Source organism: Crocuta crocuta, unplaced genomic scaffold, assembly GCF_008692635.1.
Source record: "Crocuta crocuta isolate KB4526 unplaced genomic scaffold, BGI_CrCroc_1.0 scaffold219, whole genome shotgun sequence".
In the NCBI taxonomy this organism is placed as follows: Eukaryota; Metazoa; Chordata; class Mammalia; order Carnivora; family Hyaenidae; genus Crocuta; species Crocuta crocuta.
The window spans coordinates 5,155,348-5,299,526 of record NW_027551572.1 but is presented as its reverse complement, the minus strand read 5'-3'; the positions used below and the strand labels follow the sequence as shown (position 1 = coordinate 5,299,526).

At 35.2% G+C, this 144,179-nt stretch overlaps 1 protein-coding gene across 1 annotated transcript; it reads left to right on the top strand.

The window, feature by feature from the left end:
* Positions 1-32,696: 32,696 nt before the first annotated feature.
* On the top strand, positions 32,697-140,397 carry TLK1 (tousled like kinase 1). Its single transcript, XM_077751114.1, has 21 exons — positions 32,697-32,703; positions 38,705-38,823; positions 60,286-60,357; positions 76,933-77,008; positions 81,781-81,827; positions 83,510-83,605; positions 84,927-85,016; positions 86,234-86,326; positions 89,875-89,985; positions 90,097-90,233; positions 94,649-94,837; positions 109,394-109,460; positions 121,443-121,540; positions 123,545-123,626; positions 128,307-128,398; positions 128,482-128,571; positions 128,718-128,887; positions 129,158-129,293; positions 132,545-132,656; positions 133,371-133,478; positions 139,673-140,397. The coding sequence occupies exons 2-21, from the start codon at positions 38,710-38,712 to the stop codon at positions 139,847-139,849; spliced, it is 2,157 nt and encodes a 718-aa protein (XP_077607240.1). The 5' UTR covers positions 32,697-32,703; positions 38,705-38,709; the 3' UTR covers positions 139,850-140,397.
* The last annotated feature ends 3,782 nt before the right edge of the window (positions 140,398-144,179 follow it).

Here is a 144,179-nt window from a genome sequence, read left to right as displayed (position 1 = left end):
AGCTCTCCACGTCTCCAACCCCGGGCTCGGCGGCGGCGGCCANGGCGGAGACGGGGGAGGGGGTGCGCGCTGGTGGGGACGGGGCGAGGCGCGCAGACTCGCATGGGGCTCCTAAGAGCCAGTACTGCTGGGGTGGGAAGCCTCCCCCCGGACGCCAGCCCCTTTCTGCTCCATTTGCTAGTACACTCAGTACTCTTAACCTCCTGGCCTCCGGTCTCTGGTGGGTTTTCCCTCCCGTTGAAGCATTCAGCCTCGAGCCCCCTCCCCTTCCCTCGCGCACTCCTCCCATAGAGGCGGTCCCCGCTCTGCGAGCTTTGCAGCCCGGGACCTGGAGGATGCCCCTCGCTGGCAGGGTCCCTGCCCTTTGGGGAGAGTCGCTTAAATTATCAAAGCCGACTTTGATCCCCTGCCTGGCCCCTGAGAGCAATTTAAACGGCAGGCTGACTCGTGGACAGGCTTTTGAAACCACCCCCTCCAGATGGTTGCAACTTTCTCTCCTTCGCCATCACCTCCTGCGTGTTGGTGCGTTATCTGTCTTGTGCAAGTAGGCTACTGTTCCCTGACAGGGTCGTGGGTTTTGTGGGAAATATCGGCGTAAAGGTTACTGCAAACACGCACCAAATCGGTTACAATTGTTTTCTAAGTTTTCTGGTTTCTTGCATGCAAGTGTGCTGCCACCAGATGTAGCAGTTACACAGCTAGTAAGACGCAGGAGTGCTTTTGACCAAGATTTCAACTTGCTGTATTTAACTTTAAGTATACGACATAAAATGAAATTTGGGAGAAGAGGCATTTATGGAGGAAGAATAAATGTGCATGGAATCGCGTTCAACGCTCTTTTGTCTGGGAAAACGTTTAGCGGTATTCATCAGCAGTTGATAAATGGGTTGTTCACTCCCAGTTGTGTCACACAAGGAGACTGTAACCACATTTTCAAAAAATGTCTGGAAGTCCAGTAGTCTTGTGAATCCTTAAAGGAAACCAGGAGCTTTGATTTATATAGGAATCGGTGGGGTTAATTTATTTTGAAAATATCTGTCAATATTTAGTACCCAGCCTTGACAATTGTTAATCAAGTGGTTTGTGCCCTGAATCTCCTGGTTCAGGCATAGCATTCTTTGTCATCTTGTTCCTGTGAGCATGTGTGAAAGTGACAATAGGCTCAAAGATTGGCATGAATTTGCTCCAGAAAATTCATGGAAAGGTTTGATTTATGGCATCCATTAAGCATGCTGAATACATTGAGAGACGTTTTCTCCTTTTCCTTCTTACCCCCAACACTGAGTTCTGATTATTAGAAGATAAAAGTTTATTTATTGACTAAATTTAGTGCATCTGGCGATTTTTCCTTTTGCACTTGAAAATTTGTAAATGGACGTTCCAAATTCTGTTTTGTAAACAGAGCAGTTGGTGTTTTTAGTATGCTTTTATTTTTGTATGTAGTTTCATTAAGGTGCTTAATGATAGTGTTATCAGTAATAGTGTAACGAGTGATGGTAAATTATGGTCTTGGGAAAGACCGTCTTTTCAAAAGGCTATCCCTTTTTATCATTCATTCATTTCTCAGATATTTATTGAGCCATTTCACTGAGCCAGGTGCTGTACTAGATCCTGAAGATGTAGTGTTGAATTGTTCATCTGTAACATCAATGATCAGTATTAGTAATTTAGGGGCTACAAAATCTAGATTGTGAGTTTCTGAGGTTACTTTAACTCTAGTTAAAAAAAAAACTTATATTATTCTGCAATTTTCCTGATGTTTGAAAATTCTGAAGGGTTTGAATAATTTAGCTTGAACTTTCAAATAACCAGAATTCTTTGTAGCAGTTTGGATTACAGTAGGCTTTTATGTAAACTAAATTAGTGAATCTTTTGTTTGTTAATGAAATAACAAGAAGTGTTTTTGTGAACATTATATTTCACCAAGTACCTCTGTGGCCACAGTAGTATATTTCTTTTTGACCAACCAGCATGTAAGTTAAAACTGTGTTAATTTTCTCTAGGGTACTGTATATTTATCTTGAAGCTATTGTCTTTCAGATATCATTAATGCTAATAGGAATTGCTTATTTGAAGCCTTAGACATGAAGAAGACATTTACTTTTGAGTGGGATCCTAGTTTTCATTTTTAACAAGTGTTTAACATCTTTTGCAGGTATACCCGTTTGTATATTGTATAAATTGATGTAAGTTGAGGGAGTTCTGGACTTACAGTGACTGTTAGTAAGAACTGTATTAGTAGAACCTGAATATATATATGGGGTACCTGGGTGGCTCAGTTGGTTAAGCGTCTGACTTCGGTTCAGGTCATGATCTCATGGTTTGTGAGTTTGAGCCCCATGTAGGGCTCTCGCTGTCAGGGAAGAGCCTGCTTTGGAGGCTCTGTCTCCCTCCCTCTCTGCCCTTGCCCCGCTGTTGCTGTCTCTCTCTCTCTCTCTCTCAAAAGTCAATAAACATTTAGAAAAGAATATATGTAGCAAGGTGAGAACAACTTTGTTTCTGAAGAATTGAACCAATTTAATGTAATATACAATAGAAAAATTTAAGGGCACCTGGGTGGCTCAGTTGATTAAGCGTCTGCCTTTGGCCCAGGTCATTATCTCGCAGTTCACGGGTTCAAGCCCCACGTTGGGCTCTGTGCTGACAGCTTGGAGCCTGGAGCCTGGTTTAGATTCTGTGTCTCCTTCTCTCTCTGCCCCTCCCCCACTCACTCTTTCTTTCAAAAATAAAAAAATATTAAAAAAATTTTTTTAACTTAAAAGATACATGGATGTATGTGTACAAGGTTATGAGAGGAACTACTTTATGGAGTTCAAAAACATGAGATGTTTTTGAAGATGTGTCAGAACTGTAAATATTGATTATTTTGAAGTTTTGATAATTTGAAACCCAAAATTTAATATTATACTGTGATTATTTTCAGTGTTCTATATTTTGGCTTTCTTTCGTTTCTCACCCTATTCTCATATTATTATAGTTTTACTTGATCACAAATGAAATACACCTTTAAATATTATAAGATTTAGGGATTTGTTGGAATTTAGGAATTTGTATGATAAGAGTGTAGACAACTTCTTTTCATAAGAGGCCCAGAGCTTTTCCTTTATCAGTCTTGAAGTTCCCTGAGAGGTGTCAGCAGTGTCGCTCTGGACTTCATGTCGAATCTTATAAAGCTGTGATCTCTATTGCATTTTTTAAAAAGTTTATTTATTTTGCGAGAGAGAGAGTGAACAGCGGAGGGGCAGAGAGAAGGGGGGAACAGAGAATCCCAAGGAGGCTCTGTGCTGACAGCAGAGAGCCCAGTGTGGGTCTTGTACTCATGAACCATGAGATCATGACCTGATGATCAGAGTCAGGTCAGAGGCTTAACTGACTCAGCCACCTAGGTGCCCCAGTCTTTATCCCATTTTATCTATTAATAATCCTGTGATTAGGGAAGTGGGAAGAAATTAAGTGCATTTCCAAATAAAGGTTAGTTTTGCTTTACTGAGACCTAGGAACCTAGTGTCATATTGGCTAGTTGAACAGATGGAGTTTCTCTTGCCTATTAGTTTATTGGGTAGTTTTGAAGAAGTTATTGCTAAGAATCAAATGATAATACAGAAGACTTGCATTTTCTGGTTCCATCTTACCAGATATGAATACTTTGCTTTATTTTTATGTAAACAGTGAAAGTAGTTTGGTTAAAAAGATAATATGCCAATGTAATTAAACTGTTGCTCATTTTATTTTCATAGTTACAGACTGCATCCCTTAGACAGAAGAATTAAAGTATTTGAGTCTGGATGATTAAAACCTGTAGGGCGATGTTAAAAATAAAGGTGTACCAGATGGCCATTTAATTGCTTGTAGTCGTTAGCTGCAGAAGGACAGGGTTATATGTTTAAGGATTTTAGCTTATGAATAGATATATGGTTGGTGCTTCCTTTACAGAGGCACATTTATGAATTAGAGGAGAGAGGAGAGAGAGCATCCCAGGATAGTTAGGGGTCTGGGAATCTGTCCTTGGGAAATACATTTTTTGGTTTCAGGAATCCTTTGCCATCTTAAAAATTACAGAGGACTCTAAAGAGATTTTATGTGTGATATGTATATCAATATTTACTGTTTTAGAAATAATTTCAAAAGTACTATCTTATCTAAAATTAATAAACTGATTACTTAGTAACAAATTTTTAAATGAAGAAAAAGTATTCTAAAACAAAAACTTTAGTGAGACTGGTGGCATTGTTTCATAGTTTTACATCACTTTAATTTCTGGCTTATTAGGAGACAGCTGCATTTTGCTTCTGCTTTCAGTCTGTTATGATTTATTTTGATTGAGATATTGTGAAGAGAATCCAGCTTCATATGTATGGGTAGTTAGAAAACATGATGTATTTTAATAGTCTTTTTATAGAAATTATGTATGTTCTTCTTTGATATTACACCAAAATTTGACAAGTGGCAGGTTTTTAAAAAATGCTACTTCCAATGTGGAAGTATACCGTATTTCAGAAGTGTCTCTAGGACCCACGAGAAATCTGTGGACTATACATTTATAGCCAAAAGAAAAGACCACTGAAATGATGGGAAACGTGATAGCTGTCTTGTATTTCAAAAATGTAAAAATGGCAGAGAGAGTAGATTCATTCTGCTATTCTAGAATATAGACTAGCAGGTGAAAGTTAGGCATAGATTGAATTCAGTATAATTTTTTGGCAAGGATGTAAGAAAGAATTGTATAGCAGCTAGACTTGTCCAACAGTGGAAAAAACTACTCCTGGAAGTATTTAGCAATAAGAATTTAAAGCAGTCTACAGGGACATTTTCGGGCGAGGCAGAGATAAATTCTGTTGATTCTTATTTTGAGTGCTATTGGATTAAGTGACTTCAGGTCCCATCCAATTTAAAAATGTAAACATTCTATGATTTTTTGAAAATAATTTAATACTGTAGTTAACTGTACTTATATATGTGTGAATGATTTGAATATTCTCTTCAGTCACTGGTATGAAACTATTATTGACTTTATTTTGCGTTTTTACTGTGCTTTTCCTCTGAGTATTTTCTTGTATTTTCTGGAATCAACACCATTAGTCTTCCTGAAATCTAGCTAAATTCCCTGTGAAATATAATAAGCTTTGAGGGCATTTTTGGAAATCAGATGCTGCTTATGATACAGTTTAGTAGAGTTTGTAATATATTTGGGCGCAGAATTTTAGAATACTGTGGGGGCTGATTTTCAATTTTGAAAGAGAAATTCTAACCAGTCTTTATAGTCTTATTGGTAACTGTTTATTTGATTTCAGAAAGAATATGCTTAATCTGTTCTAATGGTTTTAAACCTAGAGAGTCTAAAAAGAGGGTATGTGAAAGAAAAGTGTTTAAATTGTTTACTACTGAATTTAAAAATGCATATTAAATATAACCAGGACATAAACTAAAATGAAGAATTTTAATTCTCCTCTTATTCAGAGAATTATGGGTGTAATACTTATTACCTATAACAATTCATATTTTAATTTTATAAGGAACATAATGTCTCTCATAAGTTGGATTGAAAAGTTAGATCTTAGGGAAGTGAAGCATAAATTCCCATAACTTTGTTGAGGTTCTACTGAATAAGTGTAGTAAGTGACATACAGCTGGAGACTTCGTGTACTTGTTGCTGGATTTAGAGCTGTTTTCTATAGAAGAGCCATAGGAATAAATCATTTAGTTTCATAAAATGCTACATGCTAGTTAATCATTTCCAAAAATCTAAGAAAAGTTTAGAAGAATAGTGTTATGAAGTAGAAGCAGTATGGTACAGATGAGAAAGTACATTGATCGTAATTGGAATCCAAGTGTACTCCCTGCTTTGCCATTAACTAGCTGTGTAACCTTGGGCAAGTTGCTTATCTCTCTGCTTCAGTTTCATAAAATGAGAATTGTAGAGCTGAAAGGGACCTTGGAAGCAATTGAGTCCAAACCTCTCATTTTACAGATGAGGAAACTTAGATAATTTGCCCCGGCTTTTATTGTGAGAGACCTGGGACCAAAATTCACTCTTCTGACTCTTACCTTAGTGCTTTTTCCGTTAGACTTTGTGGCTTCATCTGTAATATGAGGGGGTTTGGATTCAAGGCTCTCAAAGGTCTTTACCAGCTCAAAAATATTATTTTGACATTAGTCCCAATATAACTTATTGGAGGAAAGTTTGGTAGCTTTTATTTGTTGGTGAAAGATGTTTCTTGAAGAAGCAATATGACTTTTTCTTTAAAACAATTTTTTTAATGTTTATTTATTTTTGAGACACAGAGAAACAGAGCATTAGTGGGGGAGGGGCAGAGAGAGGGAGACACAGAATCTGAAGCAGGCTCCAGGCTCTGAGCTGTCAGCACAGAGCCCCACATGGGACTTGAACCCACGAACTGTATGATCATGACCTGAGCGGAAGTCAGCCGCTTAACTGACTGAGCCACCCAGGTGACCCACAATATGACTTTTTCAAGGTTATGTTTGGGTTTGTTAAGGGAAGATATCAGTTTCATTATTATGAAAAAAATTTTTCAAGTTTATGAGCTTGGTAAGTAGTGTGCTGAGTGATCTTGGTTTTTTCAAATGATCTACATTCTAAAGCACTGTTATGACTGTATTAAAAACAATGATAATTACATAAATAATAGTGTGATACTCTGTTGTGAAGTGAAGTAACTAGGTTCTGGAGTGTTTCCCCCCTGAGTTAGGTGCTTTATTCCTTAGTGTTTTACAGAATTGTCATTATTTCATAGCACCTCCATTATGCCACCTTTTATTACAGTTTTACTTATGTTGCCTGCTTAATGGCAAAGTCTTGAATTCATAGATCATGTTTTGTTCATTTCTGTATTCTCAGTGCTTACTAGGATGTCCTCTGTAGAGTTGGCACCCAACAAAAACTTTTGTGGAAGGACAGTTAACTTTCTTAAAAACAGAGTGATTATGTATCATAATGTGCACATATTTTCAGATCTGGGAAGATACTTATGCTTGTAATTCTTAGGTTATATTTTAGAGACCGATATGGATAGCACCAACAATAATAGCCACAATTTATTGTTTGTGTATATTTCTTTAATTTTCATAACTTTGTGAGGTATATGCAACTTTCATTCTCATTTTACAGATGAGGAAACTGAAGCACAAGAGAAATGCANAAAGTCGGACGCTTAACCGACTAAGCCACCCAGGCGCCCCTGAGTCTGCATTTTAATGTAATGTCTGCATTACATATCCTTGGGATATGTTACCTAAGATACAGAAGTTTGATTTGGTTAATTTCTTATTTTTTTCTTCACAGATTTTAATATACTACTCTTTTAGGCCCATTCAGTTTACCTGTAAACTTGTGTTAGTTCTTTTTGCAGGAGTTTTATACATGTATGATTGAAGATAAGATTAAAAGACAACACACATAATAAACCCAAAGCCAGATAACCCGATTTAGAAAGTTATGCCAGCTGTGCAAATCTTACATTTCATTTTTTCAGATATATTTAGTTCTTTCATGGGAAATGTTAGAGGTACACTAATGAAAAACCTTATTTTTATGTTTAATAATCTAAATTGGAATGCTGTTTATCTTCCCTTTTGGCTTCATAAGCCCACCACAGCCATAACAAATACACATGAGGATTTGAACAAAGAATTTTCCATTGAATACAGGAGGCTCTATAATCTGGTGCATAAGGTTCAGAACAAAGTTGAGGTGCTGTACTGGTAGATCTTTGTTATTAGTATTTGATGCACCGGGAAAATAGGCTTGAAGCTATGGCTTGTCTATAAGAAGTATTTTTTAAGGTGCTTAGTTTTAATTACTTTATTGCATACAAAACAAATCTCTTCGTAACAAATCTCTTGGTAATATGTACTATGTAGTAAATCTAATGAGAGAGAGTTTGACTAGGTTAATACGCATTTAAAGCATGGTCAAGAAAGGTAGAAAGAGCTGATCCAGGGGGTAGGCTATGAAACTTAAATTTTCCTTTTTTTTAATTTTTAAAGTTTCTTTCTTTCTTTTTTGTGAGAGAGTGTGGGGGAGGGACAGAGAGAGAGAGAGAGGATCAGAGAGTATCGTAAGCAGGCTCCATGCCTTCAGTGTAGAGCCTGATGCGGGGCTTGAGCTCTCAAATTGCAGGATCATGACATGAGCCAAAATTGAGTTGGATGCTTAACCGACTGAGCCACCCAGGCACCCTGAAAACTTAAATCTTCTCATGTGGCTTCATTATTAGTTCTGAAATGTTGAGGCTGCCAAGAAGACAGGTTATGTCCGTATTTAACCAAAAATATGTATATTCTACAAAGATGCATTTCAGAACCAAATATGAGTGACTTTTGGGATGGTTTGTAATATTTGTTCTTCTTCATTGACCATGCTCCTAAATTTGTGCATATTTAGAAACATTTAGCTGGAGATAAAAACAAACTTTTTCTAGATTTAAATTCTTAAGCTTTATTGTTAATAGTATCTGCAGTTTTGTTAAATGTGATACTTTGTGTGATTTTATGATTGACACTTGACACTATGTATGTGCTTCCCATCTGATGATAAAATATTGTGCCACTGGTGAAGGTCATAGTGATTTGTATGAGGACAGTCACATTCATCCTGTCTCTTTTAAGATCTGAGGCATGTTCCACTTTTTTTTTCTCTTTTGTAAATAGTGTGTTTCCTTCTGTAAAAATACAGTTTTTCCTTTTTCTGTGCACATGTTTTTAAAAATATCATTGTAATTATATGATTTAGTCAACTTAGTATGTTACTTGTTTGATGTATGTATCTTATTTATTTGTTTATTTAATGTTTGTTTACTTTATGAGAGAGAGAGAGGCACAGAGCGCCAGCAGAGGAGGGGCAGAGAGAGAGAGGGAGACACAGAATCTGAAGCAGGCTCCAGGAACACAGAGCTGTTAGCTCTGTGCTAACAGCTCAGAGCCTGACATGGGGCTCAAATGCACCAATTGTGAGGTCATGACCTGAGTGGAAGTCGAATGCTTAACCAACTGAGCCACCTAGGCACCCTTCATTTATTTAAAATATGCATATACTTATTAATGGTAGGCCCTATTCGAGGTACTTTGTAAGTAGTAACTCTTTTACTTATAACAATCCTATAAAATAAGTACTGTTACATCCCTATTTTACAGATGAGGAAATTGAGGCCCAGAGAGGTTAAGTAACTTACTGAAGAACACATAGAGAACATGTAGAAGAGCCAGGACTCATATTAGGCTCCTGAGTGCATGCTCTTAGTTACCCTATTTTGTCAACAGTAATCCATTGGATGGATGTACTATAATTTACTAATTTAAGCATTCCTCTTTAGGTAGTGTTTTAGTTCAAGTCATGGTTCTCTTGGTTACCTGTGATAAAAACTTAATATATGCCTTAGTAAATTAAACAAAGAAATTTATTGGTTTACTTAACTGGGAATTGTATGTGTGGAGGAGGCTGGAATGGCTTTGGATATAACTTAGATTCAAGATTTCAAGTAATGTCATTGAGTCTCTGTTTCCATTTTTGGATTCTTCTAGCCTCATTTTGGGCTTCCAGACATACCTTTTAGTATAGCAACCACAATTGAAAGACAGCTTCCCTTTCCTGATGTCCACATGTCAGTTAATTCTGGGTTGCTGATTTTTTTTTTTTTAATTTTAGAAAGAGTGGGTGAACAGGGGTGAGGGGCAGGAGAGAGGAAGAGAATCTCAAGCAGGCTCCACACTCACTGCAGAGCCTGACATGGGGCTCGATCTCATGACCCTGGAATCATGACCTGAGCTGAAATCATGGTTGAGCTGAGTCGGATGCTCAACCAACAGAGCCATCCCCACACCCCTGATGCTGATATATTCTAATTGTCAGTTTCTTTTTTATTTAAAATTTTTAAATGTTTTTTTTTATTTTTGAGAGAGAGACACAGTGTNACCCCCCCCCCCCCCCGAAGCAGGCCCCAGGCTCTGAGCTGTCAGCGCAGAGCCTGACGCAGGGCTTGAACTCACAGAGGGCGAGATTATGACCTGAGCTGAAGTCTGACACTTAACTGACTGAGCCCCCAGGTGCCCCTCTAATTGTCAATTTCTTAACCAGGTTTTGGGACCTGGAAGATGAAGTACTGCAAGGTAGCTAGCTACTATGGCTGTGGGTCGGGTGAGTTGGGGAACCCATAGAAAATCACTATTGAGGGGCACCTGGGTGGCTGAGTCGGTTAAGCGTCCGACTTTGGCTCAGGTCATGATCTTGCAGTTCGTGGGTTCGAGCCCTACGTCAGGCTCTGTGCTGACAGCCAGCTCAGAGCCTGGAGCCTGCTTTGGATTCTGTGCCTCCCTCTCTCCCTGACTCTCCCCTGCTCATGCTTGTCTCTCTCTCTCTCTCTCAGAAATAAATAAAACATTTAAAAAAATCACTATTGATTATCCCCTTAAGGTCACACAGATTAATTGAGTGGTAGTTTTCTTGAGAAAGGGATTATGGTGAATAAAAACAACTACTACAAGTAGATATTTAGGTTATTTTTTTCTTTTTCTTTTTAATTTAAATTTTATTTTTTTGGCTATTATAAGTAATGATACAATGAATGTCTTGAGTAAAAGCTTTTTTTTTTAAAGACAGTTCTTAATGTAATTGTCAGGGCAGAAAGAATGACAATTTAGGACTTTTGGTGAGTGCTGTCAGATATTGTATGAAGAACTGTACTGAGCTCATATATCTGTAGTGCATGAGATGGGCATGTATTTTTGAATCAGGGGAGGTTCAACTCATCCTAGGAAGTACTGGGCTTAAATATTATTGACACAGTGCTTTGCACTCAGCTGAAAGGTTACAAACCTGACATGGAACATGTATCTAATCAAGTTTACCAAGTGCTTTATTATATTTTTTCTGGGTATTACTTTATTTAAAAATTATTTGTTTTATCCTTTTAAACATTTTATTTTATGCTTTTATACAATAAAAAATCCTAAGGCTAATAAGTGGCAGTATCCTGCAAGCTCTTGGCTCCTACTCCTCTTTCTTTCTAGTGTCTCCTATTTCTTTGACGTAGTTGATGGCATTATCCTTAGTTTTGGATATTGGTACCATATGTAAAAAGCATTATGATGTAGTAAGTTAATGTAACATAAGTAATAGTTACAAGCGTGCAATTGTTACACCTGGGTTCTGTTTGAATTTTGTCACTTCTACCGTAGGTACTTAACCTCTCAATGCCTCATCTGTGGATTTTCTTGATTGTAGGATAGGATAGTAGTGATAACTACAAGTTTGTGAGAGTTAAAGAGAAGTTGATGGCACATTAGTCATTATATGTTAAATATTACTAGTATATATAGATATAATTATGCTTTAGAATGAATGGGGCACCTGAGTGGCTCAGCCGGTTTAACACTCAACTCTTGTTTTTGGCTCATTTCATTATCTCACAGTTCGTGGGTTCAAGCCCTGCATCCAGCTCTGCTCTGACAACATAGAACCTGCTTGAGATTCTCTCTCTCTCTCCCTCTCTCTCTCTCTCTCTCTCTCTGTTCCTCCCCTGCTTGTGCTCTCTCTCCCTCTCTCTCAAAATAAAGTTAAAAAAAATAAATGGCAAGAATAAGAAACAAATACTATCTGGATAAAGGTCCCTTGTAGTTGGAGCACTTTTACTTCACATGGATTGTCTCCCTGGGCTGTTGAGTTCTAGTAGAGTTGTATCTGACAGAGGCAGATTTCAAATGTTGTTTAAAATTGCTACTTTCGTTATTTTAGTTCTTGTAATTTTCTGTGGCTTGAGAATTGATCAGATTTATGAGACATGTTTATAACATTTAAGCAAGCAGCAAGCAGTAGATTTGGATTAGCAGTATTTATGCTTTATCTTGTTTTTCATATTGCTTTTGATATGCAGAAATATACTTTAAAGCACTGCATTGAAAATTGTAAAAGTGCTTTGTATTGTGTGTTTTTGTGTTTCTTACGTATACCAAGGAGATTGCTTTATGTGCACTAGGTGCTTAATAATGTGTGTTCATTGGTGGGTATGTAGGCAGTGTAGGACAGGGGTTGGGATTGTGGGCTTACTATAGATAAACCTGGATTTATATCCTTTCTCTGTCACCTCTGAGCTGTGTGACTTTGGTTAAGGTACCTGTTGCTGCTGCTGTGTTTGTGTATGTATGTTCATCATTGGAGAATTTTTTCTTTTAAGGTGAAAAGCAAGGATAAAAAAAAAGCTCATATTAGAGAGTCTTTGAAAAGTAATGTTTAGGTTACATTCCCTCATCTGTATGTGTTCTCTTATTATAGTTTTCATAATTATGCTTTAACTATATTAAATGTATAATATAATTAAATATAGTTATTTAGTTCTATTAAAATATAGTTATTTAATTATATTAATGTATACTAACTTAGTTGATATTCCACCAAAACTTAACCATAATTGTTATCTCATTTCTTTTCCTGTATAATATTTGGCATTTATTATGCATACAATAATTTTTCTTCTTTGAATTGCTTCTTTAGTATACATTTGAAGGATTTGGTTTACTGGGCAGAAGGAGACAAATATTATGTGTAATATATTTTATTGTGTATTAATCATTATTTTTTCCCAGTGGGATAACTAGGATTTTAAAGTCTGTTATTGCTTCCCATATATGAATCAGTTGTCAGAGTTTTAGAGTTTTATAGAAACCTTATTGGCATAGTTTGTTTATTCACTCAGCAAGTATTTTTGGACCTAGAGCCTAGTACTGTGAAAACAAAGATACATGATATAGTCCCTGCCTCCTAGGAGCTTGGTCACAATCTGATGAGGAAGACTATAACTCGTACCATGTAATTAATATTTTCACAAAATATACTTTTAAAAAATAATGTGGATCAAGTCAAACAATCTGAGTGTTACTAGTTTTCAGCTTCTGATATAAACAGAAGAACTGTGATGTAGTTGTTGCAGCATATACTATGTCAAGGTATTCTGTTCATTGGTCATTTGGTTGCTAGGAAAAAAACTTAAGCAAACGAGATTTCCTATTAGAAGGTATACAGCTGGGTATATCTTAGAACACAGACCTCAGGGGGACTGAAATAGAAACTGGAAATTCAGGCATCATGGTAGCACTATTCTCCTTGGATCATAGAGCAACCCTTTCCAGCTGTGAAGGAAAAGTTCTCTAAAAAAAAAAAAGTAGGAAGTGACAGAATTTATTTCTATCATAGAGGTATGAACAAAGTGCTCCTTAGTGAAGGGAATTACAGTTAGGTCTGATTGCTAGTGAGATTGAACTTAATATTTGTATCGAGTCCATTTCTAATTTTTCTTGAAGTCTTTTATCTTCGGCATTAGAATATGATAGTGATATTGGTCGTTGTTATATTTGATGGGACCATTTTCTCCATCATTTTTTTCTTCTTACATATTTGTAAATTTTCCATCGTATAAAGTTTTATACTTTTAGTAAATTCAACACAAGTTTGTGTGTGTGTGTGTGTGTGTGTGTGTGTCTGTGTGTGAGATATTGCCCTTTAAAGTTCAAGTACTCTAATTTTGGTGTGATGCAGCTGATGTTTTAAATTTTATATATTGCTTTATCTTTCATTATTGAAGCATAAGACATATAGAAAATGCCCACAAATAAAATTTAGCTTAGTGAATTATTATAAACCATGATCTGTGTCACTACCACTCAGTCAAGAAACAACATTGAGAAGCCCTCTTCTTTCTCCCATCAGTCACTACCTTCTCTCTTCTCCCTACCGAAATCACGATTCTGACTTGGTTATGTCTGTTTTTGAGCTTTATATAGATAGACTCCCACAGTATATACTTGTTTCTACTACTTTTGCTTCACATGTTTTTGATATCCATGTTAATTCCTGTAAGTAGCTCATTTTCATTGCTCTCTAATGTTACTTTGAATGCACATACCACAGTAGATATAATCTGTTGATGGATGTTTAGATTGTTTCCACTTCTTGACTATTACTGATAAAGGTGTATATGTATACCTGTCTCTGCTTGTACTATTAATATCTGTTGAGGATATAGTACCTAACAGTAAACTACTGGCTTATAGGGTATGTATTTGCCTTTAGTAGATCCTGCTGGTTGTAACAATTTATATTCCCATGAGCAATTTATGAGAATTCCCATTTTTCCACCTCCTCACCAACAATTGGAATTATTAGTATTATTTATTTTAGCTAATCTGATGGGTTTTAGGTGGTTTTATGGTTTTAATTTTCATTTCCCTGATAAGCTAACCATTTTTTAAAATAAGTTTATTGGCTTTTGGATATCTAACATGTATATATAAAGTGTTCAAATCTTTTGGTCAGTCTTCCTTTGTGGTGTTTTACATAAAACAGTAATGTATTTGAGGAAATTATTTTTATATTTTGGATTAGTATTCTTTTTTATTATTACTCCCCCTTTTTTGTGACCTATTTCCCCTTCTTTATGGTATTTAAGAAGTATCTTAAGTTCATAAAAATGTTTTCCTGTATTTTCTCTCTTTTAATATAGGCATTTACAGCTGTAAATTTCCCTATAAGCACTCATTTAGCCATCAGTTCATCATTAAGTTTTGTAATGTTTTTGTTTTTATTCATCTCAAGTGTTGTCTAATTTTCCTTTTAATTTTTTCTTTTGACCTGTTGCTCATTTAGGAGTATGTTAACTTCCACATATTTGTGATTTTCCCAGATTTCTTTCTGTAATTGATTTAATTCATTTGTGGTTGGAGAACATACGTTGTTTTTAGCCGTTTTCAATTTGTTGATACTTGTCTTATGGCCTTGCATATGGTCTGTCCTGGAGAATATTGATGTGTGCGTTAGAATATGTGTTCTGTTGTTGGAGTATCCTCTACATGCCTGTTATGTCTTGTTGATTTATAATATTTAAGCTTTCTCTTTCCTTATTAAAATCTGTCTAGTTATGTTTGTTATTGAAAATGGATTATTGAAGTCTTTATTGTAGGATTGTCTGTTTCTCCCTTTGATTTTGCCAGTTTTGCTTCATGTATTTTGAAGCTCTGTTATATGGTGCAGATGTGTTTAAATTTTTATCTCTTACTGATGGCTTGACCCTTTAAATTGTTATAAAATGTTCCTCTTCACCTTTAGAAATGTTTTAGATGCTGTCTGATATTAGTATGTCTACTCCAGTTCTTTTATGGTTGCTATTTGCATGGTGTCTTTCCATCCATTTACTTTCAGCCTATTTGTGTCTGTGAATGTAAAGTGTAACAGCATTAGTCAGATCTTGTCCTTTTTAAATCCAGTCTTACAGTCTTTGCCTCTTGATAATGACATTGAAACAGTTGGATTTATGTCTGCCATTTTGCTTTTTGTTTTCTGTGGGTCTCTTTGTCTTCTGGTGCCGCCTTTACTGCATTCTTTTGCATTATTTTCTAGTGTAACATTTTAATTCCTTTAATGATTTTTAAATTACTTTTGAATTATTTTTTTGTGATTGTTTGAGGGCATACATTACTTACCAAAATCTACGTGAGATTTATAATTCTGGTGTTATATAGAAGCTTTATTTCTATTAGTTTTACTCCATCCTTTTGTTTAAATCATATTGCTATGTTACGAAGAAAAACACCTTATTATAATTATTTCATGTAACTTCTGTCTTTTAAAGAAACTGAGATAAGGAATATATATATACATATTTATAGTTTTTTACTAACTTTCTTATTTATCATTTCAGTTCTCTTCATTTCTTGATGTAGTTTTGGTTTACTATTTTATGGCATTTCCTTACTCCAATAAAGTTTGTCTCCACTTGCCTCCTATATGCTATTATTGTCAGATGTTCCATTTCTAAATGTTTTAGGCCCAATGATAGAATTATATACATGTTGTATGTGCAGTTACTTTTTAAGTCAGTTAAGAGAATAAAGGAGAAATATGCAGTTATGCTATCTTTGCTGGCACTCATGGTCTCTCATGTAGATTCAGATTATTCTATGGTGTAGCCAGAAGAACTGATTCTTCTGCAAGCTCCAATTTGCTGTTCAGCCCCTCTAATGGATTTTTCATTTCGTTGCTGTACATTTCAACTCCAGAATTTTAATTTAATTATTTTGTATTTATTGGCATTCTCTTCTATTTGAAGAGATATTGTCAAAATAACCTCTCTTTAATTCTTTAAACATGGTTTTCATGGTTTCTTTTAGTTCTTTGAACATATTTATCATAGCTGCTTTGAGCTCTGCTGAATCCAACATCTGGGCCCTCTCAAAGTCATGTTCATAGTCTCCTTGACCACCAGGAGATGACTCTGGTTTTGGTCCTGTTCTTCTTGTCTCTTTCCCTGATTTTCCATTAAGCCTTTGGCTGGTCTGCTTCTACGGCTATCACATTCAGCTGTCATCCTCCATTGATTGCTAGCTGATTGCTCTATTGCTTTCATCAACTTCCTGGAGCATAAATTGCTTCACATTCTGATTGCATTAAGTCACGTTTCTACAGAAGTTTAAGGGTTGTCAACCTTTGAGACTTCTACTTGCTTTGAGAGGTTAACTGCCTTTGACAGTTTGCCTCACAGTTAAACTTCTAGATGGTCTTTGCTTGTTGCTACTTCTGTCATGGAACTACAATCCTCTTTCTAGTTGTTTACCTCCAAGATCTCCATAGTTTTGGAAAACGCCCTTAGGAATGAACTTCCTACATTCTGCCAAATAAAGTCTGTTCCCTTAGGTGGAGAACAGAGCTTTCGGTTCTTAACAGCCTTTTTCCTCCTGGGAAGAATCTCTTTCTTGCTTCAGTGGATTTAGGGATAGAGAAAAGAGATAACTTCTCTTAAAGTGACACCCAGCGGTAGGAGTAGGGCCCTGGATGAAGATGGTAGTCCCTGTTCTTAGCTTGCTTCTCCTGGTAAAGAAATTTTGCTTATGAGTGAACAGTTGTGATGGTGTTTTTGGAGTAGAGCTTCTGCTGTATTAGTGGGAGTTGGTTGGGAAGAGGGACCCACTAGTTTTCTCATCCGTGCCTGCTAGACATAGTTTCTGAATCATGGAGCTGGGGGATGGGGTGGGGTAGGTGATGAGAGATGCCAGCAGCCTTCTCCTCCAGGTGAAATTATACTGTTGGACTGGGGTACGGGAGCTCATCTTGTATAGTTGTGGGGTGTAAATGGGAGTGACTTGTGGCTCAGATGTCACCTTTGCTTGCTGTTCTGTCACATGGAGTTGTGGAGTGTAAATGGGAGTGACTTGTGGCTCAAATAAAGTGTGGTTCTCATCTCAGTTTGGTATATTTTTTTGAATTTGTATTTCTCTATTTGCTGTGTGCCCTTAGGACGATCTCCAGAAACATTAAATGGTTGGTGGTGGTTGTAAAAAAAAAAAAAAAAAAAAAAGGTTAAAATTTCACCAGTTAAATGGTTGTTTCACTGGAGGGATAGTCCACTGAGCTTCTTAGGCCACCATTCCTAAAGTGGTCCCACTCTGCTGTATTGTCTTTCAGACACTTTGTTGTTATGCTTTTCTTTTCTTTTATTATTACTGTTTATTTATTTTTGAAGGGGAGAGAGAGAGAGCATGAGCTGCTGCAGAGGGTCAGAGAGAGAGGGAGACACAGCCTAAAGCAGGCTCTGAGCTTTCTGCACAGAGCCCAATGCAGGGCTTGAACTCATGAGCTGTGAGATCATGACCTGAGCCGAAGTTGGGATGCTTATACGATAGAGCCACCCAGGTACCCCTTTTGTTTTGCTTTTCATATGCTTTTCTTCCTAAAGTTCATTTTTTTCTGTGTGGTGTGATGTAGTAGTGTCATTTCCATATGGCTATCCTGATAACCTATTTACTGAAATGGACTCTTCTTTCCCATTGTTTTGCAGTGCTACCTTTTTTATGAATCATGTGTTTGTACCCAGGAACATGTCTGTTTCTGCAATATATTCTGTCTGTATCATTTGTCTGTCTTGGGCCAGTACCATACTGATGAAGTTTTGGGGTGACGGTGGCCACCATAACTGGTGGCCAAGAAAGCATTCTTGAAGATGTTTTTGGTGCAAAAAGGTCATTTCATTAAAGGATGGGGACAGGACCCGTGGGCTGAAAGAGCTGCACTCTAAGTGTGGAGGTGACCTTTTTATGGAGTTGGGGGAGAGGGAATTCCTGAAGGGATTTTCATATGCTAAAGACTCACCGATTATTGGAGGCCTAGCTACTATTAAACTAAGGTTGTTTTTTCCTATAGCAAAGTATTAATATTAAAATAGGGAGTTCCTGGATTTTCTCATCTATTGATGGGATTTCCTTTTTCTGGTAAACTGGTGGAGACTCTTACCAGTTTAACCATTTGTTTTTTGTCCTTTCCTGTTTTTGGGTAGCCTGGGGTGTCCAAGGAATATCACACATATCCCACCTGGGGTGTGTGTGTATGTGTGCTAGTTTGTATTTTGTCCTCAGCCTGCCTTATGCTCCCTCATCAATACTGTCCTAATTACCAGCTTAATATCCAGTAAATATAATTAGCTTGATATCCAGTAAAACAAACTTTCCTGCCTTTGACAAGTGGAATTCTAAAGATGTTCTTCCAGGATTTGTTTCCTGATTATTCAATTGAATACTAATTTACATTAGTGCTCTGAAGGATTTTGCAGGTATAATTAAAGTTACTGACAACAACTTAAAGTAGTGAGATAACCTTGGATTAGTTGGGTGGGACCCTTAAATACAAAAGGGACTTGAAGAAGGCAGAAGAGGGAAGCAGAAGAGAATGGACAGCAAGAGATATCAGAGGGACTTGGCTCAGAAACATGAAAAGGACTTGGCTTGTTGTTGCTACCTTGAAAAGGGGACCATGAAGCAGGGAATGTAAGTGTGCTCTAGAAGCTCTCACTTGACAGGAAGGAAATGGGAACCTTTGTCCTATAACTGCTTGGAACTGAATTTTGCTAGCATCCTAAGTGAACCTGGAAATAGATTCTCTCCTAGAGCGTCTAGACAGAAACACAGCTTATCTGATACCTTGATTTCATCCTTGTGAGAGTCTAAGCAGAGAACCACCTGAGCCATACTGTGCTGAGAGCCCTAACCGACAGAAACTGGAGATAATACATGTGTTTTTTCAAGCTGCTAAGTTTGTGGTAACTTGTTAGAGCAGTAATAGAAAACTGATACACATTTTATTGATTTTCTTCAAGATTGCCTTGGTTGCTTTTATATACATTCGACAACCAAACAAAAACCAGTCTTACGAGTGTTTGAGATTGCAGTCTGTTGATTGTATCTATACAATAATGAATATTCCAGTCCACGTAGATAATATAAATTCATCATTTCAGTAATATTTTTATACTTCTCTCGTAATAATCTTGCATAATTTTATTATAGTTCTTGGGTTTTATTTTTATTTTCTAATATTATGATAAATAGTATCTTTTTTTTTAATTTTTAATTTTTATACTAGACTCAGTGCCCAGCGTGGCTAAGATCAAGAGTTGGGATGTTTGGGGCACCTGGGTGGCTTAGTGCGTTAAGCATCAGACTCTTGGTTTCCACTTGGGTCGTGATCTCACTTGTGAGAGCTCAGTGTTCTGCTCTGCACTGGGCATGGAGCCTGCTTGTAATTCTCTCTCTTTTCCTGTCCCTCCCCTGCTCTTGCATGCTCATGCTCGCGCTCTCTTTCTTCTTTCTCTCTCTCTCTCTCTCTCTGTGTGTCTCTCTCTCTCTCTCTGTCTCTCAAAAAAAAAAAAAAAAAAGTTTAACTGAGCCAGATCAAGGAAGTTCCTTTCTGTCACTGGTTACTAGTTTGTTTTTGTTTGTTTAAATCATGAATGGATATTGAATTTTATAAAAAAGCATTTTCTGCATTTATTTAGATAATCATTTTAACTTTTCAACAGTTTTTTCAAAGATGGGGAGTTATTTTATTGCTCCTTAGTTATTAAACCAACCTTGTATTCCTGGACTAAATCCAATTTAATTGTGCGTTGTTATTATTTTTTATGTGAATTACTTAGCTGATTTTTCATTTAGTATTTTCTCACCTATGTACATGAATGAGATAGGTCTGTAAGTTTCTTATAATTGTCGGATTTTGCACAAAGGTAACACCATCTTCATAAAAATAAATTAGGAAGTGCTTTTTCTTTTACCACTATTTCAAGAATTTGTGTAAGAAGAGTGTTAAAGCTTCTTTAAATATTTGGTAGAAAGTCACTGAGGAAGCTTTCTAGGCCTGGAGTTTTCTCTATGGAGAAGTTGCAAATAATGCTTATTAGTGTTTTCTCTATTTGGGCCTTTCTGGTGTGGAATTCTCTGTTACTGCTTGTCTGATAAGTCTTTTCCCCATCTTTATTCTTGAGAAGTTTTTGTTTTGGCAGGACATCTGGAATCTATGTAGGTAGGTCTTTTCATTCATTCAGCTCATTGTGTGTTATCCCATTGAGACTTGATTTCCGTTGTTTTGTTCTGAAGTCAGCTATCAGTCTTATTGTTGCTCCTTTGATGGTAATCTAGCTTGCAGCCTCTGGTTGCTTTTCAGGTTTGTGGGGGAGGGATGGTATTTTTGGCTTCAAGCAGATGTGTCTAGGTATGCTTTTCTTTTGATCTACTTGGTGTGTGTAGGACTTCTTAGATCTGTGACATGTGGCTGTACTATCCAGTGCCGGTATTTATATGTGGCTATTTAAATAGTAAATGATCATTTAAGAAGTTAGAGTTAAGTTCCTTGTCTATCTGAACACGTTTTGGGTGTTGGTGGGGTGGGAGTTCCAAGATGACCTGTCTTTGGTGCAGAAAGGTGATTTACTAAAGCATGGAGACAGGATTCTGGGCAGAAAGAGCTGCACTGGAGTTGTGAAGAGTTACTGCTTATATAAACTGTGGAATTGGGGGGAGATAAAGTCAAAAGGAAGTTTCTTGAGAGGATTTGCATATGCTAAAGAGGATTTAACAGATTACTGGAGGCCTAGCTAATAAGGTTGTTTTTCCCTCTAGCAAACCATTGTAGTTAAGTTTAGTTGGGAGTTCCTGGAGATTAGGCCCTTGATAAAATATTTGTAAATTGATGGAGACTGTATCAGTTTAACAGATTGTTTTTGTCCTTTCCTTTGTTCTTAGGCACCCAGAAGTACCTGAGGATCGTGACACATATCCCACCTTAGGTGGGGGAGGAGAGTGGGGAGTGGTTTGCAGGGTATCAGCTTGCTTTATGCGGTCTCCTCACATCATTCCAGAAAATTTTTTGGACAGCATGGTTGAGGGATTTTATAAGTTTTGGGAAATTTTTAGTCCATACTATTTCAAATAGTTCCTCTGCCCTGTCTTCTTCTCTCCTTCTGGGACTCCAGTTATACATGTATTAGATCTTCTTACTGTATGCCCTGTATTTCTTTTGCCTTTTTCTGTATTTTCATCTTTTTATTTCTAATTTATGTTTTAAAAGGTATATTTTTCTGAGATACCTTCTAGCTAACTCATTAATTCCCTTAAGCTATGTTTAATATGTGTCAGACTCATCTGCTCAGTTCTTAGGTCCTTTTACTGTTTAGTTCTAGAAAGCAATTTGGTTCTCTTTTTAGTTTCAGGTTCTCTGTCAAAGTCCTCAGTCTTACTTTTCAGGATAATTACTTGGAAATCTGTGCCTGGTGACTTCATTAGCTAGATCCCTTTGAGTCTTGTTCTGTGTTTTATTTGCTTTTCAGTCATGTGTTTCTTTTTTGTTTTACTCTTTAATTGCATATGGGACATTTTCAGAAAAAACATAGAGATAATTTGAGAGCTAGAATAATGGCAGTCTTCTATAACAGAGGATTTACATTAATTTTGGCAGAAATATAGGGGCACTGTAGTTCTCAGATTCTCTTGATCCTCTTTTAAGGATTAAGATTAGAAGCTTGACTTTTATCCTATNTGTCAGTATTTTGCCTAGCATCTCAGCTACTAAGTCAGTAGTTCTAGAATAAGCAGATGCTTCTAGAGGTAAGAGAAGCTTGGTGTACCAGACTCAACTCTCCAGACTTTCTTCTTTTCTTGAACTTTGTCCTCATGATTCTTCATTAACTGATATCTCTTAGTAGACTTAGAAAAATTTTAGTCCAATATTTCAAGTTTCCCAAGCTGGAAGATTGATCTGATTTATGTGATCACCATTATAGCAATAGAAAGTTCTTATTTGCTTTTATTTATTTTTTTAAGTTTGCTTATCTATTTTAAGAGAGAGTGTTTGCCATGTGAGTGGGGGAGGGGCAGAGAGAGAGAGAGAATCCCAGTCTCCACACTCCTTGCAGAGCCCAGTGCGGGGCTCAAGCTGGGGTTCGAACTCACAAAATGTGAGTTCATGACCTGAGTGATAGAGTTGGAGGCTCAACTGACTGAGCCACCCAGGGGCCCCTGCTTTTATTTTTACTATTTCAATTGGTTTGTAAACTTTGGGTGAATTTAAAATTTTTTTCACCACCCAGGGGCCCTGCTTTTATTTTTACTATTTCAGTTGGTTTGTAAACCTCGGGTGAATTAAAATTTTTTTTCATCCTCTCAGTAGTAATAATGAGTGTATAATTGAGTAAATGATACCTGGGACTATTTTTTTCTTTTACTCTGAGAGGACAATGTATTGATTAACATTGTAAAATAACATGTGGCGTACAATTCTACCACTTCAATGCAGCTTTCTCTCTCTCTCTCTCTTTTTAATGTTTGTTTATTTTTGAGAGAGAGACAGCATGAATGGGGAAGGTTAGAGAGAGAGGGAGACACTGAATCCGAAGCAGGCTCCAGGCTCTAGGCTCCAGGCTCCGAGCTGTCAGCACAGAGCCAGATGGCTCAAGAGCTCAAGCCCATAAACCCTGAGATTATGACCTAATGTAAAGTTGGGCACTTAACCGACTGAGCTGTCCAGGCAGCCCCATAGTTGTTTTTAAAGAACATGAACAACCGTTTGGGAAGATGAAGTACATACCATGTGACTGAAAAAGAAACAGGAATGATTTTTATGCATCATATAGAATTATTGCCTGTATACTGTAATCAAACAATACCTTAAGCAGGTAAGTTTAGAGAGTTGTTACTATGTTCTGTGGTATTTAGATACACATGGTGAGTAGTTCATAAAATTGGTTCTGATGTATCCAGCTAAAATCATTTCAAGTTTTTTTCTTTTATATTATTTGTCTTTCCCCTCCTTGATATTTTGAGTTCATAGTGTGAACACAGTTTTCTTTTAGGCCCAGTGACTTCTAATACTGCTGATCATGTAAGTGATCCATAGTATGGATGAATTTTTAAATATCTAAAAAGGTCAGTGAAAACAGTTTTTCCTCATCCTTTGTACTTTTCTTGTTTTGTCCTGAGTTGGGCTTTATTTTGTACCTCTTCTTCCTTCATACTATCCCATACTCGTTGCTAATGATAATTGAACCATTGCCCATTAAATAGGCCTTAACTGGGCCTTAGTCTTTGTTGTCTGGTGACTAGATAAGTAAGACTTGCAGGAAGAAACTCACTATTGTCCCTAAAACACACCAAATTCAGTGTCTTCAAAAAGGAACTCGTGATCTATTTCCCCAAACCAGTTCCTTTTATAGTTACTGTTACTGCTAATTATCCATGTGTAAACCAGAAACATTCCCCTTTCCCTTACTTTTCACATTCAGTCTACTACCAAGTCCTGTTGGTTTTTTATCTCATAGGTACCTTTCTGATCTTCTGTGGCACTAGTTCAAGCTGGTGTCTTTTCCCTGAATCACTATAGTGGACTCCTACCTGGTGTCTGTGAATCCTCCCTGGAATCTCCAATTAGGTAGAAACGTAGAAACTGTAATACTTTCCAAGTGACAGTATTTGATATTCTACCCGACTAAAGTAATTTTTTTTTATTATGTCGATTTACTTATTGAGCTATGTGAAACTGTAGTTCCTTGGCTTTCTTAAAGGTGTTTTCATGTTATTGAGTATCTGTTATATGCCAGGAAGAGTAGTATTAGTTACATGGTTGTTTCATTTTATGAATGAGGAAACTGAGGCTGAGAGTTAACTGAAACAGTAGAGCTGATACAGATTTGGTTGTCTTTTAGACCAGGTTTCTTCAGTTTGAAATTTTGGGGATGCCTGAGAATATCCATTTATTTATTCAAGAAATGTTTATTGAGAGGCTCTATGTGTTAGGGTATTCTTTTAGACACCTTGATATTTTAGTAAACAAACTCCCCCAAGTTCCTGATTTTTTGGAACTTATATTATAGTAAGAGGAGGTATACCAACTCATTGATAAAGCTCCAGACCCAGAATGACTGTTTGCCAGGGAGTTTCAGAACTACAGCATTTGTCTGTCTTTGCAGAGAAAGGGAGATATGTGAAATTTAACTTTACCTGGGGTTCGCCATAACTTCACATAGCAGGATAATCTCTGGTTTTTACTTAGAGCCTATGAACATGGTGTCAGCCTGTTTTAGAGTAGTCAAGTAACCTGAAGGGGCTTCACAGTACTGTCAGGTGTCCTCAAGGCCACCTGTGTGTTCAGAGATTAGTTAGAAAGGCTAGTGGGCTCAGCATATAGTTGTATTCATCCTTGATGTGTATTATAACAACATCGTGCAAGTACACAGCTGGATCTTAAGAGGAAATGCATAGGCAGAGTAGAGGAATCCAATTAGAGACTTCCTGAAGTTCTCACCCTCACTAGAGGGGGGCCACACAAGAGCACACACTCTTCCCCCATGACAGTGCAGCAACATGTATGCAGTGTGTCTCTCTGGGGAAGTTCACTAGAGACTCTGCATTCAAAGTTTTTATTGGGGATACCTTCTCCTAGCATATGCCAGCCATATTGTTTCCACAACCAGTTCAGGCACTGTGAGCCACTCCTATCAATTATGGGAAGGTGGGAATTTCTTTGCAGCAGGTCTTACTAAAGATGGCATCCTTATGCATGGGTAATTCATTTCTGCAGTTACCTTTTGACTCCGGATGGAGATTGGTGAGGTGGATCTGGGACGGATAAGTGAATACTTATGTAGTATTTTTCCTACCACACTTTGGGAGTCATAGTTTTAAGGAAATCTAAATTCAAACAAAGAATTTTAGGTGGAAAGATGTTTGTTGCAGCACTGTTTTTAATAGCATTTGAATTACCAGTGGTAGAGAGATAATTAAATATATTACTGTACATCCATTTAATGCAATGGTAGGTAGTCATGAAATAATGTTCATGAAAACATGTCATAGTGTGGAAAATTGCTTTTGTAAGAACTTAAGATACAAAATAGTCATTAGTGTAGAATCTTGACAGTGATGGCTACCAATTCAGCTTTCTTAGTTCTGAAATTTGTGAATATCTTTAAGACAAATTCCTTCATAGGAATGTAGGAAAATATAAAAAATTGTTAACTTTTTGTTATGGAAACATCTTTTAATTTATCAAAGTAGAGTGAATATTACAGTGAACCTTAATGTACCCATCCTGCAGTTTGATAGTCATCAGTTTTGATACAGAAGTTTAAGTTACTTGTAGGAAATTTAATAAATTTCATTAAAATTTGTATATTGCATAGGATAGTAACATTAATTTGAAGTGAAATTAAATAAATAAGTTTATAGCTTATATGAAGCTTTTTTTATGGCAAAGAACTGCCACTGCCATTTTCATTATTAATGTTATTAATTGGGTTTGTTTAGGGGAAAGATTTTTCAAAAACAAATTAGTTTCTTGGTGGGGTGGGGAAGTTAGGATAACTGTATGATTTTCTAGATACATGACTGTAGATAAGGAAAATCAGACCCACACTGAGAATTGGATGGGTGGAGGTTATATAAGTTTCTCATTTAGCAGCACTTCAAAAATGATAATTTTATTATCTATTACTTTTAGGGTCTTTTGCAAATTGTTGATATTATGAATATGGAAACATTTTTGAATGCCAGGGGCTACTATGAAGTATAATGTTAATTGTTGAATAAAAAGTATATAGAAAAAAGACTGGAAGAAAATAAATTTGAATGGTGTTGATATCGGTTATCTTTGGGCAGTAGGACTATGGGTGGGATTTTTAGTCTCTAATTTTTGGCATTTTTGTGTTTTTCTTTATTGTGGCAATTTGGAGTTTATGACCAATGGTAAAAAGGGAAAGAAGTGAAATTGCTGGGGTGCGTGCGTGGCTCAGTTGGTTAAAGCGTCAGACTTCGGCTCAGGTGGTGATCTCACGGTTTGTGCGTTTGATCCCCGTGTCGGGCTCTGTGCTGACAGCTCAGAGCCTGGAGCCTGCTTTGGATTCTGTCTCCCTGTCTCTATGCATCCCCCCTCATGCTCTGTCTCTGTCTCTCAAAGATAAGTAAACATTAAAAAAATTTCTTTAAAGTGAAACTGCTTCTTGTCACTGTTTTATAAAGATAATGGCTTTTTCATAAGGCAGATAACTTGACATTGGGAAATGTTAAGTCAGAAAATTGGAATAATTGGAAGAAAACTTGGTATAAGTCAGACTTTTTAAATGTTAGATTTGCTGGAAGACTATGGTATAAACTTTGAGGGGCAGCCTTGTAAACCTATACCTAATAAGGCTTTGCATGTATCTCTCTGTTTTGGCAGCTTTGAGGTAATACACATGTAAAAGATGTAAGACAGTGTTGTGACCCATAGATTTTTTTAATCACTGAAAACTGAAAAATGGCAGTCATAATCATTTGTAAAGATACTAGGGGACTGATTATAGTCTAGGCCATTCAGGTCATCAAGTAAATAGGTTGAACCATATGAACCCATTTTATAGGTTAAAAATACTTGAATACAGATAGCTTCATATGGTTCAATCTGTCAAAAATCATAATTTCTCATCCTTTGTTAAAACCGATTTTCTTGATAAAATTGATATATTTTACTGAAGTTACAGGTAGGTTTTTGTATTAAGGTTGCAGGTAATAGGAAATGTTGCTAAAATTTAAAAATTTTGTTTCTTGAGTGGTTTGGTCTTTGGAAATGTGTCTTTCTAGACGAATATTATGATCTTAATGGGTTTAATGCACACATTTATATATCTGGCACCTAAACTTTTGGCATATTCTGGAGTTATATAGCAATTTAGAGTTGGGAATGATGGCTGAAGTGTGTTTTTATTTTAGTTGAGCAGGATAATTCGTGTTAAACATGTCTGTGTGGGCAGTGAGAGCAGATAGGGTTCCTAGGCAGAGTGGTTTGTTTTGTAGGAAATCTTTTGGGTTTATTAATTTAAAGACTTCATTATTTTTTTTTTCTTTATTTGAAAGGGTAGGCTGGAGAAATTGAACATGAGTAAATTGAAATGCTCCACTGTCTGTTAGTATTCTTTTCNAGGAATGAATCCCACTTGATCATGGTGGATAATTCTTTTTATGTGCTGTTGAATTCGATTTGCAGGTATCTTGTTGAGGATTTTTGCATCTGTATTCATCAAAGATATTGGCCTGTAGTTCTCTTTTATTGCTGGGTCTTTGTCAGGCTTGGGAATCAAAGTGATGCTGGCTTCGGAAAATGAGTCCGGAAGTTTTTCTTCGATTTCTGTTTTTTGGAACAACCTGAGAAGAATGGGTATTAATTCTGTTTTAAATTTTTTTAATGTTTTTATTTATTTCTAGGAAAGAGAGAGCATGAGCAGGGGAGGGTCAGAGAGAGAGGGAGTCACAGACTCTGAAACAGGCTCCAGGCTCTGAGCTGGCAGTCAGCACAGAGCTCGACGTGGGGCTCGAACCCACGAACCGTGAGATCATGACCTAAGCGAAAGTCGGACGCTTAACCGACTAAGCCACCCAGGTGCCCCGTATTAATTCTGTTTTAAATGTCTGGTAGAATTCCCCAGGAAATCCATCTGGCCCTGGGCTCTTATTTGTTGGGAGATTTTTGATAATTGATTCAATTTCTTCACTAGTTATGGGTGTGTTCAGATTTTCTATCTCTTCCCGTGTGAATTTTGGTAATGAGTATGTGTTTAGGAATTTGTCCATTTCTTCTAAGTTGTCCAGTTTGTTAGCATATAATTTTTCATAGTATTCCCTGATAATTGCTTGTATTTCTGAGGGGTTGGTTGTAATAAGTCCATTTTCATTCATGATTTTGTCTATTTGAGTGCTCTCTCTTTTCTTTTTGAGTAGTCTGGCTAGGGGTTTGTCAGTTTTGTTTATTTTTCAAAAAAAACCAACTCTTGGTTTCACTGATCTGTTCAGCTGTTTCTTTGGTTTCTATATTGTTTATTTCTGTCCTGATTTTTATTATTTCTCTTCTCCTACTGGGTTTGGGGTGCTCTTGTTGCTCTCCTTCTAGTTCCTTTAGGTGCGCTGTTAGATTTTGTACTTGCACTTTTTCTAATTTCTTGAAATAGACCTGGAGTGCAATGTACTTTCCTCCTAGGACTGCCTTTGCCGCATCCCATAGAGTTTGGATTGTTGTATTTTCATTTTCATTTGTTTCCATATATTTTTTAATTTGTTCTCTAATTGCCTGATTGGCCTTTTGTTTCTTTCTCTTCTCACATGACTTATATTGGCATGTGATTTTGGGCAAGTTGTTTACTTTTCTAGGACTCAGTAATAGTAAGTAAAAATTGTGGATGCTATATATTCCAGGAACCTGCTATAAGGCTTTACAAGTATCATCTCCTATAATTTTCATAATACAATGAAGTAGGCTCTGTTATTACCAGGATTTTAGAACAGAGCTCGGATTTGAGCTCAGTCTGATTAAGCCCATGTTTTTAACCCTAAAGCTATAATGCTACTAGAAATGTCCACAGAAATCTATTTTAGGAGTCTTGTTGAGGATATCATAGAAATGATGTTGGTAAAATAATACTTACATTGAAATCACTGTGTAAACATTAAAATATTTTATCCTTGTTTATTATAATATATTGCTTTAAGAAGGGTTTTAATGGGTAGGTAGTGTTCAACTTGGACTTCTTATATAGAGTGCATGGAACTTCCTTCCTTATCAGAGATTTATTTCCCTGATGTGGATGGACTATACAAAGTAACTTTCAGTAGCCCTTCTTTCACTCTGCCCTATTGGAATAGAATAGACCAAAAAGGAGTAGTGTGGGGCAGTAAATCATCAGTGTCCTTTTGAAGGTATATCAAAATGGTTACCTCAGAGCAGTGGGATTTGGGGAGATGGGAGTAATGGTCCTTTTTCTATATTATTTCAACCAGCATGTATTACATTAATAATGGAAAAAGCCATGAAACTATAAAAGATTCTGAAGTAATTAGTACTTAGGTTAGGGATAGGCTAGCAATTGACTTTGTAGTAGTGAGAAGAAAGTGAACTAAGTCAAGTCTTCCCAAATTCCTACTTTGGAGATTTCTCAGAAAATATTCCTTTTTATATGTGCAAGCACATGTGTTCTTTCTCTTGGTCTCTGTCTCTTTCCCCTTTGCCTCTCCCTTTCCCGTTGCGTGTCTCTCTCTCTTTCTCTTTCTGTCTCTCTCTCTCTCTCTCTCTCTCACACACACACACACACACACACACCTTATACTCTTACTGCTCTTTGGGATAAGGGTGCTTAGCTGAGTGGGTGTAGGTTCTAACAAAAGGTATATGACTTAATCTGTCAATGTCCTTATCTTTAAAATAGAACTGTATGTTAAAATAGAGAAATAGCCTAGTATAAAAATACATATATATGTGTATATGAGAGAGATTGGTTTTAAAAATAGCAAATAATTATAAATGTGAAGGTAGAGGAATAGGAGTTATATTACTTTGACATTAACAGAAGGAATTTAGGCATTGAAGTATATGTCATTTTTCATACCAGGAATTCTGACCTCAGGGAGAAAGTTACAAGGGAGCATACGCGCGCGCGCGCGTGCACACACACACACACACACGATATAGGTGTGTGTGTGTGTGTGTGTATATATATATAATAGGCCAGTCTTTATTAAGCAGTTGTATTGTAGCATACATATGCTCACACTTTATTGAATACTTACTGAGTGACAGATTTAGTTTAAAACTCTTCATATACACTTATTTTACTCTAACAACTAACAGATACATACGTATATTATCCATCTTATATATAAATAAGTTGAAACATGGTTAAGGAACTTGGCCATGTTTACACAACTTGTCTATCTCTGTGTTCATTTTTGTTGAAAAAAGAAAGCTGTCAGACATTTAAAAAAAATGTTTATTGATTTATTTTGAGAGAGCGCCCGGGTGCGTGTGTGCACACATGTAAGCGGGGGAGGGGAAGAGAGAGAATCCATAGCAGGCTCTGTGCTATCAGAGCAGAGGAGCTTGATCGAACTCCGGAAACATGAGATCATGACCTGAGCCGAAATCAAGAGTCAGATACTTAAATAAAGTATTAAAAAATCTTAAAAAAACAGATACCCTGTTTTTTTATTTATAAGAGTAAAATTGAAATTAAATTATTACTCATTTTCTAAGGTCATGACAGGATAGAGAAGCAAAACCCAGAACTCTGTGCTTTACCTCTAATGTAAGCTGTATTTCCTTTTATGAATAATTTGGTCTCATTATATCTGAATTCTTTACTTTGTTGTAAGGGTTACAACAAAATGTTTAAAATGACTAAATATTTTAAAGGTGAGATATTAATCTCACTTGAAGTGATTCTAGATCAGACTTGTCTTCTCTTTATCACAGGCTTGTATAACTGAATGGGTGCACTAGATTGAGGAACTTAACTTTCTATACTTACTCTTTTAAAGTCATTCTTCTTGAAATATTTGGCATAAGTGTATTTATGTATATACGTACAGTACGTATGTATTTGTGTAGGTAGATGGATAAATGTATATGGCTCAGAAATAGTTTTGTGAAACAGAATGAAGTACAAAAACAGACACATGGTTATGTGAGAATATGATAGATGACCAGAGAAGTATTTCAAATCAGTGGGAGAGGTTGTATTTGTGAGAAATTATATGACATTTTCTTTTAGAAAAAAGTCTAGCTGTATATAATTAAATTCTAAATGGGTTAGATTTCAAATGCTAATATTTCAAATCATTAGAAAAAATGTGGGAGATATTTTTATTAGATTCATGGGGGGAAAAGGTTATGAAAGAAATTGGGCTACTTTTGTGATAGCTATTTAACATGTTGATTTAACTACCAAAAAATTAGGATATTTGGTTTTATTTGATTTTTTTTAACATTTATTTTTAGAGGGAGAGAGAGAGACAGAGACAGAGCATGAGTACGGGAGCAGGAGGGAGCAGAGAGAGGGAGAGTCACAGAATGTGAAGCAGGCTCCAGGCTCTGCTGTCAGTACAGAGCCCAACATGGGGCTCAGACTCACAAACCAGGAGATCATGACGTGAGCCAAAGTCAGTAGCTTAACCAAGAGAGCCATGCAGATGCCTCAGGATATTTGGTTTTAAATTGGAAATCAGGCCATAGAATAAATGTTGAAATGCAATATACTCAACAAAAATAATAATTGTGTTCACTAAATCTGTGATACAAAGTACTGTATATGAAAATATATTCTATCAAGCATGTTAAAATGGATGTTTAGGGGCGCCAGGGTGTCTCATTTGGAAAGAGTCTTACTTTTGATTTGGGCTCAGGTCACAATTTTCAGGGTTCCTGAGTTAGAGCCTTGCATTGGCTCTGCACTAACAGTGTGGAGCCTGCTTGGGATGCTGTCTCCCCCTTTTACTCCTTCCATGCACATACATGTATGTGTGCTTGCACTCTCTCAAAGAGAAAGAAATATTAAAAAAAAAAAATGGATGCTTAAACACAAGAGTCAGAGGTAATTCTGGAGTGTTGAACAGTGTAGATTTCTTACATTCTTTTTGTGTCCTAAACTTCAAATGCATTAAAAAATTAATGAAAAGGTCCCAATCATTTATTTTTGCTCTTGATTCCCTTGCTTTTGGGGACTGATGGATGTGGGGGGAGGGGGGGGATGGGCATGGAGGAGGACACTTGTGGGGATGAGCACTGAGTGTTATGTGGAAACTAATTTGACAATAAACTATTAAAAAAAATAAAAAAAAATTAATGAAAAGGAATGACTTAAATGGAATATTTTATCTTGTTAAAATAATTTCTAACTTTATCATGGTATTTTTGTTTTTAATCAGAGTTCTTTGCCTTATCAGACATAATGTGAAAAGTATTAATAGAACAAAGACCTTAGCTGTTCTGTATAAATCAGCTTATCAGATGAAGTATAAAAAGTAACAATTAAAATCTGGAATGAATTAAAATATTTTCAGACTTCAGGAAGTTTTAAATTTAAAGATGTGAGGCAAAGGCTTAGTCGCAGCTGAATCTATTATAAAGGTCTAAGTGAACAAACTCATTTCTTTTACTTTTTAATAACTGGTATTAACCTTTTGAAAACATGCTTTCTAGATCCTGTGATTTTGTTTTGACTATCTGCCAAGGAAGATGAAGTCTTACAGTAATTAAAAAATGATACAATGAAAGGTAGATTCCTTGTCATAAAAAAGGTGATAGAACTATAAAGTAATGCTGACTAACCAGAAGTAATACTTTGTGCAAATACATCATTTTTTTAGACTGGTCACCTTGGAAGACTATAGTTTTATAATAAGTAACATTGAATGAGTGAGTGAGTGACTGAATGTGTCTCTGTGTGTGTGTGTGTGTGTGTGTAAGTGTAAGAGAGGAAGAGAGAAAATGTTTATTAGAAGGGTCTATGACAAATTGGGTAAAATTGTGGCTTTCATTTGTTTCCCTAATTTTTTTCTTTATAGAATATGATGTGATCTCTAATTTGGGTAAGTAACATCTTGTTAGATTTTTTTTATGTGAAATTTTGGGTTTATGATAAATTTTATTGAGTAGTTTAGTAAGAATAGTAGCATAGTTATAAGACATGGTTGTATTTAGAGATAGGTATTCTTTAAGGATTGTATGGTCTTTATAGTGGCTTTTTATTTCTTTTTCAAAAGTATAAACGTTTATCATATAATAAAGAATTTAATAGATTATTGTGAAATTACATATTCTTCAGAAAATTGCACTTCTTACAATTAGGACCAGATTTTTGGATAAGTGTCAGAAGTGATCATTTGATTCCATGAAAGATTAAAATCTTTGAAATGTGCTTGCTATAACAAGTCTGCAAACTGCCTATTTTTGCATGGCTAAAAAGACTGAAAGAATAATACTTTGTGACATGTGAAATTCACATTTTAGTATCCATAAATAAAGTTTTATTGGAACACAGCTGTTTTTGCATTTTAATGGCAGAGCTGAGTAGTTGTGACAGAGACCCTGTATGGCATTCTCAGCAATTCATATAGCTCTTGGTGCACTACAGATTTCAGTGCCGCAGTTACAACTTGATGGTGTTTTGAGTGCCATGTGTATTGCCAGCCTGCAATATTTCTTTTATTTTTTTATACCAGTGCATATCTATCATGTCAAAACAAGAAAAGAAAGAAAAATGGACTCTGAGTGGCATGCTTTTAAGGCACAGTGGAGTGTGTATTATTTTGTTGAATCAGAGAGCAAAACATTTTTTTTTATTATGCAGTGACACTGTAGCTGTTAGAAAAGAATATATGTTGACATTATTAGACTAAGCATACACTATTCTCAACTCTCAATTTTCTTTCTTTCCGTATTTCTATATTTCTTTTTTTTCAACCCTCAGTTTTCTTAAAGTAACAGTCAATTTAAAATGGAATATCTTATCACAGCATAATTTCTTCATAAAAATAAAAATTGAAAATGAGACTTCCACCAAAATAAGTCTCCAAGTGGTTCATTTGTTAGCCAAGCAAGGAAAGCCATTTACTGATGGTGAGTTAATTAAATTGTCTTTGACTGGAGCAAAGAAATGTGTCCAGGAAAACAAAACAAAACAAAAAAAACCAAACCAACTTGTTTTAGACCATAGTTTTTTTGTTTTTTTGTTTTGGTGAGAACACTTGATTTAAGAATTGATGACACTTGAAGTAACATTAGGAGTCCATTAAAAAACAAGGAAAGTAATTTATAATGGTTTTGCTTGGCTCTTGATGAGTCAACAGATGTTATTGATACTATTCAGTTGTTTATTCAAGGTGTCAGTGCCAGATTTGAAGTGGCAGAACAATTATCCTCTATGAATAGTCTGTGGAGAGCAACTACAGATGAGAATATTTTAAAGTTGAGAAAACATTAAGTATGATCTGAAGTGGAATCTGCTAAGATGTGCTACAGCTGATGGTGATAAAAATATGTGTGGAACAGAAAAAGGCCTAGTTGGACAACTTTACAAGGCTTGTAAAAATGTGAGAGTTCAAAGCTATGGCTGTTCGTTGTGTTATTTATCAGTAGGTACTTTGCAGAAAATATTTCAATTCATCTTGTGTTCTTGAATCAGTTTTGTCAGTGGTGAACTTCATTTGCTTTTGTGGACTTAACTAGCATCAGCTGCCTAAATTTTTGTTAGACATAGAGAAGCTGAATATCATGACTGTGATATTAGCAGTGGTTTGTTGTTTTGTTTTGTTTTGTTTTTTGCAATTTTTTGAGCTTAGGACTGAGATTGAAATTTTTCTGAATGAAGCATTTGGCCTTCAACCACTAGTCAAATACTGATTGGCTTTTGAAATTAGCTTTTTCTGGAGATTTGGAAATATTTTTAAATAAATCAAACCTAAAATTTTGAGGCAAAATAGTGCTTACATGTGAAATTTAGTTGCTGTAAAGTCATTTCAGTGAGAACTGATGTTTGAATCAAGTAACATCAAGCTCCTTTATACATTTCTCATACTGTCAAAGTGAGATCTTCATTCCCATGCATTTGCATGAATATATTTTTCATCATCAAACTCCAGCTCCAGCAGCGTTTTTCAGACATTGATGCAAGTGCAAAGAAAGTTTCCATATCTCAAAATCTATTTAATTGTGCATTTGAGGAGCTTCTACCGAGATTTCAATTGGAAATGATTAATCTGTGATGTAATGACACATTGAACAGCAAATATCAAAAGGAGAATCCAAGAGACTTCTGTACTGCCTTCAAAGTAATGAATATACTCAATTAAGATCATGCTTGTCAGTTGATCAGTATTTAGCAGTACCTAGCTGTCAAAAGAAAAAAAAAACAAACCAGTTTGAAGATAAACACATAAAACCTGATCAACATTATCAGTTGAATGTCTGCAATAAATTTTGATAACTGGAAACCAATATTACCGCTCCCCAATTCCATTATTTTTCACTAGCTGACTTACATTTCATAATATTAAAAGATCTTATTCTTATATCTTGAATTTATCAATAAAACGTTTGTAGTAAATTTTGTTCTCCATTATTTAAGTGTCTAGATGATTTTGCCTATTGGCCTGCAAAGACTGAAATACTTATGATTGGGTCCTTTTCAGGAAAAGTTTGAGGACCCAGATTCTAAAGTAGTACTTCTCAAACATGAGTGCAGATAATAATTTCCTGAGGATCTTGTTAAAATGTAGATTCTGATTTGGTAGGTCGGGGGGGGGACCTAAGATTTGCATTTCTTATAAGCATCTGAGGTGAAATCCTGATCAGTTGACTGCATTTTGAGAAGCAAAGCTTGAGTATTCATGGTTACAGTTTTATTTAGATAAATACACCAATATTTGTTAAACATTTGTTATTTGTTAGGAATTATACCAGGATTTCTTGCATATATTGCTATTTAAATGTCATAAAAACTGGTTAGAGGGTGTTAAGGAATATAATGAGGTTGAGGCCCCTAATAAGGAGTTTTGGTTAGAAACAATTATTTGTTTGCTTTTCCTTGAGTGTATAGCTTCTTGTAGGACCTCATGGGGGAGTGGTGAGGTCTAGAGGAAGCTGTATATCAGAAACAAAAACAGTGGGAAACAAAATACCACATTATTAGTTGGTTGGGTTCAGAGCAGGGACTTAGGTCCTCATCTTCCTTGCTAAATTTCATCTTTCTTGTTAAATGGCCATCAACCCATTACCAAGCCAAAGAGTAGAAATAATATACAGCACGTAAATGTTTTGCAAATATTTTCTTCCTGTCTCTTGCTTGCCTTTTAACGTTAATATTTTGATGAAGTCCTTCTTATTTTTTAAAAATTGTAATAATTGTGGTATGGTGTACATAACATACCATTTACCATTTTAACCATTTTTAGGTGTACGGTTCAGTGTCATTAAGTATATTCACATTGTTGTACTATCATCACCAACGTCCATCTCCAGAACTTTTCTGTTTTCCCCAATTAAAACTCTGTATGCCTTGAACACTAACTCCTGATTCCATCATGGCCCTCTACCTCTGTCACCCACCATCTACTTTCTGTCTCTGTGAATTTGACTACTTAGGAATCTCATATAAATGGAATTACATAGTATTTGTCCTTTTGTGTTTGGCTTACTTCACTTAGCATAATATCTTCAAAGTTCATCTGTGTTGTGACTTGTGTCAAAATTTTCTTCATCTTAATGCTGAATAATCTTGTTTTTTTGCACATTTTGATTATCCGTTCATCAGTGGACATGTAGGTTGCATCTACTTTTTGGCTATTGTGGATAATGCTGTGCTATGACATTGCTGTACAAAGATCTATTCCTTGTTTTGTTAGGTATGTACTAAGGTGGGTTTTCTGGATCATATGGCAATTCTGTGTTTAATTTTTAAAGGAACTGCTATATGGTTTTACACAGTAGCTACACCATTTTACATTCCCACTAGCCATGCACGAGGGTTCAAATTTCTCCATATCCTTACTAACACTTGCTATTTTCTGTATTCTGGTAATAGCCATCCTAATGCATGTGAAGTGATACTTCATTGTGGTTTTGATTTGCGTTTCCCTAATGATTGATGTAGAACCTCTTTTCATGTACTTACTGGCCAGTTGTGTATCTTCTTTGGAGAAATGTTTATTCACGTCCCCTGCCCATTTTTTAAATTGGGTTGTTTTTTATTGTTGAGTTGTAGGATTTCTTTTCTGTATTCTGGACATCAGTCCATTATGAGATATATGATTTGCAGATAATTTTATTCCATTCTTTTGGTTGCCTTTTGACTTTTTTGATAGTGTCCTTTGATACACAAAAGCTTTTAATTTTGATGAATTACAACTTACCTATTTTTTGTTGCCTGTGCTTTCGGTTTTATATCTAAGAAATCATTGACAAATCCAAGATCGTGGCGCTTTCCCCTGATTTTTTCTGAGAATCTATAGTTTTAGGTCTGTACATGCAAGTGTAGTATCCCTTGGATATCGGGGCACCTGTGTGGTTAGTCAGGTAAGCATCCGACTTCAGCTCAAGTCATGATCTTGCAATTTGTGAGTTCAAGCCCCTCATCAGGCTCTGTGCTGACAGCTTGGAGCCTGGAGCCTGCTTTGGATTCTGTGTCTCCCTCTCTGCCCCTTCCCTGCTCATGCTCTTTCTTTCTCAAAAATAAATAAACATTAAAAAAAAATCCCTTGGATATCAAGAAGGAATAGGATCAAAAGCAAAAATTGAAGTCTTCAGCGTTTTAAACGTAGTTCCCTCTTTGAGTTGGAAGAAAGAAGAGTGGGCAGGAAAGATATATTTAGGCACAGAGATGCAAGTAAAGGTGATAGTCATTACCCATTTAGTCCTTTGTCCAGATAAAGATGAAGGGTAAGGAAAGGAATTTTAAAAGATAAGGTACTATAGGAGTAGTTCTTAGTCTTTGAGATAGAGGAATGTCAGAGTATATGGAAGGGGTCTAGAGTAGTTTGAAAATGTCCACATGTGATTTGGGATTCTGATGGTATCTTCCTTGTCTCTTTTGAGAACCACTAATTTATATCAGTTCTAAGGTTTTATCAGTAGAGAATTGGCAGACATAAAATAAATTTTACAAGTTTAATTGAACTTTAGTTAGAATTTGTGGTGCTTTAATCTGCATAGTAACAAATACATGAGGATGTTAACTTTTCCCCCTTAATTCTGCAGTGATTGTTTAATAATGTTACCTCAATGATCTTTTTGATATATGTGTTTTTCATGTACTTGATAGAACCTGAAAACTATCCAATGTCCAAAAAAATCTTTGGGATGTGACAGTCATAAAACAGTTCTTCCTAGTTGAAAATATAGTCAGATATAAAGTATATATAAACAAAATAATTACTACTGTTACTTGGTGTCAAAATTCGTATAAGCTAAGAATAGAGAGATTATACTATCAGAGTGGTGTTTTCAGACTGTGGACCCATGGTCCATTAATGGCTCATGAAATCAATTTAATAGCTCACAACAAGTGGTTTTTCTTTTCTAATAGACAAATCGATAATATTAGAGTTTACAGCATGTAGTAAGAAGTAATTGTAGAATTTTTAAAAAATATATTTATTTTCAGAGAGAGAGAGAGAGAGAGAGAGAGAGAGAGAGGGAGAATCCCAAGCAGGTGCCATGCTGTCAGTACAGAGCCTGATGTGGGGCTCGATCTCATGAATTGTGAGAGCATGACCTGAGCCAAGATCAAGAGTTGGACACTTAACCAACTGAGCCACATAGGCGCCCCGGAATTTTTCAATATATGTATGTGTGTCTGTGTACTGAATTATGTGGAAAATACGTTTCTAACTGTGGATTGCAGTCAGAAGTGTTGGAAATCCACTGTAGGTGGTTTTGCTAAATGAGCATGGGACATGACAATTTTTAAAGTCTCATCTGTTTGTAGAATTCATTCATTAAGTTTATATTGACATCTCAACTAACCATATCTATATATTTTGTGTTTGTGTGTATATGAAGACATATATGTGTGTGTGTTTTTTTCCTTAATAGGTGCAATGGATGAGCTTCATAGTCTGGATCCAAGAAGGCAAGAATTATTGGAAGCTAGATTTACAGGAGTTGCAAGTGGGAGCACTGGGAGCACTGGCAGTTGCAGTGTTGGAGCAAAAGTGAGTAAAATTAAAATCTTTATTTGACATTCTTTCCTTGTATTAAGTGATCTAAAATATATTTCGTAAAGGATCCCTACATATGTGCCTAAATGCGAATTATTATTTACTATGATTTTTATAATGCATAGGGAAAATGTCAGTATTTATAAATCTGATTTTTAGTACAGCATAACATGCTTTGGGGTCATTACATTATATGTATGTTATATATATCTGTTAATATATGTTATTATAGCATAATAGGTTTCAGGAGTGAAAATGAGTTTAGTAGATTGTAGTATTCTTTTTCCATTATAGAATTTTTATTTTTCCTGTTCTTTATCTTTTCCTTGCCCCTGTCACCCTTGTTCCTAGCTGTATATGTTCTTACATGTACAGCAAATAATACAAATAAGTCTCTCTGGGGGTGCCTGGGTGGCTCAGTCAGTTAAACATCTGACTTTGGCTCAGTTCATTATCTTGCAGTTGATGAGTTCGAGCCCTGGGTGGCTCAGTCAGTTAAGCCTCCAATTTCCACTCAGGTCATGATCTCACAGTTTGCAGGTTCAAGCCCCGCATCAGGCTCTGTGCTCACAGCTCAGAGCCTGGTGCCTGCTTCATATTGTGTCTCCCTCACTCTCTGTGCCTCCCCGATTTGTGTTCTCTCTGTCTCTCTCTGTCTCTGTTTCTCTGTCTCTATCTCTCTCTCAAAAATAAACATTAAAAAAACAAAAAAAAACCTTAAGTGTACCTGTTAGGCCTTCAGTGATAGAGATCAGGTTGTCTTCAGCTCCCCATTACCTCACACTGTAGTGAATTCATGTACTTGTTCTCTTATGGACTTTTGGTGATCATTTATTTAGGTTATACTCCCAGGAACAGAACTGCTCGGTCATAGGGTATGTATAGAATTAAACTGAATAAATAGTATAAGATTGATATTCAGAACAGTTGTATAGAACTAATCTGCATTTTCAACAGAATGCATGAGCATTTATATATCCCTATATCTCAGAAACACTTGGCATCATCTGGATTCTTGATTTTTGATAGTCTTTAACAGGTATCTCAGTAGTATCTCATTTTTTCACTCATACCACAGTTAGTTTGAGCATTTCTTTATATGTTTGTTGGCTTTTTGGAAGTCAGGATTAGTGATTACTTTTTCAAACTGAACTGGTTTTCCCATGTTCCTTGTATATTCTACATATCAATTCCATGTTAGTTGTATACAGTGAAGATAACACCTCCTGTTTTGTCATATCTATCAACTTTGTTCATGGTATCCAGCATTGTACAGGATCATTGTAGAGGACTCTTTAATTTTGTTGTAATCAAACTGGCCAATTTTTTTGCCTTAGAGTCTGTAACGCTAAAGATTTGAATAGCTCTTGGTATTCTACGAAAAATAGTCATCACCATGAACCATTTGGTCAAATAGGTCCTTTTGCTATTTTTATATTTTAAGTTATTTTGCTACTAATTTATAGCAGTAGGAATAAAAGTGTAATGAAAAACAACTTTATTAGAAATTTCAATAAGAATTTAAACATACTAGGGGCGCCTGGGTGGCTTAGTCAGTTGAGTGTCCGACTTCGGCTCAGGTCATGATCTCATGGTTCATGGGTTCGAACCCCGCATCGGGCTCTATGCTGACAGCCAGCTCAGAGCCTGGAGCCTGTTTCAGATTCTTTATCTCCCTCTCTCTCTGACCCTCCCCTGCTCACACTGTCTCTCTCTCTCAGAAATTAATAAAACATTTAAAAAATAAAAAATAAAAGAATTTAAACATACTGAAAACCTCTTTGTGCCACGTAAATCTTGGTGCACAAGCAGCACAGGGATCATAAAGGATGAAGGATATTGTCGTGTATCCTTTGAGCATGAAGTGGTCCGGGTTCCTGTAGAAGAATATTATATGATGAAATTATTTGGTTAAATGACTAACTGATGAAAATTCTGTTACCTTTTTTCCTTAGAAATATGTTATCTGATTAATTGATTCTTGAATTTGAGAAAATTCATCTAGGGTAATAACATTCAATGACTGGGATTTTATATAGTCATTGCCAAAAGTTTTAGAGTCTAGAGGTGTACCTCTTTGTTTTCTGATTCATCTTATAATTATAAAATGTCTTCCTGTGTCATTTTCTTTATTTGACCATCATGGGTGGAAGATGAAAATTTCTTTTTTTGTTTTTTTTTTTGTTTTGTTTTAAATGTTTTTTATTTATTTCTAGGAGAGAGAGAGAGAGAGAGACAGCGTGAGCAGGGGAGGGTCAGAGAGAGAGGGAGTCACAGACTGAAACAGGCTCCAGGCTCTGAGCTGGCAGTCAGCACAGAGCCCGACGCGGGGCTCGAACCCACGAACCGCGAGATCATGACCTAAGCGAAAGTCGGACGTTTAACCGACTAAGCCACCCAGGCGCCCCGAAAATTTCTTAATTCTCCACTGGAGTCAGTGCAATCTAAAATCAGTCTGCAGGCAGAGAAGGACAAATATCATATGTTTGCACGTATAGGAGGATTAGGAGGAACTTGACGGAGGAACAAGGGGGAGAAGAAGGGCGGAAATGGTGGGGGAAAAGGAGAGAGGCAAACCATGAGAGACTCTTGAATGCTGACAAAAACTGAGGACTGATGGATGTGGGGAGGAGGGGGGATGGGCATGGAGGAGGGCACTTTGGGGATGAGCACTGAGTGTTATGTGGAAAATAATTTGACAATAAACTATTTGTAAAAAAAAAAAAAAATTCAACTTAAAAGATACGAATATTATTATCAAAGAAAAATGTAAATATAAACGGGCTAATAAAATGTACAGATGTTTAACAAAAAAAAATACAACTTCAAAAAAAAATAATAAAATCAGTCTGCAGAGATGTCTTTAGTCTTTCATACATTATTGAAAGATGGTGCAGTACTTTGGACAAGACAAGAAGATAACTGAAAGATGATAATTTATTTCACTATTGCATCACTCTTTTAAGGTCATTAACTATTGTTTTTCTATTTTTAGTATAAAAAATTACCACAGAGTTCCTTAAAACAGCAGACATTTATTTTCTTACAGTTCTGAGGGTCAGAAGTTTGACATTGATCTCACAGGGTTAAAATAAAGGTGTGTGTAGAACTGGATTCCTTCTTTGGAGGCTCTAGGTGGGGATCGTTTTCACTGACTTTTTTGGCTTCTAGAGGCTGTCTGAATTTCTTGGCTGGTGGTCTCCTTCCTCTGTCTTCAAAGCCAGCAGTTATATACCTCTCTTACTGTTCTTTGGAAGTCACATCTCCCTTGACCACAATCTTGAAAGTTTCTTTACTTCCAAGTACTCATTTGATTAGATTCGGCTCATGCCCATCTGGATAGTCTGGCATAATTTCCCCAATTCAAATTTCTTACCCTTACACGTGCAGAGTCCTTTTTGCCATGTAAAGTGACATTCACAGGTTTTGGGATTAGGGTATGAGCATTACTGGGGGTCATTATTCTGCCTGTCATATCATCATTCTATTGTTTTAATGGTTTTTGTTTGTTTTAGCATAGTTGGGAATAATTGATGAACAATGAAGAGTAATGATGAAGTAATTAAAGGATGTTATAATAACAAAATATAGGAAAAATTATATCCATAAGATCCCGTAATGTATTTTAAATTTGTGAAAGGGTCCATTGGATATCTGGTGATTAATGGCCAGATACAATGCATCTTATTCTATTAAAAATAAATTTTATTTTTATGCTTTGGATGATCTCTAAGAAAGAATAAAAGTCCTATAGTATCAATCTTTACAAGTAGCTAGAACTACTCAAAAAAGAAACTCAAACATTGAAATTGGGTTCAGTGGACCCTGAGGTATTTTAAGAGTTAAATACATCTTCCCCACCCCTGGGCCACAAAGATATTCTACACATTCTTCTGTTAATTTTATAGTTTTACTGTCATATTTGCACTTTAGGCCCTGCCTTTTTATATAGTATTGATAGGGACCCAGTTTTATTTTTCTCCATCTAGTGAACCAGTTTTCTCCACAAGACTTCTTAAATTATCCATATTTTTCCACTGATTGGTGATGCCAGCATTATCGTATATATTAAGTTGTCATGCCTTTATGTGGATCTGTCTGAAATTTCTCTTACAATCTAGTGGTCTGTATTCCTGTCCCAGTATCATAGTTAAAAAAAATACTGTTGTATCTTGGTATGTTTTTTTTTATATGGTAAAGTAAGTATCTTCTTTAATCTTCTTTTATAAGGTTAACTTAATTATTTATGGATCTTTATTCCCTCATAAAAAATTTGAGCATCTCTTCATTTGCTTGTTAGCTTTTGGGAATTCTTCTATAATGGCTTATTTGTATCTTTTTCCTTAAAAGATTCAAGTAGAATTCTTATTTTGAATGTATTGAATTTATAGGTTAATTGAGGGAGTAGTGGAATCTTTATAAGATTAGGTTTTCTAGTCCAAATACATGAAATGTATTCGGTTCTCGTTTATTCAGTTCTCCCTGTAGAGATCTTAAGAATTCTTGGCTAGCTTTTATGAATTATTTTGGTTAACTCCTGGATACTTAAGTTCTTCTGGCTGAAGTGTTTTTTTATTTTCTAGTTGGTTATTGCAAACTTATGCTTTTAATTTTTTTAAGTTTAATTTTTTATTTTTGAGAGAGAAAGCAGGGGAGGGGCAGAGAAGGAGGGAGAGAGAATCCTAAGCAGGCCCCACACTGTCAGTGTGGGAGTCCAATAGGGGCCTTGAAATTACAAAGTGTGAGATCATGACCTGAACTGAAGTCAGATTGCTTAACCAACTGAGCCACCCAGGAACCCTTAGAGGTTTTTGTTTTTCATTGTTTAGTCTTAATGTAGCAGTCTTGCTGTTGATTTTTTTTGTTTTGTTTGGTTGTAACAGTTTGTTGATTCTCTAGGTTTCTCTAACACATAATATTCTTCCAAAAATGATCATTTTATTTCTTACAGCGCATCTATGTATTTTTTCTTTATATTGGTCATGACCTTCTGAAATGGAAATACTCTATATTGTTTTGTGCAGTATTTAAAGCACATAAACAGCTGTCAAATCTGAAAGGAAGGAAAAGCTTTATTTGTAATTTTCAAAATATTGTAAACAACCCAAATGTTCCTAATCTAAGAGAAATGGATGAAAAAGAAGTGTGGTATATATATATATTTATAGAATGGAATACTGTTTAGCAATTGATGACCTGCAACAACATGGATGAGTCTTAAATTAATGCATTATGCTAACTTCTGAAAGAAGCCAGATTCAAAAGGCTACATATTATAGTACTTATTCTACTTTTTTTTTTTTTTTTAAGTAAGCTCTATCCCCAATGTAGGGCTCAAACTCATAACCCCAAGATGAAGAGTTGCATGCTCCAACTACTGAGCCAGCCAGGCACCTCGCCTTTATTTCCTTTGCAACGCAAGGGTTATTAACGTGGGATATTTTGAGCTATTCTTTTGTTACAGATTTCTAATTTATTGCATTACATTTTAAAAATATAGTTTGTATGACATTAATTCCTGAAGTGTTCCCTGTTTTATAAACATTTCATATCTAATAGCTATTAATTTTATTTGTTCAGATCTTAGATATTTCCTTGTATTGTCAGCTTGACCTTTTCCCTGAGCGGTGTATTAAAATCATTAGCTGTATAGGTATTGTATTAGCATTGTATGGTGACAGGTGGCAGCTGCACTTGTGGTGACCATAGCATAAGTATAGAGTTGTCCAGTCCTGTGTTGTACACTTGAAACTGATGTAATATTGTATGTCAACTGTACTTCAGTAAAAAAAAGAAATCATTAGCTGTGATTATTGATTTATGTATTTCAGCTTGCCATTTATCAGTATTTGCTTGATATATTTTGAGGCTGTATTTTTACATGCATACATCTTATTCTTTTCTTTTTATAACTGATTATTTTTGGCTTTCTTTTGGTTCATATTTGTCTTAGATCTATGGGTATATGTTTTTCTATTTCGTTTTTACTCATTTTAATTATATTTCTTTTAGACCACATTTTTTTTTTTAAGATGTTTATTTATTTTTGATAGAGAACAGGGGAGGGGCTTATAGAGAGGGAGACACAGAATCCGAAGCCGACTCCAGGCTCTGAGCTGTCAGCACAGAGTCCAGTGCGGGGCTCAAACTCAGGATCTGTGAGATCATGACCTGAGTGGAAGTCGGATGCTTAACCGACTGAGCCATCCAGGTGCTCCGATCACATGTCTTTTTTGATAGAATATTAGTGTTTTTACCTATTAAATGGTGGGTTTAGTCCATTACATTTATTGTAACTATTGTTATTTTCTGACTTGGCCCTGCTATTTATAGTCCAATGTCTTCTAATTATACTTCATTTTCATTCCCTTCTACACCTTGCTTTCCATTGGACAGATGGAGTTTTTCCTGATGATTTAAAATTACATGTTCTGTTTTTAGTATTCTGATGATACTCTATACTCATGTATGTATTTATACTAATTATATTATTAAGTATATTAATTATATTTATACTCAAACTGATATTTATGTATTCTTTCAGGACTTCCCACCCCCCCCCAATTTTTTAAATAACCTTTCACTTTGAAAAAATATTATATATTATGCCTACAGAAAATTGAAAATACTGTACAAAGAATACTTGCATACTCTTTATCTAGATTTAAGAAATTTAATCATTTTTGTGAAATGTGTGTTCATGTGTATACATGCCCCTACCATCTATCTCTAGTATCACTGTGGTCTCTGCAGTGAATGTGAACAGACTTTTCTCTGAGGAGCCCTGCTTCATTTTGGTGGGGAATGCTACTTAGGAGCCAAGCTAGGTATGCTTCTTGTTATGTGGTGAGTCTCTTGGAAGAACGTCAGCTAATGTAGAGGGAATGTGGAATCAGGAAGTCAACATTCAATATTCCCCAGCATAATTATTAATTAAGGCAAGGATCATCAGTGGATGTTAAAATCATTTAGTGAAATGTGTCAGAGACTAGTGTATTTTCAAGATCTCAGATTTCACCCTATAGATGAGTTATTTATTACAGAAGAGCAAATGGGTATTTAAAATGGAGAGACTTGTTAGTCACCACCAAAATCAAGGTCACATTTTTTATTGGTAGTGACACAGATAGTCTAACATTAGACACACTCTGAGGAGATGCACAAGAGGAACCCCTATAGTTTTCATAGTGGAATTTTTTTTCCATGGTGGAAAAATTTGATTTGAATTTAGTCATGAGAAAATACTCCTGCCATATCCTGCTGAACAACTGGCCTGGACTCTCCAGAGTTTCAGTGCCAGGAAGAATGGAGAGAGAGAGAGGGACTGTTCTGTCTCGATTGATTGAAGTGAAAGAGACATAGCCAAGTGCAGTCTGAATCTGTGAATCCTGATTTGCTCCTGGATTGGAAGAAAAATAGGTACAAAGAATGTTTTTTGAGACGACTCAGGAAATTTGAGTATGGGCTCTGTATTGGATGATGAATTAATGTTGGCTTACTGTTCTTTGTGGGCAGGCTTCTATTTTTAAAATACTTGTTTAAATTTAAAAACAAATACGGATGAAGCTACAGAACAAGATACTGTTGATCAATGACGGTTATAATGGTTTTATTTAAATTGATGGTGATAATGTGCCTGTGAAATGCCATATTGTTGGGTAGGCAAATTTTAATAATGGTAAACTGTGAGTTTATACTGTGGAAGTGAAAGCACAAGGATCACAATTCTGAGAGTGATGGTGCTCTGGGAGAGGAGGAATGGGAGAAACATAAGAAAGTTGTCTAGGAGTATAGAGTAATCATAAAAAATTTGTCTGTATTAAGGTATGTTGTTTAAAAGTAGGGAAGTATAGGCCACAGAGATATTGTAAATAGAACTTTTAAATTACCGTGACAGTATAGAAGGTGAAATAAAAAGAAATAAGCCAATAAAAGTGAGAGAGAGAGAAAAAAGAAACAAAAAATTCTACTTTAAAGTATTACATAATATGGAAGGAATAAAGCCAAGTATATATTATTGCAACAAATGAGACTCCATCTATAGGCTATTGATAAGAAGCATTTCTCAAAAATGACAAAGATTGGAAATAACTGGAAGGAAGATATTTCAGGTAATCATAGAGAAAAAGAATTAAATACAAATTTGAGATCAGTTTCTCCCCAACTTGGAGACTTCAGGTCACGTTTAAAATAAAATTAAATGTCTTCATCATGCTGTAATAAGACTTTCTGATCTAACTTTAGACTAAATACCCTATTCAGCTAACAGCCGTTCGACTGTACCCACATTGTTATATTTCCCACTTGTCTCAAACATACGTCTCCCATACTTCATTCAGATGTTTGCTCAAGTGTCACCTCCTCAAAGAGGCTTTCTCTGTCCTCTCCGTGTAAGAAGAGAGCTATATCTCACTCTGCCCCTTTTTCTACCTAATTTCTGTAGAAGTACTTCGTGGTTCCTTATACTGAATTAAAGTACCAAATATTTGTTTATCGTGTTTCCTTTCTTGTACAGTGTAAACTCCATAAGCCCTTGGAGTTAAGTCTTTTTTTTTTTTTTTCTACTGCTCTATTTCTAGCATTAGCAATAGTACTAGGCCCCTCAGTACTTATTTCTTTCTTCAGAAACAAAAGCCTGAATATTACAAAGATAGATACTTTTAGGACTAATATCCATAAGGCAGATTTAACAGTTAGAAACTTTTATATATCATACAGTTCTAAAAATACATGATGAATCTATTAAAGTGTAATTATAGCAAAAGATTTTAATTCTTTTAAATTTTAAATTCTTTGAAAATTCGTTCACTTATATAACAGCAGGCTATAGAGGATTTGCAATTTGCACAATATAATCTATGATTTGATAGATAATACATATACAATAGTCTTTATTTGAGGATTTTGTAATTGTAAATTCACCTACTTGCTAAAATTTATTTGTAACTTGAAAATCAAAACTCAGATAGCTTTTGCTAGTCATTCAAGGAACTGTGCATGTGCGGTGTTGGAAGATTTGAGCCGCCTGAGGCTGAACAAAGCAACACTCTGTTTCAGCTCTCATACTTTAAACAAGTGTTCTTTTCACAGTTTACTTAGTGCCATGTTTTCCACTTTTTTGTGGTTTTTATTGGTAATTTTGCTGTTTAAAATGGCCCGCAAGGGTAGTATTGCTGAGTTGCTATCTAGTGTTCTAGGCACAAGAAGGCTGTTTTGTGCCCTAGGGAGAAAATACGTGTGTTATGTAAACTTTGTTTAAGCATGAGTTATAGTAGTGTTGGCTGTGAATTCAGTGTGAATGAATCAACAATATGTATTAAATAAGGTATCTTAAAACAGGAACACACTTTGATACAAAACAAGATTATGTATTAATTGATTAACAAAAAATGATGAGAAGTTTGTAGGATCCTAACTGTATTTCCCCAAGTGGCGATGATTCAGCATTCACTAATTCAATGTTCACAGCTAATAGCAAAAAATGACTGGAGAGAGAGAGAGAACTTTTATTCCATCATGTTCCACTTCTTTTATCTTAGCCCAGGCCTGCTTCACCTGCTTATTTTACTTGTCCCCAGATCCTTGTGGCATGAGTTTGTGACTCTGTTTTAGGATTACAAATAGAAGGTAAAGGTAAACATTATAAAATGTACTGATGTAAAAGTTATTGTGTGGCTGTCATGTCAGGGAAAGGAGCTAAATGGAAAGATTTATTTTCTTATTTTATATAGTGAGTAGTTATACATGGCTTAAAAAACTTAAAAAATGTGTATATTTAAGGCTAAGGTAACCATTTGAAAAATATAAAAAGTACAATACAAACATATCAGGAAAAAGAAGAAGCTGTGGTGCCAGTGAACTAAATTCTTCATTATTCATGGCAGAGTCAATAAAGGACTTCTCAAAATAGAGTACATAGAGTAGAATACTCTGCCCTTGTTTGAAAAAAAGAAATTAGCAAAGGAAAAAAGGAATGAAGAATTTATTATGTGTTGATTTGGAATTTCTCAGTCTCTGTCAAGAGAAAAGAAAGAAGTGCAGGGCAGTCTGCATAATGTTATTTTTTGTTTGAGAAGGAAGGAACCAAGGTTGTATGTCTAATTTGTTGTAGAAATATACCTCTAGAAAGATAATAAGAAAGAAAGTAAAGTAACCTGTTCGTATTGCTTATTCAAAAATTGCATTAAAAACAGTTTTTAGGGGCGCCTGGGTGGCTCAGTCGGTTAAGCGTCTTCGGCTCAGGTCATGATCTCACGGTTCGTGGGTTCGAGCCCCACGACGGGCTCTGTGTTGACAGCCAGCTCAGAGCCTGGAGCCTGTTTCTGATTCTGTGTCTCCCTCTCTCTCTGACCCTCCCCTGCTCTCTCTCTCGCTCTCTCTCTTTCTCTCTCTCTCTCTCTCTCAGAAATAAATAAAAACATTAAAAAACTTTTTTTAAACAGTTTTTTAAAAAATGGTTGCCTCAGTATTGGGACTGGTGTGAGAGGGAGAAAATTATATTTCTGTAATGAAATTTATTTCCATGTGCCTGTGTTGTTTTCATATTTTAAAAAATGTTCCATAAGTGTATGCCCTCCACCCAAATCTGTTTTGAAGGCTTCGAAAGCCTGAGTGTGTGCTTGCCATGTGTACATAACTGTGTATCTGAGAGTATAAGTGATCATGTACTACGTTTTACCAAGCTTTCTTCCTCCTGTGTTCCTTTGTCTCAACAATTTGAAACATTTATAAAATCTTTTTTGTATTGAGATATAATTCAGATACCATACAGTGTATGGTACATTTAAAGTGTACATTTCAGGGGTTTTCAGTATATCACTAAATTGTGCAGCTGTCCTCACGTCTAATTCCAGAAACCCCATACACGCTAGCGGCAGTTCCGCATTTTCCTGCTCTCCTATCCTACACTTAGCCCCTGGCAACCATTAGTTTGTTATCTGTCTCTATTGGTTTGCCTCTTCTGAACATTTTATACAAATAGATTCATACAAGTGTGCCATTTTGTGTCTACTTTCTGCCTCGGTGGACTTGGCTATTCTGAACATTTTCTATAAATGGAAACATACAATATGTACCATTTGTGTGTAGTTTTTTCACCTAGCATAATGTTTTCACAGTTCATGAATAGTATGGTATATATTAGTACTTCATTCCTTTTTATGACTAAAGATTCCATTGTATTGGTGTATCACATTTTGTTTATCCGTTCATCAGTTGTTAGATATTTGCGTTGTTTCTATTTTTTTATGTGAATAATCTTTGAATTCACACTGGTACAACTGCTTTGAATACATTGGTACAGGGTTTTTTTTTTTCTCTTTTTTTTTTTTCTCAGTTTTTTTAGGTATATATCAAGGAGTGGAATTAAGTCACTGTGATATTAGCACAGGAAAAGAAAAATAGACCAATGGAACAGAATGGAGTCCAGCAGTAGACCTATTTATACAGTAACTTGATATATGATAATACCACAGTGCACTGGGGAAAGGGATAGTCTTTATAATAGATGGTGGATCAGTTAAATATCCATATTCCATATGGGGGAAAATGGTTCTTGACCCTCAATTCTTGCCATTCTACAAAAATCAGTAATAGGTGACTTGCAGATCTAAATATGAAAGATAAAACAGTAAAGATTTAATTAGAATAATGACAGATTTCATAAATGTGCCACAAAAGGCACTAACCATAAAGTGAAAACATTTAATAAATTTAACTATGTTCAAATGACACCAATAAGATGAATGAAGAGGCAAGTCATAGAGGATTCATACTGAGAATTATGTGGAGATTTCCTACAAACCAAAAAGAAAAAGACACATAATCCATGGTCAGAGTCTCAAAAGCCAAATTGTTCTATCAGGCCTATAATGAAAAGTAGTAGAACTATGTCCTGTTCTTCCAACCTTATATTCATTCTTCATAGAAGTAATCCTTATCTTACAGCTTTTTATTGCATGCTTTGTTTTATTTGCATTTCTAAGTAAGATTATATAGTAAATATAGGTTCTTTGTCTTTTTCTGTTTTAGGTTTTTATTACTTTCTTTTTTGTTTTTAAGTTTATTTACCTATTTTGAGAGAGGGAGAGCAAGCACGAGTCAGGGGAGGGGCAGAGAGAATCCCAAGCAGGCTTCCCTCTGACAGTGCAGAACCCAGTGCGGGGCTCCATCTCACAAATGGTATGATCATGACCTGAGTGGGAATCAAGAGTTGGACTCTTAACAAACTGAACCCACCAGGCGTGTCTCCTGGCTTCCTACTATAGAAAATGAGGCGTTAATTCTTTTAAATGACCCAACCTACTACCTTTATAAAAATACTCAAATTTCCCAGACTCCATCCTAATTTAGATAGACAGTACTGCAATTTTGGGGTTGATTGTGATTTCATTATTTACCTTATGACTAAATTTTATTCAAAGCTGTGAAGGCTCCATGATTACATTTCTTCTTTTGTGCAACCCTGTTTTCACTGGATTAATAGTTGATTTATGTCTTTAGTTTTTTAGTATTTAGTGGAAGCATCCAAATACTCTTTAGCAGAGGCGTGCAAATCTCTCATTATTTTCAAATACAAGTTTTTATTATTATTTTTTTTTATATTTAGACATTCACCCCGGAATTCTGTAGTTGTCTTGTAATTTAGGATAGTTGCTTTCTCTTTCTCCTGGATGGATGCCTGTCATCCTGGAATCTACTTTCTTGACCATCATGGGAATTCCATTTGTGTCTGTCCTGTGTTTGAGCTCTGCTTTCGTTATGCCATCTCTTCCTCTTTCTTGGTTTATTCCTTTGTTTTGGTGGAACAGATTCTCTAGTTATTTCCTGAGGAAAGGTAAATGATAGTCAGATTTTTGAGACCTTGCATATTCTCTTCTTCACTTTGGTTTGTCTGCATGTAGAATTCTAGGTTGGAAATCATTTTATTAGAATTTTGAAGGCATTGTTCTGTTGCCTCCTAGCTTCCAATGTTACTGCTAAGCATTCCAGTGCCATTCTGATTCCTGACCCTTTGTAAGTAACCTATTTCCCCCTAAAAGCTTTAAGAATCTTTTCTGTAGTCCCTGGCATTTAACATAATCCCTGGCATTACTTTAATATAATATGTCTTGGTATGGATCTTCCTTGAGCCAGGAGCTTGGTAATAAGTGTGTCCTTCAGTGCAGAAACTCATATTTTCCAGTTCTAGAAAAATTTATTGAATTATTTCTTTGATAGTTTCAGCTCCTTGATTTTCTTGTCCTTTTTTCTGGAACTCCCATCATTTGGACCAGGACCTCTCAGATGGATTCTCTAGTATTCTTTTTTCTTTGAACTTTTTGGTCTCTTTCTGGAAAGATTTCTTCAGCTTTATCTTTGAAACCACCCATTTTTTTTCTTTCATTTTAGCTATTGTATTTTCTTTTGCCAGGAGTTTGTTTTTTGTTTTTTTTGTTTTTTTAGTTTGCTAGTCTAGGATATTTAATAGTGGTTTTATTTTTGCATGAAGTTTTTTTCTGCTACTTTTGTTGTCTTTATTTCTTACCAATTTAAAAAATTTTTTTGTTTGTATTCAGATATGTGGTGATACTGGGCTTTGTTCATGTACATGCGTTAGATACTGAAACTTATTTTATTCTATTTTGTTTATTTTTGAGAGAGAAAGAGACAGTGTGAGCAGTGGAGGGGCAGAGAGAGGGGGAGGAGACATAGAATCCAAAGCAGGTTCCATGCTCAGAGCTGTCAACACAGAGCCTGACATGGGGCTCGACACAGGGCTTGACACAGGGCTGGGACTCATGAACTGCGAGATCATGAGCCAAGTTGGATGCTTAACCAACTGAGCCATCCAGGCGCCCCAGGCACTGAAACACTTAATTGGAAGCTTTGTGTGAGTAGGGAGGATTTATTGACCAATAAGTTTTGTAGTAGGATGACATGGCTGGGTCATTTTTCTGAGAGATTTTCCATTCTTCATATCTATAGGTCTTATATCTTGAGATGGTGTTTTTTAAGAGAAAAGTCTATAGTCTTCTATCTGTGGAGTATAACGATTTTATTTTTAAGTAATCTCTACATCTTAATATGGGGCTCAAACTCACAACTCTGAAATCAAGAATCACATACTATACCAACTGAGCCAGTCCGGCACCCCAAGATTTTTTTCAATTAAAAATTTTTAGTGGATTAATTTTTTATTGAGGTGTAATTGACATATAACATTATTTTCATGCATACAACATAATAATTTCATATTTGTATGTATTACAAAGTGATCACTGCAGTAAATCTAGTGAAAATATCACCATACAGTTATAATTTTCTTGTGATGAGAACTTTTAAGATTTAATCTGTTAGCATTTCTCAAATACATAATACAGTATTATTAAGTATAGTCCCCATACTGTACATCCCATCATTTACTTTATAAATGGAAGTTTGTATCTTTTGACTTGTTTTGTCCATTTCACTTACTCCCATTCCTTGCCTCTGGCAACCATTAATCTATTCTCTGTGTCTGTGTGCTTAGGTTTTAGGGTTTTTTTTTTTTGTTTATTTTTTAAATTTATTTTTTAAAATTCCACATATAAGTGAGATCATAACCTTGGTCTTTCTTTGACTTCTTTCACTTAGCATATGCCCTGAAGGGTCCATCCATGTTGTTGCAAATGGCAAGAATTCCTTCCCCACTTTTTTTTCTAATGACTGAGTATATTCCTCTGTATATATGTACAGCACATTTTCTTCATTTAGCCATCCATTGATGGACACTTAGGTTGCTTCTATGGCTTAGCAGTTATAAATAATGCTGTAGTGCACATGGGGTGCAGATAATTTTTTTTTAACCAAAGTTTTAATTCAAATTCCAGCTAGCATCCAGTGTAGTATTAGTTTCAGGTGTACAGTTTGATGATTTAACACTTTGATACAACACCCAGAGCTCATCAGTACACTCCTTTTTTTTTTTAATTCAAGTTTGTTAACATGATTTCAGGAATAGAATTTAGTGATTCATCATTTATATGTACATTCAGTGCTAATTCCAACAAATGTCCTCCTTCATGCCTCTTGCCCATTCCCCCACCCAGCACCCCTCCAGCAACCCTCAGTTTATTCTGTGTATTTAAGAGTCTCTTATTGTTTATCTCCCTGTTTTTACACGTTTTGCTTCCTTTCCCTTATATTCATCTGTTTTGTATCTTAAATTCCATACATGAGTGAAGTCATATGATATTTCTTTCTCTGACAAGTAATACATTAGCATAATTCACTCTAGTTCCATTAAAGTTGTTGGAAATGGCAAGATTTCATTCTTTTTGATCACTGAGTAATATTCCATTGTGTGTGTATATATATGCCACATCTTTATCCATTCATCAGTTGATGGACATTTGGGCTCTTTACATACTTTGGCTGTTGTCAGAATTGCTGCTATAAACATTGGGGTGCATTTGCCCCTTCAAAACAGCATAACTGTATCCTTTGAGTAAATATCTAGTAGTGCAGTTGCTGGGTCATAGAGTAGCTCTATTTTTAATTTTTTGAGGAACCTCCATACTGTTTTCCGGAATGGCTGCACCGATTTGCATTCCCACCAGCAGTGCAAAAGGGTTCCTCTTTCTCTCCATCCTCGCCAACATCTGTTGTTGGCTGCATTGTTAATGTTAGCCATTCTGACAGGTGTGAGGTTGTATCTCATTATGATTTTGTTTGGTGTTTCCATGATGATCATGATGATGATGAGCTCCTTTTCATGTGTCTGTTAGCCATCTGGATATCTTCTTTAGAAAAGTGTCTATTCACAACTTTCTCCCATTTCTTCACTAGATTGTTTTTTGGGGTGTTGAAGTTGATAAGTTTTTTATGGATTTTGGAAACTAACCCTTTATCATATGTCATTTACAAATACCTTCTCCCATTCTGTTGGTTGCCTTTTAGTTTTGCTGATCAGATAACTTTTTTCATTAGTGTTTGATTTTCTTTGGATGAATACCCAGAAGTGGAGTTGCTGGATCATTTATTTATTTATTTTGAGAGAGAGAGTGTGAGCGGGTAGATGGGAGATCAGGGGAAGGGCAGAGAGAGAAGAAGAGAGAGAATCCCAATCATGCCTCGTGTTGTCATTGTGGAGCCTGACATGGGGCTCATTCCCAGGAACTGTAAGATCATGATCTGAGCCAAAATTAAGAGTTGTGAGCTTTAACCTACTGAGCCACCTAGGTGCCCCTGGTAATTGTATTTTTTAATATTTTTGAGGAACCTCCATATTTGTCTTTTTTTTTTTTTAAGTTTATTTAAGTAATCTCTATACCCAGCGTGGGGTTCGAACTCTTGACCCCGAGATCTTGAGCTGCATGCTCCACTGACTGAGTCAGCCTACTCCATACTATTTTCCATAATGGCTGTACTGGTTTACATACCCACCAACAGTGGCCAAGGGTTCCCTTTTCTCCACATCTTCACCAACATGTTATTTCTTGTCTTTTTGATAATAGCCATTCTTAACAGGTGTGAGGTGATCTCTTATTGTGGTAAGATATTGTTCTTTAGTTTTGGTTTTCAGCAGTTTGACTATAATGTACATATATGGTTTTCTTTGTATTTCTGTTTGGTGAAATCAGTTAGCTGCTACAATCTGTAAATTTATGTCTTTAACCAAATTTTGGAATTTCCTGGCTATTCTTCAGATATTTTTTCTGCTCCTTTTTTTCTCCTGTGACTCCAAATAAATTTTTGTTAGACTGCTTCAGTGTCCAACAGGCAACTGTTTTTTAATATTTTTTTTTCTATATAGTTTAATTTTTTTTTTTTAGCTCTTCAGTACTTTATCCATTCTGCTATTTTTTAAAATGTGTATTTATTTTTGAGAGAGAAAGGCAGACGAAGGTGAGCAGGAGAGGTGCAGAGAGGGAGGGACACACAGAATCTGAAGCAGGCTCCAGGCTCTGAGCTGTCAGCACTGAGTCCGACGCAGGGCTCAAACTCATGAACCATGAGGTCATGACCTGAGCTGAAGGCACACCCTTAACTGACTGAGCTACCCAGGTGCCCCTCCATTTTCTATTAAGCCTATCTATTGAATTTTTTATTTTAGAAAGTGAATTTTTCAGTTACGGAATTTGCATTTGGTTCTTTTTTATATTTCTCTGCTGAAATTTCCAATTTGATCATTTATTACAAACATATTTTCCTTTGTCATCTTGAGCATACTTACAGTAGCTACTTTGAAATTGTTGCCAATTTCAATATTTGGGTTATGGTTGCTGTCTATTGATTGTCTTTTCTCTTGAGTATGTGTCACATTTTTTTGTTTCTTTGTATGTTTAGAAACTTTGTATCTTTCACACTGTGAATGCTACATTATAGTGACTGGGATTTGGTGTCTTCTGGAGAAAGTTGATTTTTTTTTTTTTTTTTGGTCATTATTTGTATTAACAAGCAATTACTTTGGTTGGACTAAACTCCAGTCCTGTATTTTCCTACAGGAGATAGTGGCTGACTGTTGTAGCCTTATTTAGACAGCTCAGAGTCTGTTTCACCCATGTATATATTAGTGACTAGCTGTACACATGGGTAGAGTTAATATGTAGAATATGGGATTCTGTTTTTGTGATTATTTCTTTTCTAGCATATGCTCTCTCACTTTCCAGCTGTTGCAGTAGCTCCAAACCCTGGTTTTTCAAGCCGGTAAGACTGCATATTCTGATCCAAGTTCCAGCTGTTCTGTGCTCCTCAGACTAGGATCTTGCTTCAGGTGAAAGCTGTAGAAATAGGAAACCCAGTTTCTATTCCTTTCTTCCAGATGTTATCTTCTATCCAGATTCTGCCTTTTTTTGGTTGCTCAGATACCTTCAAGGAGTTGTGTTTTATTTTTTTCCAGAATATATAGTTACTATAGGAATGTTGGTATGATGAGATACTCTATTACTTGTCACCGAATCTCTGTTATATATTTTTTATTGTTTGTTTTAAATGGGAAAAATACCTTGTGAATTTATATTTATATTTCCAATTCAAATCAGAACTTACAAGGTTTTTACTTACATCTCTATCTGCTTTCTTCTGTACTAAAAGTTTTAGTTCTCAAGGACATAAAGCAGGTGATAGAAGGTCACATAATTATTTATCCCTTTCCATATCTTACACACAACAGTCTCAAAATAACAATAGTTGTACTATCATAGTGACCAGTGATTACCAAAAACAGTTAACATTTTTGCTTGTGCTTTGTATCCTCTTCCATCTCCTATTTTTAAAATATTTTATTATTAACAATTTTGCATGCTTTAGCCATTATATTTTATGTCTCTACCTTGTACTTCTCATTTAATCTTTATCAACAAGTAAATGTTGTTTGCCATTAGTTCTTAGGTTGAAGCTCTGTTCATTTTGGTTATCTAATACTTGTTCTCTAGATTTATTTGGAGGGCTCTTGGGAGCAGTATTGATTTCTGGCATTTTGGTAACAGTTTATCTGTGCCTTCTATGTATTACAAAAATCAGTGAAAAAATGTAAGTTTATTTATTTTGAGAGAGAGAGTGCGCGAGCGAGCGAGCATGAGCAGGGGAGGGGCAGAGAGAGAGAAAATCCCAAGCAGGCTCTGCACTGCCATCACAGAACCCAGTGATGGGCTAGAACTCATCAACTGTGAGATCATGACCTGAGCCGAAATCAAGAATCAGACACTTAACTGGCTAGCCACCCAAGTGCCCCAAGAATCCATATTACTGAATACAAAACACTTCATTTATATTTTCTTAAATATCTTAAATATGTTACTCTTTTTTTGGGGGGGGGGCATATAGTGTTTCCTTAGGAAAAAAATTTGATATTGGCTTTCTGGGTTGTTATTCTCAGGTGTACAGTGTGCTTTTCAGTTGGTAGTTTCAAATTTATTTTTAATTTTCAAGGATATTTTCTTGAATTATACTTTTTAGTATTTATTTTCTTATGGTTGTGTTCTTTAAGGACTTATTTTACCTGAATGTTGATTTTTTTATTGCTTCATTAGTTGTTGCCTTCCTGAAGTCCTTTTTATCCCTTCATTTGAATTTCAGAAATATTTCTCCTTTTTACCCTCTAGTTCTCCTAAAGCATTACATGTATGTATGTATTTTCTCTTAGGTTCATTTAGGCTTAATCTTCATTTCTGAAACTTTTTTTTTCTTATTTCTGATGCTTTCCTGAGTTCTATTAACCTTAAATCTCAGTTTTTTGAAATCAGATTTATGTTCTTTCATGTCTTGGAGTCATTTTTGTAACTTTTTTTTTTAGCTCATTTTGAAATAGTAGGTTACAGTTCTCACCTCTTTTGAGGGTATGTGTTTCTGGTATGGTTTTATTATCAGAATGTTATCCTGTATTTTCTTCTTTTGTTTTCTTATTATAACTTCATGGGATTGGCCTACATCATTTTCTGTTGTTTACTTTTTTGTGGTTTAGAATGGCTTTTCTTACAGGGCTCCCTCTGCTATTGTTTTTGGGCACTCTTCAAAAGTGTGGCATTTGCTTTCTGAAATTTCAAGCTTTGCTCTCTTCCTCGCTTTTATCTGAATATTCTCTTTCCTTTATTTTCATTGTACCTTTTATGCTCAGTTTTGATTCTGCACCCAGTAGTTTATCCTCATTGCATCCTTATGAGAGATGTGTTACGAGTTCGTAGCTAGAGGCCCAGATTGCTCCAACTTCAGGTTTCACCATGGGCCTTCCATACTTAATCTCAATTTGAAAGGACAGAAACCCTTCCGATGATAGCCCTAGTACTTAAATTGCTGTTTTCAGAGTCTCTTTTCTCAGATCTGTCACTCTTTCCTTTTGCTTCCTCTCCTATGATGTAGTTCCTGTGGTTATTGGTGATTTGTCCCCACCATCTATTTTGGGGGAATTTATGGAGATTCCTTGTCAGCCAGTTTTGTTGTAAATGTTGTCTATGGGTTTCGGGTTTATATTTTTATCTGAGGATTTGGGGATATTCAAAAACATTGGTACAGCCTCCATTGTCCCTGAATCTAATTTATCACTTCCTAATGGCTGTTTATGGTGTTTAATAATCCTGCTCTAATTATATTATACCTTTCTCCAAATAGTGCCTGAATCTTAATCAGTTTGACTGCTGGTTTGTGTTGAAAACAGCCTTTACATTGTCCAGCATAGTACTAGACATGTACGCAATGACTCAGGAGTCCTCAGTTTAGAAGTTAGCCTAAGGGTAATTGTAGGCCAACTTCCAACCCTTTAACGGTAGGATTAGCTCCTACTCTTAACAGATTGCAGGAAAACAGGGATATCAGCCGGCCTGCCTCTACATGTAGGTCATTCATGCATCCATCATCTTTGATAAATATGCCATCGCCTGTCATCCTCTGATCTAAACACTCCTGGAAGACACTGATTTAATGTTGATGGTCCAGAAAAGTGTACAAAATAATGAACATCATAGAAACATTTTGGAAACATAACAAATGTTATCCTACGAAAGGGTGGCTCACTTCTCTTTGTCACTGTTTAAAAATACTATAAAGGAGGGGCGCCAGGGTGGCTCAGTTGGTTGAGCATCCCACTTTGGCTCAGGTCATGATCTTGTGGTTTGAGTTTGATTCCCTAGTCGGGCTCTGTGCTGAGAACTCAGAGCCTGGAGCCTGTTTTGGATTCTGTGTCTTTTTCTCTCTCTCTGCCACTCTTCTGCTCTCTCTCTCTCTCTCTTTGGAAAACAAATAAACATTTAAGAATTTTAAAAATATGTTATAAAGGAGAGGTGCCTGGCTAGCTCAGTCATTTAAGTGTCCGACTTTGGCTCCGGTCATGATCTCATGGTTTGTGGGATCGAGACTTGGATTGGTCTGTGTGCTGACAGCATGGAGCCTGCTTGGGATTCTCTGTCCCTCTCTCTCTGACCCTCCCCCAGTCTCTCAAAATAAATAAGTAAACTTAAAAAGATATTATAAAGGAAGTGTAGAAACTCTTGGGTGAAACAATTAAAATGGTAAAGATGGGAAAAAATTTTCTTTAAAGACTAAACCAAAACAAACCCAAAAAAACCGGGATTGTCTAGTTTATTAGTATAAAGAAAGGCAAAGGGGTGTGGATGGTATATGATGGAATTTGATAAGATTGTGAAGGAAATTAAGAAGCACATACAATACTTTTCTTTTTTTAAAGGAAGTGTCAGTTTTTATATGTCGGGTAGTAATTTTAGGGATCTTGTTATCCTAGTAATAGCCCGGTGCCTTTGCTCCTGAATTTGGTATTCTAAAAAGTCAGCTAAAACAAGTCAGTTCCTGAAATACAGATCTTTATTGACTTGATAAAACTTTCCATGATATTTATAGTGTTAAGAAGTTGATATTTCTTATTCTTGCTTCATTTAACTTCCTTGCTTAAATCATACTTTACTTTCACTTATGAAGATAGTTTACCTTGTATGTTTCACTTGAAATGACTCCTCTAATTTTTACCTTTTTAAAAATCTTTAACAGGCCTCAACAAATAATGAAAGTTCTAATCACAGTTTTGGAAGCTTGGGATCTTTAAGTGACAAAGAATCTGAGGTAAGTAACTTCAGTTAAAATATGTTGCTATTAAAGTAAAAGCTGGAATCACCTTTTTTCTTTTAATAGTTTCCCACCCTCCCAATCCTTAAATTTATAAACATTAATGCTAAAGTTTCTGATAGGAGCATTTTTGTTCTGCCTTGGGAAGCACAGTATTCAGACTGAAGACTGGCATTAGAAAGAAAATACCGTTTCTTTGGTTATGTAGCTGAACTTGTACATTAGTGTTATAAGTATTCTTAATGGAAGACAGTTACTGACCATAATTCTAGTAGATGAAAGTGGTTTTTGAACTATGTTCCAGACTTTTCTACTGTTTTTTGTTATATTCCCCTCTTAGCATGGTTTTGAGGAAGGGTTTATTTGCTGAGATGTAGGTACACATATTTTTTCTCTTTTTGAAATTTCTTGTGGAATTTCATGCTGTTGTTTTTCACTTTTCATATTTAAAACTACCTGGAAAATCCTCTCCCTTCCCATCCACTTACTGACCCCACTAAGAAAATATATGGGACTTTTAAGTAGGCATTTAGATCCATGGTATAGTTAACGATGAGCATAATATGCTTGATAGTATCTTTCTCACATATGTAGATAGGAAATTCTTTGGTTTTTAGCATTCACTTCCTGATACTACAACATCTTTTTTTGTGGATACAGCCTCTGTTCAGATTATAGCTAGCATTCTGTTATTTTCAATGCGCGCGTTTGTGTGTGTGTGTGTGTGTGTTTGTGTTTTCCCTTCATTGTTAACTTAATTTTTCTTTGATCCATTTTAGTCTTTTTTCTACTTGGGTTAGTGTAGATATATCCCCTTGATAATACCAGTAGGTCGTTAGCATTATTTAGCAACTCTTAAGAGTTTTGGTGTTCCGTGGAAAGAGAATATCTAAGGTGGCATCTTTTTTTTAAGTCCTCTGTTACTGAAAACATCTAGGAATCTCTAGGTAGACAGTTTTGTGCAGTTCTGTGCAGGCACCCTGACACTCCAGAGGAGTGTGGCATAGGGTTTTCACTCATCAGGCTTTCCCTTCCACAGAGACAACTGGCAGGCAGCTGAAAGGACTGTGCAAGTGACGGGACTTTATCTGCAGTAGGTTCCCTTGAGGTAAGCGTTAGTAGCCCCTGTAGCACCAGATTATCACAGTTTAGTTTGTTCTCAAATTAGCACACTTACATTAAGTCCTTATAAAGTGTAGGTTTAGATTTAGTGAGAGTACAGCTTTTCAGAAAACTTTATCAAGAATGTTTTCACTTTATATCTCCTGGACTTTGGAACATTTCTTGATATTTCCAGATTTTGGTCTATTTAGTAATTTCACATGTCTTTCCTTTCATAGGCTGTTACATTATGAAAGGTAATAAAATAGTTTTAGATAGTTCCCTTTTTCTCTTCACCACATCTGATGTTTTTGAGAGCTTTTTTTAATAGCAAAACTTAGTAAAAGTTAGATCACCTATAATAGTTATATATTTCTATATTCTTCATAGGTACTCATGCTCCAGATATAAGACAGAGAGAGTATTTTAATTCTTTCAAAAGATTCCATCTATAAGAAAGTACCACTTCCCTTTAAAGAATTCCAAGATCACTTTTGGCTGTATTTTTAGTTAAAAAAATTTTTTTTTCTTTTAAGACCATAGTGTAATTTACAGTGAACTACAGTTTGGCTAACCATTGCATATACTTAATATAATTTGTATAGAAAATTTGACATTTGGGGCAGCAATGGAGAATCTTACAATTTTAGAACTTTTGCTGTTCTGTGTTCTATATCTGGAATTTTTACAAATTAATGGTTAAGTCAAGTGGCATAGGATTGTGGAAAGGTCTAAATCTTATACTTTTTCTTTAAGATTTGAAGAAGCACTTTTTTTGTCTTCTCATTTAGGAAGCTACTTATCTAGAAAATGGTTTCCAGATTTTATTTCCATATTAAGATACTTTAATTAATGAATGTCCTTGGGATGAAATTTTACACACTTCGGAATATCGATATTTGTAGGTCTTTAAGTGAAGTTGTTGGGAGTAAACGATTGTAGGGTGGAAGTACTACTTTTTTTTCCTGGTACACCTAGTAGTAAAGTTTATGTAGTATTTTATTGTCTCCTGATGTCATTTTATTCTTTTGATAATCCATCTCTTCATCCATTACATTTTCTTAAATAATAGTTTTGGTTTAATGAACAATTAGTACTAACAGTTTATTTAAAAAAAATTTAGCAGTTCTCTGTCACCCACCTCTACCCCACCCTGCCCTCAATTTGTCAGCCCTTCTTCCTGTCCCTTATTTCCATATTTTATTTATGCATATTAATGCATATCTTGAGCTTTTGCTTCTTCAGTTGGGCTTTTTCCTCCTACCCAATACTCTTTTCAGACACCCAGAACCTTCTGTTTTCTATCCGTTTACTATTAAAACTGAAAGCATCTGATATTCACTGTTAGGCTGATTTGAATCTACTTCAACTGAATTTCATTTCAGTTCATATGTGAATTACTTCATACATGGATTTTCTTTTTATTACTAAATGTAGAATTTAGAACAAAGAGATCTTTCTCTTTGTTAATGCCTTCATAGGCAGGAAGGTATTTGTCTTGTTTGTGCTTTCTTATTTTTTTTTTTTACGTCATTCTAAGGTGAATTCAATAAGCCTCCAAAATTTGCTGTTTTCAGTAAGCATTTATTACATATCCATTATCTTCTAACCTCTGTGTCCAAGCACAGAGAATATAAAAGATAAATATGGTACAATCCCAGTCTTCACATGAGGTTGTTGTCTAGTAGAACAGACTGCCTCATAAATAGTGTAGATAATGCTATAATAGATAGAAGAAGTACAAAGTACTGTGGGAGCAAAGAGCAAGAACCCCTAATTCTGTCTGCCTGCAGAGGAGAAGAGGGGAAAAAAGAGAAGTCTTCCTTTAAAGAAGAGATGGTGGTTGAGTTGCTAGAAAGGCTTTGAATTCATCTCAGAACACAAGGGCAAAGTATGAGAAGAAGGCAGGCAGAGAGACTTTTTGGATTTGCATGGAAGCATGGCAGATGGTTTTGTTCAAGACATGGGGCAGTGATTCTCAACCCGAGCTGCACTTTAGATCACCCGAGAAGCTTAAAAACCATAACAAACTGCCTGTGTAATACACCTGGTTTGCAGACTTCTGGTATAGGTAGGACATGCAAGATGCTGAAAGATTGGTAGTAATGAGGGTTTGAAAGCCCTTGTACTTTATAGTGAGCAATCTGGACTTTTGTCTAGATAATGGAGAGCCATTTAAGCAGGAAAAACAAATGGCAAAGTAGAGATAAGGAAGGCTCCCTCAGGTAGCAGTGGAGTGGATAGAGTTAGGAGGAAGGTGAAACCTAAGTTGGGAAGATCAGTTGGTTATGGGATACTGCCATCTTTACGAAACTGCTAACCCCCACGGTTTAATAGTAGGAAAAACTTCAAGTGGTCAGGGTGCTAATTAAAGTGTTCTCAAGTTTACCTTTTGGGTTCTTCCTTCTCCTTCAGGTTTTCTAACTTTGGTTATTGATTTTATCACCTCCCAGGCTTATGCTTCTCAAATTTTAGTGTTGCAAGTGAATTATCAGTGGTTCCTTAAGTCTTTAGGTCTGGAGTGGGATTTGCATTTCTAACAGGCTCTCAGATTCTACTAGACTATAAAAATAGAATCAGTAGGGTTTGATGACTGAATGAGGGTAAAGAAGGAAAGAGAGGAGCCTAGGGTTATTTAGTTACCTGGCTTTAGGTGAATATTAGTGCCTTTGATGAAGGTAGACAACACAGAAGGAAGAAACATAGATTTGGCATAGAGGGTAATGAATTAAATTCTAGACAATAGTGAGTTTGAATATCTGTGAATTGACCAAATGAAGATGGTACTTCAGTTAGGCAATAGGAACTATCTGGAGCTCAGGTTAGAGATGAAGACTTAGAGGAATTTTTGGCACAGGTGTTAAAGGCTTGAGTGATCATAGGATTCCTAGGCAGGGGAGGGGCTTGGGGGGTGTCTCTTAAGACTCAGAGGGTTCCGAAGGTCAAAAAAATTTTTATAGTAATGCTAAGACATTATTTGCCTTTTCTAAGGTTATTTTATCGTTTTAAAAATAACAATTTTTATAATAATGCTAAGATGTATTTGGCTTTTTAACTTTCATTTTCTCATGAATTTACAGTGAAATTTTCTAGTCTGTAATGACACAGGATGACATCATCACTCTGATGACTTGTATATTCTAGTGTCTCAAAACCTTTTTAGTTTTAACTTCTAGAATAGTAAATATCGATAGTGGTAGCCCACATAAATAAAAGCTCTTGGGGTCCTCAACAGTGTTATTTAAGAGTTTGTGGAGGAGTCCTGAGACCCAATAGTTTAAAAACTGCTTCTGTATGTGAACTCATCTTGATAGTATGTGTAATGCTAGGAAATGTTAGCAGGCAAGATAGGCCTGCTAGAGAAAGAGTAGCAGTCTGGTGAGGAGGTAGATAGTAGGAAGAAAAAGAAGAGAAAGTGGAGGAGAAGAATAATAAAGTAGAATCAAATGTCACAGAGGTCAATTAGGATAATGACTATAAAAAGTGACTAAGAATTGTCACTTAGGCTTAATTTTAGTGGACTAATGGTAGCAAGATGTCAGATTGTAGTCTGTCAAGGAGAGATTGGATAGTGAGGAAATAGTGACAGCAAATATTGATGACTCTTGGCAGAATCTTGATGATAAAGGAAAGGAGATGGTATCTAGAGTCTAACAGGCTTGACATATTATGTGCGAGGGAAGGGTTCATAGCAGAGCTGTGACAGTGGGACAAGAAAAGTGCTGTAAAGAGAGAAAATAGAATCAAATTTAACACCTTTTTTTTTGAGGTGGTATGAAATGTCAAGATCCAAACCCTGAGTTGGTTGGATTCATTGTGGATAGAATTGACTGGATACATCCTTTCCTCTGATGGCAAACTTCCAACCAAATGACCTTTTATTTACTTCAAAGTGAGGTAGAGGTTATCAGCTGAAGGAAAGAATCATGAATGGGTTGTGGGTGTGAGAGTGATAAAAAATTTATGGGACAGACCAGAAAAAGAGATTGTAGAGGATGGAGGAAGATGGCCATTCATCTTATTTTAAATGTTTTAGAATGCTTGAAGGAGTTAGAAACAGGATATACGTGCATTATCTGCTGGCTAAATGTCCAGATTATTTTATGAGGATAAGAGAAGGAGCCCATATTCCTTGGTTATCCGTGTTTTCTAAGTTTTAAAATCTGCCTTCATTCACCTATTTGCAGTTCTTTTTGAAGGAGCCTTCTCTAAGCACAAAGACCTTTATTATTTATTACTATTTTCTATTAATGAACACTAATGACATAATTCTTCTCCCTCCCTCTCCTTTTGGATGACCTAGAATATGTTCCTTATATTTCTCTAATTTTATTTCTTACTAAGGTTGAAATATCTGTGACTGAATATAAATATAATTGAATTATAGCATCTTTAATAATTTTGGAGCACAATGTAAGTCTGTTTATACCTATGTGCTTGCATACAACATATTACATAATAATGTTGGTAAAGCAAACACACATGTCAAATGACTTTATTTTTGTCTCAATTTAATCTTTAATATTCATCTTTTATAGTACTTCTATATAATCTGAACCAGAGTTGATCATTTTAAAATAGATTATTTCTCTTTTCTAGAACTGAACTTCCCCCCCCCCNCTTCCTCTTGAGGAAGATTAATTCTTTACCTCTTTGTCCACTGGCATTGAATTACTGTTTACTTTTGGTCCAAGTGCATTTGATTTCTAAGTTATTTAGGATTAAGGATTTTAAGATCTAGATATACAGAAGCTGTGACAGCTGTTGCATCTAGACGTTTAAACTTACATGCACTTTTTAGAATTGCAGTAATTGTAATGAAAGATAAATATGATATAGTGCCTTTATTGTCTTAATTTACCTCTGATGTTGATTAATGAAGGTCATTTTATGAAAGTTCTGATTAGTTTCGTCATTTGAATTAATTTTATAGAAGTAGTCTTGAAACTGAAATGAGGTTTTTTTTTCTCATTTGAGTTGAAATGATAGCATTAAAGATATTTTGAAACATTAATGGTTTGTTTTGTTCTTTTTAAAAAAGAATTTACAAAGAACCACATTATGTGTGATTTCTTATTTTCATATTTGGGAGGAAGTAGAAGTTAACACTAGGGAATTAGACCTAAAGCTAGATTGAACCTGGCTTTAGCAGGGCACAATTTCCATTTCTAGAGCTAGGGACATTGTGTATTGAGTATTTTTAATGTAAAATCTCTTATGTTGAAGAAGCTACTTAAAAACTACACATGTAATTTATACACATGTATGAATTATTTAAATGAGTTATTTTCTTATATTAGTAGATGGCTAGATTTGGAGAGTGGTAAGAGTATTTCCTGTTTTTACTTTGTTTTTATTCATTCCCATCTCTATTTTTCATACTTCCCTTTTGCCCTCTTAATAGTGTTTGGCTTAAATGTTTCCCCAGTGAATGCTTAAGTATCCTAGACTGGAAATTATGGTTCTCTTTGAAAATGTAGATTACATTGGCCTTAAATTTTAGGTTTTAGATTGATTTTTTAAATTCATTAAAGTTTTACTTGTCTGTTTTTGTTATAACCCAGAGAATTCCTTAATGACTTAGTCTGAACACCTAGTAAGAAAGAAGAAAACTTGAAAAATGAATTTAGTTATGTATAGTTAAGTATCACTGAAAGTTACATTTTCATGCCGATTCCTCCCTAAGGTGAATTACCTGGTTTTTCACTTTATTCTGTTTAAATCTGTTAGCTCCCAAAATTGTTAGACACCTAATTTAGTACCTTCTTCAGTTTTAAGAAATATTCTTTGTATCCTGCTGCCTACATTATTTTCTAAAATATTTTAGCCTGATAAATAATTTTTGTGGTGTTCTACTTGATTGGGTTCCTCTGTCTTTTCTTATCTTTGTGCTAGTATTTTCCTATCACTTCTTACTATGTTAGGAGGCCAAACCAAAACAACTGTGTATAACAGTTTTGCTACATAAGGTATGTAATATGTATAATAACATTGTCATCTTAAAGGGGAGAGTACTTTGTGTGCATGCAAACTGGTGTATTTTATAACACTAATGAAGGCATTTTCTCAGAAGAGTAAGTCTTATATACTCTGTTTAGATAATCTTCCAGTTTCTTATAAATCATGAAATCTTGAAATAATGATTCTGTAACTTTTATTTAGGAAGCAAATGATGAACAACTGTTAAATGTTTCTCTTTGTACAAGTGCATTTAGTGTCAGTGATTGGTTGTTTTAAGGACAAGAAAATTTTAAGCTGATTGATGAAAATAAGATTGGGAGAGAAAAATTCCAAGTCATTTTAAGACTAAAGACCTACTTTAAAGTGAAACCTGGCCTAGTGCTTGACCATAGCATATGCTCAGTGAATATTTTTTGAATGAATAAATTTAACACCACTCTAGTTGTACCGTACTATACAGGTAGCTTTTGTGTCAACAGCTACAAATCATTCTTACGTATTCATCAAAGCAAGGCTTCTCTTAACATTATTGACATTTGGGGATGGAGAATTCCTGGGCTAGGGGTGGGGTTGTCTTGTGCAATGCAGGGTGTTTATCAGCATCTCTGCCTAGATCTATGTAGCCCACTCCCTCCCCCTTCCTACCTTCCCCCCACTTGTGGCAACCAAAAATATCTCCAGGTATTGCCAAATATCCTCTCGTTAAGTACCACCCCAGTAATGAAGGAGAGAGAATAGTTTTAGCATGTTACCTGTGGAGCTAGATTACAACTCTGTAAGTTTCACAATTCCTAAGTATGAAAACAGAAGTCCAGACAGGTTAATTAGTTTGCCCACAGATAGTAAGTTAACAGTCAAAATTCTAATTCCAGAGTATGTTTTGTTTTAAAGTGATACTCTCGACTACTGTGTCTACACTTTGTAGAACTAAGATAATGTGTAACTCATTAGTTAGATAAATGATCCTAGCTAGTCTTTTGAAGGAAAAAAAAAGGTATTCTTTTTTGGCAATATTTAGATTTAAAATGACTTAAAGTAACATCAGATTTGCCAATCCAAGATATGCCTGGACTAAAAATCATTTCACAAATACCATATCTGATAAACACTGCTTTTAGTCTGGATTTTAAGGGCAGTCAGCACAGGCTGACATTACTGACAAATTTGGTTTCACTGTGATATACTATAGTAGTGTTTTAAAAATATTAGATGTATTTTTATGTCCGCAACACACAGTTAAGTATAATGATTAATTCTCATTTTCTAAAATAACTGAGTAACCATGACAACCCATTGGACTTATATCCTAATGAGTTTTCTGCTAAAGCTATATGTCATTATTTTGATCTTTAAGTTTTAATAGAAGAGTATATTAAGAATAATTTCTTAATTTTTGACAATTTCCAGTGTGGAATATGCAGGCCTTATTATTATATACATAGATTGCCTATTGCTAATCCTGATGATACATTGGCATCACTTTTGGAGCTCTTTAAAAGTGAGGATTCCTTTGGTCTCTCTCCAGAGATGGTTAAATTTGGAACAGGGACTACAGCATGAGCTTAAGTAAAAGCTTTGTAAGTGGTTGTGATGTATAGTAACATTGAAAATCAGGGTTAATAGTTGAATGATAGAAAGATTTCTTTTAAAAAACAAAGTACTCACTTTTTTGGGTTATAAATGTAGTATTGCTATAGAGAATAACAATGGAATACTACCTTTTTTTTTTTTTTTAAACAAATCAAGTAGACGGATATTTGGCGATTGGTTAAATATTGGCATTCTCACAGTGTTGGTGAAAGTATAGATTGACATTGTGTCTGAAAATGCACTTTGGCAAAATGTTTAAAATTTTTAGTGTGGATATTCTGTGTCCTGAAACTTACACTTAGAAGTGTCTATCCCAAAGAAATTGTTTAAGAATCTAGGGATTCATGTTCAAGGAAATGTCTATAGGGCTATTATACAGGAGTTTGTTACTCCATCATGAGTGTCACACCGGGGGAAAAGTTGTGAAATCACTGTTCTAAATTTTACTATTGTAAGCACTTTCAAAATGCCAACATTTCCAGAATAAGTTATCTTGAAAATTTGCTTTTTCCTCCCACGGCAGTTGCTCTATATGGCTGTTTTATTCTGATTGTATGATTTGAAAACTTACAAGATCATATGAATAGGGGAGAAAGTCCAACTTTATTTTAATTTTTAGTCTATACTGTTCAACAAATAAAGCCTTAAAAGGAAAGCCAGAGAAGGGAAAATGCCAAGAAATAGTTATGCTATGTAAATTGTAAGAAAATGGGAGATAAAATTGCATTTCATCAATATTGAAGACTTGGTATACTCCTTTAAACATATGTGAATGTAAATTGAGATGGGTCCAGATGATTGGAGCTTAAAAGTCAGACTGTGAGAATGGCAAGTTAAGGTAGTTTTTAAAAATTGACAGTAAGACTGTTTTAGTATTATAGTTCTTTTAGGTGCTAATGCGATTGTAGGTACTGTATATTTGTGAGCAGAGTAAAAATCCTTGAGGCTTTAAAAAGTGTTATGAGCTGGCATAGTTTAAGTTACCTCTAAGTGAGCACACATTTTTGGGGTGCCTGGGTGGCTGAGTCGGTTAAATGCCTGACTTCAGCTCTGGTCATAATCTCACAGTTTGTGAGTTCGAGCCCCATGTCATGCTCTGTGCTCACAGCTTAGAGCTGGAGCCTGCTTCAGATTCTGTGTCTCCCTTGCTCTCTGCCCCTCCCCTGCTCTCACTCTGTCTCTGTCTCTTTCTCTCTCAAAAATAAGTGAACATTAAAAAAAGAACCACACACACATTTTAGTTGGGCAGTTACTCAAGTTTATCTTCTTGGCTCTCCACCATCTTTGATAGTACATATTATTAAATAATAAAGGCAGTACAGGGGCGCCTNAATAATAATAAAGGCAGTACAGCAGAAAATAGGCTACATTCAGAATTGCTGATTTGTTGATTGGATTTACTTCAGACAGCAAGGAAGTGCTCTTATTTCATGATAGAATCCCCAAAATGTTGCATATATAAACTTTTTATACAAAGTATTGAAATCAGCAGTATAACAACGATCTTCTTTTAGGTGTCAAAGTTTCAAGCAAACATTTCCAGACAATATTAAAATTTTGACTCTTGGGCAGCAACAACAGACTGTGAATTTCAGGTCCTGCCAGCTCAAAATCATCCTTGAATTAGGATGTACATATTTCATGATAGTTTTATCTAAATGTAAATTTGATGCAAAGCAGCAAAGAAATTTTTACAATAGAATTTTAGTTTTCTTATAGCGCATTATTCTAACCAAGTTTTTATAGCAAAAGGTTGGGAGAAACATATCTTGTACATTTGATATTCTTGAATAGAACATCTATTTTACATTGACTATTTTTATAAAGCTCCAGATTTTCCTTTCTAGTTCAGTGCTGTTTTGATATATGCCATTAAAGTAACAGATTTCTCCAGCATTTTCCTGACTTACATCTAGTTCAACAAATTTTGCCTAGAAATGTGGAATAAAATTGAACATTGGTATTACCAGCTTCAAGCAAAAAAATTTGTCATGCCGTTTGTTCAAAGTACAATGACCTTAAATTGGGTACCTAAGTAACTCTATGATTAGAATAGCCAGTGAGTTGTATTTTTGAAACCAATCTTTAGCTAAATGAATTGTTTGGAAAACATTCATTCTGACGTATCTGAGGATCGAATATTCTGTTATAGATATTATTTAACAGTAGAGTAACTTTTTCTTTTTAATTATTTTCTCATTTAACAGGAAGAGATTAAATATATCTGTGTTAATTGTAATAATTTTATTAGAGATGATGATACCTGATTTTTGTTGTTGTCTAGTCAGGGCTGATGAATTCTGCCTAAGGTGGAGGTGAAGAATAAATTTTAATGTCCACTCTTCTTTTGTTGGTGTTATAATGGTGTCTTTTCACATACTGTTAAAATCTCCTGTAATGCATTTATGCCAATTTTGAATATCTCTAGTTGGAGACTGATAGAGGTGGTTATCTGTTTTCATGGCATAATCCATACTGATTTATCTCCCTCCTCTGTGACAGTGTTAAGATTCTAGTTTTCTAATATTTTGTCTTAATTGCATTGAAGAAACACACACGTATTTTTATCTTAAAAATATGTCAAGGAGCCAGGTAAAACAAGATCCCTAGTATATGAAAACTTTGTTTAATAATCAATGGCTTATATTCCAAGTAAAATGGAAGCATTAGTTCAGTTATGTCACAATCATCTCTGGAGTCCTTTAGATTTGTCTTTGTCTTTTGAACATACTTTCAAATGCTGTGTAAATTCTCACTAATGTCTTAGAACATTTAAATGCCAGAGTAATCACTCAGGTTTTGGTATGATTACAAATTAGCATTTTATGAAGCTAAATTGATTTAAATAGTACCAGTCTCTCCTTTCATCATTTTCTCATACCTACCGTTCCGTTGTATGTCAGAATTCTTTGACTTTATAATTGCTGTAATCTTTCCATCTTTGCTTTAAAGCCAAATCAAATTATTTTGCCTTCCATATTTATTTTGCCTTCTTTATTGTGGTCAATTGTAATGCAACAGTTGAGAAAAAACAGAGAAGAAAAGAATGAAATGACAGCATCCACAAGAGCAATAGCAAACTTGAAAATATTTGTATAAAATGCTTGATATGAGCAAATTTTATGCCTTGTGCAAATACAAACTGGCCTGGTTGATGTCCCTTGGATTTTCTAGGAAATAACTGATCAAGATTGGTTGTTTTTCAAATCTTTTTTAAGCCATAGAACTCTTTCTTCAAAGTAAGTCTAATATGGAATCTCCAGTGTTAAAATGAGAAATGCAGTGTTTGCAAGCACAGAGCCGGAGATGGAGGATGTGTCTCTGATAACCTAGAGCCTTAGCCACCTGCTTCTTTTTTCCTTTCTCCCTCCTCTTTAACAATTTTTGAGGCACAACCTCCTTTCTCTTAAGGTGTCTCTGCAGTACCATTTGAAAATTGCAGATAGCATTCTGGATTTTTCTTCACTGATGAGCCATTTTAGAGATTAAGTATTTGGCAAGTTTCTGCATGTACTAAAATTCTCAAGGTTCTAAATTTCCAACTAAATCCGTATAGAAGTGAGTGACTCAGGAGAACTGGCAGCAATAGCCTTCACTGAGAATTTTTGTTTTGTTTAATATAGGTATTGTTCAGATTATTTAAATTTAAAACCAAAATAACTGATGCACACTGTCCTAAAGGTTAGTGATACAATACTTAAGGTCTAGACTGCCAGTTCTGTGGCTTGTAGTTGAGAACAGAGTTGAATGGGACCTTAGAGAGGAAACCACTTATTTTGTAATCCCTACAAGTTACTTGTAAGCTATTAGGGCAGAATCTGCTAATCATTTAACAGATGACACATGATTGAACTTTTGAAATATGAAAGTACACAGATATTTGTAATAATAGGGTAGCTACTCAGATAAGAAAATTTATTGGGTACTTACTGACATTCATAGAGTACATACCTATTCCAGATGCTGTACCAAGTATGTTTCTGGTATGTTTCTCATTTTAATCCCCACAATCTTATATCTGTATTATCACATTTAAAATTGATGGGAATAGGGTGCCTTGCTGCCTCAGTCAATAGAGCATGTGACCCTTGATCCCCAGGTCCTGAGTTTAAGCCCCACATTGGGCATAGAGATTACTTAAGAAAATTTGATGAGAGAATTTGAAACTTGGGTTAACAAGTAACATGCTAAGAGTTAGGGTAAATAATGGACCCAGAGTTTGAGTCTTAGTCCCAGTCTGTTTCTTCAGAGACCCATGGTACTTGCTCTTTAGAAAATTACGGTTCATTTGGCCTGACAGAACAAGCCTAAATAAAATAATCTGAGGTGAGAGTGAGGAATGAGGTGGTCATACTACAGCATCGGTGAAAAAAGATTAAGGTTCACAGGAAGGGACAAAATGATGGGTTTGTAATGGAAGTATTTATAGGCAGATTTAGTTATATCTAGGTTTTCCTTTCTTGTTTTTTATTTTGCGTAACTTTCCGGTTTTTTATTAGCTATTTCCAAGTTCTTACCCCACATTAGTCATATGTTACAGTCTTAAAATTAATTTTAGTTCCTTAGTCCTTTAGTCATCCTTTTTTCTCCTCCTTCCTCAAATTCTTCTCTGGTCTGAAGAAGTTGTGTGTGTGTGTGTTTTAACTATAATAATTATTCATTTGGGCTTTTTAAAATATTTATTTATGTAAAATTTTTTAATGTTAATTTTTTATTTTTGAGAGAGAAAGACAGACTCTGAATGGGAGAGGGTAGAGAAAGAGGGAGACACAGAATCGGGAAAAGGCTCCAGGCTCTGAGCTGTCACCACAGAGCTCAGTTTGGGGCTCCATCTCACAAACCAGATCATGACCAGAGGCGAAATCAAGACTCAGCTACTCAGTGTACTGAGCCACCCAGGTATCCCATAATTCATTGTTAATGGTTTTTAACAAAATGACATTTCCCTCCACGGACTGTCCCATTTTTCCATTCCATCATATGTAAATTTTAGATAGGGAAATGTTGCCTCAGAGAAAAGAAGATTTTACTACGTAATCTATAGGTCTTTAAAAAAAGAAAGACCTTAAATATCTTCAAATATATATCCAGTGAAGTGTTTAATAAATGATATTCCAAATAAGGTTGAGAATTTCTGTAAAAACTAAGCCTCTCTATCCCATTCCCTTTTTGTAGATAGCCAGTGAATGTTAGCATTTTTATGGTTCTTAGTAGCTTTGTGGTAAATAAATCTAACTTTGGTCACCCCAGTTGAACCATCCCAGTGTCATCTGCATTTAAAATGTAGCCTCTCATCTAACTGATCCAGTGTTTCCTGTAATGTATTTTAGAAAATGATGTGGAACCATTTAGGTAGACAATGTTTCCAGTATAACTTTTAGAATTGTATTCTGCGTGGATTTTTTGTTGTTGTTTATTCAGAAGTTAGCTAGTCAAGACTTAAGATGGAATTCAAATGGGATCCTGTCATGCTTAAAAATCAGTGTAACATTGGGGCGCCTGGGTGGCTCAGTTGGTTGAGCATCCGACTTTGGCTCAGGTCATGATCTCACAGTTCATGTGAGTTTGAGCCCCATGTCGGACTCTGTGTTGACAGCTCAGAGCCTGGAGCCTGTTTTGGATCTGTGTCTCCCCCGCTCATGCTTTGTATGTCTGTCTGTCTCTCAAAAGTAAATAAATATTTTAAAAATTAGTGTAACATTAAACTTGTGAAAAAATGTATTTTTCAAATTTTAAATTATATTTGTTACACAGATTAAGTTGGGAAGGATATGAATACGTATTATTTGGGAATCAGTTCCTTCTTTGCTTTAAGATAGATTTCAGGGTTCTTTATAAAAATGTTAACTTAGAATTTTTAATTTGGTGTTATTTTGAAGAAAATTGGTTATTGTTTGTCTGAGTTTGATAACTAAACTAATGAACTATTTATCCTAAATTGCTGGTACATCAGTCTGTCTTTTGAGTAGATTGTCAGTTAGGGTGGATTTCTTTTCTTTTTTCTTTTTTTTTTTTTTAATTTTTAATGTTTATTTATTTTTGAGACAGAGAGACAGAGCACGAGCAGGGGAGGGGCAGAGATAGAGAGAGACACAGAATCTGAAACAGGCTCCAGGCTCCTAGCTGCCAGCACAGAGCCCGACGTGGGGCTTGAACCCATGAACTGCAAGATCATGACCTGAGCTGAAATTAGGCGCTCAACCAACTGAGTCACCCAGGCGCCCCATGGGTGGATTTCTTTAAGATCTGTTTTGTTTTGGTTTGGTTTGGTTTGGTTTGTGAAAACATTGGCAGTTTATTGGACATAATTTTATTTACAAACCTGATAAAATTTTGAAGTTTTTTTGTATAGTTGATTCATTCAGTTATTGACATAGGGCAGGTAGCATGTCATATAGAGGGGGAAAAAACCATTCAGGCCTTGAAAGTACAGAATTGAATTTGATTTAAATCCTGGTTACCTTGAATAAGTTATTTAATATTCATGTATTTATCAAGTGATAGCTGTATGCAGGAATGGGGGAATGGGAGGGTTAGGTGGGAAGATGGTGTCACTCCTGTTGTTAAAGACTTCAGATTCTAAACATTCACTTCACCCTCTCAAAATCTGTTGTCTTGTTGACAAAAATGGGAGTAAGAGAACTTAGAGCTCCATGTTACTACTGAAGAGGAATCATAGATGCTCAATATGAGTTAGGTTATGCATTGTCATCCATGCTGTTTAATCATAGACTACTCACACACAGCAGAATATGGAATATGTTCCTTCCTTGTTTGGGGAATGCATTGCCTTTAGAGATTTATTTTAAGTTGCCTCGATGTTTCATTCATTCAAACATTCTTTGTTCTGGCACCAGACATACTTGCCAGGCTTCTAGAATTTGAGGGCCTTGTGCCATTGCCTTGTGCTTTTGCTCTTAGTTTTAATCTTTAAGCACAACAACAGCCTGTCAACACTCCACGAAAATTACTTGTCATTTTAGCCCAATGAAATTACTAATTTGACAATAAGCCATCATCTAGGGTAGGGTATCTGCAGACTTTTTCTGTAAAGGGCCAGATATTTTAGGCTCTCTAGACCATAGAGTCTTTGTAGGAACTAACTGCTATTGTGGTGTGAAAGCAACCATAGATAGCACATAAGTGAATGAGTGTGGCTGTGTTCCAGTAAAACTTTATTTATGGACACTCAAAGTTGAATTTCTTAAAATTTTCATATCATAGTATTTAATTATTTTTTTGGTTATTTAAAAATGTGAAAGTTATGCTTAGATTATGGGCCTTACAAAAACAGGTGTCTGGCCAAATCGGCCAGTGGGCTGTAGTTTGCTATCCCCTGATTTAGGGCATAATCTGTGAATTTGCTCTAATTGTTGTTACATAATAATTGTTAGACATTTAGATGAATGGTTCTTTTTAGTAGGGATTGTATATATATATCAGAGTTTGTGTTTGCTCTTTTCTTTTTCATTTCTTGGGGGAAATGAAACCCTTCCATTCCCCCATTTCATTTCTTTTACAGACTAAATATGTCTGAATAATAGAAAGCTAATAGGAAAAACATAGGTTTTTATTGTTTATTTATTTTTATTGTCTTTTGCCCAATCCAGTTAAGAATTTGAAGAGCATCTTTTAAAAGCTAATTACTGTCAGATTTTTCATCCACCTCAAATCAGATTGTGTAAATCTGAATTTCAAGTAATACATACAAGTCTTCTATACTTTGAATTTTAAAAATTTATACAATAGAAAATTGTATCTTTTAATAAATTGTATGTTAATAACTATACATTTATATCACATGAGCACTATTGAACAAAATCATTTTTATTTTGAAAATAAAAATAATTTATATAGTGACTGTAATAATTTTGCATGTAAAAAGTTTAATTTTAAATTCTTTTAACTTGCTTTCTGTAGACACCAGAGAAGAAACAATCGGAATCATCTAGAGGAAGAAAGAGAAAAGCAGAAAACCAGAATGAAAGTAGTCAGGGTAAGTGAAACAGAATCTTCTTTCAGAGCCAAATGAGCATTTACAATTAATTATTCATATTTTTAATCAGTAGTTTAATTGGACAAGTGATGTTATTTTTTTCTAATTTCTATAGTTATTATGTAATTTATGCATTACTAATAGTATGGGAATATACTTCCTATAAGAAATAATGATAAGAAATTGGAATCTTTTTGTACCACAGATAGTTAGTATATGGTTACTATTTTTAGGCTTTTTGACATTTCCCTGATTTTTTTTAATTTGAGAATTGAAAAGACAGACCTGGCAAACATTACCTTACTCCTTTTCATTTTTCTTTCTTTATCTAAATTATGGTATTGAAACGGCTTCTTGTCTTTGAATAAGAACATTAGATGTCGCTTTAAAGTACAAGTACCCAAAGCTTGCTTATTCTTTTTATTTAAAAAAGAAAAAGACTATATAAAAATGATTGGGGGACTTTTATTAAAACACCAACTTTTTCTTTCCAAAACTGTTTTGTCTTCATTCTTTCTTGCATACCTACCCTTTGTGATGGTTTTCATTAGACTACACAAACTTTGTAAGAGACAACAAAATAGTATTGTCATTTAATTTGGCCACTCAAAATTAAATACAATAAATTGGTTCTTTGATCACATGTAAGGACTTTATACATATATTACATAGAGCCACTCTTTAGCTTATAAGGACTAAGGCCATGAACCCATAGTACACTAGTATTTACATGTGACACCGGCATCAAGGAATATACTTGCAGCAACTGTCTGTGTGGATGGAAGGAGTTAAATCACTTCAGCATCTTTCTGTAGATGTGTGGTACTTTGTATCTCAGTCTGCTCTGAGCTTGTTTTTGGTCTTGGTATAGTTCTATCAGGTTGTGATGAGTGGACTTGGATTTTGATTTAGTGTAAAAATGTATTAGTTACGAGAGTTTCAACTTTTGATTTAAAAACTCACTTAAAAGTAGGTCCTAAATTAGGGTAGGACTTCTGGGTTGGTTGATCCAACCCAGATCCTATGTTTTTAAGAATCCATGTTTATTCCTTTGTCATCTGCCATCCACAAAATTGTGGATCTGATTTTGATGGAATTTACTTGCTTCAGCTTTCACACTTGTATTTGCTTTAGAGAGAGTTGGCTTTCTATGTTTTTTCCCCTCTTTCTTTGAAGATTAGCTTCTTCAAGTCCAGAGCAAACTTCTCTTATAATCTTGTCAGCCAGAATTGGGTCATGAGTCCATTCCAAACCCAGTTATGTCCACTAAACGTACTATTGTTCTTTAAAAAATCAGATCCATCTCTGAAATTGAAAGTGGGTAAAGTCCTTTTAGAAATGAAGGCTTTGTGGACAGGCGATGGTACCTGAACAAAATTGGATTTCTAATCAGGAGGGGAGGGAACCTAGGATGAAGGCCAGGTAGGAGTCAGCTTCTTCTGAAATTACATGTGTTATGTAGGGGAGGGAATCTTAATAGAGCAAAATTTGTGTTCAGTTAGGGAAAAAGGATTAGGGAAATAGCTTCTGGATAGACAACCAAAAATGTCTGTGTCTTCATTAAAGGATAGTAGCTTCTTCAGAATCTGCAGGAAAGTTGTTATAGGAAGAAGGAAAATTTTTTGGGTATACAGGCATACCTTAGAAATACTTCAGGTTTAGTTCTAGACCATCACAATAAAACAAATATCACAGTAACAAAGTTAAATGAATTTTTTGGTTTCTCAGGGTATATAAACATACACTATTAAGTATGCAATAGCGTTATATCTAAAAACCATCATACATTTCTTTTTTTTTTTTTTAATTTTTTTTAATGTTTTTTATTTATTTCTAGGAGAGAGAAAGACAGTGTGAGCAGGGGAGGGTCAGAGAGAGAGGGAGACACAGACTCTGAAACAGGCTCCAGGCTCTGAGCTGGCAGTCAGCACAGAGTCCGACGCGGGGCTCGAACCCACGAACCGCGAGATCATGACCTAAGCGAAAGTCGGACGCTTAACCGACTAAGCCACCCAGGCGCCCCCCCATCATACATTTCTTAATTTAAAAATATTGCTTAAAAATGCTGTCATTTGAACTTTCAGTGAGTTGTTTACCATAGCATATAATAATAATAAAAAAGCTTGACATATTGCCAGATTTACCAAACTGTGACACAGAGACATGAACAAATGCCGTCTATTGGCAAAACGGTGCCTATGGACTTGCTCAGTGCAAGGTTACCACAGACCGTTCAATTTGTGTTAAAAAAAAAAAAAAACAAAAAAACAAAGAACAGTATCAGTTAGGTGCATTGAAACAAGGTATACCTGTAAAACTGTAGTCCTTTCCAACCTCTAAATAAATCTGTATAAAACTATTGTTCAGACTTTCTAGATAGCATTTATAGTTGTGAGTAAGGTTTTCTTGTTAAACGAAAGAATTTAAGGTTGTTAGGGTGCATGGGTAGGTCACTTGGTTGAGTGACTTCGGCTCAAGTCATAATCTCACGGTTCGTGAGTTTGAGCCCTGCATCAGGCTCTCTGCTGTCAGCGTAGAGCCCACTTCGAATCCTCTGTCCCCCCCCTCTCTGGTCCTATTCAGTGTTCTGTCTTTCTCTCAAAAATAAGTACACATTAAAAAAAATCGAATTTAATGTTGCAGAACTTTAAAATCTTTATTTATTTATGAGAGGGAGAGAGAGATATTGAGCAAAGGAGAGAGAGATACCGATCCAGGGAGAGGGAAGTCGCAGAGAGATAGAATCTTAAGCAGGCTCTACACTTAGTACAGAACCTGATACAAGGTTCGATCTCACAACCCTGGGATCATGACCTGAGCGAAAATGATGAGTCAGATGCTCAACCGACTGAGTCATCCAAGCACCCCTTAAATGTAACCTTGTTCATCTTAGTAATGCCTAGCACATAGTAACCACTCAAATATTGTTATATAAATAAAATAAATGAATAAATTAATATATGTCAGTGTTGATTTGATAATGTGTGTGTTTATATTATCCAAAGCTTTGACTTCATGGTATCATCAGGTTTTATTTGTATTGAAGAAATCCTGCATTCTGTATAGTTCCAATGAAGGGTGGGTGCCTCTCATCCAAAAAAGTATCTCTAAACACAGAATTTCTTAGCACCTTCTTAATTCAATATTTTTTTTTTTTAATTTTTTTTTAATGTTTTATTTATTTCTAGGAGAGAGAGAGAGACAGTGTGAGCAGGGGAGGGTCAGAGAGAGAGGAAGTCACAGACTGAAACAGGCTCCAGGCTCTGAGCTGGCAGTCAGCACAGGGCCCGACGCGGGGCTCGAACCCACGAACCGCGAGATCATGACCTAAGCGAAAGTCGGATGCTTAACCGACTAAGCCGCCCAGGCGCCCCCAATATATTTTTTTATTTCAAGTTTTTATTTTAATTCTGATTAGTTAATATATATATTAAAATTGATTTCAGGTGTGAAATTTAGTGATTCAACACTTAACACCCAGTACTCTTCACAAGTGCTCTATTTAATCCCTATCACACCCACTTACCCTATCCCCTGTCCTTAATTCAGTATTTATAAAATTGATTAAGAGTCTTTTAGAGCAAAACTTTTAATCAAAGAACTGTAATATGAAATGATTTAGACCACTTTACCAATATGGTCATAAGAGCAATATTTAAAATCTAGTTTATTAAAAAATATCCTATGGGGGCACTTGGGTGGCTCAGTTGGTTTAGTGCCCAACTCTTAATTTCAGCTCATGATCTCATGGTTGGTGAGATCAAGCCCCACTTCAGGCTCTGCACTGACAACATGCAACCAGCTTGGGCTTCTCTCCCTCCCTGTCTTCCTCTACACCACTCCCCTGCATGCGTGCACGCTTTTTCTCTCTCTCTCTCAAACAAACTTAAAAAAATAAACACCCAGGGTACCTGGGGTGGCTCAGTTATTTAAGTATCTGACTCTTGGTTTAGGCTTAGGTCATGATCTCCTGGTTTGTGAGATTGAGCCCCGCATTTGGTGTTGCACTGATAGTGCAGAGCCTGCTTGAGATTTTCTCTCTCCCTTTCTACTCCTTCCCTGCTTGTATGCTCTCTCTGTCTCAAAATAAATAAATAAACATAAAAAGAAAGAAAGAACATCCTGTTAATTTGGGGATACTTTTTTTTTTTAAGTTTATTTTGTTTATTGAGAGAGCGGGTACATGAGCAGGCAGAGAGAGACTCTCAAGCAGGATCCACACTGCTAGTGAGAAGTCCAATGCAGGACTCGAACCAATGAACTGTAAGATCACGACCTTAGCCTAAATCAGGAGTTGGACGTTTAACTGACTGAGCCACCCAGGCACCCTGGGAATACTTTTCAGAAAATCCAAACATTTTACAAAATAACATTCATATTAAAGCATGTTATTGTCCATTTGTTATGGTTTTGTGTTAATCAAAACTTTTATTTACAGATATGAATTGGTTTGTTAGTTATACAGTTGCTACTTGTCTCTTCTTTTTTTATTCATTGATTTGATTCTCCAGTAATTGGGACTTTAAAAATTGACATGTTACTACTGAAATGTCATTTGATTTTTGGATTTCTGAAATTGGCATCTAACCCTCTGAGGACTCTAAATATAATTCTTTCAATGTCTATCACTACCCAATTAAAATATCATGTTCTTTTTATCAAAGAATGATTTTATTTGTATTAGGGAAATTAAGTATGATACATTCTTTCTGATATAGTATGGTATGTAGTCATGACTAAATCTGTAAAAGTTTTTTACTTTTATATTCTAGGAAAAAGTATTGGGGGACGTGGCCACAAAATTAGCGACTATTTTGAAGTAAGTTTATCGACAGATATCTCCAATTCTTAATATTATTTTGCTATGGGCTGAAATAATTTCTTTGAAGCACAAGGTCAACTTTCGATTATCTACTTAGTTAGAGCAGAGTGTCAGTACTATGTAATGTCCTGTCTTCCTAGGAACATTAAAATTTACTTTTATGTTTGCATATTATTGTTGTCATTTTCAAAGTACTTTTTCACATACTTGCTTATAACAGTCCAGGAGATAGGCACGGGAGGCATTAGTGTTTCTGTATTACAGATGAGGAAACTGAGGACCAGAAATACAAAGCAGCCTATTTAAAGTCTAACTCTAAATGGAAGTATAAAGAGAGAACTTTAATAACCTCTAGTTTAGAATTGTTTCTGCTGTCAGTCAGCCTTTATGGCACCATAGCAACATTTGAGCCTGTAGATGGAAATTAAATAATGATAGAAATATGAAACTAAGAGCCCCTGAAAATAATAAATGTGATATATTAACATTCTTATGCAATTAGAATATTTCGTTACTCTTCTACATAGAAATACTTTTGGCTACCAGTTACATTACAGTACATTGATATGATTGTTAACAACAACAAACATGATCTACTCAGTTGAAAAATATTTATATTTACTTGAGTATGAGAGTGGAGTTTGCCAGTTAGGGGAAGGGCTGTATTAAAAGTTTGTGGGGTTTTTTTTTGTTTTTTTTTTTTAAACCATCCATTGTTTTTCTTAATTGGATTTACAGAATCTAAAGTAAAACTATTGCTACCCATGTTCTTGTATTGCTAACCTAGTGCTTTCTGTTTAGTTGAGTCCCTCAGTGTTAATAAGAATTTTTGCCAAAGGTTGGATCAATTCAAATTAACAAATTTCAAGTCTGTTGAATGCTTCTTATGTGCCACAAGTTCTGCTAGGCACTGTAGAGTAAAAAAAAAAAATTAGACCAAGTCCCTAGGTTGCAGGAAGACACATTAGGTAGGAGGTCCCTGTCTCTGCTCTGCTCCTAATATCCTGAGAGGAATCCAGTAGCAGTTTTCTCCTCCCATTCTTGGTAGAGAAATGTGAGAAATGAGAAAGGTAGCTACGGAATAGATTTAGGGGGCTTCTCTTCATAGGTACCTAAGTCATGCAGTGTAATTCATGTCATACATGAAAGAAAGGATTGATTTTTATTAGATATTGTGCTGTTAAAGGGAAAAGACATTTATATAATTTTTTATATTAAGTGCTACAAACATTGGGATTTTGAACAGATCTTGAGAATATTGATTCTGTTTTAGGATAGTTTATTATATTCATTGACGTCTACTTGTATATATGTTAATTTGGGGGTATTAAGGATTATACCAGTTAAACATTTATAAGGGAACTATTAAAATTTGAAGGAAAAATAATACATGTTCATTGTTGGGGAGGTTAATTATTCGAGTCTGCTGCAGTAACACATTAAAGCCAGATCGTTAGAAAAAAATAAAGGTCTTTGCTAACCATGGTCTTTTCATATTCCTGTGATCAGTATTTTCTCTTTATAGTCTTTTAGGGCTTGGCTGTAACTAACCTTAGTTTTGCTTATCTTGACCATTTAAATCACTACTGAATTTAATTTAAAAGAAAATATATTATCATGTCTAAAATAACATCTGTCTAAACCTATTTTCATAAAGTGTTTTCTTTTTTTTTCCTTAGTACCAAGGTGGGAATGGCTCAAGTCCAGTAAGAGGCATACCTCCTGCGATCCGTTCTCCTCAGAATTCACATTCACATTCCACTCCTTCCTCATCTGTAAGTTTTGACATGTGTTTACTGAACATATATATGTATGTATACTGACTATCTTTTCATTGAGAACTTCTGTATTTATTTATTTGTATTTATCTTCTTAGAAAATTATTTTGTGAGGTAGGTTAAATTCTTTTTAAAGATTTGATGCTGTTAGAACGTTATTTCTCAAAGTAAGATCCTTAAGGTAAAGACTTCCTGAATTGATTATATGCGAGAAGTAATGTTTCCATAAAAGACTGGTGTCAAACCTAGGGGACTAAAGTGAATACTCTTGTATCAGTCTATATTCAGTTACTGGTATCTAATTTCTGATTCTCTTAGCAATTAAATTTCTTAACCACTAAAGTGATAGCATAATGCCTTTGTAGGAAAGGGTAGGCAGCCTTTAGCCCTAGACCATTTTATTTCAGCATAGGAGAAGAATCTTAGATCTAAAAATTATCTTACACCTTTTTGGTTTGTTTCTAGTTTATTAAGTCCTAGTCCTTTTTATATGCATTGTTTTGTATATTGGATTTTATTTTTCCTTATATTTTATTATATGAAAGTTTAGTGTCTAACCAGAAAAGTAGTATTGGCTTTCAGTAATTTAAAAATGAATTGAAAAAAAAAATTGAAAAAAAATGAATCGAAGGTTTTTTAAAATCACAGTATCTCTTATTTATTCAAGTAAATTGTTTTTATTTCCAGTGTTCCCTTCTGGTTCTTGCTGGTAGACATATACTTAGTTGTATCTTACTTATTTTGTACCTTGGACACATTATATTGCAATATGCAAAATAAACTAAGACTCAATAATAATTTTGAGTTGTAGTGAAAGTCATGATACAATGATGCAATCTTTCAATGATGTGTTTTAAAACTAATAACTAGATAAACTCTGAAACTCAACAGTAAATTGATATTATACTATATATGGGCATGCATTTTTGTCCCTAGTGTAAGAGTTCTATATTCAGATCTTTTCAGTGTTACTTTTTGAACCATCATCATCTGTTTTTAATATTTTTGTTTTGAAATAATGTATTTGGCCTTGTTTTATTTAACAAATTAAAAGCATTAAAATTTTTTTGATGGTTCTAGAATGTAAGCTTCTTGAGGGCAGGGAATATATGGTTATCTCTTTCACTGCACCTTTATGTAAGGGAGGGTACTCTAAAAATGAATGCTTGTTGAATAAACGATGATAAAAAGTTTTAAGTCAATTATGTTTTAATTCAGTTATTATCCTGATAAAAACTTAAGAAGTGTTAAGTATTGTTGCTGAGCATAAGCCTATTTTCTTCTTGCTAATGTAAAAATTTTAATGTATTTTTTTAAGGTTCGACCGAATAGCCCTTCTCCTACTGCATTAGCTTTTGGGGACCACCCTATTTTACAACCAAAGCAGTTATCCTTTAAAATTACTCAGGTAAATAGTAATTAAAATTTCTCTGTATGGTTTGTAAAGAAACTAGTGACTTATAAGAAACTTAGTACAAACAACATAAAAAACTTAGTATAACGTAGAAACTTGTAGACATAGTCATAGAGTAAAATTATACATCAAGAAAGCTAATTACTAAACAAAAAAGTAGTTTGTAGGGAGTGAGAAACTGAAATATCCAATTTACTATCAGCTTGTCCTTTGTTACATGCTGGTTAAATATGTAGATATTTTGGGGTGCCTGGGTGGCTCAGTCACTTAAGTGTCCAACTCTTGATTTCTGTTCAGGTCATGATCTCATGGTTTCTGAGTTCGAGGTGCTGACAGTGCAGATCCTGCCTGGGATTCTTTCTTGCTGCCTCTCCCTTGCTCTCTCTTGCTCTCTCTCTCAAGATAAATAAATAGACATTAAAAACTTTTAAAAAATCTGTAGATATTTAAGCATATTAAATAGAACAACCACAACACGTCAGTTTTGTTTACTGATTTTTTTTGAACATACCATCCAAATACGTATAATCATTGCCTTCCTGAAGCTATTACATTTGTCATAAGTGGACATTAAAGCAGTTCATTTTGGGTGTCTATATATATATTCATATACGCTATATATTTGAAAATTGAAAATCAGATATCTTTTATGCTTATTTGTTTTTATGAATTTTGATTACTGAATTTTTCATTTTAACTTTTTACATATGACAGTTTTGGGATGATACTATCTTATACCAGGGGAATTGGAAGAGTAGATCTTTTTGCTTAGCTATCTTTATTACCCAATTTATTGCCATTAGACTTTCCTGTTCGGTCATGTGCAAGCTGTTGTACATGCATCAAATCTTTAGACTAGTATTACGAGTACATTGCTTTCAGTCATTAAATAGTTCATGAAAGTTTTTGCCATGTTCAAAAGTCAGAGTTGATAGCAGAAAGAGTGGTTATATTGAATTTTAATAAAGAACATAACAGTATTCTAAAACTTTTAGTATAAATCAGTCTTTTAAATATTTCTTTATAAGCTTATTGAAATTATACTTCTGAAGGTATTAAAACTTAAAACTATACTGAGGCTTTTGGGATAACTTTTATAAACACAAACTCAAACATTTTCTTTGCTTTTTAGAACCCGAGTAAAATCTACTTTATATTTGCATGCAGTGATATATATAATGAAGATAATCAAATAGCTTTCTTTCATTTAGACTGATCTCACAATGCTGAAATTAGCAGCATTAGAAAGTAATAAAAACCAGGACCTGGAAAAGAAGGAAGGTCGTATAGATGACTTGCTCAGGGTAAGTAATCAGTCATGGAAGGGAAAATATTGAGTAAATTATTTGGCAATAGTAAAACTTGAGGAAATACTTAGCATTGTAAAAAAAAAATTGTAGCTGAAAGAAAATAAACTTTTTCTGATAGTTTTAAGTACATAAAATAACTGTTTTAAAGTGAAAATTATTAGTTCTTTAAATGTTAATAGAGAAACAGTTGGAGAAATGGAGGGAAGTTTATAAAATTTATTTTTATTTGATGAACTATCCTAAGACAGTCATTTTGTGTCTTAAGCGTGTAACTGATTTTGTCTTAAACCTCTGACATTTGGTTATTATACAAAAAGAAGTAACTGCTTCAATCCTGTGAAATTTTTAATGGAATCCATACAAAAAGAGACATCAGAAAGTATTATAATGTAAGGTATGAAGCAGTGGTTCTCACTCCTTGATGCTCTTTAGAATCACCAAACGGGAAAGGTGGGAGGCACTTTATAAAGGTACCCAAGCCGAAACTTCAACCTGAGGGTTTCTGATAAAATTGTTGTGAGTTGGGAAATTGAACACTGGTAGATTTAAAAACTCCTCCGGATAATAATAATTTAAGCCAGCATTAAGAACTGTTGGTATAGAATCTCCGTGAAACCAGCATCTATGATCCTACAATAATGACCTATATGTTTGAAATATCCAACTTACCTTTCCTGACCCTATCCCAGTCACTCTCTCACATCCCTTTACCATGAACTGTTGTTCCAAGTTTTATTTATTTATTTATTTTTTATTTATTATGCCTTTGCGTTTCTTTATGGTTTTATCACGTGTCTGTACATTCTTAACATATTTCAAGGTTTTTGAACTTTACATAAAATTATGCTGTATGTACGCTTTTGCCCTGCTTGTTTTCAGTAAACGTTATATGTGGAGTTGTCTTGTACTTTGTTTCATGTTATATAGTAAGGCGTTATATGAATATACCATAATACATCTTTTCTGTTCTTGGTAGGCATTTTGTTTCTATTTTTTGCTAATATGAACAGTTCTGCTAAGAATATTCTTATACATGTCTTCCAGGGCAAATGTGGAAAAATTTGTCTTATACGCTTAAGAGAGACATGGCCAGAGTACATGGCATGCACATCTTCAATTTTGGCATTATAAGATGCCAAATCTTTCCTAAAGTGGTTGGATTAGTTTACACTCCTACCGGCAGTGAGCAAGAACTAATCTTGTTGCTTATTATTTTTGTCAAGGCTTATTATAATCAGATATAATAAATTTTTTGGCCAATTTGATGAAAACAAGGTGTCTTTTATTGTGCATTCTCTTTTATCATCTTTTTAAATATTAACTGTTTCTTCTGTGAAATAACTGATCATGTTTTTTGCTCATTTTTCTTAGTGGGTTGCTGTCGTTTTTATTATTGATGTCAATTTCTTGTTCATATATTTTTATTTTCTCCCAGTGTGCAAATTGTCTTCTTATTTCTTCATGCTGTCTTTTGATGATTAGATGCATTTAAAATTTTTATATGATTAAATACATCCTTTTGTTTGTAGTTTATGTTCTGTTTGTACCAAATTATTATCAAAGGTATACCAAAAGAACTAATTGTTTTTTATTTCTAAGATCATAAAGATATTCCTCTCTATTTTCTTTTAAAACCTTTATATTCTAGCTTTTCAATACAAGTTGTTAACCTCACTGGAATTTGTTTTTGGGTATGGTGTAAATAGGGTTTCATTTCAATTTCTTTCTATAGAGATAATTAGTTGCCCAGCTCATTTAATTGAAAGTCCACTCTTTCCTGCCAGTTTCATCATGTAATTATGTTTCATATACAAGTGAATCTATTTCTGTATTCTTCGCTGTGTTCCATGTTCTATTTGTGTATTCCTGTACTAGTGTAGCATCTTTTATCATTTAGCAGTTGTCCTTGTTATTATCAGAGAACATAAACAGTAATAGTTTAAATGAGACACAATATTAGTTTTTGGAGAAGAACAGAACTGGGCAACCCAGGTTTGATGTCTTCATAGAGTCTCATGGGATTTGGGCTCCTTGAGTTTTTTTGCTCCTTTATCCTTAGTGGATGGCTTTCATCTTGAAAGTCATATCAATGTATAAAATACTTACTAGAGTCTCACAGTTACGATAGTTTAGATAGGTACATAACAACCCAGAATAAAATGTTAGCTTTCATTACTAATGAAGAAGGAGAAAATAGATTTGGGGGATCATAATTACTATAGCTTTGTATTAAATCTTGATTTGTGATTGAAGAAATATTCTTTCTTCTTTGCTATTTTTGGCCCTTTGTAGTTTTAGAGAAATGTTAGAATCAAATTTTGAACACACACACACACACACACACACACACACACACACACACACACAGTTTGTTGGGATTTTGTTTGAATTGCACCTAATGAGGAGGGTTTCTTGGTACTGACTTCCATTTGTGTTCCTCTGAGAATCTCTTTATTTTACCCTTTTCCTTGAAAAGTAATTTTATTAAGTATGTAATTTTAGATTCATAGCTCTTTTCTCCTAGCATTTTCGATATATTATGTCTTTTGGCTTCCATCAATATTGGCCTAGAACTGTGAGAATTTGATTCTCAAAGTATGATTCCCAGACCAGAAGCATCAGCATCCTGTGGAATTTATTAGAAATAATTTTCAGGCCCTACCCCAGACTAACTTATATAGAAACTTTGGGAGTGTTCCCACCCAGCAGTCTGTATTACAACAGACCCTCCATGTTATTCTGTCACTATACTAGACTAATCTGACTCATCGCCTGAACTTGTAGAAAGGCCCTTTTCATGAGCATATGGCTGCCTAGAAAGTCAGCAGAATTGGTATCTTGTTGCCAAGAAAGGTGGTAGAAATAGTTAGCTATTGGGTAAGCATCTGTAGTGTCAGCCCCAAGTTTAATGGAACACTTTTATTAGTTACAAAAGATGGAAGAGACTTACATTCATTTTTAAGTGTTAGGTGCTTTATATGCTATATTTTAGTTATTTTTAAGTAAGTGAGGTAGATGGTATTACCCCTATTTTAGAAATGAAAAAGAAATAAGCTAAGATTCAGATAACTGACTGAATTTAGCCAAGATTATAAACCTTAGGATGTGGATTTGAACCATGGAATATGCATACAAATTCCATGTACTTTCCACTGCACAGTTAAGCAACATTAACAGTATTATGCCACAATAAGTAGATGTTAAAATAATTTTGTTTAGGGGCACCTGGGTGGCTCAGTTGGTAAAGCGTCCGATTTTGGCTCAGGTTATGATCTCACGGTTTGTAGCTCTGGAGCCTGCTTCAGATTCTGTGTCTCCCTCTCTCTCTGACCCTCCCCTGCTCACACTGTCTCTTCTCTCTCTTTCTCCCAAAAATAAATAAAACATTTAAAGAAATTTAAAAATAAAATTTTTTAGTATCATACTCAGATTCTTAATTTATTAATGCTTTCTTTTTATATACTTTTTTCAGAATGTTAAAAATATTCCTAAGTGTCTCGTGTACACAAATTCTAGACCATTTCCATTTTCTCATTTTGTAGGCTAATTGTGATCTCAGACGGCAAATAGATGAACAACAAAAATTACTTGAAAAATATAAAGAACGATTAAATAAGTGCATATCAATGAGCAAAAAACTGCTTATTGAAAAAGTAAGTTTAAAGTTCAGTGAATTTTCCTTTTCATTCCATTTGGCCCCTTTATTGCCTTGTACAGTTTTAAATTTTAAATGAATAAAATTGATGATTTTTTCCTCCTTTCAGAGTACGCAAGAAAAACTGTCAAGCCGAGAGAAGAGTATGCAAGACAGATTACGCCTTGGGCACTTCACAACAGTTAGACATGGTGCTTCATTCACTGAACAATGGACAGATGGTTTTGCGTTTCAGAATCTTGTGAAGTTAGTCATTCTTACATTTTAAAAAATGTAGTGTTCCTTTGGGTTTTTATTACTTTCAAAGATTGTACGTTTGGAATTATGTTCTACATCTACTCCTTACTACTCTTTGAAATCACAGAATTTAGTACATTTGAAAGGAATGTAAAACAAAAGTATGTAGTGCCTGGGTGGCTCAGTCAGTTAAGCATCCGACTTTGACTCAGGTCATGACCTCACGGTTCATGGGTTCAAGCCCTGCGTGGAGCTCTGTGCTGACAGCCAGCTCAGAGCCTGGAACCTGCTTCAGATTCTGTGTCTCCCTCTCTCTCTGACCCTCCCCTGCTCATGCTGTCTCTCTCTCTCTCAGAAATAAATAAAACATTAAAAAGAAAGTATTATGATTTCAGGGTTAGCAGATTTCTTGATTAGTTAGCATTCATCCATATAGTATGATATGTTATTTTAAACATGACTTTCCAAAATATAAATTGACCTTCCAGCTTTATAGATGATTTGAGAGGAAAATTTAATTGTCATTAATTTCCCCCATTCTCCAATCCTTATTTCAGTATTAATATTCAGCCCTTACCTGCTCTCTGTTTCTGTGGAAAAGGCAGGAACGTTTTCTCTTCTGCTTTAGATACAGTAATTCATAAATCAGTTGAACTGAACATGTGGCTTTAGCGTGTCTGAGGTAAACTTTAAAACAAAAATTTTTGAGTTTAGATGATTGACTATGTGTTAAGAAGCCAAGACCTCTGCTGCCTTATTTTCACCCATAAAAATTTTTAAACCTGAAAAGCAGTAGTAGTGGCAGCATTTACATCAGATTTCCTAGAGCTCGTTCAGTTACATGCAAAATGGAGGCAAAGCTTTTCTCTCATATTATATAAACATCGCTATTTTAAACACTCGTTCCCAGGACTTAGCACAGAATGGCCTTCTCTATCTCAGTTGGTTTATTTAGCTTTTGTTCAACACCAGCCTTGCTGGTGAAGGATGTTGTTCTTGTGATGCTAGAGAGTTTGGTTTTTAATTCTGTGGATAATATGGAGCTATTAAAGGTTTGTATATAGTGTGTGCGGTTAGAATTGGGTTTTAGAAAGATAACTCATGATAATTTGGGAATAATATTGGAAAGAAGGTAAATTGTTGACAGTTGAGATGGAGAGATGTCCAAATGAAAGATGATTAAGCTTGAGCTAAAATATTGACAGTGAAACTAGAGATACATTTGAGAATGAAACCATGATTTTTAAGTATTTTAAAAGCAAGAACAACTGCTGCTAAACCCAGACCTACAGTTGTCCTAGTAATGAATAAAATAGGTTACATAGTATAACCTTAAATATAAATCTAAAATACAAGCTCTGTTAGTAGTTAAAATTTCACCATTGAGCTATCAAAAAAGAGCAAACTTGGAGCTTCTGGGTTGGTGAACACATGGAGGTCTGGGGAGAGTGGTGCACATGGAGAGGGCATGGGAGCTCTGCCCCCTTCCCTCCTGCCTTGCCCTATGGACCTCTTCAGTCTGGCTGCTCCTGCTTTGTATATTTTTATGTAAACAAGTAATCTAATTTTTAAAAAATTGCTTGCATTTCTTGAATTGAGGGCCTATTGGGTATTTACACTTACATATTTTATATCAAGCGACTTATCAGTGTATATCAAGTAGTTTATCAGTGATAGAACCCAAAGTAGTTGGAAGATGAGAGAAGTAAATATTAGCAATGTTAAATTAAAAATCTCTAAATTGTGTGGTCATTCCTGAATAATCAGATGTTTGCTATATATTTACTCCAGTAATTCTTTATTTTCCATTATGATTTTGATCAGTAGGGTCATTGGTATTTATTTTCATTTATAACATCTTGATTGTGCTCTAAACTAGCTTTAAAAGTTAACTTTTTAAATAAAGTTATTTATTCCTACTTCCAAATGAAAACTGGATTAAAGTCCTGTTCTAGCTTTGCTATTCTTGAATTTTCTCCACCCTTTTACTCTTCTACGTGGGTGGTTAGTGATTCTTTCATTCTGATCATATTCTACTACCATCTGGCTAGAACCATAGGAAAAAGCAATGTGCATAAAGTCAATTTTTCATCAGCAGAGTAGTTGTTCTGTAGTTCTGGTTTGAGTGGGGGTGGGAAGCCAAGGAATTGAAACATTTGTCTTGTTTTAAACCTTAGTGTCATAACCATGTAGAGTTTTTAAAACTTTTTCTTAATGTGGTGAGGTGACCTAAAAGGGAACCGGTTACTATGAAAACAAGTTTGTGTGGATGGGTCAGTTGGTTAAGCATCCAACTTTGTCTAAGGTCTTGATCTCACGGTTCATGGGTTTGAGCCCTGCGTTTTGGGCTCTATGCTGACAGCTCAGAGCCTGGAGCTTGCTTCAGATTCTCTGCCTCCTCTTCTTCTCTGTCCCTCCCCTACCCTTCCCCCTCAAAAATAAACATTACAAAAAAATCTTCACTGTTAACCTCTTGCTCTGGTCAAATTGCTGAAATCTCTAACCCATATTTTTATAGTAATGATATTTAGCTTTGTTTGTTTGTTTGTTTGTTTTTACAATTAATAAGCTTTAGATTCTTGAATGGGAAACAGTAATATTTTTACTTTTTTTAATTGCTCATTTTTCAAAGCCATGCTGATATTTCTTGTTTCCTTCAGATTGTGAAAATTTCCTTTTTCTTTATAAATTCCTTAAACTGAGTATGATGTGTATGTATGTGAGAAAGAGAGAGCAGTCATGGGTATATGTGTGGGGAGGAGAGAATCTCAAGCAGACTCTACCCTCAGCACAGAGGCAAATGTAGAGCTTGATCCTACAGCCCTGGGATCATGACCAGAGCAGAAATCAAGGTTCAGGTATAGTCAGATTCTTAACTGACTGAGCCACCCAGGCTCCCTTCTTCATAAATTTCTTATATTCAGATCAATTTTTATTTCAAGATAGCACTTGCACATCCCCCAAATAGTTTTAACAGAGGTAAATTTAGAAAATAATACTTCATTAAATTCATATTTGTGGGAATGCAAACTGGTACAGCCACTCTGGAAACTAGTATGGAGGCTCCTCAAAAAATTAAAAATAGAACTACCCCATGACCCACCAGTTGCACTACTAGGTATTTATCCAACGGATACAGTTATGCTGTTTTGAAGGGAGACATGGCACCCCAGTATTTATAGCAGCACTATCAACAATAGCCAAAGTATGGAAAGAGCCCAAATGTCCATCGATGAATGAAAGGATAAAGAAGATGTGGTGTGTGTATATATGTATATATAAAACAGAGTATTACTCAGCAATCAAAAAGAATGAAATCTTGCCATATGCAACTACGTGGATGGAACTAAGAGGGTATTACGCTAAGCAATATTAGAGAAAGACATATCGTATGACTTCACTCATATGAGGACTTCAAGATACAAAACAGATGAACATAAAGGAAGGGAAGTAAAAATAAAAACATGGAGGGGGAACAAAACATAAGAGAGTCTTAAATATAGAGAACAAACAGGGTTGCTGGAGGGGTTGTAGGAGGGGGCGTGGGCTAAATGGGTAAGGGGCTCAAAGAATTTACTCCTGAAGTTATTGTTGAACCAGGTGCTAACTTAGATGTAAATTATAAAAAATAAATTAATTATAGAAAGTAAAAAATAATAGTAACATTACACATTTTAAAATTCATATTTGTCTTTTGTAAGTTTTTCTTTCTGCAAACACTAAGTGATGAGATGCATGTTTAAAATCTACTCTGTGCTTGCTTCTGGTTTGTTTGTTTTTTTTAATTTTTTTTAATGTTTATTTTTGAGAGGGAGGGACAGAGAGAATGGGAGACACAGAATGTGAAGCAGGCTCCAGGCTCTGATCTGTCAGCACAGAGCCTGACGTGGGGCTCAAACTCACTAACCATGAGATCATGACCTGAACTGAAATCAAGACGCTTAACGGACTGAGCCACCCAGGCACCCCACCTCTGTTCTTTTTTTAATAGCCTATTTATGTCATTCAGCAAATATTCACTGAGTACCTAGTATGTGCTGATTACTATTTTGGGCACTAGGGATACAATAGGGTAGAAAATAGATGCAGTCTCTATTCCCATGGAGTAATGTAGTCTACCTAGAGACATTCTAATCAAGTATCTGTAGGAGTAATGCTTATTAGAAAGAAGGAAGTGGAGATATACAGGCTACCGTGAGATTATAATGGCAACACAGCTTTCCATAGTTCAAGGGATTTAGGGAGTTTAGAAATGAATGCTTCAGATTAGACCTAGAAAGTGAGTATGTTAGTTTAGAGTAGAACCATATTTGATGTTATATGATTTGTTAAATGATTTTTCATGTTTATCAGTGTATTTTCATATTTCAACTGTTAAGAGTAATAGAAAGTAAATATGGTTTTTTACATTTATCTTTATACAGGCAACAAGAATGGGTGAATCAGCAAAGGGAAGATATTGAAAGGCAAAGGAAACTTCTAGCCAAGCGCAAACCTCCCACGGCTAATAATTCTCAGGCACCCTCTACCAATTCTGAACCAAAACAAAGGAAAAACAAAGCAGTCAATGGAGCAGAGAATGATCCCTTTGTTAGACCAAATTTACCACAACTGTAAGCCTCCATTTTAATTTTTCTTTTTTTTAAATTGTTGCCATTGAGCATGAATGTTCTTGAGAGATGAAATTTGTACTTAAAATAATACTTAAATACTAAAAATAGTTATGGCCAGGGATAAAGGCAGTGTTAAAATTTACCACTAAATTAATAATCTCCAAATACCTGAATTCTGCCTTTTTAAGTGGAGATTTATTAATCCTCTTTTAAAATAGAGATTTAGGTACCTAAGAGGAAACTGGAATCCACTCTTTCTATCATGTCTGAATGATAGAGTCACTTACCAGTTTTATTATTTCAATTCAGTGTTTCCATTAATTGTCTTTTTTCTGAGAGAACGTTAAGTAATATAACTGACATATATTTTCTTAACCTATGAAAGCAATATGTTGGTAAATCATAAGTATTGTTTATTCCCTTTCTGTTTTTACTTATTTTCTAAATTTTCTGCATTTATGATGATGTTCAAGGAACAAAGATATTTTTACATAATTAAATACTTATCATAGAAAATTGGGAAAATATGAAAGAACATAATAAAACAATATTGACCATAATCACATCCCACAGAGAAGACCGTTGTTAAAATTTTGATTTACAGATATATCCATACTTGTATAATTTTTCTGTTCTGCAGGAACTTAAGTTTATGTGAGTAGAAAATGCACCCCCATCCATCCCTGTTTGATATTTTTATGTGGATGTATTCTTTTTCTCCTTTGTTGGAAGATCATGTTTCATCTGTGCTCTGATTCCCATCCCCAGCTACATGTGGTACCTCTTCTATGTTATATTCCTTTATCTCACATTGTTCACTTCTTGTACTCTACTGATTCCTTCCTTTTAGAAAACAAAATGAAACCAAAAAAACTCTGCTTCTGTTATATATTCCTCTACCCTAGTTCCCATATTCTATCATCTTTATAACCGGGTTTCCCAAAAGACTTACTTTTGCCAGTCTCTTCTGCCTCACCTTATTTTCTCCTTTCTTAAGTGAAATTGCCTTTTAAACATTAACTGTCTTTTTGATGCTCAGTGTTAATGGACATTTGAGTCTTTTAAGTTGGCAACATTGAATATTGTTGACTTATTTTTTCCCAAGACTCTTTCTTGTCTTGGTTTTTGAAATACCTTGTTATCCTAATTTTCATTTTAATTCTTCTGGCTCATCTTCTCAGTCTCTTCTGTAGACATCATTTACTGTATCAGTTTGTAAAATGTAGGTGTTTTTTAAGGATCTGTCTTGGCCATCTTAACTTCCTACTCTACGTATTCTTGAAAACTAGCTACTCTCAGAATTTTAGTTACCACATATATGCTGCTGACATCCAAGTTTTGGCCCCTAGCCCCACTTTTCTCTCTCGAGTATTAAATATTTATATCTCAGTTTTGAATGTCATATCCTTGCATAGTTGATATTGATACTTAAGTGCTTCACAGGAACCTCTAATGCAGCCTTTTCAAAACTGTATCTACTAAAAACACAAAACATTTACTGTTATCATTCTCTTTTTTTTTTTTTTTTTTTATNACACACACACACACACACACACACATCCATACCCCTTGCCTTTTCCTGTGTTCTGTTAGTAAATTGTACTACCATTCTGTTTCACATGCCAGATGTTGATTATCATCCTTAATACTTTAGATCAAGATTCCATTTTTTAAATTATTTTTTATTAATAAATAGGTGATAATAATCTTTTCAAAATCCATCTCAAAATCTACCTCCATCTTCAAGCCTTTCCTGATTGGGGGGTAGCAGAGGGGCTTTTGGAAATTGGAGTTAAAACATTCAGCTATTGATAACTTTTTAAATTTCGCAAATGGTTTACTTTTTGTAAAGCAATAAATTTATTGCTTGATAAAAGGTAGTGGGTAGGTAAGTGGTTACATAGAATACAGTATGTGTTGTAGACACTAGTCCTTCCGGATCTCAGTTATATCCACCTATGCAAGTTACCACTGGCACCATCATTCTGACTCAAGTTAGTCATCTCTTACTTGGGTTATTTTTTACCCCTACTTCTCCTCTCAGCATTGGCTCAGCAATCCAATTCATTTTCAGTTTGCAGTCAGAGTCATTTTTGCAAAATTCGGTCCTTTTGTTCTCTTCCTTATCACTCCAACATAGCTTTCTGTTACTCGAATGATAAAATCCAAAAGTCCTAAGATGACTTTTTTTTTTTAAGTTTATTTATTTTGAGAAAGAGAGAGCGTGAACAGGGGAGAGTTAGAGAATGAGAACCCCAGGCAGGCTCCAGGCTGTCAGCACAAACTGTGAAATCATGACCTGAGCCGAAATCAAGAGTTGGATGCTTAACCAATCGAGCCACCCAGGCGCACCCTAAGATGACTTCTTCAGAGCACTTTTGATCTGGCCTCCTCTTTTGTCATTAGCCATTGCCTACCCTTCACTGCCAATTTTCAGACTCCAAACCATTGTTTTAATTTCTGTTCATTGTTTAAATCCCATACTAGGTATTTCCTCCTAAAAGCTTTTCCTTGATCCCTGAAGAATAGGAGTTTAATGATCACTGTAAGGTAAACTGATAGTGCCCTCTGTCTCATCAGTCACAGCATCACCAATCACTCAGTCAATGAAACTAGAAATATTGTAAATGTTTCCCTTTGCCTCGTTCTCTGTGTCTATTTCTATAGAATTTTGTATTTGTCTGTCATTGCCGCTGTCTTAGTATTGAACCTCATCGCTTTTTTTTTTTAACCTAGATTACTGTTAAAATTGATTCTCTTCATGTCAGTTTAACCTCCTTCACTGGCCTTCAGAATAAAAGTCACCCTCATGAAGGACTGTTTGTAGGCCTTCTTATTTTTCTCATTTTTCTCTTTCACTTCACTCCCAGTATCTGCCTTCTGTATCTTATTAAGTCTTTTAGTTCTCTCAGTGGGTTGAGCTTTCTTGTTTCTGTGCCTTCCTACATCTTGTTCCTTACTTTTCTTCACCTGTCTCATTTTCTATCCATCCTTTAAGGTTTGGTTCATGTACCATTTTCAATAGGAAGCCCTCTCTAACTTTTTTTCTTCCCATTTTCTCTCCCCATTTCCCTTCAGGTTAGGTGCCAATAGCCTTTTATATGTGCCTGTGTATATACTGTAGCATTTATCTCACCTTTTTAACTCTGTATTCCCAATATGTAGCACAGTTTCCTGGCATATAGAAAGTGGTCAGTAAATGCTAAATTCCAGTACATAAGCATTTGGTTGAATTTCATTTTCTCCTTCTCAGTAGACCATTTTTCTGGTTTGTTACAGGTGTTTTGCTTACTACTTGTCCTCCAAGGTGCTGATAGCCCTAACTATAGTTTAATGATCATAGACTTGTCTCATTTCCACCACACTTTATTATATATGTTGACTAAGAACTAGCCCTGAAATTATACTGCTCTGTGTTCTTGGAATGGCAGATGAAGTGATACTACATAATAGTTTGATTGCATCTTTATACAAATGCAGATTTAAATAGGGAAAAGAAGCCGTAGAAGCACTTTGATTCATACATTATTATACTTTGATTTTAGTGGCTATACTCTGCAACTGCCTTTTTTTTTTTCTTTTTGAGAGAGCGTGTGCACGCACAGGGGAGGGGCAGAGAGAGAGCGGGAGAGAGAGAATCCCAAGCAGGCTCTGCACTGCCAGTGTGGAACCCAACTTGTGGCTCTGTCTCAACTGACTGAGTCATCCAGGTGCCCAAGTCTCTGCAACTGTCTTCTTTTTTTAAAAAATATTTTTATTTATTTCTAGGAGAGAGAGAGAGACAGCGTGAGCAGGGGAGGGTCAGAGAGAGGGAGACACAGACTCCGAAATAGGCTCCAGGCTCTGAGCTGGCAGTCAGCACAGAGCCCCACGCGGGGCTCAAACCCATGAACCGCGAGATCATGGCCTAAGCGAAAGTCGGACGCTCAACCGACTAAGCCACCCGGGTGCCCCCTCTGCAACTGTCTTCTAAAAATTCCTTTTAAGTCACTGTTTAGTGGTAACTAGAACATCTAGTGTATGTGCAAAACATCTGGTATAATTAGAGTAGAGATCTTGAATCTTTAATTATTTTTTTATCAAGAAGTTAACCTAGAAAAAGAAGTTATATACTATGTAGTGGTTAACCACTACATAGTATATAACTTGTATATACTATATACAAGTTATATACAGTATAAGCCCTGTTAGATGGACAGATGGGGTTATTTTTTGTAAGCTGTTTTACATCTTTGAACCTACGTTTGTTCACTTTTGAAAGTACCTGCATAATGTTGAAAGGATGATAAGAGGTAATACATGTAAATGTAAAGTACTTGCATGGCTCTTGGCTCTTCACAAATTTTTAACTACCAGCAAGATTCAGTCAGGTTTTTTAGGTGTAGTTTCTAATTTTAGTCACAAAGACTTTTATTATGTAGTTTACATAGATAGTATTATCTGTGGATGTCTAAATGACCCTTGGATTAATTCATGACCCTTATAATTAATTTTAATCAAGATTTTGACCTCATGTTAAATATACTTTAAATTATGTTCTGATTTTATTTATGCATTTCATGTTTCACAGAGGATGATTGCAAAGTAAACAGTAATATTTTACTTTATATGTTACATTAATGAAGTTTTAGAGGTTACTGTTTTTTTCTCATTAAAGCTTTAATTTTAACTGAAGATTATATTTTATATAGCATAAAGTTATTTAATGGATTACTTGTCTTTTATAAATAACAGACTTTTCTTAATAAAATTTATTTTAGAGCAGTTTTAATGTACAGAAAAATTGAGCAGACAGTACACAGGTCCCATATACTCCTTGGCCCCACACACACCCTCCCTCACTATCAGTGTCCTGCACCAGCATAGTACATTTCTTACAATTGATTAACCTGCATTGACACATTATTATCATCCAGAGTTTATAGTGTACATTAAAGTTCACCTTTGGTAGTTTACATTTTATGGGTTTTGACAAATATTTAATTGATTTTTTTAAAAATCATGTCTGAAAAATCTTTCATTGGAGCATTTAATCTATTTTCATTTCATGTGTTATTTATTAGGGCTTAAATCTGGTCTTTATTTGTACTGTTGATTTAGCCTGCCTCGTCCCTGACCCTTTTTTTTTTTTTCCTTTTATTAGATTGCTCAGTTTTTGTTTACTAGACAAGTCACCTGACGATAGAAAAACCATCTTGAATAGAGCAGAAGCTATATTTGAAGATTAGATAACTGAGAATATTTTAAAACAGATTAACAAAATCAATCTATAGATTTATAGAGGCCAAAGAAATCCAACTAAGATGTATAAAAAGAAATACTCACCTAGAAACGTAAAGATATTTCAGAAAAATCAAGGCAAAGGGGAAAAAATTCTTAAAAGTAGCCAAAGGATAATAAAAAGATATTGGGAATAAATAAAGTGGTTATTTCATAACTATAAATAAAAGTTCAAATATAGTAATTTGAATTACTGTTTTACAGGAAAATATAGTAATTCTAAATTTGCATGCATGGCCTCAAAATAAATAAAAAATTGACTACTTTTAAGAGATATAAACAGATCACAAATCATAATAGATTTCAGCATACAACATTTCATAGTAATTGAACATATAGAAAGAAAAAAAACACACAGTGTGGGTATAGAAAATTTCAATGAGATTGACAAATTTGACACTTATAGTATATCCCCTAACATCTACAGCATGGACTTTTATATAAATTTACCATATTAGGTCATAAAGTTAAGTCTCAGCAAATTTCAAAAGATTGAAAGAGTTTGTATAAGACTGGCATTGTTTCTTCCTTAAATGTTTGGTAGAACTCATGGGTGAAACATAAAGAATTAGAATTATAGACTATAACATCTGATCACAGTGGAATGAAACTGGAAATCAGTAACAAAAAAAGTAGTGAAAAAAATTTCAATGGAAATGAGAAAAATATTTTTGGATGACTAATAGTGAAAGTGCTGCATAGCAAAATTTGTGAGATAACTCTGACAAAGTATCTGGGGGATATTAATAGCTTCATGTACATAGATATGAAAAGAAGAAAAACTCAAACTTTATAAATTAAGCATCCATTTCAGTTAGTTAGAAGATGAGCAATAGAATTAACCAAAGAAAGAAGGGGGAAAAGATAAGAGCAGAAATTAACAATACAGGAAATATATACAATACAGAAAATCAACCAATCCCAAATGTGTTTTCCCCCCAGTAACTAAACTAATAAACTTGAAAAAAAGAGAAGACAACCATTATCAGGAATGAAAAAAGGAATATTACTATAGAGTCTACAGATATTTAAAAGAAAACAATACATATTATAAATGGCTTAAGAGGTGTCTGCATGGCTCATTANCATGTACATAGATATGAAAAGAAGAAAAACTCAAACTTTATAAATTAAGCATCCATTTTAGTTAGTTAGAAGATAGATTAATAGAATTAACCAAAGAAAGAAGGGGGAAAAGATAAGAGCAGAAATTAACAATACAGGAAATATATACAATACAGAAAATCAACCAATCCCAAATGTGTTTTCCCCCCAGTAACTAAACTAATAAACTTGAAAAAAAGAGAAGACAACCATTATCAGGAATGAAAAAAGGAATATTACTATAGAGTCTACAGATATTTAAAAGAAAACAATACATATTATAAATGGCTTAAGAGGTGTCTGCATGGCTCATTAGGTTAAGCATCTGACTCTTGATGTCAGCTCAGGTCATGATCTCATGGTTCCTCAGATAGGGACTCTGGCTCTGCCCTGACAGTGCAGAGCCTGCTTGGGATTCTCTCTCCCTCTTTCTCTGCCCCTCCCCCACACATGCTCACTTTCTCTCAAAATAAAAAAAAAATTAACAAATAAATGGCTTAAGTTTGAAGTTTTTTGTGAAATGGATTAATTTCTAGAAAAATCTAACTTAACAAAGTTGACACTGGAAGAAACAAAAGTCTAAATAGCTCCGTAACTATTCAAGAAATCGAATCTGTAATTGAAAACTCTTTGGACAAAGAAAACTCCAGGTACAGATGACTTCATTTATGAACTGTAACATCCATTTAAGAAAGAAATAGTGCCACTCTTTTCAAGACTTTTTTTTTAAAGAATAGTTAAGTCAAATACTTCCAAATTATTTTATGGGACCAGCATAATCTAGGTGTCAAAATTTAATAATGATGATACAAAGAAGGAAAATTATAGGCTACTATCACTTATAAAGCCAAATGTAAAAATGTTAAATAAAATACTAGCAACCCAACATATAATATGCACCAAGACCAATTTGGGTTTATTTTAGGTATGCAGGTTGGTTTAACATTTAAAAAAAAAAAAAAAATCAGTGTAATTTTCCATGTAAGGAGAAAGATCATATAATCTTAACAGATGCCAAAACAAAAAATTTCAGACAAAATTCAGCATTGATCTTTGATTAAAACTGTTAGTAATCAGTAGAAAAACTTCCTTAATCTACACTATAACATTCATTTTTCTTTTGACATGCATTATCTATATGCTGTGCTCTTGGGTCATGATGGCCATTTCCTTTTCCTGGTTTCCTTCTCCTCCTCCTCTTCTTTAATCAACCCAGATACTACCTTTTCTGTGTCTTTTCCTAGTTTCCTTCAGATAAAAATTTTTTTTCTTTTCTCTGTGTACTTATAGCTGTATTATCCAGGATAATCACATTATGTTAAGGTCAGCTTATTAGCAACCTTAATCCCATTTAATCTTTTGCCCTGTTAGGTAACATGTTCACAGATTCCAAAGATTAGGATGTATTTACTTTGGAAGCAATTATTCTGCCTGTCAGTCTGACCTCTGACCCAAGATTCATATTTTTCCCACGTGTAAAATACATTCATCCTATTCCAACATCCCCAAAAGAATCAACCCCATTACAGCATCAACTCAACATTCAAAATCTCATCTAAATTTCATCAGCTCAGATGTTCTGAATCTCATTATCTAAATCAGGTATGGGTGAAAATCTGTGTAATCCACTCCAAAACACAATTCCTCTTAATCTGTGAACCTCAAGAAGTGGTTATCTCTTCTCAAAATAACTCTCTATTTTAAGGTCAACTCATTCACTATCTTAATTCTCCTATGCTGTATAATTTAACATATTCACATTTCCCAGGGTTTAGAACATGTAGACATCTTTGGAGGGCCATTGTTCTGCATACCACATTAGCACTTGGTATAAGTTTTTGGTTCTCAATTCAGCTATTAATTGTATTGAGAACATTAAGGCTCTTTAGAGGCAGACTAGTTTCATCCTTCCCACACACCTCCATTCTTTTTCATGATGATCCTTTTTAAAAAATATTGAGGTGAAATTCGCATAACATACACTTAACCATTTAATGTACAATTCAGTGGCATTAAGTGTGTTTAGAATGCATGCAACCCTTTTAGTTTCAAAACTTTATTAACCCAGAACACCTCATACCCATTAATTACTTCCTCTTTGTTCCTCCTGTCATTTTCTGGTAACAGTCAGTTTTCTCTATGTATTTGCCTTTTCTGGATAGTTCACTGGCTTTCACTTAGTATAATATATTAAGGATATTTCCATGTTGTAGCATGTATTAGTACTTCATTCTTTTTTATGTCTAACTATATCCCATTGTATGTACATGCATGTACATGGGCACTTTGTTTATCCATTCATCTATTGATGAACATTTAGATTGTTTCCACCTTTTGGCTATTATGAGCAATGCTGATATAAACATTTATGTACAAGTTTCTGTGTAGACACATGTTTTCATTTCTTCTGAGTATATACATAGTAGAATTGCAATGTTTTATGGTAATTCTATGTTTAAATCTTGAAGAACTGCTAAACTTTTTCATATCTGCAATATTTTACATTCCTACCAGCAATGAACAAGAGTTCCTATCCTTTTTTTTTTTTTTTTTGGAGAGAGAGAGAAAGAGCAGAGGAGGTGCAGAGAGGGAGGGGTAGAATCCCAAACAGGCTCCACACTGTCAGTGAGTAGTCTGATGCCTAGGGCTCTATCTCACAAACCTAAGATCATGACCTAAGCCTAAATTAAGAATCAGAAGCTTACCCAACTGAGCCACCCAGGTGCCCCTATTTTCCAATTTTAAATTATAATCATCCTAGTAGCTATAAAATGTCTTCTCATTGTGGTTTTGACTTATATTCCTGAATGACTAATTGCATTCAATGTCTTTTAATGGCGTTGTTGGTCTTTGTATAGACATTCAGGTCTTTTGCCCAGTTTTTAATCCAGCTGCTTATCTTTTTGTTGTTGAGTTATATATTCTGAATACTACACCCTTATCAGATACATGATATGTAGATATTTTCTCCCATGCTGTAAATTGTCATACTTTCTTGATAATGTCCTTTGATTTTATGACATTAAGTTTATTGTCCTTTGATTTTATTTTTATGACATTAAGTTTATTGTTTTGTTTTTCGCTCATGATTTCGGTATCAAATCCATGGTCATGAAGATTTACCCCTGTGCTGTCTTCTAATAGTTTTCTAGTTTTAGTCCTTTTATTTAAATTACTGATTCCTTTTGGTTAATTTTTAATATAGAGTGAGGTAGGGGTCCAACTTCATTCTTCTGCATGTGGTTATCTAGTTGTCCCAGCACCATTTGTTGAAGAGACCATTCTTTCCCCCATTGAAAGGTCTTGGCACCCTTGTCAGAAATCAACTGGCCATGGATATTTGGGTTTATTTCTGTACTCCATTCTATTACTTTGGTCAGTGTGTCTGTCTTTATGGTAGTACCACACTGTTGTAATGACCATAACTTTGTAGTAGTAAGTTTTGAAATCGGTAGTGGGAGTTTTTTGTTGTTTGTTTTTCAATATTGTTTTTTCTATTTGAGGCCCCTTTGCAATTTTGTATGAATTTGAGAATTAGCTTTTCTATTTCAGCAAAATGAGCCATTTGTATTTTGATCAGGATTATACTGAGTGTATGGATCACTTTGGGGAGGACTACCTCTTAACAATATTAAGTCTACTTATCTGTGAACACAGAGGTCATTTCATTTAATTAGTTTTCATTAATTTCCTTAGCACTGTTTTATAGTTTTTAGTGTACAAATCACTTCCTGGATTAAATTTATTTCTAGGTATCTTATTCTTTTGGATTCTGTTAGAAATGGAATTGTATTCTTAATATCCTTTTTAGATTGTTTGTTGCTATTGTATAGAGACACAACTTATTTTTGTGGGTTGATCTTGTACCCTGCAACTTTGCTGAATTTATTAGATCTGGTGGGTTTTTTCTTGTTTATTCTTCAAGATTTTCTACATCTAGAGTTATGTTATCTGCAAATAAAGATAATTTCACTTCTTTTCTAATTCTCATGCATTATGTTATGTTTCTTTTTCTTAACTCCTCTGGTAGGACTTTCTAGTACAATATTGAATGCCAGTAGTGAAAGCATCATGGTCTTCTTCCTTATTTTAAGGGGAAATCGTTCACCACTGAGTATGATGTTAGTTGTGGGTTTTTAATAAACTCCCTGTATCATGTTGAGGAACTCCTGTTCCTAGATTTTTGGGGGCTTTTCAGACTAGTCTTAAGGTTCCTGGGTGGCTCAGTTGTTTAAAGCGTCCATCTCTTGATTTGGTTCAGGTCATGATCTCATGGTTCATGGGATTGAGCCTCACGTGGGCCTGGCTCCTACTCAGGATTCTTTGTCCCCCACTCTTTCTGCTCTTCCTCTGCGTTTGCACGTGTGTGCACATTCTCTCTCCCTAATAAATATACTTTAAAAAAAAAAAGGCAAGCTAGTCTCATATCCCACCTTTGTTCATTTAAAAAATCTAATCCTCAATGCATGGCTCATAGCCCATGTTACTAAATTATACAAATAATTGGGCTTGCTTTTTTTTTCCTTAAGTGCCTGTAACAGTCTTCTTTACCACAGCTTGCATTCCTTAACTTTGAGACTTAAGGTTAATTTCCTTCTTAAACAGAATGTCTTTGAAGAATTGATTATCAAATTTGTTTGAAATGAGTATTCCTTGTTTTCTGTTATCTGTACTAGTTCTGTTGCAGTCATCTCACATTTCTATCAAATTACTGTAGGGACACCTGGGTGGCTTAGTCGGTTAAGCGTCCGACTTTCACTTAGGTCATGATCTCGCAGTTCGTGGGTTCGAGCCCCGTGTCGGGCTCTGTGCTGACTGCCAGCTCAGAGCCTGGAGCCTATTTCGGAGTCTGTATCTCCCTCTCTCTCTGACCCTCCCCTGCTCACGCTGTTTCTCTCTCTCTCTCTCCTAGAAATAAAAATATTTAAAAAAAAAAAACTACTGTAAAACAGTTCCTTGAATTACAAATAAAATTCTCATCCATTTTGGGGCACGTGGGTGGCTCAGTCAGTTGAGTATCCGACTTTGGCTCAGGTCGTGATCTCACAATTCATGAGTTCAAGCCCTGCCTCAGCCTCACTGCTGTCATTACAGAGCCCACCTCACATCCCGTTCCCCTGCCTCTCTGCCTCAAAAAAACATTAAAACAATTCTCATCCATTTAGACTTATTATGGAAGATTATCATATGTTTGAGGTTTAAATTTCTTGGCTTTTAAAATAAAGTTTTATATAAACCTACTCTAGAAGCTTTAGCATGCCCCTAAATAAACACACATACATATATGTGAACATAATAAAATATTAATCATTCAGGCTATAATATCAGGTATGACTCATATAGGGAGGAATTGGACTTTATCTTCACATTATCTGTGAATAAAAGATTTGCTAAGTAACCTAACCAACAGACTTGCCTTATGTGACTTTTTTTAGGATCTATAAAAATAATTATGTAGCCATTAAAAATCAACATTATCCTAGCTTCCCTCTTTTCATTCCATATATTAAAATCTTGTTTATTTTAAAAGGATTGTCCTCAATTTTCTCTAAATTAATTTTACGTTTTTTTAAAAATTTCAAATACTTTACATTTTATCTAAAAACATTTTTCCTTAATGGAAATAGACAACAGAGATATCTAAAAAGTTCTAATATGTCAGGTATTTCCTGTTAGGGAAATTCAGAGAAGTGTAAGAAATGTCTTTTTTGCATTTTATTTGGTGAGACAAGATCCTGGGATAGAAATTCTCAAATGGAGATCTGTGAACCCCCAAATTTATGTATATGTGATATTTACTGGAGAGAGTGTTTATAAATTCCCTCATTTTTAGATATCCACAGTCATAAACTGGTAAGAATCACTGTCTAGAAAGTCAGTATCCTAATATTTAATGCTTTCTATAGAATTTGCTTATTAATGTGTCAAAATCAAGCAGAGAAAAATTGGTAAATATATATATATTACTGTTTTTTTGAAACTTAGTGGTAGTTAAAGTAGTATTCATCAAAATGCAGGAAGTAAGTAGCCAAATTTTGCTGCTGATGAAAGTTACCTTTAAGCTTTAGTGAGAATTGTATGTGTTTCACAGTAGGAGTAGACCTATGAAATAATGCTCTGAGGTCCAAGTTTTTTAAATCAGTTAAGAAATACTACTAAGTGGGGAGGAAGTATTTGTATGCATTTGCTTTAGCTGTGGGGATGTGGATGATTTGAACCACAACACAAAACATATTAACAACTAGAACTAAGTGCTGTTAAATAGCAAATATGCATTACATTATGCTATAAGATAAACCAGACAAAATTCAACAAACTAAATCATCATGGAGCTAAGTGATATTAATTTATTATTGACTCATAAGAATAGTAGCTATTGAAAACTACACCAACTAAAGACAACAAAATCTCCTTACCTCCAAATTACAGAAATTCCCAGCCATCTGTACATGTAAAGGCTTTGCAAGTTTGCATGAGAGCCAAACTTCTTAGTAGAATACAGTTTCAAAAATTATAGGAAATTCAAATTGTACCAAATTTTCACTGGCGGCGTATATGCCTATCCAGAAGCTATTTGCCAAAAGTTCTTACTGCTTTTCTTTATTGGATTAGTAGAGATTTTATCAATTTTTGTTTCCAAATCCTTTTCCTTTAACATCACCTTTCCCTCTTCTCCCTCTTTCAGTCCATCTGTATTCACACTGCAACACTTACTTCTCTAAATTTACTTTAAGCATCTGCTGCAGCTATCCGCTGTTGTTATATTTGGTATAACAAAATCCAGCAGTTGTGTTAACCTAAGACTGATTTAATTTTAAATGTTTATTTTTTCACTCTTAAGATATTTCTAGTGGAATACTAACTGAATTTCTTGGAGGGTTTTGTTTCCTTTAAATACCCTTGCTTTAGAATTAGTAAATTTAACTAACATCTAGCCAAAGGAGGGTAACATTTATATTAAGTGTTGCTGAGAGACCTGAATGAAAAACATAAATAAATCATACCTAGGTTGGAAGCTTCACCAAGTACCCCCAGAACATATAAGTAAACGAATAGGCCTAAGTATGATGGATAAAAGCAATTCTTTCCATGTTAGGGTATGAAATGGAAGTTTTTTTATTGTAGAGTGGTTTTTCTTCTTTTACTTTATCAGAAAACAGAGTTATTTTTCTTTAGGAAATGTTTTAATGTATGTCTTATTATGGCCTTATATATATTAAGCTGGTTATTTTTTAGTGTTAATACAGGAATGTTTGAAATTAATAATAAAATAACCACACAGTACTTTCAAGATTTAAAGTCTTATATCTGTTTATATTTTATTAAGAATCTGTGCTTTGACTATACTTTTAGCATTCCTTTTTCTCACTAACACATGGAAGCAAAAAATAGAAAAATGTCTTAGTTTTTTTTTTCCTTTTTTTTTTTTTAAACCAGTACCCAACTGGACAGACTGTGTAGTAATTTTCTAGTACTCTTCAAATAAAATGAAATTCATTCCTTGGTCTGAAAGTCCATTCGTAAGCTGGCCCCTGCTTATCTTTCCTACTTCTCACAGCCTCTTTGACTGTTTTGATCCTTACATTTTCTTCTTCTTACAGTACACCAGCCTGTGTCCATCTTAGCATCCTTGCACTTGCATTTGTCCTGTGTCTATGACATACTCCCCCAGGTTCTCTTGTAGTTGTCTTTTTGATTTTTAGATCAAGACCACCTCCCTAACACTCACTGCAAATAATGTAATATAGTTAGTCAGTCGTCATCGTACCACCCTTTTTGTTTTCTTCATAGTACTTACTGCTATTTGGGATTATTTTATTTCTTTTTTAAGTTATTTTCTGCCTCCTTATCCCCACTCGAGTGTAAGTTCAAACTAAATAAAAGGAGAAAATGTCTTTTTCATTGTATCCTTAGGATTTAAATTCTAGAACATCACTTGATACATAGCACTCACTAAATAGTTGCAGAATTTATCAATTTAGGTGCTCTATCTATAGTAATAGATGTATTGTGAAAAATATTTTAAAGGACTTCTGGCTTATTATATTCTAGGCTGAATGTTGTCAACAATGTAGTATTTTGAGAAATATTAATTTTATCTTTTGCTGGTTATTAATAAGAAATAATAAATATTCATCTTAATATCTAGAATTACAATTTCATTTTTGACAGGTTGACTTTGGCAGAATATCATGAACAGGAAGAAATTTTCAAACTTAGACTAGGACATCTCAAAAAGGTATGTGAAGCATATGCTGGAATTTTAGTTTGTTACCAGAGGTCATGGAGAATTGTTACTGTAAGTCTTTAATTGGAGAAGTCAACTTCAGAGAGAAAATATCCAAAACTCAGACAAAAAAAAAAAAAAAGAGCATTAAAAATGTACTTTTAAGTTGAATATATTAAAGTAACATTCCTTTTACCTTGTGGCAGCTTACAAAACATTGAAATGCTGAAATACCAAGTCCCTGTAGTAGAGAAGTGACTCCTGGCCAGACTTTCAGGGTCTTAAGATTACTCTATTTAGGTACTATTTTTGTAAAAATGCTTCATTTTTAAGATGAAATGTAAATTTCCATATTGTTTGTGTCCATTTATAATAAACTTAAATAATTATCAATTAAGAACAAACTTGGTTCTTTTGCTTAACTTTTAAGCTATCAAATGCTTGATTAAATGCTTCAATTAAAATATGTACACTGGCAAATTTAGAAGAGCCTTAATCATCAGTAATAATATAAAGTGATATACTTTATAAAAATGTTGCTATGTGTTATAGTAAATTTTTAAAATGAATAGCTTTGTACTGATTTGTAAACTATGAAATTGTAATCAATTCATTGTTTTTACAGTTTTTCAGTTCAAACAATTTCAAATAAATAGTAGATTTTCCCACTCAAAATGAAGTTACTGACAGATACAAAATTCTTTTTCTTTGACCCAGTTTTTTTATTCTGCTTTTTGCTTGTCACATTACTTACATATTTTTTTAATAGGCTGAATAATTGCTAAAAGTGAGTTAGTGAACTAATGGAAGATAGCTTCTGTGAAGTTGTCTTCCTGGCATAGGCTGAGGTAGGACAGAGAAACCTGTCCTGGTAGCAGCTGCTGTCGTATTGTATGCTGTTTTGTTTTTGGAATGCCATCAATGTGCTTTCAGACCCCTGCCATTTAATTACAGAGAATAGAAAAAAATATATAAATGTATCTACATATATGTGTAATTTGCATTAGTGTTTTTAACTATGCCATATCTGCCTATGCCCCTACTCAGAAAAGTTTCAACCCCAAATACTTTAACAATAAATTGTGAAATGATTTATTCTGGTCTTTTTTTTTTTTTTTTATGGTGTATTTTGTTCTGTTGTAATTATTGACTATTTTTCCTGTTCTTTGAGTTAAGTAGACAACTTCAGTCTATTCTAACAGATGGAGTTGAAATAAGACTGTTGGTGGATTTTGTAGTACAGAATTAGTATAAGTATTTGTGTGCCCACCTAAGCAGGTGTCTTAATGAATTCGTAGAGACGTATGCTTGATGTCCTCTATAAAGATTTATCAATTATTTTCAAACCAGCCTTTCATGATAGTGGCACACTTTAATTGGAGGGTTATTATTTTTACATATAATGGTTCATTTTAAATTACTCTTTCTACTAATGAGGTTGTACATGTGTATCTTATTTTATGAAAACCTGTTATATAAAATCTGAAATGACAAAGCGGTTATATTAGGAATTGGCTATTTATATTACAAAAATACTTTACTTTTTGAAAAGCTTCAGAGAAGGTTGGTTTTTGGGTTTGGTTGGTTGTGCTTGGTTGCCTTTAAAGCTTTCCTGGTACTCTGAAAATATTTGGCTTCTCTGAAACACTTCTGTTTTAAGTATTCTAAAGGGAGGTATACTTACTATCTAAGTAGTTGCAAGCTGTTGTAGAATACTGCACTTTGTCTTCTAACCTCCATATTAGCCACTTTCCCTCTGTTTGACTTCTCCATGTTTTGTACTCATTCTTTCTAATAATTGTCCCTTCCATAATCATTTTCCTACTTTATTTTTTCAGCTTTTATCAGATTTACTGAGCAGTTCTAGATTCCTAACTTTATCTTCTTAGCTACTTTACAACAGTACTTTTCTTTGACCAACATCATGGAATATTTTGGGAGAGTGGACAAACTACAAATGCTGAAATATGCTCTCATGTCTTGAATTCTCATATTTTCTTCTAAAAGGCTATTTTGGGTGAGAAGAATGAATGCATTCTTCTTGTTGTTGGTAGTACATACAGAAAACAAAGTTGAGTAAGTAGTGTCATCTTAGAGTAGAAGTAAACAGCAGTTGCCTGCTTACCACTTGGATATAAATTTTTGAGTTGCACAATTAAATAATAAGTATTAAGTCACATGTTTTAAAAATAAGTTATTTGGTACTCCAAAGCACAGTTGGAAAATAGGCCATTAAAATAGGTCATTCTTTTTCTAAAAAAGTAGATTGGACACTTTTAATACATAGAGAACAAGCTTCAGTTAAGAGAAAAGATGCTATGACCTCTATCTTAGCAGCTCCCTTTTCTCCTGGGTTTATTAAGCTGATATAACTGTACCAACCTTGTAACTATATAGTTTCTATCATAGGCTGGATCTGATCTTGTATATTTGAGGTCCTTGTAACCTGCACAGGAATTAACCTATAGTATGCCAGCTTACGGTTTAGATTTGGAGCCCTCTATACTCTTGCTTTCAGTCTGTCTTTAATAAAAACTCTTAAAGTTCAGTAGAATTATTAGATTACATTTGTGGGCACCGAAAAGAAAACTTATTTTCTTGAGGAAGCCCATGTTATTTGGACATATATGAGACTAGAAGACCTACTTATTTTTTCTTGAAACAAAAAATTTATGCTGTGCATTGTATTTTATAAAGATCATCATAATTGAATAGGTAAACTGAAATATGAAAAAGTATATTTACCATTGAATAAATCATAAAATTCACTTCACATTCTGTGCTGTTCTGCAGGGTTAGAAATATAATAAATCCAAAGCTGTTCAAGTGATAGAGTAAGAAATGAAAGTTAAGCAGAAGTCTCCAAAAGTAAGTCCATGGATAACAAACAGATATTAGGGGCTTATTAGTTTTTTCTTCTGAGGTTAGGAAAATTGCTGTGCAGCACACTTTTTTTTAATATATATCAAGAATTCTTCAATATTTTCAGTTATTCTCAGTTTATGAAATCATTGCTCACTCATTGACTAAGTGATTTATTTCCACACTCTTCTGCCTGACACAGGCATGATTCATATCCCCATTTCAGGAGAGTTAACATGATAACTACTCTTGAAGGACTTTGAAGTTTTAACCAGTCTAGAGTGAACATTAATGTTAACTTTTTGAATGCCAAGATCTTCTCTCTATGTTTTGTCAAAATTAATAAAGCTAGTAGCCGGCAAAGCCAAACAGGAACCTTTTTCCACTCCCATTTCAGTGGCAATACCTGTACACTTATTCCTACTATTTTTTTGTTGTAGTTAGGATAGCAAGTTGATTCTTTGTATTCAGAAGAATTAATTCACTTGTTGCTTTCTTTGCATCTGTCTTAGAATAGTGATGTTGGGTTTTTGTTTTTTCAGATACATGCTTCATTTTCATTGCAGATAAAGGAGAGCAGTTAAGTTTTTCCACACACAAATACTCTTTCCCTCACATATTACTTTCCTTGGGTATTGTTAATGACGATTATATCACCTAAAATATTTCTCATTAGCTGATGTGTTGCTTTTCACTCTAAATTTTTTTTAAAGGTCAACTGAAAAAGCACATGTTTAGTAAAAAGTGTAAATAACTTAATCTTACCTTTTATGTAGCTGAAGGATTTAACAGAAAAGAACTATATAATAAAATGTATGGAGACTATGCAAATTATTCCCAAAACCATTTTTTAAAAAATGACTTTTCGCTATTAGTAATTATGTACAAATTTACCCAATTGCCACTTATTAAAAGCTTGTAGTTGCAGTGGGAATAATTTGCCATCTTTAAGAAGTTGGTTCTTTGAAGCAAGACTACGAACTATCCCATTTTATGTACCTGTGCCGCATGTGGAATATGGATTTAAGGAAACTAACAAACTCTATGCCAGTTAGCTTTCATGGTTGATCCTGTTTTGATACCAGTCTTTGATAAATTCTAGTTATGGGAAAGCAGTTTATCTTTTTGCTTTGAGGAGTTCTGCTAGGTTATTGTTTGTATTGTTCAGATCATTCTGGAATTGAAGAAGACTACATGGATATGCTTTTCTAGGATTGTTAACTAAATTAACACAAATATATATTATATATTTTTAAAAAAGTTTTAGTTTATTTTTTGAGAGAAAGAGAGCAAGTAGTGGAGGGGCAGAGAGTGAGGGAGAGCATATCCCAAGCAGGCTCCACACCAGTAGCACAGAGCCTAATGGAGGGCTCGAACTCACGAACTGTGGGACTGTGACGTGAGCCAAAATCAAGAGTCAGATGCTTAACCAACTGAGCCACCCAGTTGCCCCCAACACAAATATATTTTTTAAAAATCCCTGAAAAACTATCATCCTTGTAAGATCCTCTCTGTAGTCATACTGCTATTTAAGTGATAACAAATTACTCATCATGGCATCCCAAAACGATGAGGAACTAAGAATTTTGATGGTTATTAGGACTAATAACTGTGTCTTGCCCCTGCTGTTACTTAAGTTTGTGATGTAAACAGCATGCATATATTGCTCTTTATTTTTTAGTCTTTAAGTTTTGTCATCTTCTAGATTTAAAATACTTGATTAACTGATGAAATTAATGCATATAGAAAATTTGACATCTCAGTATGGAATATTACATAGTGTTAGTAGGGATTGGCCTTAATGTATGTGTTTTGGGTTGTGTGTGTGTGAGGGGGGGAAAGAGAGGGGGAGATTGATTGGTTGGTTGATTGATAAGCCCTGAATATAAGTGCCGGAAGTTTATTTTGAAAAACATAACCAATTTGTAATTGAAACAGGATTAGTCAAGAATCCTCAGCACCAACACAAATGTATCTTTGCAGACCGAAGGAATCAGCTAAACAATTTGCAGTCATCTCAATCTCTACTAAAACAAAAATCACATCCAACATGCCACCTGACACCATTTCTTTCTCTCTCTCTCCTTTGCTCCTTGCGATGTGGCATTCATCTCTCCTTGTGCCTCCGTTCTGAAGAGATAACAGTATAGCAACAACTCTGCCACTGAAATCCTGTTCTCTGACCGATATTGGCACCTGCAAAGAGAAACAACCAGTAACAGGCAGCAGCAGCATCAGTATTAATCTTCCATGATGAAATCTTTACAGGTCAAGAACAAGCACACAGCTTTTTTCTCACTCCTTCACAGTGGACCATGCATCTAGTTGAAATGGAAGACAATGGATTGTCTACAAGCCTTTTGAACAGTGGAGAATACAGGGCATTGGTTTTAGGTGAATTGACCCCCAAATATTCTTGACGTTTGGTATCTCCTTTGGTCTTTCTAGAATACCATTGTCATCTGATTTATCAAATCCTTAGTAGTATAACCATAAAGAATAAATTTGCACATGTGACATTTCTTGTCACTTTAGGTTTGAATAAAAATATGAAAGTAATGAACAATAAATAGAATTCTAGAGGACTTAATCTCTAAATTTGTATGTTCACCTTTCTATTCATGGCCATGACTAGAAGAAATCTCTTGGGAATTCTTCTCTCAATTAAAGCCAACCACATTGTACATTATATTTCTATAGAACATAAGAAAAGAGGCTACTTGTATAGGAAGTAGTTTTCAGTGGAAGTCTGATGAAAATGCACTATAGTAGAGAAAATCATGATTGAGTCCATGAAGAATGTTATAAGGTTCTTGACTTATTGGCATGTGTGGGCACGAAAAGTGCCAAAAGGAGTTAGAATTCTAAACTTGACATTTTGTCCTTACTACTGCTTCCCTCTTAAGAGCAGGTGGTAGTCTATAAAAGATGAATGTGACTGTGCAGAGAGAACATGGAACTGGCTGTCGATCGGAGAACTCCCAGTGTTTGTATTTTACCTCCTGCGCTTACTGCAAAACCATAAACATTCCTTGCCCTGTGTTTCCACATTTGTAGTCATATATCTTAACTTGGTAGTAGATGTTCAGTTACCAAAATAAAACTTTAGAGGTAAAATGTGCTTTGCTTCTGTAATGTTTGCTATTAATCCAGTTGTTTTATAAGCAGTGGATTTTTTTTTAATTTTGGAAAGAATTTTCGGAGTCATATTAGCAATTAGAGCAGAGTATAATTCAGGTTTGTAAATTCAGTCTAAAAATCACTGTTTCATAAAAAAAGAAAAAACAAATTCCTTGACCATTGGCCCTTCCCAGTGAGAACTATATAACTCCATGCCATTTACAGTTGACCCTTGGACAATGTAGGGGTTATGGGCACTGACCCCTTCCTTTGCCCCCATGTTCACAAAAATCTGCATATAACTTTTGCCTCCCTCCAAATTCAACTATACTAATAGCCTACTGTTAACCGGAAGCTTTACCAATAACATAAGCAGTCAACTAACACAAACTTTCTGTTATATAGAATACTGTATTCTTACAATAAAGTGAGCTAGAGGAAAGAAAATGTTATTAAGAAAATTATGAGGAAGAGAAAATACATTTACAGTACTGTACTGTATTTGTTGGGAAAAAAATCTGCCCATAGATGGACTCATGCAGTTTAAACCTATGTTGTTCAAGGGTGACCTGTATATTCATGTGGTATTCATTCTAGAAGACTAGGCTCTTCCCATCATTGTGCAGAAAGTTAAATATTTTCATACTTTAAAAAAATGTATGAATCCACCCAAATCCCGAAAAAGGTTAAAAGGAGGCAGGCAGTGGGGAGAAGGGCTACAATGTGCTGTAGTAGGACATGGTGCTTATACATGCCATGGTGCGCTGGCAGCACTTTTGTTGGTGCTTAACATCAAGGAATTTCACCCCTAGTCTAATACAGCGGCTGTAATTGCTTTCTCAAGAAATGTACTAAATATTTAAATTTTGCCAATCAGTTGAATTGTTAGATTTATTTGCTGCTGGGAAGGGTTTTATTTTGTTTTGTTTAAATAGAAAGGAGGAACTAATAGAATCAAAACCTGCCTATTTCAACAGCTATTCTCAGGGGCTTTAATGTATGTATTTATGCATTTGAAGAGAGAGTAAAAAATACCAGCCCCATTGCCATACTCCATACCATCCCTCTAAAAAAGGAAATGAAGTACAGAGGAAAACATTAAGGTTCTAAAATAATTATCTAAGACAGTGAAATACACCTGAGAGAGATATAGTATTCTCCCATCAGTAATAACCAGCTCAGTGATTGGGAATAGGAGTGAAGGGATTTATGTAGTTAAGAATGAAACCCTCCACTCCCTCAGGATTTTCATAATTTTTGTCCCTTCTACTCCAGTAGGAGGAGAATACAATATACTCAAGCAGAAATAGGATTACGGGCAATAGTTTCAAAACCGATCTCTATAAATTCAGACTTGCTTTATCTGCATGGTTTTTTGGTTTGTTGGTTAGTTCATATTTCCAATGGTGCATATCTCTGACATCCATATATAGGGTATTTGAAAGCATGTAATAGAAATAATCTGGAAACACACAGTAGGGATAAAGTTGAAGTGAATTGGTAATGATTTTCTTCTTAATTCTTTTTTCTGCACTTCTCTCTTTCCATTAGCTTTTAATAGTACCTTTTGTTAATTTCTCTTTTTCCTTTCTTGACGATAAACTTTTAGAATGGTATAGTTTATGACATTAAAAATATTGAGGACCTGCAGATACTAACTTTTGAGGGATTAATATTTGTTCACATTACTAAAATGAATCTGGAGTCAAACTTTTTGAAACCTCATTCTGAACTTGTCTTCCTAGCCCAAGTAACGTTTGTAGTGCTGTTGGATAGACTGTTTGAAGTGATAACGCTTCTCTCTTCTACAATCTTCATAATACACTGCACAGAATTTCTTTTTTATCAACCCTCTTAGAATATAGGCAAGCTGAGAATGATACATTAAAATACTTTCTATCTTGGCTTTATAGAAAAGCATCTCTTCAAAAAAGTTTTTCTGTGTGTATAACATGTAACATATGCAAGATTTGTTAAAGAAATATAAACTCAGGTTTAAATATAAATATACTCAGGTATAAATAAATATAAATAAAAATAAAAATTTTCAGGAAATGTATTAGTGTTACATGTGATAATGCATTTTGTAACTCTTAAAGCTTTATACCTTTTAATGCCCACACACCACACCTTTCTTTTAGTAATTTCTCTCTTAAAAATTATGATTATGGGAAATACTCAAAATTTCACTCAGCAGTTTTCACCTGGCATTTTCTAGAGATTCTGTAGTGCTTTGATTGACTTTTGGCTTAGAATGTGTAGCCAAGAAGACATTAAGTTATGAGAAAAGACTTTGATTACAAACAGAAAGCATTTTTATGTCAAACTTCTGCTGAGAGACATTTTTGGTTGAGTTGCTGTGGAATTTACCTTCCATATAAAAATTTAAAAGTTATAAATTTTGGAAGGTGGTGTTTTGCAGGTTACTTAAACAGTGAGGCAGTATTAAGATCGGTTGTTGTATACTTGTATGACTTGGTTTTTAATTCAGAATATTAAGAGCTTATATTAAGATACTGGTAAAATGGCTGTAGTATAAACTGTTAAATTGTCCATTGCTATAGCTTTCTGTTTAAATGGAAGAGCCGTGTCCTTTTATTGTATGTGATCACCAAATCTCTCTCTCTAAAACAGTCTCTTCTTACTCATGTCCCTTCTACACTGTAATTGCCTACAGAGACCAGTTCCTTTCCAGAGATGCTGTTTCTTTGTTTCTTCTAGCTGCTCAGCTAGTAGATGACTCGAGGATTGAAAGTTGGTATTCTTATCAAGCTATCTTGTTGGATTATCTCTCTTGTATTTTAGTAAGCTTGCCTAGTTTTGCCATGGTTTTGAGGATTCCATTCTATAATGAATTCAGGTCAGTTGTGAGCCTAGGTCATACTTGCTTCTCCTGCACCCTCTGAAAATGATTAATTCTGAGGATGGCCCAGAGAATAATGTCTGTCTCAAGCAAGGAGAGTATAGTCTGTAGGATAGATCTGCACTAAATATAAATTATTTACATTTGAAAATGATCTGCACTAAATATAAATTAGTTGATATTCTAGACTGTTTTACCCCGGGGCCATACCAAAATTGAGTCTTGCTTTATATAAAGAAAGGATATTAGGTAGTATTGCCCTAACATTTGCCCATAAGTATGTGTATTAATCATGCTTGGACTGTAATAACAAAATACCACAGACTGGGTCTCTTAAAATTTTTCTCACATTTCTAGAAGCTGGAAATCCAAGTTTAGGGTCAAGCAGGTTCAGTTTCTTGTGAAGATCTATCTCTTCCTGGTTTTAGATGGCTGTCTTCTCAAGTCCTCACATATCTTATTCGATGCTGTCACAAAGAGGAAACAGGGTGGGGAGGAGAAATATCTCTCTTCCTGCTTATAAAATAACTAATCCCATCATGTGGGCCCCACCTTCATGACCTAATCTAATTCTAATTACTCCAGATACCATCACATTGGGGTTTAGGGCTTAAACGTATGGATTTGGGGGGGACACAAACCTTCAGTCCATTAACAATATATATATATCCTTTTTTCAGTGGGGTTTAAGAGAAATTATTTATAAGAGTTGCAGAATTATCTTTCCCCCAAAAGTAATGTCACTTTGGTTTAAGATCCAAGATACTGTGTAATAAATAGTAAATTAGAATATGGGAACTGTAAATATATTTCACTGACTATGGAGGATTTATATTTATCTGTATGTAATAGTTGGTTATAATTCCTTCCCTTGACATTTCCTCTTAAATATGTAGGATCTGGCTTTTTTTTAGTGCTTCTGACATCATTTTGTTTTTTCCTGTAAACTTTATAATTCAAACCAAATGCAGCTTGCCTGAACTTTTTGTATTGTAAGATTTTATGGGACATATTTGTCTTGTTTTATAGAGGATAAAAAAGTTTGCTTAACTGACACAGACATTTTACTTTCTTTAATAAGTATTTTGTGATCTTGGTTACTGCCATTGGATAAACCTCTGAAGATTACCAAGAAATATTAAGCACATGTATTGTTGATGTGTGTATGTTGATACATGTGTGTAGCAACAATCTGGTTGAATCTCATACTTCTATATTTATTGATTCAGTAAGATTTAATTTCTGTAAATTCACTTTTGAAGTCGTATCCCCATACCACAATTTCAAATAAAAGTTAAAACAAATTTTTCAGCTGGTATCCTAAAAGACATTTCATAGATTTATAAGATATTTAAAGTTTCACCAACCTACCAAGTGTTCAGTAGCTTCCTACATGTGTAAGTTAATGGCAAGATTTAAGACCGCAAATACTAGTAATATGAAAGGAAAAGGTTGCCACTTTCTATGCTCTGTGCCTGAAATGAATTTGAATTTTTTCATGGTCCTGGACATTTTCTGTAGCCAGTCTTTTACTCTACTTCATATGACTAAATTAAGACAACTGTGATTTCAGTATTGTTCCAAAGGTTTTTAATCTATTTCCTGTCCTTATAATGAGTTTTCAATTATTTAATCCCCTAGACTATTACCTTACTTTCTTCTTGTCATTAAAGTATGGGATATTTGTGACTGAAGCTGTATTTAAGTGCATTAGTTTCAGTTAAATTAAGACAGTCTGTTATAGGGGCGCCTGGGTGGCTTAGTCGGTTAAGCGTCCGACTTTCGCTTAGGTCATGATNTTATATGTGTCTACTTTTTAAAAATCTTCAAAATTCTATAAAGGTTGATCTTCATTTAAATTTATTTTTAAACTTTCTATTTGTCATCTTTTGCTTACTTTATATTAAATATTTCTGCAACAAGTAGTGGTTGAGTTTAAAATAATTTAAAAAAATAACCTCAAGGGTCAAGTGGAATACAAACAACATACTTAGATTTAGTGTTTTTAATCTGTGAACATTTGTTTTTCTTTATCATAATTAGAATATTCTTTTCAGTTTAAGCCTTAGATAAAGATATTGTAGACTTTATACCTCTATTTGCTTTTGAATGAAATACTTATATTTTCAAAGTAAACTTCATAATTACTTTTTAGATAAAGGATTTTTAAAATCAGATAATTAAAAGAAAATGAGCTAATATAATACAGAAATACGTAAGTGTAATACTAAAAAACAACCCCTGTTCCATGTGGTATAGATTTATGATAGCAGGTACACATTTAGGCCAAGGCAATTTGTATTTGTTTATTCAGATATTCAAAAAGACTATAAAATTGGGCATTTCTAGAATTTTCCACTGAAATTTGATATATTCTTATCTGTCCTTTATGTAGTATTCAAATGTATATTGACAAACAGATATGTAAGATGGGTGATTGTGTCTTATTTTTTTAATGTTCTCAAAATCGAGTATTTTGAGACATGAAAATATTTTCAAAATTTTTATATTAAATGTTAAAGGAAATTTCTTTAGGATTTGCCTCTATCTGCTCTAATAACTGAGGATCTGCCACAGCTATCCATATAGTTTTTATTTTAGAGTCTCTTTAGGATTACAGTGAGATTTACTTGAGTGAGTGGTCACATTGTATGTGTGTGCGTGTTTGTGTGTATCAGACACTGTAAGGCCTAGAAATAATCAGTGGTTCTGTCTTCTTCCTTTCTTTTTTTAACTATTGTAAAATACCTTCATTTCCTTTGTTTTGTATTGCCAAAGTATTCTCTCTAAAATTATCAGGATGTATCAGAAATAAAGCTCTCATTTTGTGTCATAAGTCAGTTTCAGACTACCTTGCAGTCATTTTCAGTTTAGATGTTATAAAAATAGATTTCTTGTAGTACAGAATAAAACTCAGCATCTCATTAGGTATAGATTTTTATGTGGAGGATGGTTTCTTGAAATAGGCTTTTGCCTTATCTCTTTCCATCTTTCAGGCATTGAAAAGTGCACTTTGGTCTTTTAACTCAGTGGTACTTTATAATGTACTATTCTTCCTGTCACTGTAAAAAATTGATGCATGGGTAAAAATATCTTTTTTATATTGCAAATAAATTGAGCTTGTTATAGTCCCCTCTCTTCATTTTCAGGAAGAGGCAGAAATCCAGGCAGAACTTGAACGTTTGGAAAGAGTCAGAAATCTTCACATTCGAGAGCTCAAAAGAATAAATAATGAAGATAATTCGCAGTAAGTCATTATTCATATTTTACAGTTTTACATGATAAAAGTTTTTTTTACATGATAAAAGTTTTTTCCTTCTCTATGAAGAGCATAAACACAGTATTTCCTTGTTGGGGAGCTTCTCATCACACTTAGAATATAATCCAGAGTCCTTCCCATGGCTCAGAAAGCCTTGTATTATCTTTTCTTTGGCCACCTCACCACTCCCATCTCTCTCCTCCTCCCCTCATTTGTATGTTGTAGATAAGCTGGCCCCCTCAAACATGTCTAGCACATTTCCACCTCAAGGCTTTTATGCTTGCCATTTCCTCTGCCTGAAATGTTCTTCCTCTGAATATCTTAAGTGGCAAACTTCTTATTTTGCTCCAAAATGATCATTAGAGAGGCTGTCCCTAGGCCACCCTCTAAAATAGCAGTCTTTGCCTGACTCCATTCCCTCTCTCAGTATCATTACCTTGCTTTATTTTTTCATAGCATCTGTCACTACCTGGATTTACAGATTTATTTTTCAGTTCTTATCTGTCTCCTCTAATTAGAACATAAGCTACAGGAGAGCAGAGACTTAGTTTTGTTCTTGCCCTATCCCCGGAACCTAGACTGGTGCCTGGCACATATTCGGCACAAAATAAATGTTTGTTGACTGAATACCAAAGTTAATATTACAGTAGTGAAGGAGAAATTATTTAACCAATGGGATTTAACCAATTGGTAAGCTGTGTGGTCAGCAGTATGCAAAAACCATAGAAGAAACAGAAAAGAAGTTTAAGTTATAGCCGCTGTCCTTAATCCCTGCTTATCAGAATGAGTGCCATAGATATTAAATGCTAAAGGAATTCAAAAGAGAAGATAACTGGACTCATGGGAATTTTATGAAGAAGATAGAAATTAAGCAAGGTACTACTCGGATTCAATTGGTGTATAGGAGAGGAAGGGTGTCTTTTTATCCTTTATCTGTGAGATTTGTCATGTCATTTAAAGCTTCATGACCTAATAGGTATATCAGAATTGTAAATGGCCAGTTTCTCTTGTGAACTTTAAATAACCTTGCTTAAAAGAAGGCCTATTCATGATCATTGTATATGTATAATTCATAAATACATAGATCATTCCTGTGTATAAGGTGAATGAAATAATACAGTTATAGAATAACCCAAAACGTACCAGATAAAAATTTTAATAAAGCAAGTAGGACAAAACTAATTTACAGTTGGCTGTTCTGAAAATTATGTTCAAACTTGTTTATGGATAGGACTTAGTCCACTTGATGAAAATCAAGTGAATTCTTACAGTTTTATCAAGCAGATGGGTGCCTGGCTGGCTCAGTCAGTAGAGTGTGCAACTCTTGATCTCGGGTCGTGAGTTTGGGCCCACGTTGGGGGGTAGAGTTTACTTAAACAGAAACAAAACCCAAGCAAAAATCTCTTTGATTAACAAGTTCTTCAAGAAAAGAGATTGTCAAAGTTATATTCAGTTGATTATGAACAAAATATAAGGTATTTTTAAGTTTCTTTTTAAAGATTCCTTTTTTAAATTGAGAATTGAAAGTTTATTTATATAAATCCAAAGAGTAAAATTTAATCATGTATGAAGGCCAGTTTATAAATATAATTATTTTTTATCATGTCAATACTACTATAAAATCTGGATTAACCATCCTCTCAATATAAAAGTGTATTTCTCCAAGGGAAATAATTTCTTCTGAGTAGTTACAGGATTTCATAAAGCTCTTGGAAATAGAATAGTTGATAAGTCTTTATCACAGTGCTGTAATTTTGGTCGTTGAACCTGAATATTCAGCTATAAATCTTCAGCTTGTGAACAACAAAGAGTTAAGATGGAAAGTAGGCAGGTAAAGAAAAGTAGTATAGAATGGAATTGGAAATTAGTAGTAGAGTAACTGCAAAAGAAATAACTCAGGGTAGTAGAAGAGAGAGTGGAACTTTATTGTCGAAGGAATCTTCTTGTGTGTGTTTTTATACGCCTAAGTGTTTTTTTTCTCCCACCTTTAAGGTTCAAAGATCACCCAACGTTAAATGAAAGATATTTATTACTTCATCTGCTTGGTAGAGGTGGCTTTAGTGAAGTGTATAAGGTAATGTAAATTTTTTTCTGTTTTTCACACTCATAACCAGATGCAGGAGCATATGGTTAAAGAAATATTTGTCTTGTGGTGCCTGTATGGCTGAGTTGGTTAAGCATCCAACTCCTGATTTAGGCTCAGGTCATGATCTCATGATTTGTGAGTTCAAACCCCATATTGGGCTCATCAGCATGGAGCCTACATGGGATTCTCTCTGCCTCTCCCCTGCTCCTGCGTTTGCTCTCTCTCTCTCTCTCTCAAAATAAACTTAAGAGAGGTACTTGTCTTTTATTGATTGACTTTTTGACTGATTTTATGTCACAGCTCTCATTACAGAATAGTCTGGTGGCTTATGTTGTCTTATCTCAAGAGTCTGGAGACTATCCTTGTGGCATGCTAATATCTGGCACCTGGTTACCAGTAGCCAGTCTGATACAAATAACAGTCATTAGACTCAAAAGTGGCAGGTAGCCATCTAATATAGTTACATTTATGGAAAGATTGTACCCCTTAAACATGTGTCACAAGTCTTACATGTCCTGAATTTACCCAAATTTTAAGGCCAGTGTTTCTTAAATGTGTCTATATAAATGTAGAAAAATTTTTAGTCACCACGTTCAGTGTTCTGTATCTTAACCTTTTTTCACTTTACATTGTATCTTTCTGTCCAGCCTTTAAATTTTGTAGTTCCTAAGGTCTTTTATCAGTCTATATACTCCTTTTCAAATACAGTTTTCCCCAGCTATCTAGAGCATTACTGTGAAAACCTTTCATAAGCCAAAAGTGGCATAAAGGGAAACATATCTCCTGCTTTCTGAAGTTTGTTAGGCTTCTTTGCTCTTCACAAAAGCCCTATTATAGAGGGGCGCCTGGGTGGCTCAGTTGGTTAAGAGTCTAACTTCAGGTCAGGTCATGATCTCACGGTTTGAGCCCCTCATCAGGCTCTGTGCTGTCAGCTCAGAACCTGGAGCCTGCTTCAGATTCTGTGTTTTCCTCGCCCTCTGCCCCTCCCCTGCTTGTGCTCGCTCGCTCTCTCTCAAAAATAAACAAACATTTTAAAAAAAATAAAAAAGACCTATATTAGTTCCTTTTCTCCTTAACCGAAAGATACCCAGAGAAGATTTTCACTTTTACAAACAAAGCCATTACTGGGGGCACCTTAGTGGCTCAATCAGTTGGGCATCCAGCTTGGGCTCAGGTCACGATCTCAGTTTGTGGGTTCAAGCCCCACATCGGGCTCTGTGCTGACAACTCAGAGCCTGGAGCCTGCTTTGGATTCTGTTTCCCTCTCTCTCTCTGCCCCTCCTCCGCTTGGGCTCTGCTTCTGTTTCTCTTTCAAAAATAAACATTAAAAAAAAAAAGCCATTACTGTATCAGTGTACAAATAGCTGTTCTACACCTTCCTTCTGCGCTCCATACATGTTGGTGTACATACATAACTTAGTCACTTTGCCTCCCTTAGATGCTTCATAGATCTTCGTCTTCTCCATAACCTTTTTCTTCTAACACTGCTCCCCACTTCAGTACATAGCATTGCCATTCATCTGCCCAAATGAAAAACACAGAAGCCATTCTTCATTCCACCTTTCCCTGAAGTCCCTTCCCTCAACATAAAACCAGTCCCTGATGCCCACTGCTACTAATGTCATTAAGCTCTCTCAAATCTAGCAATGACCCTTCTCTCTTAGCTCAAGGCCTCCTTGTCTCTTACTTGCATTGCTGTCTGAGCCTCCTACTTAATCACCTTCTTTGGGGGCATTGAGTTTCTCCAGTTTATTGATGTATGCTATAGCTGGAGTGGCCTTTTCATAAAATGCAATCTGATCATCTCACTCTCCTGCTTATAAGCCCCATTGGCTTCCCATTTGCTCATAGCTAGGATGAAGTCCTATTGAAGGCTGTACTCTCACCTTAAACTTAATTGTTAGAGGAGGGTTCCCAGTTGGTCTGCCTTTTATAAGCTCCTTGTTGACACTTTGTGCTTTGTTATATATTGGTATAGTTCGTGGTTAAGAGCTTGGGTTCTGATGCCAGACAGGCTGGATTTGAATCCTAACTAGTTCTGACTCCTATTTACTAACTGTATATACTTGGCCTTATGACACCATCCTCTGCCTCCGTCTTCATTTATGAATAATAACAGTACCTACATCATAGAATTATTGTAATGATTAAATGACCTATCACAGGGAAATCACATAGAATATTAGTGCTTAGCAAATGTAAACTCATCAGATTATTATTAGTAATCCTCTCTGTTCAGTGAGACAAGGACTATGCCTTCTTGGTTTACTGAGGACGAACCTGGATTCTAGTTCTGACTTTGAGAAATAATATGGGATTTTGATTCAGAAAACTTCAGTTCTGATCTTCGTTCAACTGTGAGCCATTTTGTTTTTGTTTTGTTAAGTTGGACGAGTGTTAAGCCTCATATGCCTAACCGTCCTCACCCATCAGGAGTGATCTGTGAGCTCTCTTTGAATTGGTGGTTCTCTAACAGTAGTTCCTCCTCAAGCACTTAATGGTTCAAGTAGGCATACCCAGGCCATGAAGTAGGAAAGAAAATCATAGTAGCTCACTTTGGATCTAAAAATCACCTAACTCAGCCCTAGAGTTGCCCAGTTTTTGAACCGGCCAACACCTTTCATGACAACCTTCTGCCACTGCCCTATAGTATTTATTTGCACCGTTTTTAACACCACAGATAGGGGCTGAAAGGGGCTTTTCTTTTTTTAAGGAAGGCATATATAGAAACTAGAAAATGCAGATTGGGCCTAATAACTTGAATCTTCAGTACTTACCTAAATACTAAACACCGCTCTTTCCAGCCCCTTCAAAGCCTTTTCATGGTTGCCAGGTCCACTAGGAAAGAAGCAGACTGTGAACCAAGAAATACAGACTTTTACCTATACCAAGACGGAAAATACTGAATCAGTTGCTCAGTAATTACCACATTAGCCTTATGGGAAGGGTATACTGTATTCACCTCATCTTGGGAGAAAGATGTGTCATATAAAATTATAAGTCAAATATATTAATAATAATTTTTATTAGGGTACTTAAATTTTTATTCTATTATCCTTCATGCTTTTTTGCATTCTTTCACTTGAACTTTTATTTTTATTCTGTTCTATTTCTTTAAACTTTTAATATTGTAATTAGTTAATGTTTAACACTTTATATGCTTTACCGTATTTAATCCTCTCAACAATCCAAACTTTACAAATGAGACTGAGGCTAACAGGGTGTTAGCACAAAGTTCTATAGTTGATGAGTTCTGACTCCAAAGTGAATATTCTTAATTACTGCATCCTATAATATTTCTGATCTCATGCTTTTATAATTTTGTGACAAGCAGTTTACCTTTCCTGATTATTTTTAGGTTAAGTTGATTGAAGGAGTAGGGACTGGGGACCTTCATTCTTATAAATAGTAAATTTTAAGTGTTTTTTTAAAGGTACAGTTTTAGGGGGACCTGGGTGTATCAGTCGGTTAAGTGTCCAACTTCAGCTCAGGTCATGATCTTGCGGTTTGTGAGTTCAAGCCCCACATCGGTCTCTGTGCTGATAGCTCAGAGCCTGGAGCCTGCTTCAGATTTTGTCTCTGTCTCTCTCTCTCTCTCTTTCTCTCAAAAATATTTTATAAGGGGCGCCTGGGTGGCTCAGTCGGCTAAGCGTCTGACTTCGACTCAGGTCACAATCTCATGGTTTGTGGGTTTGAGCTCCGTATCGGGCTCTGTGCTGACAGCTAGCTCAGAGCCTGGAGCCTGCTTCGGATTCTGTGTCTCCCTCTCTCTCTGACCCTCCCCTGCTCACACACTCTCTTTCTCTCTATGTCAGAAATAAATAAAATATTAAAAAATATATATATATTTTTTAAAGTTTTTAATAAAGGGATACTTTTAGATAAGTCAAAACAGAACCTAAATTAGTAGATCTCTCTTTAATGACATTCAGGTGTTTTTTTATTTGTAAATTACCTAAGACCTTAAAAGAATACTAATCGTTTTTAATTTTTTTATGTAAGAATTAGGGTGATAATTCAAACAAATCATTTTAAGAACCCCTTTTTTTTTTTTTTTAAAGAAAACCAGTGAAAATTGAAGACAAGTTGGGTATTAGAAGAGATTTTAAGAAATTATTGATGCAGTTAGGTGTGATAAAATGATACATGGTATGGCTATGTTTGAACAGTTTCATAATCAAAGTTTAGAATTTTTTAAGCAGTTGGAAATTGTTAGGAACCTGTTTATTTTTAAAGAAGTGAGCAGTTGCTAGGAAAAGGTAGAGGAGAAAGGTTTACTTTGTCTTGCCCATAAAAAACTCAGTACACCCATCTGTTCTGTTGGCTGCTTTCTGCTATTGCCAGTATAGAGGAGCCAGATCCATATTTAAAGAAAACAAATAATAACTGTATTGTTTTATCTTGATTCAGTATATTGGTATTTATGAAACTTGAATATGAAAGTTCACATTAAAGCTTTCTCTGATTTAGTGTGATGGGATTTGTGTCTTGTTTCCAATAATAAATGTGTCATTGAACTGCATACAATCAAAGCAGAGATGATCACCAAAACTGTAGTGTATATTCTAATTTCATATTACTGCAGAAATGATCACAAAACATTTTTAAAACTCTCTTCAGCTATTCAGTTGGTCTGTGGTCCTAACTCTGCTGCGCCTTGAATTCTAGGCTTTTGACCTTTATGAACAAAGATATGCTGCTGTGAAGATCCATCAGCTTAATAAAAGCTGGAGGGATGAGAAGAAGGAAAACTACCACAAGTAAATATTAATACTTTGTGGCTTTCATCAAGTGAAGTACATTTAATAGTCATGGAGAATAAATATACTCTCTTTTCCCATAGACATGCCTGCAGAGAATATAGAATACACAAAGAACTGGATCACCCTAGGATAGTTAAACTCTATGATTATTTCTCCTTGGATACAGATACGTAAGTGAATAGAAGGATTTAGTTTTTAAGAAAAAATGTTTGCTTTTTTTGCTTTCCCTATTCTGTGATGATTCTTCATTTCTCCACTGTCATAATGAATTCTTGGATAATATTTTAAATCTAATTTTTTTTTCTCTTCATTGTAGGTTTTGTACAGTGTTAGAATACTGTGAAGGCAATGACTTGGATTTCTATCTGAAGCAACATAAATTAATGTCAGAGAAGGAAGCTAGGTCTATTGTAATGCAAATTGTAAATGCACTAAGATACCTAAATGAAATCAAACCCCCTATTATACATTATGATCTTAAGCCAGGTAATTAATAAAATTTATCAAACTAATATTTTTAAGCATTAAAGACTATGGTTTTTATTAAGTTATCTGCAGATATGCTTTGTGGTTTAGTTTGTGGAATACTAGAAAAATTTAAAATGTTTATTGTTTGACCACACTTTAAAATTATAATTTGCTTACATTTTTAACTATGTATTTAAAATATCTGTTTGTTCCCCACAAGTCAGCTAGCATAGTAAATGTTTTTCAACTATGTATCATTGAAAATAAAACCTTATATTTTGTTCTTAGGAAACATTCTTCTGGTAGATGGCACAGCATGTGGAGAAATCAAAATCACTGATTTTGGTCTGTCCAAGATTATGGATGATGATAGTTATGGTGTAGATGGAATGGATCTAACTTCTCAAGGGGCAGGCACTTACTGGTAAATGTATAATTTAAAATATTGAAATTGTCTAGATTACTTTTTGTGAGAGTTTAGTTTTTATTTTCATGTATCTTGGAGATTGTGGTGAGGGTACTAATTAATACAAAGTTTGAATCACGAGGGAGACAACTGTCATCAGCCTTCTTTTCTCATCTAGTCTTAACTATACATATCAGTTAAGTGAAGGGAGAATGACTTGGCATCAGTGAGTGACTTCAGTATCTACCAGCCAGAAACACCTCACATGGAGAATTATGGATTTTCTTTCCGTATATTCAAGTTATGTTTATCATAAGTAAAAATACTTAGATAAATATAATATCATAAATATTACAAGCAGTAGTCATAAGCATGAAGCCCTCACTATAGAAGTTTTGTGGTTTTTGTTGGAGATGAAGGTTGCATTAATCTTACATGGAAAGAAGTTTGGCATATTCTTGGTCTTTGGACTTCACTCTCAGAAACCCCTTTTAATAACTTCATATGTATAAACTCTGAATAGAATTGTAGACTCACAGATCTAAGTCTAAATGAGTGTCATTCCCTTCAGAGTACCAAGGTGTTGACAAAAATCACTTCTCTGTGAATTTTCAAACTTACTGTCAAAATCAGCAAAGGAGAGAACACCAACTATAAGATTTCAAAACAAACTTAGTTTAGCAAAAGGAGTAAAATTTTAATTAGATAACTTTACACTTCATTGAACAGGATGGAAACTATAAACATATATATGACATTGGGGTTTCTAGAATAGTCTTCACACGATTAGAGCACATAATAACCAGTTCCACAGGATGTCCCCAGTCTATATGAACTTAAACTTTGCATATATTCTTTTAAAACCATTTTACTTTCAAACTCTGCTTGTACGGTTTTCTAGCAATATGAGTAAGATAGTAGGTCATGGATTTTTTTCCATATTTAAAGAAAATTATCATTCAAACTAGTAACCCCCTAAAAGTTAAGTGTCCTCAGTCAGCAGTCTGAGCTGACTTGCAGCATCAAGTCTCCTTTATAGAACCCTGAATCTGTGGAAGACAGCCTGAAGTAGTAGATTTATACAGTTCTTTTTTTAAAAGATTTTTTTAATGTTTTTTTTTATTTCTGAGAGAGAGAGAGAGACAGCGTAAGCAGGGGAGGGTCAGAGAGAGAAAGGGAGATACAGATTCCGAAGCAGGCTCTAGGCTCTGAGCTAGCTGTCAGCACAGAGCCCGATGCGGGGCTCGAACCCACGAACTCTGAGATCATGACCTGAGCTGAAGTCAGATGCTCAACCAACCGAGCCACCCAGGCACCCCAGTACAGTTCTAAATAATAGATCGTTCTTCCTCTGCAGAGGTTCCCGCCATGTGGTTTCCCTTGCACTCTGGCTTTGCTAGTGGAGGGCTGGGCAAGGAGATTTACCTCTGACAGGTGGGCGGGAGCATTTCCACGTAGTAGCCTAGAATGTATTTCCCATAGAAATGGGCTTCTAAAAATGGTTAGTTTCCTATAGTCATCTTAGTTTTTTAACTGGGATGTGTGTAAAGTCTTTTACAATACATGTATACAGTACTTTCACAAATTACCTCTCATCCCCAGAAATGTGTGAACTATTCATCAGTTATCACGTAGTAGAAAATCAGTTTTGTCCTCCCCTTTCTTCTCAGGCCTCAAACGCAATTATTCACTAAGTCCTGGTGGTGGTTTCTCTCCAAACAACTTTAGGTCTCTCTTTGGTTCTACCCTTTTGCCCAAAGAGACAGTGTAGCATAGTGTTTACAAGCCATTCTTGTTTCATAAATCTATACAAAATCCATTTTTTACTCATAAAACAAGTCTGGCTTTATACTTTATTTAGGGGGTAGAAAAGGATTTACGTTCCAGATAAATTATTGGTCATCTTTGTTGGTTCTTTTTCAAAAAGTTGTTTGTTTGTTTTTTTTAAAGAAATCTGTGCATTTCTGCTGAAATGTAAATGATTTTATCATAGTATAAAACTAAAGGAAAAAAGATTCCTGTTTTGCTGAATTACTCCTTTTCAGGATATTTTAGTTTGTCTAAATTTTAAGGTGAGAGCTGGATGCTTGCATCCCTGATGGATCTTTTGACTTACAATCTAAAGTGTGACATATTTATTTTTACCTTTCCTTTATATAAAATTATGAACTTAAAAATAGAAAACAGTGTTTTTGAATACTTAATATATTTCGATGCTGCTCGTGTTCAAAAACTACACATTGACTAATAAGAGCTCCTTGAGCTGCTCACAGTTTAGTGTGATTTTAGTACCATAACATCTGCTGGTTACATAGGGAGGAAGCAAAGCTCGGCCCGGAGGAAACAGAGGCGGCTTATGGAGGTCCAGTGGGTCTTAAAGAAGAAGAGGTACTCGCCAAATGAATCGGAGTGGTCAGGGAAGTTATCAAAGATTACCTTGGAGATTAAAGATTCATATTAAGAAGCGTGGGGGGCAGGTTGCAGCAAAGGACAGTGTGGGGATGAGAGAGAAGAGGGAGTACAGATTTTGGAAATTTAAATTGCTTCTAGATAAGGATGGGTCTGTGTTTGTACAAACAAGAGCTATAGGAGTTCTCTTAGCTGGTCGTTTGTGATGTTGCAGTTTTTTAAACAGAAGAACCAGCTGGTCAGATAGGTACTTTAGGAAGAGAATTGTCTGCAGTTTGAACGCAGGTGAAAGGACATAGGAAAGCATTTATTATTGCTTACTCCAATTAGAACATTGTAATTTCTAATGATAATATACATATATTGTCTACAGAAATGAAAAATCTGGGGCACCTGGGTGGCTCAGTCTGTTAAGCATCCGACTTCGGCTCAGGTCATGATCTTGCAGTTCGTGGGTTCGAGCCCCATGTCGGGCTCTGTGCTGACAGCCAGCTCAGAGCCTGTTTCAGATTTTGTGTCTCCCTCTCTGACTTTCCCCTGCTCACGCTCTCTCTCAAAGCATTAAAAAAAATTTTTTTTAATAAAAAAGTAAATGAAAAATCTATCAGTATATATAATACATATACATAATATGCATATATTGCAAACTTCTTCGCAAAGTTGTAGGTTTTGACCCCAGAGTCAAGTGACACAAGGAAGTAAACACTTCAGAAGTTCTGGTGATTTTCATTGATGAAAGTCCTAAGGATTTATGTATGGATAACATGTGTTTGGAGTATTCTAAATGTACATTGAGAAGGCTTTAAATTACATATTCTTAATAGTATCCTTTCCTGTTTTCTTCCCCCAAAAAACTGTAGGTATTTACCTCCTGAGTGTTTTGTAGTTGGAAAAGAACCACCAAAGATTTCCAACAAGGTTGATGTATGGTCAGTTGGAGTCATCTTCTTTCAGTGTCTTTATGGTAGAAAGGTAAGTTAAAGTCTGCAGGATTCTGCTGTGTGGAGATAAGTTGAATTTCCTTTCTAAATGCAAAGTTTAACTACAAGTCAGTGTAGATCCTNTAAAAGAAGCTATCTGTTAATAATGCTAATAACATTTTCTGCTATTAGGGATACTGGAGCCAAAACATTCTCCTCCATTCTCTCTACTTACATGGTATCCCCTACTTCTACCTCACCCCACATGTACTCAGTTTGTCTTCCTCCGGGAAACTTCATCAAACTTATTAGCCTTAATTCTTTTCCAACCTCTCTTTATATTGAAGTCAGAACTGTGTGCTGCCACAGACACTTTTCCGTCCCTGAGCTGTCATTAAAGGGGGTGTGTTGTGATCAAGTATTTTATTCTTTGGAATTTTCACTGCTTCTTACTCCTAATCATGTTTCAGTTTTTTGAACAGTCATAATTTAGATTTCTTTTTATATTTTTATCTTAATTATATTGTAACAGCCTTATTTTCTGTCCTTATTCACAATGTTTAAACTATGTCAAAGATTGATTAGATAGGTTTACTCATCCTGCTCTCAATTAGAACCTTGTTTTATGAAAATGCATCCCAAGTTCCAAATAACTGAGGACAAGATTTTTTAGAACACAAATCATTTGTATCTTGAGGATTCACTGATAATTACTCTTGGAAATTTCTCACAAAATATTTAAACATTTTATTCTTTTTTTTTTAAGCCGTTCGGTCACAATCAATCTCAACAAGACATTCTTCAAGAAAATACAATATTAAAAGCCACAGAAGTCCAGTTCCCTGTAAAACCGGTTGTAAGCAGTGAAGCAAAGGTATTAAATTTATGTAAATAGGTTTTGTGAAGTAAGTTGTGCTTAAAGTACAGTTGACTATTGAACCACATGGGTTTGAACTGCACAGGTCCACTTAATGTGGATTTTCTTCAGTAAACAGTACTGTAAATGTATTTTATGCTTTTAACATCTTCTTTATTGAAAGAATACATTTAACATGTATAACCTATAATATATATATTACTGTCTGTTGTTGGTAAGGCTTCCAGTCAACACTAGACTATTCGTAGTTCTGTTTTTTGGGCGTTTAAGTTATATTTAGATTTTTGGTTGTGCCCCTAACCCCCACATTGTTCAAGGGTCAGCTGTACTTACTATTAGTAAGGGATGGCTGCCACAGTGAAATCTGTCCAGTCGGGACTGGTTACTTGCTCTGGAAAAGAGTTTCCTAGGTCTTTGGTTTTGATAGTTTTCAAAACCCAAATACAGTCCCTGATTCTTTGATCACACCAGCTTATGTTAATACTGAAATATTTAAGTAAGTGTATAAGAAGTAATAAAAGTAGTAATATTAACTACCATTTACTTGGTGCTTCTTATGTGGCAGGCATCGTGTTGATACATTATCTATAAACAACCTTGTGAGGTGTAGATCAGTTTGTTATTCCCATTTTATAAAGTAGGAAGCCAGCCAGGTGACCATAGAAGTATGTCATCCAGAAGCAAACCAGCTAGTAAGTAGGAGAGCTGTGGACCAAAGCATTCACTTATGCTAGACTCCAGAATTCACTTGTGACTCCTCATAGCAGTCTGTGAATCTGTAATAGTGGCTTTCTGTAGTTCTAATCCATAGGTCTGTGTGGTAACATGGAATAGCAATTTCTAATTAACAGCAGAATGTTTACAGTGCTTATTATCTTCCCACCTTCATCCTTTTGGCCTTTCACATTGTATTTTTACTCCTGCTTCGTTATACCCCTCACAAAGCTCATTTCTGTATGAGCCCCATTGGCATCTTTTCCTTTTTTAAACCCTAGAAAATTGCTGAAACACATGAAGCTCCCATTTTTTATTCTGGTGTGAATAGTCTACACCATAAGGATAATTCATAAACAGGCATTGTATAGTTTCTTTATCTGAGAATATAGATAAAACACTGCTAGATGTTGCCATTGATTGAGGTCATAGGGACCTTCATAATTGAAGATATGCTGGGTTTTTTTTTTAATCTCAGTGTGTTTTCTGGAACCGTCTTGTATTTCATTTTGTCTGTTACATCTTAACTGGTGCTTTAGCAAGTTATTTGGATGACTTTTAGAAGATAATTCATTATGCTTCAGAATAAGAACATCACATGTTTTTCATAAGGTAAATGTGTCTCCTTTAAAAAGAACTTGACAGTACTGGCATCTAAATTTTGCCTTCATGAGAACAGAAACTAAATGAATCAACTGGCAGAAATGACCAGGAATGAATTTAGTGTGCCCTTCCTCTAGGCTCCCCCCCCACAGATCTGGGGTGGGGAAGGTCACATTGTTTTCTGTGAGGTTTTTGTAGGTGGTGTTTTTCACATCTTGTCCTTACAGAGTACACCTTTACCAAGTACATCCACTGACCTGTTGTGGGCATCTAAAGTACATTTAGTCCTTATAGACTTCTTAACCTCGCTGTCAGCAGCTTTTCATCTTTTCAGACTTTGCCTTTAACGTATCTATCACTCCATCCATGTTAGGTTTCAAAGATCACTCTGAAAATGATTAAGACCTAAGGATTCAGAAAAGTTTTTGATAAATATTAGCTAGCCAAGGTATGATGATGAGAAAAGCTAGGTTTGTTTTTAAAGAAAAAAAATACTTACAATGAATTTCAAACAAAGAAGGTGCAAAGTACTTTTTAAAGTTATGTATCTTAGTTGTAGTTTCCCTGCAAATGCTTTAATTCATGAATATATGTGGAAGTTGGGAATTTCAAGACAAGCTGCTAAAGTTATTTCTAGAGTCAGGATTAAAAGAAGACGATCAGTTATCCCTTGAGAATGTTTTATCTGTTGCAAAAATTGGATGAATGGCTCATATATAATATTGAGTGAAAGAAGCCAGGCAAAAGAGAACATAAGCTATAATTCCACTTAAATAAGTTCAGAACAGCCAAAACTCAACTGTAGTATTAGAAGTCAGGAAACAGATTTTTGAAGACAGAGCCAGTGCCTGGAAAGGGGCATAAAGAGACTAGAGGTTCTGGTTGCCAGTTACATAGATTTGCTTTGTGCTGTACACTCAGGATTTGTGTACTGTCTTGTAAATGTTAGATTTTTAAAAAATAAAAGGCCATTCTGAAGAAAAAAATATATAAAACCACTTTGAGAAGGAAAAACAGATACTGATTATATTCCATTAGTTTTTTCAAAAGTGCACTGATAACCTAGGAAACAAACCCCAATAGAAGTAGCACTTCAGTGTTCCCTTCATCTAAAGAAAGTTGTTACACTTTAAGAAGGAAAGAAATATGGCCCAAAAAAAAGCATCGTACCCTCTGGCCAAAATAAACTAATAGTAAAATGGAATGAGGGTGAGCAGAGTCTTTCCACAGAAGAAAAATTCTAGGAGTCTACAATTGTATACAGAAAAATGCAGCTTTCCATATTCAACATAACATTTGGAATTTCTTGCCAGAGCAAACAGGCAAGAAACAGAAATAAAAGGTATCCAGTTTGGAAAGGAAGAAGTAAAAAGGTCAGTATTTGCAGATGACTATATATATAGAAAACCCTAAAGACTGCACCAAAGCTAATCAATCAAAAAATTCAGTAAAGTTGCAGGATACAAAGATCAGTACACAAAAATCTGTTGCATTTATTAAGAAAACAGTCCCATTTACGGTTGCATCCAAAAGAATAAAATACATAAGAATAAATTTAACCAAGGGAGTGAAGGATGTGTACGCTGAAAACTTAATAAAACATTGATGAAAGGAATTGAAAACAATACAAATTAATGGAAAGATATTCTGTGCTCATGAATTAGAATATTAAAAAGTCCATACTACCCAAAGCAACCTGAAAATTGAATGCACTCCCTATGAAAATTCCAATGGCATATTTTACACAATCCACACAATAGGTCACACAATCCTAAAATTTGTATGGAACCACAAAAGACTCTGGATAGCCAAAGAACAAAGCTGAGGGCATCAAAATTGTTGATTCTGAACTATATTTAAAAGCTGTAGCGATCAAAACAGTATGGTATTGCCATAAAAAATGAAAAATCAGTGGAACAGAATAGAGCGCCCAGAAATCTGTGCATAGATGATTAATTTGTGACAAAAGAGCCAAGACTATACAGTGGAGAAAGAACAGTTTCTTCAACAAATGATGTTTGGAAAACTGGACCACTGTCTTACACCATACATGAGAATAAACTCAAAATGGATGAAAGTCTCGAATGGAAGAAAACATAGCCAGTAAGCTCTTTGACATCTGCCCTGGTGAGGATTTGTGGATCTGACCCCAAAAGCAAAGGCAACAAAAGGAAAAATAGACAAGTGGGAGTACATCAAATGAAAACCTTCTACAGAGCAAACAACAAAACGAAAGGGCAGCCTACCAAATGGGAGAAAGTATTTGCAAATCATAGCTGATATAGGGTCAATATCCAAAATATATAAAGAGCTTACACAACTCAGTAGCAGAAAAATAATCTGATTGCCCTGGGCAGAGTATCTGAATAGACAAAGTAGACAGACGTATGGCTAGCAGATACACAAAAAGCTGCTCATCATCACTAATCAGGGAAATGCAGATCAAAACCACAGTGAGATATCACGTCATACCTGTTATTTCTTGTCTTCCTAATAGCCATTCTAAGTGTTGGCAAGGATGCGCAGAACAGGGGACTCTTGTGCACTGTTGGTTCCCAGGAACAGTGTAAATCGGTATGGCCACTGTGAAAAAAGTATGGAGTTTCATCAAAAAATTAAAAATACAATTCCCATGTGATCAAGTAATTCTACTTCTGGGTATTTATCCACAGAAAACAAAAACACAAATTGGAAAATATACCTGTACCTCTGTGTTCATTGCAGCATTATTTACAGTAGCCAAGACATGAAAACAACATAAATGTCCATCTGTGGATGAATGGATAAAGAAAATGTGTGTGTATACACACAAACACACACACACACACACACACACACACACACACACACACGCGGAATATTACTCAGCCATGAGAAGGAAGGAGATATCACCAGTTGCAACAACATGGATGGACCTTGAATGGATTATGCTAAGTGAGATAAGTCAGAGAAAGACAAGACATATAATAGCACTTATATATGGAATCTTATTTTTAAAAAAAAACCAAGCTCATGGCTACAAAGAACAGACTGGTGGAAAGCAGGGGGTGGGGGGTGAGCAGAACAGGTGAGGAGGGTAGGGTCAAAGCTTCCAGTTACAAAAGAAGTCCTGGGGATTTACTCATACAAGGAATTTAAGATACAGAACAGTTGAGGGGCACCTGAGTGGCTCAGTTGCCTAAGCGACTGACTGACTCAGGTCATGATCTCATGGTTTGTGAGTTTGAGCCCCGCGTCGGGCTCTGTGCTGACAGCTCGGAGCCTGAAGCCCCCTTTGGATTCTGTCTCTCTCTGCCGCTCCCCCATTCATGCTCTGTCTCTCAAAATAAATGTTAAAAATTAAAAAAAAAACAAAAAAAAAAAACAGATGAACCCAAGGGAAGCAAAAATAAGGGAAGGGGACAAAACATACGAGACTCTTAAATGTAGAGAACAGACGGTTGCTGGAGGGGTTGCGGGAGGAGGGATGGGCTAAATGGGAAAGGGGCATTAAGGAATCTACTCCTGAAACCATTGTTGCACTATATGCTAACTTGGATGTAAGTTAAAAAATAATTAAATAAGTCATGGGGATGTAATGTACAGTATGGTGACTATAATAATACTATATATTTCACAGTTGCTATGAGAATAGATTAAATTTATCAGATGAAAAAAAAATTGGGCCCCTAGCACAGTCAGTTAAGTGTCCAACTCTTGATTTCAGCTCAGGTCATGGTCTCATGGTTCATGAGTTCAAGCCCTGCTTGGGATTCTCTCTCTGCCCCTTCCCCACTCATCCTGGCTTTCTCTCTCAAAGTAAATAAACAGTTGTGGTTTTGGTGATAGATGTTAACTAGTCTTTTTGTGCTGGTCATTTTGCAATATACAAATATCAAATTACTAAGTTGTACACTTAAAACTAGTATGTTATAAATCAGCCAATTATACTTCAGTTTGTAAAAATAATTACCATGTCATCCAGCATTTCCACTTTTAGGTATATACCCCCCAAAAGGCAGGGATCAAATGGATATTTATATACCATTGCTCACAGCAGCATTATTCACAGTAGTCAAAAGGTAGAAACAGTGCAAATGTCAGTCAACAGATAAATGGATAAATACAGTGTGGGCATTGCACGTAATGGAGTATTCCGCCTAAAAAAGAAATGAAATTCTGATGCATGTTACAACATGGAGAGCTCTTAAGCGTTAAGGGAAGTAAGCCTTACACAAGAGGACAATTTTATATGATTCTACTTGTAGAATAGTGGTTACCAAATGCTGGGGGAAGGAGTGGGGAGTTCTTGTTTAACGGGTACAGAATTTTGAATACTGTTTTGAATGTTGGATAAGTTTTGGATGATGAAAATGTTCTGGAGATGGTCAGTCTTGATGTTTCACAATATGAATGTACTTAATTGTCACTAAATTAACTGCATACTCAAAAAGGATTAAAATGCTAATTTTTGTTCTAGCTGTAGATTTTTTTAAAAAAAGATAAGTACCTTTCTGACAGGAAGTTTAAATGGTAGCAATAATCATTTAGCCTATAAAGTGAATCACTTAAGGATGAGTTGAGTTGAATTTGAAGAATTGTATTGCTACAGAATTTTAAAGATTTGAATACTAAGGAAATGAAATTATTTATTAAATGTGTTCATCCTTCTGTAGGATGATGAGAAAGGGCACAAATTGGGGCACCCAGGTGGCTCAGTCAGTTGAGTATCCAGGTTCCCACATTTCGTGAGCTTGAGCCCCACATCAGGCTTACTGCTGTCAGCATGGAGCCCGCTTCCGATCCTCTGTCTCCCTCTCTCTCTGCCACCCCCCCCATAAGTAAAACTTTTTTTAAAAAACAAAAATTTTAATTTCTGAATTTTTTTTTTAAAGGCCTTTATAAGACGCTGTTTGGCCTACCGAAAAGAAGATCGGTTTGATGTGCACCAACTGGCAAATGACCCATACCTTCTCCCGCACATGAGAAGATCCAATTCTTCAGGAAACTTACACATGGCTGGGCTCACAGCATCCCCCACACCCCCCTCTTCAAGCATAATTACTTACTGATTTTCCTCCAAAATTGGCATGATATCTTTGAATTGCTTCCAGATACACACTTGAGTTTGAGAGCATTTGATTGTTTTTGTTGTTTTCTTTTTCACACAGACATGGTTGTTTGTGAACTGAAGTTCTTCATAGCGTCATTTGTATGAGAGTGGATCATGGACAATGAATAAAATGTATACTTTGACTATAACCTTGAGCAGTGACAGATGACTGCCTGTTGCACAGAAACAGGAATACCATATTAAGAAGAATAATTGTTTGGGGGAACACTGTAAATAACGTTTATAATACTTAAATACATTTGGTTGTTACTAGAGAGTTCTAATATGAAGGGTAGTTTTTCATTATTTAAAAACACATGGAAAAAATATTTCTAACACAAGAACTATAGTGCCTGGATACATTCTTCAGCATTCAGCAGTTAACCTGCTGAAACCAAAGTAAGAACTGAATGACAGTGACAGTTGTGTTTTGTAGTAGTAGAATGTGAGAGTTAGAATCTTTGGACAAAGTTAGACTTTGTCACTTGCCTATGCTGGCTTTTACCAAGTTGTNAACCCCCACTAGTCATGTTAACAGAGCTGTTATTTCTAGATACTTTACACCTTTGACAAAATGAGCTGCTTGTTTTGAAGTCAGTTGAATTCACTAAATTGTATTTTCTCTGGTGTTTTCAACATGTTAGAATTAAGATATTTTCCCTTTATTACCAGGCCTTGTTCATAAACCAAGTGACAGTATGTAACCAAATGCGGACCAGACCAGTTCTATGCAGGATGATGATAAAGCTCCCTTCTAGCTCTATTGTAAATTGTTGTACAGATGTTGTATTTCAATTACCAAGTTTCAGCAGCTTATTCTTGTACAAATGTTTAAAAATATGGCTTTTCTAATTGGATATTGTATTTTTTTTAAGTCTTCTTGAAGGCGCTTTAATTGCTGCTAAATGATGTTGCTTCCTTGCTAAAAAATTTAATGACCTCCTTAAAGGTGCAAGTTGACTGTACATCATAGAGAGATATTAAAGGCTGGCATTCATTAACAATCAAGGCATGTAAAAATGATCCTTCTTGGACATATAGGGTTCACTAAATCAGTTTCTTGGGTTCTAGGGCTGTGGAGCACATAGATACTAGATTTATAAATTGTTCATGTTTATCCTACATTTCTAGAAGGTTCTTATCAGCAAGGTGGGATGCTGGTCCCATAAACAAGTTTCTTGTGGTTTGTACAGATTTGTTAAAATGTGAACATTTTCTAACTGCCTTGTATGGTAGAAACCATTATTTTTCAGGATGTTGTATTTTACTCCTGTAAGAATTATTTGTCACATTCATAATGCTGATACTTACATGTAAGTTGTCCATGTTGCAGAAAAAGGAGGTGATACCACAGATTCTCCTTAATATTGTACAGTTAAACTGTGGCTCTTATTTCTCATGTTGCAAGCCATTTTGTTTTTTCATTGTACATATAGACACATTGTCTCTTTAAGATGCTGCTGAAATTGTAGAGAATGTAGCCAAAACAGTAATAAACAATGACAATTAAAATTTAAGGACTATGAAAATTACATTTGAAGGGAGCTTTCAAGATTTAGGATATTAACTGACTTGGCTCCTTAAGAATCAGCTCAGTAAATTCTTTAAGTATACTTCAAGCATCAAGTGCTTCAAGCTGTTTAAGTAAACCTAATAATCAGTATCAAGGCTAATCCTGGGTAAGTAACATTTAGCACTGTGAGGAGTGGCCTGAGTGCTATATCTGCTTCTGTATAGATTAAGACAGACAGAAATCCAATTTTTAAAAAAATACTGATATGGTTAATGTTAACATTAATTGAGTGCTTTAGATGCTGCCTGCAAATTTTTTAGTTTTGTTGAGTTTTCATCTTTTCAAATCATAAAGTACTGTCTTCACCTAGTAATTGTCATTTAAAGTCCTGAATGAAAAGAAAAGGCCCAGTTTTCTAAGTTTTAGTGAGATGCCAAGTGGGCATGTCCATCCAGTACTAGGTCGAATAAGTGGCATGGACTAGATCACTGTGTCGTCATACTATTTTCAGGTGAGTGGAAATGTAGGAAAACAAGCCATGAAATGAAACTGCTTCCCTGACCTGCGTTTAGGTGGTCATTTGGAATCAAAGATGAATCAACTTACACACCGTCTCTTCCTCCTAAAGTATGTCCCAACAAATGCTATGGCTTTTGGGTCATATGCCAATAACTCAGCAGGTACAGGGTGGCTAACTGAGCCAGATTGAATCATTTACTGTTACCTTCACATGGGATATTGGTAGCTAGCACTAAAGGTCAGTTGATGGCTCTAATGTCTTTTGAAGCATATGTTGTTGCCTGGCCTCCAGGATTCTGTCAGAATTAAAGTATGTCTTTTTCCCCTGAGACAGAGCCAATGCCTCCCATTAGGGGTCAGCACTGATACAAGGTAAAATGTATAGGTTTTGCATATAATTTAAAAATCTTTCTTTATGAATTAGCTTTAGTGTATGCATGTGGAGAGGAAGTGTAGAAACCACCCTAATAATCTAAATTGGGAGGTGGGTAGAGCTTTGTTTTTTGTCTTTCAAAAATTAAGGGTTTATTTCCTTACCACCATCCCCTTCTGCTAAAAAAACAAAACCCAAGTCAGTTTAAATGTACGTAAAATGTGACCACATATTCTACAAATACCTCATTACATGAAGCCAAAATGGTGGAGCATTTCAGCAAAACATTTAACGAGTATATTGTTTGTTTTGCTGTTCATTACTTATCAAATACAATGTTGATTAACATCAGATGTTATCAGCTATGCTTTAGTGCTAATGTAGAATGGCAGTCTTTTTAACTTAAGAATTTAATTACATTGCTGTTTGCAATATGGAAAAAGCCTTATATGTTGATACTGGCGGGTCTTTCTGCAGTCCCATTTAAATTTTAATATGTTACCTGAACATTTTCTTCCCTAATACAATGGAATTTAAGTGTTCTGAAGGCTTACTCTAACTCAAAAAGTGCTCGAGCAGCTAATTTTCAAGATTCAGCTGGGAAGGAGCACCTGGGTGGCTCTCTGTTGGTTGAGCATCCAGCTCTTGATTTCGGCTCAGGTCATGATGTTGCAGTTTGTGAGATCGAGCCTTGCATTGGGCTCTGTGCACAGAGCCTGCTTGGGATTCTCTGTCTCTCTCTGCTCCTCCCTTCCTCACTCTCACTCTCACTCTCTCAAAATTAAATAAAAAATAATACAACTGGGAAAATGGTGGTATGTGAAGATGCTGCATTCCTCCCCTCTAAGAGGCATACCAACTCGACAGGTACATCTGGATCATTTCCCTCTGAGAAAGATCTGACAACTAGATGAACTGCCCTCACAGCAAAGGATATAAAGGATCACACTGCGAGCGGAAGAGGCAGAGACATGGTCTCAAAAGAAAAAAAAATTAGGTCCCCAGTGTGGCAACCTAATGGGGAGAGATCTCACTACAGAGAGGCTTCTCTAGGAAAAACAAGACGTTGGTGCCCCACACTGGGCGCTCCAGACCCCAAGGTCTGCATCAGATAAGCCACCAGACCTGTGGGAGTCCCAAAGTGCTATAGGAAACCATCACTGCTTGGAGGGCCTGCATGCAAGTTGGCTCACCCTAAGACCTGGTGGAAAAACAGCAGTTTGGAAAGCTCTTAGCAACCTGCAAGCAGAAGAGGATCACAGGTGCAGAGGTTTTTCCTGAGGAACGAGAGGCTCAAGCCCATTGGGTCCCCCTCCCTGTCCTGGGGATCTGCAGCAGGAAGATAATCCCCTATAATATCTGGCTTTGAAATCAGCCAGGTTTAACTGTGGGAGAGCTGTAGGAAAGGAGTCTCTGCTCTTAAAGGGCCAGCCCAGAAGCAGCAGATTGAAAAGCACTTAGGTTCTATGTAAGTGAGATTTATTGACTAATTTTAAGGCAAGTGCCAGAGGAACACAGATCTATAGGAACTCTCTCTGGGAAGGCCAGCGCTGGCGGGCACGGTTTTTCTTGCCATCCTTCAGCCTAGGTACCCCAATCCTGGCAGGTGCCAGTTTAGGACTTTTCATCTACGTCGCTAGCACCACTTACCCAATACTAGCATTTCTCTGCAGGTCTGACCCGTCCAACCTACCTCTCTCAGTAAGCATGCCTCCAACGTAGCTGCCGCCTGCCCCACCACAGCCTGGTGGGAAGCCTTGATCAGGACTGGCTCTCCTCTTTTTTAAAAAAATTAACTTATTTAGAGACAGTGTATGTGAGCAGGGGGAGGGGCAGAGAAAGGGAGAGAGAATCCCAAGCAGGCTCCATGCTGTCAGCACAGAA

Coding starts and splice junctions, on each gene's coding strand:
- TLK1 (XM_077751114.1), top strand. CDS start 38,710: ATGGATGAGCTTCATAGTCTGGATCCAAGAAGGCAAGAATTATTGGAA. Junction 89,986..90,096: donor AAAAACTGCTTATTGAAAAA/GTAAGTTTAAAG, acceptor TCCTCCTTTCAG/AGTACGCAAGAAAAACTGTC. Junction 94,838..109,393: donor AGACCAAATTTACCACAACT/GTAAGCCTCCAT, acceptor CATTTTTGACAG/GTTGACTTTGGCAGAATATC.